The sequence below is a fragment of the Scyliorhinus torazame genome, chromosome 3, assembly GCF_047496885.1.
Source record: "Scyliorhinus torazame isolate Kashiwa2021f chromosome 3, sScyTor2.1, whole genome shotgun sequence".
NCBI lineage: Eukaryota > Metazoa > Chordata > Chondrichthyes > Carcharhiniformes > Scyliorhinidae > Scyliorhinus > Scyliorhinus torazame.
In genome coordinates, this window is record NC_092709.1 from 252,157,025 (window position 1) to 252,300,592 (window position 143,568).

The window sequence follows — 143,568 nt, forward strand, 5'->3', positions numbered from 1 at the left end:
TCAGCTCATCCACCATGATCTCCCCCTCGTCCCTCATTTCCCTGTATATATCCGACACCCTACCATCCCCCACCCATGTCCCCGAGATCACTCTATCCTGAATCTCCTGCGTCGGGAGCTGCGGGAATTCCCTCACCTGTTGCCTCGCAAAAGCCCTCAGTTGCATGAAACGAAATGCATTCCCTTGGGGCAACCCATATTTTTCCGTCAGTGCTCCCAGACTCGCAAACGTCCCGTCTAAGAACAGATCCCTCAGTTGCACAATCCCAGCTCTCTGCCAAGCTCTAAATCCCCCATCTATTCTCCCCGGGACAAACCTATGATTATTTCTTATCGGGGACCGCACCGAGGCTCCCGTCATTCCCCTATGCCGTCTCAAATTTTCAGTGTTGCCTCCACCACTGGACTTGTGGTGTATTTCTTCGGGGAGAACGGCAACGGCGCCGTCGCCAGTGCTTGTAGGCTGGTTCCTTTGCAGGACGCCATCTCCAATCTCTTCCACGCCGCTCCCTTCCCTTCTCCCATCCACTTACACACCATTGAGATATTGGCAGCCCAATAGTACTCACTTAAGCTCGGTAGTGCCAGTCCCCCCCTATCCCTGCTACGCTGCAAAAAAACCCTCCTCACTCTCGGGGTCTTCCCAGCCCACACAAAACTCATAACACTTTTCTCGATTTTCTTGAAAAAAGCCTTCGTGACCATCACCGGGAGGCACTGAAACACAAAAAGGAATCTCGGGAGGACTATCATTTTGACCGCCTGCACCCTACCCACCAGTGACGGGCACCATGTCCCATCTCTTAAAATCCTCCTCCATCTGTTCCACCAATCGTGTTAGATTAAGCCTATGTAAGGTTCCCCTACTCCTGGCTATCTGAATCCCTAAGTACCGGAAATCTCTTGCTACCTTCCTCAGCGGTAGATCATCTATTCCCCTGCTCTGCTCCCCTGAATGCACCACAAACAACTCACTCTTCCCCATATTCAATTTATACCCCGAGAATTCCCCAAACTCCCTGAGTGTCCGCATTATCTCAGGCATCCCCTCCACTGGGTCCGCAACATACAGCAATAAGTCATCTGCATACAATGATACCCGGTGTTCTTCTCCTCCCCTGAGTACTCCTCTCCACTTCCTGGAGCCCCTCAGTGCTATGGCCAGGGGCTCAATTGCCAATGCAAACAGTAACGGAGACAGGGGACACCCCTGCCTCGTCCCTCTATAAAGACGGAGGTAGTCAGACCTCTGCCTGTTCGTGACCACACTTGCCATCGGGGCCCTATATAGCAGTTGTACCCATTCAATAAACCCTTCTCCAAAGCCAAATCTCCTCAACACTTCCCACAGATAATCCCACTCCACTCTGTCGAATGCTTTCTTGGCGTCCATCGCCACCACTATCTCCGCCTCCCCCTCTGGTGGGGGCATCATCATCACCCCTAGCAGCCTCCGTATGTTCGTGTTCAGCTGTCTCCCCTTAACGAACCCAGTTTGATCCTCGTGGACCACCCCCGGGACACAATCCTCTATCCTCGTCGCCATTACCTTGGCCAGGAGCTTAGCATCTACATTCAAAAGGGAAATGGGCCTGTAGGACCCACACTGCAGCGGGTCTTTATCCTTCTTCAAAAGTAGCGATATCGTCGCCTCCGACATAGTCGGGGGCAACTTCCCCCTTTCCCTGGCCTCATTAAAGGTTCTCGTCAAGAGCGGGGCCAGTAGGTCCATATATTTCCTATAAAATTCCACTGGGAACCAATCTGGTCCCATGGCCTTCCCCGCCTGCATGCTCCCAATCCCCTTTACCACCTCCTCCATCTTAATCTGTGCTCCCAGTCCCACCCTCTCCTGCTCCTCCACCTTCGGGAATTCCAGCTGATCCAGGAAACACATCATTCCCTCCTTCCCTTCCGGGGGCTGAGCCTTATATAACCTCTCATAGAATGCCTTGAACACCCCGTTTACTCTCTCCGCTCCCCGTTCCATCTCTCCCTCCTCGTCTCTCACCCCACCTATCTCCCTCGCCGCTCCCCTCTTCCTCAATTGGTGGGCCAGTAGCCGACTCGCCTTCTCTCCATACTCATACTGTACACCCTGTGCCCTCCTCCACTGTGCCTCTGCCTTACCTGTGGTCAGCAAGTCAAATTCCACATGTAACCTTTGTCTTTCCCTGTACAGTCCCTCCTCCGGTGCCTCTGCATATTGCCTGTCCACCCTCAGAAGTTCTCTCAACAATCGCTTCCTTTCTTTACCCTCTTGCTTCCCTTTATGTGCCCTTATGGATATCAGTTCCCCTCTGACCACCGCCTTCAACGCCTCCCAGACCACTCCCACCTGAACCTCTACATTGTCATTAAGCTCCAAGTACCTTTCGATACACCCCCTCACCCTTAGACATACCCCCTCATCCGCCAATAAGCCCATATCCATTCTCCAGAGTGGGTGCTGTTCTTTTTCCTCTCCTACCTCCAGATCTACCCAATGTGGAGCGTGGTCCGAAATGGCTATGGCTGTATACTCCGTCCCTGTCACCTTCGGAATCAGTGCCCTTCCCAAGACAAAAAAGTCTATCCGTGAATATACCTTGTGAACATGGGAGAAAAATGAGAACTCTTTACTCCTAGGCCAAATAAATCTCCAGGGGTCTATGCCTCTGCTCCATGAAGTCCTTGAGCACCCTGGCCGCTGCCGGCCTCCTCCCGGTCCTGGACCTCGACCAGTCCAGCCCTGGATCAAGCACCGTATTGAAGTCTCCCCCCCATTACCAACTTTCCCGCCACCAGGTCCGGGATATGCCCCAACATACGCCTCATAAAGTTTGCATCATCCCAGTTCGGGGCGTATACGTTCACCAGAACCACCGCCTCCCCTTGCAATCTGCCACTCACCATCACATATCTACCTCCACTATCCGCCACTATGGTCTTTGCCTCAAACAGTACCCGTTTCCCCACTAGGATAGCCACCCCCCTATTCTTCGCATCTAAACCCGAATGAAACACCTGCCCCACCCATCCTTTACGTAGTCTGACCTGGTCTATCAGTTTCAAGTGCGTCTCCTGCAACATAACCACATCTGCCTTTAATTTCTTTAGGTGTGCGAGTACCCGTGCCCTTTTAATCGGCCCGTTCAGCCCTCTCACGTTCCACGTGATCAGCCGGGTTGGGGGGCTCTTCACCCCCCCCCCCCCCCCCCCCCCCTTGTCGACTAGCCATCCCCTTTTTTAATCCAGCTCCTCACCAGGTTCCCACGTACCTGTATATCCCACCGACGGTGCCCCCCCGTCTCGACCACCCCGTCCCATAACAGCTCCCCCTTCTCCTTAGCAGCAGCAACCCAGATAACTCCCCCCCCCTCCGCTAGGTCCCCCTCTAGCGTAGTTGCACCCCCCATGTTGCTCCCAAAAGTCAGCGAACTCTGGCTGACCTCGGCTTCCCCCTTTGCCCTCGGCCCCTCACTGTGCGAGGCCCCCTCCTTCCTGCGTCCCTGTTCCCGCCACAATTATCATAACGTGGGAGCAAAGCCCGCGTTTCCCACTCAGCCCTGCCCCTAATGGCGCATTTCCCTTCTCCTTCCCCTTTCCTTCCCACCGGCACCCACAGTTCCTCATGCACCCCCCTCCCCCCCAACGAGGGGAAGAGAGAAAAGTTACAGGGTCGAAGGATTAACAAATTGAAAAAATCATCCCCCCCCCCTTCCCCTTCCTCGTCCCACATAATCACCCCACCACTTTATCCCAGAAGCTCTTTCTCTCGCCAGACTATTCCAGCTTCTCGTCCACAATGAATGTCCACGCCTCTTCTGCCGTCTCAAAGTAGTGGTGCTTCCCTTGGTGTGTGACCCACAGTCTCGCCGGTTGCAACATTCCAAACTGAACCTTCTTTTTGTGAAGCACCGCCTTAGCCCGATTGAAACTTGCCCTCCTTCTCGCCACCTCCGCACTCCAATCCTGGTATACGCGGATCACCGCGTTCTCCCACCTACAGCTCCGAGTTTTCTTCACCCATCTGAGGACCGTCTCTCTGTCGTTGTAGCGGAGAAACCTCACCCCTATAGCTCGAGGTATTTCTCCAGCCTTTGGTCTTCGCGCCAGAACTCGATAAGCACCCTCCACCTCCAACGGGCCCGTCGGGGCCTCCGATCCCATTAGCGAGTGAAGCATCGTGCTTACATATGCCCCGACGTCCACCCCCTCTGCGCCTTCGGGAAGACCCAGGACTCTTAAATTCTTCCTCCTCGAATTATTCTCCAGTCCTTCCAACCTCTCCACACACCTTTTGTGCTGTGCCTCGTGCGTCTCTGTCTTCACCACCAGGCCCTGTATTTCATCTTCATTCTCAGCAGCCTTTGCCTTCACGACCCGAAGCTCCACCTCCTGGGTCCTCTGCTCCTCCTTTAGCCCTTCAATCGCTTGTAATATCGGGGCCAACAGCTCCTTCTTCAGCTCCTTCTTCAGCTCTTCCACACAGCGCCGCAGGAACTCTTGTTGCTCTGGGCCCCATAACAAACGGCCACCTTCCGACGCCATCTTGCTTCGAGCTTCCCTTCCTTGCCGCTGCTCCAGGGGATCTTCTGCAATCCGGCCGCTATCCTCTTCTTTTTCCATGTGTATCCGGGGGAATTCCCTTCTAGTTTACCGCACAGTAATTCTGGCCGTTTAAATTGCCGTTGGGGCTCCTATCAAGAGCCCAAAAGTCCGTTCCAACGGGAGGTGCCGAAACGTGCGACTCAGCTGGTCATTGCCGCACCCGGAAGTCGTCTGCGTCAACCATGAGCACTGGCTGACGCCGATTTAAAGGTGTTTTGATTTACGTCGACGTGACCACGGACTTCGGCCCATCTGGACGTGAGAATATCGGCAGCCCCGAAGTCCATTGCCTCGCGCCCGCCCGTGCCATTCTCCGAGGCATGCGGCGCGATTGACGCCCCGCCGACTTTTCTCCTTTCGGAGAATTCTGCGGGCGGCGGGTCGAGATTCACGACGGCCCACGGCGGTTCTCCGACCCAGTGGGGGGTTGGAGAATCGCGCCCCAGATTCTTTTTGACATTTCTATTGGGTTGGATCAGCTGTCATTTGAGCTCTGCACACCTTCGCTTGGCTATAAATGAAAAGCAAAAGAAGTCCCCCATCCCTGCTAGTAAATGGTGTCCTAATATCTGATCAATATTTGTTGGTATAAGTATCATAGTTCATTCTGTTACGTATACTTTCAAACTGAAATACTTACTTGTATAAATATGCTAAAGTAGCGCAACATTACTTCTTAATTTCTTCAAAGTAGCATCTTTACTGTAGATACTTTTTTTGATGTCATATTCTGCTGATATTAAAATTGAGCAGAGCAAAAAGTAAAAGTATTTGTGTAAAAGATTGCATTGGCTGTACAGCACAGAAACAGGCTGTTCAGACCAAAAGGCCCACTTGAGCTTGCATTTTCCTCAACTAAGTCAATCATTGTAACTTCCCATTCCCTTTTCCTCCATGTTCTTGGTATCTATTTGGATTCCATACATAAATATGAAAGACACACACTCCCGTCTGCATCAATGGCTCCGAAGTGGAGATGGTCGATAGCTTTAGGTTCCTGGGGGTCACCATCACCAACAGTCTATCCTGGTCCACTCACGTTGATGCAACAGTCAAGAAAGCCCAACAACGTCTCGACTTCCTACGGAAGCTAAAGAAATTCGGCATTTCTGCATCGACTCTCACAAACTTCTACAGATGTGCCATAGAGAGCATCCTATCCGGCTGCATCACAGCTTGGTATGGTAACTGCTCGGTCCAAGATCGCAAGAAACTGCAGGCTGTGGTGAACTCAGCCCAACGCATCACACAAGCTTGCCACCCCCACATTGATTCTGTATACACCTCCCGCTGCCTCAGGAAGGCAGACAGCATTATCAGAGGCCCCTCCCACCCAGGCACTGTCTTCTTCAAGATCCTTCCATCAGGCAGAAGATACAGAAGTCTGGGGCGAGATTCTCCGACCCGGCTCTGGGGCGAGATTCTCTGACCCCCCGCCGGGTCGGCGAATCATCGGGGGCTGGCGTGAATCCCGCCCCCGCCGGTTGCAGAATTCTCCGGCACCGGATATTCGGCGGGGGCAGGAATCGCGCCGTGCCGGTTGGCGGGCCCCCCCCCACGATTCTCCGGCCCGGATGGGCCGAAGTCCCGCTGCTAAAATGCCTGTCCCGACGGCGTAGATTAAACCACCTACCTTACCGGCGGGACAAGGCGGCGCGGGCGGGCTCCGGGGTCCTGGGGGTGCGGCGCGGGGCAATCTGGCCCCGGGTGGTGCCCCCACGTTGGCCTGGCCCGCGATCGGGGCCCACCAATCCGCGGGCGGGCCTGTGCCGTGGGGGCACTCTTGTCCTTCCGCCTTCGCCACGGTCACCATGGCGGAGGCGGAAGAGACTCCCTCCATTGTGCATGCGCGGGAATGCCGTCAGCGGCCGCTAATGCACCCGTGCATGCGCTGCCCGGAGATGTCATTTCCACGCCAGCTGGCGGGGCACCAAAGGCCTTTTCCGCCAGCTGGCGGGGCGGAAATTCGGCCGGCACGGGCCTAGCCCCTCAAGGTTGGGACTCGGCCCCCCAAGATGCGGAGTCCGCACCTTTGGGGTGGCGCGATGTCCGACTGATTTGCGCCGTTTTGGGCGCCAGTCGGCGGACATCGCACCGATACCGGAGAATTTCGCCCTGAAGACCCGCATATCCAGACATAGGAACAGCTTCTTCCCCACAGCTATAAGACTACTACAACTTCAACAACTACCCCTCGGACTGATCTGTTCCCTGTAAGAACACTATTCACAATACCCTATGCTGCTCTTGCTCATGTATTTGCTTTGTTTGTCGCCTTGTTCCGCACTGTAACCAATCACAGTTTGTCGATGTACCATTTGTCAATATACTCTGTTGATTATTCTTTTTGTCGACTATGGACATACTGTGTACATTCCCTCGGCCGCAGAAAAATACTTTTCACTGTACTTTGGTACATGTGACAATAAATCAAATCAATCAATCAATAACTGAATAGACAATAACTGAATAGACAAGGATTGGCAAATGGAATATATTTTAGTAAGTGTGAAGTTGTCCATTTTGGTCAAAAAATGTAAAGAGGTTGGGAAATGTTGGGCTCCATAGGGACCTGGAATCCTTGTTCATGAGTCACTAAAAGCTAGAATGCAGGTGCAACAATCAGTGAGGAAGACAATAAGCATGTTAGCCATGTTAGGATTGTATTACAGAAGTAAAGATAAAAGCAAATTACTGAGAATACTGGAATACGAGGCAAAAACAGAAAATACTGGACAATCTCAGCAGGTCTTAACAGCATCTGCGGAGAGAGAACAGAACATTTTGAGACTGGATGACTCTTTGACAAGGCAGAAGATGTCTTGCTGCAATTGAACAGAGCATTGTTTTTTTTATTTGTTCATGGAACGTGGGTGCCACAGGATGTGCCAGCATTTATTACCCTTGATAGGGCAGTTAAGAGTCAACCACATTGCTGTGGGTCTGAAGTCACATGTAGGCCAGATCAAGTAAGGACAGCAGATTTCCTTCCCTAAAGGACATTAGTAAACCAGATGGGTTTTTACAACATTTGACAATGGTTTCATGGTCATCATTAGACTTTTAATTCCAGATTTTTATTGAATTCAAATTTCACTATCTGCAGTGGCAGAATTTGAACCTGGATCCCCAGATCATTACTGTGAGTCTCTAGTTAACTAGTCCAGTAACAATACCACTACGCCACCTGGAGTATTGTGGACAGTTTTGGTCTCCTTATCTAAGTATGTATTTGCCATAGAGGGAGTGCAACAGAGATTCACCAGGCCAATCACTTGGATGGCGGAATGTCTTATGAAGAGATTGAGGAAACTGGGCCTGAATTGAAATTTATGGCATTCTTACAGGACGTGACAGAATGGATGTCTAGGCAGGATGTTTTTCTTGGCTGCTAAGACTAGAATCAGGGTACAGTCTCAGAATAAGGGGTACCAAGGCTAGGAAGAATTTCTTCAGAGTGGTGAATCTTTGTAATTCTCTACTCCAGAGGGCTGTGAAAGCCCAATCATTGACCATGTTCAAGGCACAAATTGATCGATTTCTGGAGACTAATGACACCAAAGGGTATGAGATAGCGTTAAGGTAGACGATTAGCCATGATCTAACTGAAAGGCGGAGCAGGCTTGACGGGCTGAATGCCTAATTTTGTGTGTACTCCTGTTCCTATATTCCCATCAAGACTTTATATCATTTCAAACACCCCTGTTAGGCCAGTCCTCAACCTTATTTTTTATAGACTATCCAGTCTTTCCTTATAACTAAATTTCTCCAGTTCAACCAACATCTTTGTGAATTTCCTCTGTATGCTCACTAGTGCAATCGCACCATTCCAAAAGCGCAGTGACAAGGGGTAAGATTCCCTGGTCCCCAGCCAGTCACGTGTTTCTCGGCAGCACGCCGTTTGCTGGCGGTGGGATTCTATCTTCCCACCACTTGTCAATGGCATTTCCCATTTGTGGTAGTATTCATTAGGGGTCATGTGGGACTGTGAAGCCGTGATGTCATTGGCTGACAGATCCCGGGTCCTGGTTGGCTGTTGACCTCTAGCTCCGCCCTGAAGGCGGAGTATAAGAACCAGGAGTTCTCCCCCGCAGGCCAGTCAGCTACTGAACTGCGGGGAACAAGTCACGCTTAATAAAGCCTCATCGACTTCATCTCTATTCGTCTCTCATGAGTCTTTGTGCGCTACAATTTATTAAGCGTGCTTAAAGGACTATGGAACTCAGGATCATCCCGGAATGCCTGAGGATCAGCCCCCACGCAGTGAACTCAGCAGCAGTTTTCAAGCACTGGCAGACTTGTTTCGAGGCCTACCTCAGAACGGCCCCCGGCCGGGTCACAGAAGACCAGAAACTACAGGTCCTGCACTCGAGGGTAAGCCCGGAAATTTTCCCTCTCATCGAAGACGCAGAGGATTTCCAGACGGCGTTCGCAGCACTAAAGAGCATCTATATTCGCCCAGTGAACCAGATCTACGCACGCTACCAACTCGCAATGAGACGGCAAAGTCCCGGAGAATCGCTGGACGAATTCTACGCCGCGCTGCTACTTTTGGGACGGACTTGCAGCTGCCCGCCGGTAAACGCGATTGAACACATGGACATGTTGATGCGCGATGCTTTTGTCGCAGGTATGAACTCTCCCCAAATCCACCAAAGACTTTTGGAAAAAGAGTCGCTGGGACTCTCAGAGGCACGGGCCCTTGCAGCCTCCCTGGATGTAGCCGCGCGAAACGCCCGCGCGTACGGCCCTGACCGCGCGGCAGCCCCTTGGGCTCCGTGGACCCCCGTCGCGCCAAACCCCCCCCCCCCCCCAGCCCACAGGCTTGCGCGGTTCAGACTCCAAGTCGTCCCGGGGGAGTCCGCTGCTATTTCTGCGGCCAGGCGAAAGACCCCGGCAGCGCTGCCCGGCCCGCGCAGCGATTTGCACGAGCTGCGGGAAAAAGGGCCATTTCGCGGCTGTGTGCCGGTCCCGGGAGGTCGCCGCTGTCCCAGGAGAAGAAGCAGTCCTGCGCGTTTCTAACGCTCCCCAACCCCCCCAGCGCCCCATGTGCGACCCGCAGGCGCCGCCATTTTGGGTCCTGGCCACCACGAGGGGAGGAGGGGCGCCGCCATCTTGGGACCCCCCAGCCCTGTGCGACGCATGGGGGTGGCCATTTTGTCCACCCCCGCCGCCATCTTGTGACCCCCCAGCCATGTGCGATGCATGGGGGCGGCCATTTTGTTCACCCCGCCGCCATCTTGGACGGCAACAACGGACCCAGTGTCGACGGCTCCACGGGATTCGAGGAAGACGCTCAAGCACTACGATCACGTCTGGCCTCAATGACGCTGGACCAAGCACGGCCCCGGACGCTCCAGACGACGACAACAACGGTGCTGATAAACGGGCACGAGACACCATGCCTGCTCGACTCCGGGAGCACAGAAAGCTTCATCCACCCCGACATGGTAAGACGCTGTTTTTTGACCATCCGTCCCAGTGCGCAAAAGATTTCCCTAGCTGCAGGATCCCACTCCGTACAGATTAAAGGCTTCTGCATAGTAACCCTAACGGTGCAAGGGAGGGAGTTTAAAAACTACAGGCTCTACGTCCTTCCCCAACTCTGCGCGCCCACATTACTGGGATTCGACTTCCAGTGCAATCACCATAGCCTAACCTTCCAATTCGGCGGCCCAATACCCCCACTCACTATCTGCGGCCTCGTAACCCTCAAGGTTGAGCCCCCATCCTTGTTTGCAAACCTCACCCCGGATTGCAAACCCGTCGCCACTAGGAGCAGACGGTACAGCGCCCAGGACCGGACATTCATTCGGTCCGAAGTCCAGCGGCTACTGAAGGAAGGCATAATCCAGGCCAGCAATAGTCCCTGGAGAGCACAGGTGGTAGTAGTAGACAGGGGAGAAGCAAAGGATGGTCATAGACTATAGCCAGACCATCAACAGGTACACACAACTAGATGCGTACCCTCTCCCCCGCATATCCGACATGGTCAATCGGATTGCCCAATATAAGGTCTTCTCCACCGTGGACCTCAAGTCCGCCTACCATCAGCTCCCCATCCGCCCAAGTGACCGCAAGTACACAGCCTTCGAGGCAGACGGGCGATTATACCACTTCCTAAGGGTCCCATTTGGCGTCACAAACGGGGTCTCGGTCTTCCAACGAGAGATGGACCGAATGGTTGATCAACACGGGTTGCAGGCCACGTTCCCGTATCTCGACAACGTAACCATCTGCGGCCACGATCAGCAGGACCACGACGCCAACCTCCAAAAATTCCTCCAGACCGCTAAAGCCTTGAACCTCACGTACAACGAGGACAAGTGCGTTTTCAGCACAAACCGGCTAGCCATCTTGGGATATGTAGTGCGCAATGGGATAATAGGCCCCGACCCCGAACGCATGCGCCCCCTCATGGAATTTCCCCTCCCTCACTGCTCAAAAGCCCTAAAACGCTGCCTGGGGTTCTTTTCATATTACGCCCAGTGGGTCCCCCAGTACGCAGACAAGGCCCGCCCCCTAATACAGACCACGACCTTCCGTCTGTCAACAGAGGCTTGCCAGGCCTTCAGCCGCATCAAAGCGGATATCGCAAAGGCCACGATGCGCGCCATCGACGAGTCCCTCCCCTTCCAGGTCGAGAGCGACGCCTCCGACGTAGCTCTAGCGGCCACCCTTAACCAAGCGGGCAGACCCGTGGCTTTTTTCTCCCGGACCCTCCGCACCTCAGAAATCCGCCACTCCTCAGTGGAAAAGGAAGCCCAAGCCATAGTGGAAGCTGTGCGACATTGGAGGCATTACCTGGCCGGCAGGAGATTCACTCTCCTCACGGACCAACGGTCGGTAGCCTTCATGTTCGATAATGCACAGCGGGGCAAAATTAAAAACGACAAGATCTTAAGGTGGAGGATCGAGCTCTCCACCTTCAACTATGAGATCCTGTACCGTCCCGGAAAGCTGAACGAGCCATCCGATGCCCTATCCCGCGGCCCATGTGCCAACGCACAAATTAACCGCCTCCAAACCCTCCACGAGGACCTCTGCCACCCGGGGGTCACTCGGTTCTACCACTTTATAAAGTCCCGCAACCTCCCCTACTCTGTGGAGGAGGTCCGTACAGTCACAAGGAACTGCCACATCTGCGCAGAGTGCAAACCGCACTTTTTCAGGCCGGATGGTGCGCACCTGATCAAGGCTTCCCGTCCCTTTGAACGCCTTAGTCTGGATTTCAAAGGGCCCCTCCCCTCCACCGACCGCAACACATACTTCCTGAATGTGGTGGACGAGTACTCCCGTTTCCCCTTCGCCATCCCCTGCCCTGACATGACAGCGGCCACAGTCATTAAAGCCCTTAACACCATATTCACACTGTTCGGTTGCCCCGCATACGTCCACAGCGACAGGGGGTCCTCCTTCATGAGTGACGAGCTGCGCCAGTTCCTGCTCAGCAACGGTATAGCCTCGAGCAGGACGACCAGCTACAACCCCCGGGGGAACGGGCAAGTAGAAAGGGAGAACGGCACGGTCTGGAAGACCGTCCTACTGGCCCTACGGTCCAGGGACCTCCCAGTTTCACGGTAGCAGGAGGTCCTCCCGGACGCTCTCCACTCCATCCGGTCGCTACTGTGTACTAGCACTAACCAAACGCCTCATGAGCGCCTCCTTGTCTTCCCCAGGAAGTCCTCCTCTGGAACGTCGCTGCCGACCTAGCTGGCGGCCCCAGGACCCATCTTGCTCCGAAAACATGTGCGGGCGCACAAGTCGGACCCGTTGGTCGAGAGGGTTCACCTCCTCCACGCAAACCCGCAGTACGCTTACGTGGAGTACCCCGACGGCCGACAGGACACGGTCTCCTGCGAGATCTGGCGCCCGCCGGCAACACGCACACCCCCCCGACACCAATCACCCCCTCCCTGCCACCGGCGCACCCCGCCACCGTCCCCTTCCCGGGAGGATCGGTCCTCCTCCCAGGTCCGACCAGAAGTGAAGCTGAAGCAGAAACCATAAGGCTCCCGGAGACGACAACACGGGAACAAGCACCACCACCGGGGCCGAGGCGATCGACAAGGACGACCAGACCGCCCGACTGACTCGTGGCATGGATGTAACACTACAATGCTGTGGACTTTAACGAGAACTTTTTTCTTTTCCCCCTTACGACTACTGTAAATAGTGCAAAACAAAAAATACCCTGTACATACTGTGATGACATGCAAACGTTTTCCTCCCAGGACCAGCCTTGTAAACCCCTACTACCATGCGAAGCACCACCCCGCCGGGTTCATTTTTAACAAGGGGTGAATGTGGTAGTATGCATTAGGGGTCATGTGGGACTGTGAAGCCGTGATGTCATTGGCTGACAGATACCGGGTCCTGGTTGGCTGTTGACCTCTAGCTCCGCCCTGAAGGCGGAGTATAAGAACCAGGAGTTCTCCCCCGCAGGCCAGTCTGTTACTGAACTGCGGGGAACAAGTCACGCTTAATAAAGCCTCATCGACTTCATCTCTATTCGTCTCTCGTGAGTCTTTGTGTGCTACACCATTGTAACCACATCACACCGCCATCGGGAAAAGTCAATCACAATGATCGGAGAATTCTGGCCAAGAACCTCGTTTGAGAGACTATGTGCTGACGCCATATGGCCGGAGAATTGCCGGGTCCGTGGTCACGCACGGCGGTGGCCTGCAGCGGCCATACTGTGCAACATGGCGCCAGCCGCGCGGACCTGGCGTGCCACATAATGTCCCCCTTTGACCAGACTCGCCAACCCCCACCAGTGCCCCCTGCCGCGGAACGGCTCACACCTGACTGTGGCAGCACTGGACTCAGTGCGCAGCCACCACGCAGGATTCCCGGAAAAAAAAGTGCACGTGTCCCATGCCATCAGGAACTTGGTTCATCGAGGGCAGAGCATCGGGGGAGGGTCTCAGGAGACGTTCTGATGCCGTCACGACGGTGTGCAGCGTACTCTCTGAGGACGCCGTTTTGGAGGGAGCAGAGCATCGAAAAAGTGGTGCTGCCCCCGATTTTGTAGCAAATGGGGATTCTCCAGCTGATCGCCGAATGTGATTTCGGCGTCGGAGACCGGAGAACCCCGCTCACAGTATCCCAGCTGTGGTCTAACTGGTGATTTAGACTTCCATAGCCTTCCAGTTCATATAGTCTATGTTTTGCCTAATAAAAGCAAGTATACCATTGTGCCTTCTTAACCACCTCATTTACCTGTCCAGTCATCTTCAGGGACTTGCACTCAAGATCCTTCTATACTTTGCAGAATACGACGATTTATTATGTAATCCATTGTCTTCTTCTCCTTCCCCCCCCCCGTTTGCTTCTCCGATTGGCACTGCAATGCCCACCTGACTAGTCCAATGTTATCTTCCTGTAGTCTATCGGCGGGATTCTCCGTTCTGCCGGTAGCGCACCTACGCCCGTGTGTTTCCCAATGGCGTGAGGTGGCCACAATGGAAAATCCCATTGTCAGGTGGCCAGGAGAATCCCACGGACGGTGAGGACATGCCGCTGAGGAATACACAGCCGGCAGACCGGAGAATCCCACAGTATATCTTTCTTCTTCATTATCAACAAAATGGCCAATTTTTTATATCGCCACCAAACTGGACAAGAATAAGGATTGCAGTGTAATGAGCAAACCGACCATGGCATCATGGTGCAGGATGTTATTCAAGTGGTCGGGAGGTGGCGGTGGTGGCAGGGGGATGATTGTAACAACAAGGAATGTGATAGTAATAAGGGATAGTAGAGTCAGGGGAATAAATACTGTTCTCTGCAGCGGTGACCGTGAGTTCCGAAGGTTGTGTTCCTTGCCTGGTGCCAAGGTGAAGGACAATTCTGCAGCTGGAGACAAACTTGGAGTGAGACTGGTTGCGGTCCTTGCAGTATGTTGTTCTGCTGAGAGAGTTTGAGATTTAGGGCTCAAATTAAAACACAAACCTCAAAGGTAATAATGTCTGGATGGTTAGCGGAGCCTTGGCCAATTTGCATGTGATTAAATAGTTTACAGAAATAAATGCATGGCTCAAAGAGTGGTGTGAGAAGAGGAGTTTCAGATTCATGGGACACTGGCATTTGTACTAAAGAAAAGGAATGTTGTTGTTGGGATGGGCTCCACATAAGTCAGGTGGGGATCAGTGATCGTGGGGAATTGTGTATTTGGGGCTGTGGCTAGGGCTTTAAATTACAAAGGAGAGGCGTGTTCAGGTGAAGAGAAATTAATAAATTTAAAGAGGAGTCGAAGTAGTATGCAATTTCAGAAAAGCAGAGTAGAACAGGAATGGTTTGCGGGTGATACTGCACCAGTTAATATGGTCCATGCAAATAATAGGAAAAGAAATTAAAGGTTCTTTACCTGGAAGCTCAAAGCATTTGCAGTAAGCTAGGTCCAACTAGTGGCAGAAATGAATAAACTGGTGATTAGATCTAATCACCATTAGTGGAATAGGGTTGGATTTTATGACGTGCTATGGTTTTTGCACACCCCACTCCAGGCTAATATGTCAGCACAAAGTGTGCCCACAAGAACGGCGGTCTCATTGTCATTTCGTGGTCAATTGTCCGGAGGCAGGATTTCTGCTCATCGGGGACAGGAAGTACCGCCTCATAGTGCTGTCGGCCAATTGGATTGATGGCAGTTCTGTAGTGCCAAAAGGGGTGGGAGGGTAGGGGGTTAAAGATTCAAGGGGAAGTGTGATTGAGGGTTGGGAGGCTATTGGGTGCCTCTGATGGGCACAGGAGATCCACAAATGAAATTCCCCCATGCAGCTGAAGATTCCAGGTCACCCACTTGGGCCTTCCCCTTCAATGGGTAAAATATTGGTGGCGGTGGTGGTGGTGGGGGGGGGGGGGGGGGGGGGGGGGGGCAAGATGAGGCATTTAAGTGGCCAGAGCTTTCTGATGACAGCTCACAGACCTGAAACATCTGTTTTTTTCTCTACAGATGTTGGCTGATGTGCTGAGTATTTCCAGCAAGTTGATTTTTTGTTTCTGTTCCCATCCGTCTTGGCCTGTTTCAGGCTAACTGACACTGATAGCCTCATGCACTCTAAATGATACTCAGAATATCCAACGCCCTCCCAGCTAGCTTAGTTGGTTTCCACACCTGACTCTCCATAAAACTGAGCTCATCCAAAATTCGACTGTCCTCAGATATCAAATCACAACTCGATATCACATGTTCTCTCTTAAGTAAACCACGGATCAGTTCTCCAAGACATCTTAAATTTTGTCCTCCTGTTTAAATCTCTCCATGGTCTCACCCGCTTCAGATTTGTAACCTCCTCAGTCTGATAAATAACAGGTAGAATTTTAAGGATGGCGGGCGATCGGTGCTTGCCATCCCAAAAGTCAGAGCCTAAAGCGCAGTTGCCAACTCTTGAACTTCCACTGCCATTTACAAAAAATAAATTTAGGGTACCCAATTCTTCTTTTTTCAATTAAGAGGCGATTCAGTGTGGCCAATCCACCCACCTGCACATCTTTGTGTTGTGGGGGTGAGACCCACGCAGACATGGGGAGAATGTGCAAACTCCACATGGACAATGACCTGGCCGAGTTCGAACCCGGGTCTTCAGCGCTGTGGGGAAGCAGTGCTAACCACTGCGACACCGTGCCGCCCCTCTCACTGCCATTTAATGCTCACTTGAGTGTTGATTGGCAGTGGGTGGGATTTCCTTCTGCCCTTGCAAGGAAGTCACTCCCATGAGAGCCGTCGGCTAATCTGATTGGCCAACAGCTCTACAATGCGGCCAGGCACAGCACTTCAGTGCAGCATTCTGCCTGGGATTAAATCCCGGGGGTGTCTCCTACCCTTCTGCCTGTGGGGAGGGGTGTCTCAACTGTGCCTTCACAGGAAGGCTGTTTCCCACTTGATATGGGAGAAGTTTAAGTTGGTTTCTCAAACATGAAATTGTGTCTGTGTTTGGGCAGGTGGGTTCCCAGGGGAATCCTGCCCATTTTACACATCCCTGCCTCAGGGAGAGCATAAAATTCTGTTCCACTGCTTCTGCTCCTTTCTGTCCACCTCCCTTCTCTCCACCGTTACTTAGTCACACATCCTGGAATTCCTGAACTAAACACTTCCGCCACTCCACCTCGTCTGCAGTTTGTCAATGGTGCTAATCACTGCTTTAGTTCAGGATAAATTTTCCCCCTTACACCTTGCTCAAGCACCTTGGGACAAAATTTCTGTACGTTCAAAGGTGCTACATAAATGTAAGTAGTTATGGAACTGAGGCAACTGTTCGGAGCTATACTAAACGCGGTGCTCAAGACAAATTAATTAATTAATTAAGAGCCTGAATCCCCATGTCAATGTTTGAGATATCCACGTTTATTATTTTTTTAAAAATAAACATTTTATTGAGGTATTTCTTTGGCATTGTAACAGCAAGAAAATAAACAATTTACATAAGGAAAATATTAACATAGTGCAAATACCACCTCCCTCTCCCACAGGTCCCACCATTACTTAGCCCCCTAATCTACGCTAGCCTAACCCCCTCCCCGCCCACCCCCTTTTCTGCTGACGAGTAATTCTCTGCGAAGAAGTCGACGAATGGTTGCCACCTCCGGGCGAACTCTAACAGAGACCCCCTCGTGGCAAACTTAAGTTTCTTCAGGCAGAGGAAGCCAGGTCACCGATTTCGGGGGCTTCGAGTCCCTCCATGCTAGTAATATCCGCCTCCGGACTACCAGGGAAACAAAGGCCAGAACATCTGCCTCTTGCTCCTCCTGGATTCCCAGATCCTGCGACACCCCGAAAATCGCCACCTCTGGACTCATTGCCACACTCGTATTTAATACCTTGGACATGACGTTGGCAAACCCCTGCCAAAATCCCCTCGGCCTTGGACATGTCCAGAACATGTGGCCATGGTTCGCTGGCCCCCCCCCCGCACATTTCGCACACCTGTCTTCCACCCCAAAGAATCTGCTCATCCGGGCCACTGTCATGTGAGCCCGGTGAATGACCTTAAATTGAATCAGGCTGAGCCTGGCACATGTTGCAGTTGCGTTGACCCTCCTCGGCGCGTTCGCTCAAAGGCCCTAATCTCTCCGCCCAGCTCCTCCTCCCACTTTTGCTTCAGCTCCTTGGTCTGCGTCTCCTCCGATCCATAAGCTCTTTATATATGTCTGAGATGCTCCCCTCTCCTATCCATCCTACAGAAACCACCCTGTCCTGAATCCCCCTTAGCGGCAGGAGTGGGAAGGTTGGTACCTGCTTCCGCAAAAAGTCCCGCACCTGCAGATATCGAAATTAATTTCCCCCCCCCGCCAATGCAAACTTCTCCTCCAGCTTCGGGAAGCTTCCTTCTAAAAACAAGTCCCCCATCCTCTCGATCCCCGCTCTCCGCCAAATTCATCCTCCCCGGGGCAAACCAGTGATTATCGCAGATTGCGGACCATACCGATGCCCCCTCTGTTCATGTCTCCTCCACTGCCCCCAGATTCTCAGGGCCACCACCCACCGCTGGTGGAGTACCGCGCCGGCAGGAACGGCAGAGGCGCTGTTACCAATGCCCCCTTGCAAGAAGCCGCCTCCATGCACACCCACGCCGGCTCCCCCCCCCCACCCACCAGCCACCTCCCCACCATGGCTATATTAGCCGCCCAGTAATAACTGCTGAAATTCGGCAGTGCCAGCCCACCACCCCCCCCCGACTTCACTCGAGCATTGCCCCCTTCACTCGCGGGGACTTGCCCCCCCCCCACAAAAGCCCAAAATAACTTTATTGACCCGCTTAAAAAAGGACCGCCGGATGAAGATGGGGAGGCATTGAAAAACGAATAGGAATCTTGGGAGGACCGTCATTTTTACCGTTTGAACTCTGCCCGCCAAAGACAACGGAGCGCATCCCATCTCCGGAAATCCTCCTTCATCTGATCCACCAGCCGGGCTAAATTCAATTTATGAAGCCTGTCCCAATCCCTCCGCACTTGGATACCGAGGTAGCTGAAACTGTCCCCTACCATTCTGAACGGCAGTTCCCCAGTTGCCTCTCCTGACCCCTCACCTGGACCACAAACATCTCGTTCTTCCTCATATTGAGCTTATACCCAAAAAACCGGCCGAATTCCCCTAAAATTCCCATAATTTCTTCCATCCCCTCCATTGGGTCTGAGACATATAAAAACAGGTCATCCGCATAGAGAGAGACCCTGTGCTCCCCCCCCCCCCCACCCCCCCCCACCCCCCCCACCGGACCAGCCCCTTGAGGCCCTCAGAGCAATTGCCAGCGGCTTCATTGCCAGCGCAAACAACAGTGGGGAGAGGGGGCATCACTGTCTCGTCCCCCGGTGCAGTCTAAAATAGTCCGAAGTCGTCCTGTTCGTCCGTACACTTGCAACCGGAGCCTGGTACAGTAACCTAACCCAGTCAATAAAGCCCCTCCCAAATCCGAACCGCTCCAGCACCTCCCATAAATAATCCCACTCAACCCGGTCAAAAGCTTTCTCCGCATCCATCACAACCACTACCTCCACCTCCCTGCTCCCCGGGGGCATCATGATCACATTTAACAGCCTTCTTACATTGGCCACCAGCTGCCTGCCCTTAACGAACCCGGTCTGATCCTCCACAACACAGTCCTCAATACTGGAGGACAAACTTTTGGCCAACAGTTTGGCATCTACGTTCAACAAGGAAATCGGCCTGTAAGTCCCACATAGCTCCGGGTCCTTTCCCGTTTCAGGATAAGCGAGATCATGGCCTGTGACATTGTCTGGGGCAGAACCACTCTTTCCCTAGCCTCGTTAAAGACCTTCATCAGCACCGGCCCAAATATTCCGGAGAACGTTTTATAGAACTCGACTGGGTACCCATCCGGTCCCTGGGCCTATCCACGTTTATTATTAACCCATTTCTTGCTTCATGCCACCCTTTGCTGCATTAAAAAAATATATATTTCAGAAAACTGATTGAGCTCACTTGAGATTTGAAAAACAAGTCAAATTACAGATTGTTTATCTAAACAGTTAGAAAATTCTTAAATTTGCAAAGCTGCTTTGTACAAATAAAGAACACAAATGAGTTCTTCATTCCAATAAAAATTGTATTAAGTATCTGAACTAAACTACTGTTGATAAATACATCATAAATGTTCAAAGAAAGAGAAGAAAAAGTTCAGTCAAAATGCAGTTTATTCTTTTTGAAACAAAATACAGATGGAAGTATTGAAACAGTCAACAATTTATAGGTTTGTAAAAGGGCCTGTGTGGATATTCTTCTTTTGAAAGTCTCATCGATTTAAAAAAATTAAGATGTAGCAATAGAGTTTCATATTTTTTTAAAGCAGCACCTGTGCTACTTCATTCATTTCCTATTAGCACAATACAAAGTCTTTGGTTACCAGTTGTGTAGGGGCAGCTCTGCTTCCTGTCATTTCCACAAAATAATGTAAAAATTAAAAATGCATCTAGCATTTGCAACGTGTCGGTACTCTTCACTCGTACTGGATTATCAACTCATTTTAAAAAAGATATTTTCATTGCCACACTACACATTGTACCTTTGTTCATAATTTTGTATGCTGTCATATGAAGATATAGAAAAAGATGGGTTTCAAAACTTCCAGTCAATACAGATTGCACTTTTTCCTTCTTTAGTTGGCAGTTTGTTTAAACCAAATGAGGATGAGGGAAAAGTGGGAAATGGTGAAAAAACACTGCTGAATAATTTTCCCTATTGGTGAAATTAGGAAATAAGTTTGTGCAATCACTACTAAAGGGACCAATTTACCAGATTATTAAGTAGTGATAATTGTACAAATTGCACAAGACATTTTACAGCAACAGCTATACTCAGCAGCAAAACCGTGCAGCCCCAAGTTATAGTGCAAGCAAAAACTCTTTCCACAATGATTTTTGAATAGGCGTTGTGGGGGTTAAAAATAGACACCAAAAGAAAGTCTTGCAGAATTTCTCCCTTGTTTACATCATCTCCCTGAAGATTATGAAACTTCTGTCCTAATCTTGTATGCACCAAATTTAACCATCATACTCACATGAATGAATGAAGCACGCAAGTCCATAAAAAACATTGGGACCTAGAATGGAGTGTGTTTCAGCTCATTGAAAGCAAAATGCAAAATAGTTTGGCTAGGCTGTATAGGGGGACAATGGAATAAATGTACTGCAAAAAGAAGCTGGAAATATAATGATGACTGTCAATAATTGAAACGATGAATATCAAATTTGATTTTGCAATTAAATCTGTGGTGGTGTAGGGAAAGCGGGATGAATTAAAAAGCAGTACAAGTCATAATACAGAACACAAGAGAAATCAAAAACAACTTCTGTTAAAATGCTTATCAGGTACAAGAACTGCAGTGACTGTTAGCAGAAAGCTAGAGAATTTAAACATCACATTATACATAAGAACTCATACAAAACAGAAGAAAATACAAAGTTGAATATTTGACATGTGACAAATACTAAACAAAAATATTTTTCAAATGATCAAAGAGGGAAATTCAAGAGGATATCAGTTTACTAAATTTCCCTAATGCACAAAATTCCAGCTCAATTGGATCAATTTTAAAATTGTAAAATCATTTAAGCCTTCAAAGCAACCTGTTCTGGTGCTCACAGATTACTTTATAAGACAGTGCTTTCTTTTTGTATATAAAATTTTAAATTCTCCATTCAGTTCTATATTGCCACAGCCAATTAACATAATACTTCAAACTTCATTTACTCCACTATTAACGGTGTGTGAAATACACAAGGCTTTTCAAAAGCAAACTTCCCTGAAATGCTAATAACTCCTCTACTCCTTTCTGTATATAGGTCCAAATGTAATCCTGATCAGTAATTTAGCCCCTCAAATTGTGAAACATGTCGTAAAAAATTATAACCAATATTGTTGCAAGTTTATATAGCTTTATAAAAGTTCAACCTTTTTGCTGCAGTGGACCTTTGTAAACTTATAAAAGATATTTCATAGTTGAAACAAACTCCTATCCTTTAATTGCATCCTGATGACTTGTGCTTCAATACTACTGACCAGTGTCATTTTAGCTTACAGTTTTCTAGTGTTTATCTTGAAGAATAATGCCTAAAAGCTCAACTTTCATCTCTGGTTATTATTCAGGTATTTCAGTTTCTAGTAAATTACGTTGTACTGGACAAACCCAGTTTTAGTGGTGTAGCACAACACCATTCCTCTTCAAATACAGATATATTTAAAATAAGTTCCCCTCCCGTCTCCCCTCCCACCCCACTGTGACACTGGTGAAAGTGATTTCAGTGTGCATTTAGATTATTATTCTACTAAAACAAATTCCACAGTTCTTTTGCACAATTACCACTGTTATGTTTACAAGGCTCAGCATAATAAAGAACTGAAAAGCTCCGCCTTAAAATAATTTTCTTTAAAATGTATTACATTATATTAGAAAATGTATGATCCTTTGTTCGTTTCTTCAAACTTCTGGCACAGTATTAAATATTGCTTTGATAGAGTTCTAAGAGATTGGAAGATGTTGCTTCAGGATTTCTTTTGTTGTTTGAGGCATTTTGTCAGGAAATTTTATCTGAAACTCTGCTATATAGTCACCGCGTTGAGTAGGTGTCTTAGGAAACGGTAAACCCTCACCTCTCAGCCTCTTCACAGTCCCAGGCTTGATAACATCATTGCAAGGTAGGGGAATCACTCTGCCATCAATTGTAGGAATATTAACTGTACAACCACATAAGGCCTAAGAAAGTAAACAAATGTTTAATTATACTAAGATATTTAAAGCTACTTTTGTCGGACAAAAATTGTAAAACAAACAAATTATATGCACAAAATACAACAGGAGTAATTCATTTATTTTATCAGGCCCATCTTTTTAAAGGGAATTTTTGTGGGACAGTACTAAGCAAATAACAAGGCATATTCAGAGAGTAGAGAGTTGAGAGATATTCTGAGTCATCTTGATAAAGTTCCAAAGAGTTTATATAGGTGTTAAATGGCCAGAATTTTATGACCAGAATTGTGTGTTTTCAGTCATTGATTTAGGTTCTTAAAACACTGCATTTCGGTAGAGCATTAAATTCTAATCCATAGTCCCAACTCTTGTATCCAGGGTATCAAATGATAATTGTAGTATCCGATAAAATGGTAGAGTCCAATCTAAGATATATAGGTAATTTAAGTTTTGTGAAGTATTTTCATGAATAGTGAAGGTTTTCTGGGAATGATTCTCCCAAAAGGGAACAAAGTACCCTGGCGAGCACCTTTAGCCATGTGTTTCCCAGCGCTTGCAGTGCATAGGGATATGGTGTATTAAAACAAACCTTATTACTAACACAGTATTCCTAACTTTCACCTCAAAGATAATAGCTCCCAATTACCACTTAAACAATGCTTAACAATGAAATGAAATACTCCTAACTGCTATCTTTATCTCCAGGTCAAAATCCATTTTTAAATATAGTTAGCAAACACAAGGTTACCGACTGTACTTTTGAATAGCGTTCCCTTTAAATTACTGATTGGATAGAGAGAGATCTGGGGTAGGATTCTCCGGTCTCCGATACCGAAATTGTGTGCCGAAATCATGTCTGGCAATCGGCTGGAGAATCAGTTTGTGACCAAATCAGGGGGGGGGGGGGGGCGCGCTGCTATCTCGATGCTCCGCCCCCTCCAAAACTACGTACTCGGGAGAGTATGCCACGCGACGTATCGATGGCCTCAGGACATTGCCTGAGGCCCACCCCCCGATGCTCCGCTCCAGTCTTTCATGGACCCATCCGTCAGGAACTCGGTGTGGCGGCTGTGGACTCAGTCCAGCGCCACCACAGTTGGGGAGGGCCGATCCGCGGGCAGGGGGCATTGTGGGGTTGATGGTCTGGGGCGCGCGAGCCAGCCAAAGAGGAGGCACTATTTCACGGGCCGGGTCCGCGAGCGGCTGCCGCCATGCAGCACGGCGTGGCCGCTGCACGCCGCCTGTGCACATGCGCAGCCATGGAGCCGGGTGCTTAACCTGCCAGCCTTTGAGAAGAGAGCTCCTGTCCTGTTCACAAGCAAATCTTTAACTCCCTGTTTTGAGAGCAGCTGCTTGTCTGGTCTGTCCCCAGTCGAACCTTTAACTGAACTGTTTTTCCGCCCCCACCAAAACTGAAAACTCAACACCTGACTACTTCAACCCCTGGCTTCTGCCATTAACTACATAATTTACTAAAACTAAACACCTGAAATAATCTGGGCGTGTTTACGGGTGTTTGTCGGCAGCTGCAGCACCGAGAACCATCCTGCTATTCAACAGCATTTTGTCGTTTTATATGACCACGGAGTGTCTTTCCGCACTGGCCACACTTAAAGACTCATTCTGCTCGCGGGTCCAGCAGGAAAGGCTACTCGCAGATTGGGGTTCCATTTTGTCTAGCTGCCCTGATCTGCCTCTCACCACCTTTCCCGACCCTCCCCCCAATCTCGGGGAGGCCTCCAGGAGCACCCCCACAACCCCTCTGTGGTAAGGCCCCTCCACCAGGCCCAATCCCTGGCAGTGGCACCGGGGCACTGCCAGGGCGACAGGCTGGTAGTGCCAAGGTGCCAGAGGGCTCTAATGGCCTCGGAGGAACCGCCCCCCCAGATGCCAGTACTAAATGGCACCCCAGCAAGGTCTCCTAGGCTTGGCCGTTAGGTCCCGGGTGCCAAGTAAATCCTGCAAATGCATATTTAAAGAGCTTTAAGGGAGACCTTGTTAAATCTGTCAACTACTTCAATCACTGCAAATATCACGAGATTCAACGGCCTCGTCCCAGGACCATGTGAGGCGCAACAATGCAGTTAAATCACGCCCAAAGTCTCTAATTATCTACTCCCCAGGGAGCCCCTCTTAATATAAACAAAATTCCATTCGCCCAACTTCAGCAAACAATATCCATGGCCAGAATGAATTATGATCGAGCTTTAATTGCACCTCCGTCTCCAAAAAGCCTAGCTGCTTTTCAAACCAGTCACATACTAACCCAGGCTTTTAACTCTGACTGCACCAACTTTGGACCAACACTCCAAAGATGTGCAGGTTAGGTGGATTGGCCATGCTAAATCGCCCCTTAGTGTCCAAAAGGTCAGGTGGGGTGACTGGTTATGGGGATAGGGTGAAAGCGTGGGCTAAAGTAGGATGCTCTTACCAAGGGCCGGTGCAGACTAGATAGGCCGAATGGCCTCCTTCAACACTGTAAATTCTGATTAACATATAATGCAATGGGCGGGATTCCCCGTTGCCCAAGCCGATATCGTAATCGGCGATCAAGTGGAGAATCCCTTCTGAGACCCAAATTGGGGCCTGCGCCGGTTTGACGCTGCTTTTGGAGTCTCCGTCCTCTCCGAAATGAAGTCATTGTGTTGCGCGCCACACGCCATTGGAAAGATGCTGGTGCATCATCAGAAGCCCCTCCCCCAATGGGCTGCGTTCCCAATGGTGCAGAACACTCAATATATTTTTCATCAACCTGCGTAGTGGCTGCAGAGAGACTGCATCCAGTGGCGCCACAGTTGGGGGGAGCTGTATCGCTGGCCGGGGGGGCTTCGGCGAGGGCTGGGGGCATTGGTGGGCGGTGACGAGGGGGGCATTATTTGGCAGGCCGGGTCCGCACGCGGCCGGCACCATGTTGCACGGCACGGCCGCCGCAGGCCACCGCCGTGCACGCCCACGGACCTGGCCATTCTCCAGCCATTTTTCGCGTGGGAGCCGGGAGCTTTACCCGGCGCTGCTGCTAGCCCCACAAAATGTCCCGGAATCGGTGCAGCTGTTTTTTCTGGCATAAAACGCCACTATTCCCACACGAGCATCAGCACTTAATCTAGAAATCGGAGAACCCAGCCCAATACATCTGAAATTCCTAAATTCATCACAAGAGCCAATGTAAATCAGCGAGCACATGGGCAATAGATGAATGGGACTTTCTTCTAGCTATGACATCGGCAGTCAAGCTTCAGATTACTTCAAGTATACAGAGAGTAGTACATGCGAGACCAGCCAGGAGTCTGAGGAATAGAGTCTAGAGGCAACAAAGGGCATGATTAAGGAGTTCACAATGCAGATAAGATGATATAGGGCAAAGATGGTGATGTTCTGTTCCTCATTTGGCTACAATAATCCTAATTCACAGTATCGTATCGATGGCCAGCCTTTAGCACATTCAACCATTGAAAAATTCATTTGGATGTAACTGTTACAAGTAATTTGAAGTTTACAAATCATGGGCTGGATTCTCCGTTTCTGAGACTAAGTGCTGACGCTGTCATGAAAAGTGTGAACTTTAACAACGGCAAAAACGGCCCGACAGGTGCAGCGGTTCACCAACTCTAGAGGGGCTAGCACCGTCGTCACGTGAAAGGTCGTCAAGCGCCGGCGTTTGCCATGCCTGGGCGCAGGTGGCAGACGTGGTCAGCGCTGTTGGCAAAGACGCCCGGACTCATCTAGTGCAGGAAGAAACTGCACAACCTTCTCAGGGTGACCAGGGTGAGTAGGCAGTGCTGTGCCCCTGGCACTAACTCCCCTACCCCCCACACACATGTTACTCAGATCCCCCCCCCCCCCCCCCCCCCCCCCCCCCCCCCCCCCCTCCCCATGGAGTGCACCGATGCCAGCCACAATGGCCGGGTGCCCTGGCCACTGATGCCATCATCTACCCAAACCCGGGGCTGCATGCGGCAGACTGTTAACAGTGTCGTTGTTTGTGTTCCCACCCCCCCATTCCCCCAGGACAAGGCCGCGCACAACCGAGTGGGAGAAGACTGGAGGGGTCCACCAGATCTGCGTCCCAACACAGTGCCCGGGCGTGGCTGGCGGCCAGGAGGAAAGGGATGCCGCCGATGCGAAGGTCGGCGACAGGCGAGGATGTCAGACCCCCTGCCTAGTTGCGGATCCTCAAGACACGTGTGCTCTCACCCACCACTCCCGAGAGCATCGGCAGCATTGCCCAGGTGCAGGCCGGCATGGCACAGACACAGAGGGAAGTGACCCAGTCCCAGAGGGACGAGGCCCACTCACTGGCTAATGTGGCACAGACACTCAGGGTGGTGGCACATTCGCAGAGTGATGTGCTGCAGTTCCAGACAGAGATGGGCCACTCCCTGCCATGAACGTGCAGATCCTTGACGAGACCAGAGCGGGCCTCCAGGACTGGCAGCGGCAGGTGGGCCTCGGGGATGGCTCTGCTCGCACCCCCGTCCCATGGAGTAGCCTGGGGGTCACCAGGCACCCCGAGGAAGGAGGAAAAGCTGGGGTCCTTGCCGGTGACGGTGCCAGAACAGCGCAGCACCTCAGACACCCCTCCGCCCCCCCGTGCATCTGGTGGGCAGCGGGCAGAACAGGATGCCACCCCAGGAGACATGCGCCAACGGGGACCCTCGGCGCAGGGCAGGAGTCACAGCAATCCGCCTCCACTCCTGCTGTATCTTCTGGGGAACCACCTAGGCGTAGTGTTAGGGCCCGTAAGGCCAGAAAGTTGGACACCAGTTAAGTTGGGATGGGTGCTGGCCACAGTTTAGTTATAGGGGGTAGGACACAGACTGTATATACCTTTTCACATCAAACACCTGTTAACACAGTTGAAACCTGCCTCTATACTCTGTCTAATGGGTGTGGGGGTGGGCAGTCAGTGCTGTCCTGTGGGAGTGGGGGGCAGGGGACGAGTGCAGGCCCCGTGGGTGGACCGTGCTCTGCACCCCCACCCCCTCAACCGTCCCCAGCACCCCCTCCCCAGCGATTCGACAGGACCGTGTGATGTACTGGCTAGCTCGCATGCAGGGATCACCCAGATGGAAGGTGCTACCGTGAGCAGAAGTCAGACGATGTGGAGCACGGAGCTCATCGCAGGCGGTCTGCCATCATCCTCCATCCCATGGACCAGCTTGTAGCGCCGCAGGTATGTGTAACGGAGGGGGTGTGCATGCGGGTGGTTTGGTGGTGTGGGAAGTGAGGGGGTTCGGTGGTGTCCGTGCCCCAGGCCAGCAACCCCCCTAATCTGTGAAGCGTATCGCGACGAGTGCGTCCCGTGCACTCTGGCCCTGGCAGTAGCATTGTGCGGCCTTTCGTGCCTGGCCGGCCCTATGTCCCCTTCCCCCACATCTTCCTCATTGGACGAGGCCTGCCCTTCCTCCTCATCCATCCTCTGCCAGCAGATCACCCCTTTGCTGCACAATGTTGTGGAGGATGCAGCAGACCACCACGAGGGCCTCTCCAGAGCGGTCTTGGCACCTGAAGCGCATCTTCAGGATCCCGAAGCACCTCTCGACCACATCCCTGGTCGCTGTATGGGCGTTGTTGTAGCGGGTGCTCCGTGTCGGTCTGTGGCCTCCGTATAGGCGTCATCAGCCACAACCGCAACTGGTAACCCCTGTTGCCCAGCAGCCAGCCCTGCAGCCGGGGTGGTTGGGGCCATGGGGATCACCGAGTGCGCCAGTATGAACGAGTCATGTACACTGCCCGGGTATCGGGTGCAGACGTGCATGAAGCACATCTGATGATCGCAGACCAGCTGTATGTTCATGGAGTGGTAGCCCTTCCTGTTTGTGAACAGCGACCTGTTATCCGCTGGTGACCGTAGGGTGACACGCAGCCCGTCCATCACCCACTAGACCCAGGGCATCCCGGCGATGCCAGCAAACCCTGCTGCCCAGTCATCCTGGTGGGTGCAGTCCACAGGATGCTTGATGTACTCCTCCGCCTGGGTATACAGAGTGTCGGTGACGGCAAGGATGCACCTATGTGCCGATGTCTGAGAGATGCCAGACAGGTCCCCACTCGGCAACTGGAACGACCTGTCGCATAGAAATTCAGCACGACCGTCACCTTGATGACCACCTTGACGGCGGGTTACCTCCCCCATACCACTGCGGTGCCAGGTGTGTAATCCTCTGGCAGATGTGTCTGACTGTTTTCCTGCTCAACCGCAGTCTCCTTCTGCATGCCCTCCACCTCGGCCTGTTGAGTGGGCGGCCAGCCCTCCAGTCTGAGAGGCTGCCACCTGCACCTCTGCAGCCCGCTCCTCTGCTGCACTCTCCGCCTCCTCTTTGACCGGCCCCCATTCATGCTGCCACAGGGCTTCATGCAGGGCTACGGCCATCGCCACGCCGGCGAGCATCGCAGGTTGATGACCAAAAGCCATTATTTTCTGCAGGGGGTGAAAGGTAAGCATGTTAGCATGGCGCATACACCCGTGCCCAACCACGTACCATGAGCTACACGGTAGCCCGGTTGGCACTGCGGGCCCAACCCACACATGCCTCCCCCACCCCTGCACCCGGCCCCATCGGTGCCCCCGGTCCAGGCGCCCGTCCCTGCTGCCTAGGGGAACTGCTCTCACTGGGGGTTGCCGGTGTGGCACTGGGTGGACCAAGGTGGGTGGCTGGGGTGGTCGGGGGGGGTGCGGGGTGCCTAACCATACGCCCGGTGTCACTTCGTGCCCCCAGCGGCTGGGGTGGGTGACCAGCAAGATGGCTGCCGTAATGGCGGTCAGTGCCTGGGCACGCCCCTGTTCTGTTGGGGGGGGGGGGGGGGGGGGGGAAAGAGCTCCCCGGCCTGTCCCCCCTCCCCTGGCAGGGCCCCCCCAGCGCAGCCAGCAGAGCCGGTGTCCGAGCCGGCAGCCTACAGTTACCCCATGCCACTTCCTACCTCCTCTCTCGCTCAGCAGCCAGCACGCCAGGTTCACGATTTTTAAAAGCACATTAGAAATACGCTGTTGGGAAATCGTCCCATCCGTGGCACTGAATCGCTGAGGCACTGGAGAATCAGGCGTCAGGCCCGCTAATGATATGCCCACTGTACTTTCAGGCCGCGTGGCGAGTGCCGCGTTTATGTCATTTTTGGGGGGACCGGAGAATCCCGATTTGGCGTCAGACCAGCGTCTACCTCAATTTCGGTGTCGGAAGCTATTCTCCACCCGATCGCGTTTTGCGATTTCGGCGTTGGCTAACGGATAATCCAGTCCCCTGTGTCTCAGGCAGGACACGGGGACAGAAAATGTTTTATGACCGCTGAATACATCCTTTTTGAGTTTTTCCTTGTTAGTTTTTCTCTTAAACTCTATAAGCAGCTGGTACGCCCACATCTGGAGTGTTGCCTGTAAAAACCTCAAGATACTTTGACCAGTATATTACGCAAACGGTTCATCTCACAAAGAAGAGCATCTGGGTAAAAAGGGCAAATGCAAGTTTATAATTCAACCAAAATTTATCAAACACAGTAAAACAGTTATGCCTCTTAAATTTTCTCAACTACAATAATCCCAAGATTCTTAATGCTACCATGCCGATGAACTCAATCAAGCTGTGGCCCAATTCCCTGAGTCTCAGTTGTCTTAGGGCCTCCATCCCCTAAGGTGGGTCTTGTACGCTGCTCCTTTCTGTCCTCTGGTTCGCCATTGAATCTTCTCTGTTGCCTCTGCGCTGAGTCTTCACTCGGGAGGGTCTTGGGTGGTTGGTCTTTATACTCCTGTTCATGCCTTTCCAGAAAGTTCGCTGGCCCTTAGCCAATGAGGTTTCAGGGCAGAGGTTGCAACACCCAATGGAGTTGCCAATTGCAACTCTGCAGGACATCAGGAACCCTCCCCCAGGGCCCATCACCAGGTATATTGTCCGCACATAACCTTACTCTATGTAGCACAATCAATCACTCATGAGGCGAGATGAGAAGGAGTCGAACGATGGCTTTATTACATAGACTTGTTCCCCAGCAGCAGTTACAGAATGCGGCTGCTGGGAGAACCCGGGCTCTTATACTCAGTCTTGCTGGGTGGAGCCAGCAGGCGGCTGATCCAATTGGGATCCAGTGTCTATCTACCAATAGCCTCTCGGCATCCCAGGGTACCTTAATGAAATGAAAAATGAAAATTGCTTATTGTCACAAGTAGGCTTCAAATGAAGCTACTGTGAAAAGCCCCAGTCACCACATTCCGGCGCCTGTTCAGGGAGGCTGGTACGGGAATTGAACCGTGCTGCTGGCCTGTCTTGGTCTGCTTTAAAAGCCAGCTATTTAGCCCAGTGTGCTAAGCCAGCCCCTAATAATACCCCTAATACATACCACCACACTCTACGTATGGTAACGGCGGGAAAATTAGATGCCAGAAAGTCTAGCTTTATATCGGCAATCCACAACAAATCGATCGCTTTGAATGGGACCGATCATCTCCTGATGCCATGTTGACAGGGCAGGAGATGTCCCGAATGTCTTTGTTCAGTGGATTTGAACTTGGCTGTTTAAATTCCCATGAGGCCTGCTTGGGGCTGACTGGTTTAATTTAAAATGTCCAATTCTTAAGTTAAAGTGTCAAATTTTATATTGAGCCTAAAATTCAGGTCGTTGTCCATTTTACCACAGGAGTATACACCTACAGTTTGGAATCCACATTGCTATTCCTAATTTTGTGGTGAATTGTGATAATGCAGTGACTTTTAGAAGATTTGTTAGAAACGTGAGTGTGATTTAATGGAAAAGATTCCAAGTGTGGTAGTGAGCAGTAACTACCGGGAGCTTCCCGGTGCTTGACTCAGCGAGGCCGCCCCGGTATCAAACGTTAATTGGTCTACTTAATGAGACCCATGGGCTTCATGCCGCAAATGATCGTCCCACTGGCTGATTCGCCAGGACCGTGCCTGCCAGCTCCCCACCAACAAGGGGGAACCAGGACTTAAACTAATTATGCAGAGCAAACCCCACACAGTTCGCAGCCATGCCACCGAGGAGACCAGCCCCATGATTCGGGGATGTCGACCTGGCCAGATTGTTGAATGCAGTCGATTTCAGATGGGATACTCTGGGCGGGATGCTCCGCCGCCCGATTCTCCGTTTTGCCGGTGTTCGGGGGTTTCCCGACGGCGTGGGGCTGCCCCACAATGGCAGCACGGTAGTATAGTGGTTAGCACAATTGCTTCACAGCTCCAGGGTCCAAGGTTTGATTCCTGGCTTGGGTCACTGTCTGTGTGGAGTCTGCACGTTCTCCCAGTGTCTGCGTGGGTTTCCTCCGGGTGCTCCGGTTTCCACCCACAGTCCAAAGGTGTGCAGGTTAGGTGGATTGGCCATGATAAATTGCCCTTAGTGTCCAAAATTGCCCTTAGTGTTGGGTGGGGTTGCTGGGTTGTGGGGATAGGGTGGAGGTGCCGGTGCAGACTCGATGGGCTGAATGGCCTCCTTCTGCACTGTAAGTTCTATGTAAATCTATATGACACATGTACACCTTGGGCCATCACTGGCCTCCCCCTCTGGGTCCCTCACTGGGCTGATGGGTGGCCAGGTCCTCTGGGTGAGGGGCAGGACTCTGGTCACTGGACTCCAAGCACCTACACGTCCCCTCCCAGGTGCACGCCTCCATTCTCTGCTCGCACAAATGTCCTTGGTGCTAGGGCTCAGCCCTTGGATGTTTGGATGCTGGCCACTGCATCCGTGGCATTGCTTCCTGCAGTGTTCAGGCAATGTCCAGGCACACGGTCTGATTGAGATGCTAGACGATAATCCCCACATACCACGCCTACCCATGGGAATCCACTTGGCGAGGTGTGAAGTGCTCATTTGACTACGATTGCCAAGTCCCTATTGATGTGGAGATGCCGGCGTTGGGCTGGTGTGGGCACAGTAAGGCGTCTCACAACAGCAGGTTAAAGTCCAATAGATTTATTTGGAATCACCAGCTTTTGGAGCGTAGCTCCTTCATCAGGTTGGGTCCTCAATCTAGGTCATGACGACTACCTGTCTGCTGAGTGCTCATCATACTCTGAAAGCTAGTGATTCCAAATAAACCTGTTGACTTTAACCTGGTGTTACAAGTTCCTATCAGCAATAGCCTTCAGCCATGCGGCCAGAGCCCTCCATGGTCAGTGGGAATTATGGGTGGTTGGTGGGCAGACAGACAGGGGTTGGGGTTGCCCCCGTTATGGGTACACATGATCCAGGGGTTGCATGGCGGGCCAAGGGTGTTGAGACCCCCCCCCCCACCCAGAGCACTGGGGTAGCAATCCCAGTGCCCCCGGGCTTATTGCCGGTGAACGAAGATGGCTACTCACCTCCTCAGATCCCAAATCAGCAGTCATTCCGCCAGCTTCACATTTTTAAAAAGGTGTACTAATCGGCGTCCACATGACCACTTGCTAGGGAGGTGATTAGATCATGGGAGGCCGTTAGATAAGGGGTCGCTCCTATTAATTGTATGGAGATTGGCTTGAATTGGTTTCTTGCCATGCCACGGTGGTATCTTGATTTCGGCAACAGGAGTGGGCCAGTTAAATCACAAACTGATTGGCGCCTAGCTCGGTTCCCGATTCTGGCCTCTTCCACGATCTAATGGCCGCGTTGCACTCTCGCTGTAAAATTGCACGCATAGTGTGATTTCCATATTTGTATTGTCGGATGTTGTTGATGTTCTTGTTTTTAATACACTGCCTTTGTGCTTTGCACTGTAAGGCAATAAAGATAAATAAATGAATGTTACGGACGTGGAAATAGGCGGTCTTAGTGACATCTTTCCCAAGGTCCAACCACCTTCAGCTGCTCCATCAATGACCCTCACTTCATCGTAAGGTAAGAAGTGAAGATTGTTGTATCTCTTCAGATATTGAGGCAGTCCATCCGCAACAAGACGTAGTCAATATCCAGGCTTGGGCTGTTAAGTGGCAAGTAACATTTCCACCACACAAGTGTCAGGGAATGACCATCTCCTACAGGAGAGAATCTCCCTTTGACACTCAATGGCATTAACATTGCGGAATCCTCCACTATCAACATTTGGGGGAGATGGACAAGTGGATATGAGAGCAGGATGGGGAGTTGAAATGGCAAGCGACAAGAAGGTCTTGGCCCTGCTTGCAGATGGACCGTGGGTGTACTATAAAGCAGTCACCCAGTCTGCGTTTAGTCTCTCCAATGTAGAGTAGATCGCATTGGGAGCAGCAAATGCAATAGACCAGATTAAAGGAGGTGCACGTTGTAGCGCACAAAGACTCCGAGAGACGAATAGAGTGAAGTCGATGAGGCTTTATTAAGCGTGACTGTTTCCCCCGCAGTTCAGTAGTAGACTGCCTGCGGGGGAGGACTCCAGGTACTTATACTCCGCCTTCAGGGCGGAGCTAGAGGTCAACGTCCAACCAGGACCCGGGATCTGTCAGCCAATGACATCATGGCTTCACAGTCCCACATGACCCCTAATGCATACTACCACACACGTGTAGCGCTGCCTCACTTGAAAAGAGTGTTTCGGGCCTGAGATGGTGAGCAGACAGGAGATAAAGGGGCAGGTGTTACACCTGCGATGCTTGGGAAGAGGGTGAGGTGTTGGGCGTGATGGTGCAAATTGGAGGAACAAGACCTCATCTTCCAATTAGGCGCGTTACAGCCTTCCGGATTAATGTTGTGTTCAACAACTTCAGATGTGAACTCTCTCCTCCACTTTCTCCCCATTTTTATTTCTATAATTTTGTTTTCATTTCTTCAATCGATTGGTTTTCCCCTCACCATTGTCTTGTTTTTTGGTTGATGTCATTGTTCTGTGATTTGGTTTGTCTCCTTTGTAAAGGTGAAATGTTGGTGACGGTATTGTATTGCCTGTTTATTTTTTAAAGCAGTTGTTTTGTAATTTCTTTGTACACAGGAACTGTCAATAAACTAAAATGAATCCATGGGGTAACCAATTGTCCCTACCTAATAGAATCTGTGGAGGTTACAACACTAATCCAGCCAAGTACAGCTCTGGTCTACCCTCAAGCAACAAATGTTGGATGGTGTTGTTGACTGCTATCACATGGTACTCGCTTACCTGCTCAGCAATAACCTGCTCACAAATGATCCATTTGGACTCTGTCAGAGTTCCAAAAATGGCCAAAAGAGCTGAATTGAAGATGTGAGTGGAGAATGACTGCAACAGATATCAAGGCAGCATCTGGCCAAATGTGGCATCAAGAAGGCCTAGCAAACTTGCAGTGATACCTAGTTAAAAAGAAGATGACCTGTGGAGACCAATCATCCCATCGTCAGAACATTTGTCACTGGAGTTGCTGAATGTGGTGTCAAAGGCCCAACCCCTTCACCTGCTTCACCAATCTTTCCTTCAACAAAAGGTCAGAAGTAGGGATGTTTGCTGATGGTGCTCGGTACCATTCACAACTCCTCAAATTCTGCTACAGTATGTGTCCGCATGCAACAAAACCTGCACAACATTCAGGCTCGGGCTGTTAAGTAGCAAGTACAATTCACACCACACAGTACCAGGCAATGACCATTTCCAATGGGAAGAAATTCAAACATCTCCCCTGGTCATTGCTGAATCCCCTACCATCAACATCCTAACACTTATCACTGATCAGAAATTCAACTGGAGCAGCCACATAATTTCTGTGGCTACAAATTTCTATGGCTACAATGACCTGTCAGAGGCTGAGAATTCTGTAGCAAGTAACTCAGTTCTGCCTCTTCAAAGCTCATCTACGAAACACAACACTCAACATCAGCAGCCCATTTGATTGTCACTCCATCCACCAGCTTAAGCATTCTCTTCCTCCACCACCAGCACACACAGGCAGCAGTGTGCATCATCTACAAGATGCAATGCAGCAACATGTGACACCTCCTTTAACAGCACCTTCCAAACTCACAACCTCTGCCATCTAGAAGAACAAGGGCAGCAGGTGCTTGGAAATGCCATCTGCAATTCTTCCTCAAAGTCACATCAATCCTGATCTGAACTATATCACTGGTCCAAAATCCTGAATTTTTTCCCCTAGCAGCCCATGGACTTCTGTGGTTCAAGAAGGCAGCTCATTACCACCATTGCTCAAGGTTGATTTGGAATGCACAGAGATGCTCACAGCCCAAGAATTATTATTATTTTTTAAACTTAGTGTGTTAGGGATTTCTCATCAACCAGTTTAAGATTAAATGAGGGGGGCAGGTTATGACACATAGTATGGAACGCATGTGAACAAGAATAAAACAAGTTTTTTTAATGATAAAATTCCTGGTACACATGATGAATCCTTTATATCCTTAAGTCTGCAAAGGTATAAAAGTGTTAATTGAAGACTAAGCATACACATATACCCTCCACTGCAGCCCTGATGGGCAGTGCGTGGAGAAGAATTTCAAGTATTGGCAACTGTGCTACATAAATCTTTCAACCAACAACTCTCAGGCTTTTGGAAAAAGACAATGTCTGACGTCTGCTTATTAATATTATAATACTACCAGTACGGACAGGAGCAGCTGGACAATAAAAAAATATTTTCCAGTTGTCACATTCACCATCCTCTGAGGAAAGTTAAACTGTCATGAGTGATGAAATTTTATCAGGAAGGGCAAAGTCAATTGCAAGTAAAAGTCTGGCTCTTTACCGTAAATATGGAATAAATAAGTACAAAAACAAATTCTGTTTGCTGACCGAAAATACAAGTGCACTGTACATTAAATTTATGAAGATGTTACTGACTAGCCAAGCAATAGCACCAGAAGAGCATTATGATTTTTCATGTTGCCGCTGGAACTAAACAGAAGCCATGCAAATCAAATAATGGAATAATAGGCTGGATTAATATATTACTTAAAAATGAAATGATCACTCCAGAACCTTTATCAACCAACTAAATATGCCTGCATTGGATCTTTGAAAGGGTCATCCAATTAGTTCCACCCCATCTCTATAGCCCAGATGTTAACGAACAGTAATTCAGAGGTTGTGATTTCAATACATCTAATAATTTTTGGGTTTATACATTGGTTATAAATAAACCTGGAAAACTACTGCTACTAGTCATTCAACACATCACCCTTACCTACATGTAACTGAAATCTTATTGCAAGAAATGCTGCCTTGCATCTCTAAAAAAATAAAAAGTTAGAAGAAATGACGGAAATCATTTGCTGGCAAATTTACTCCTTATTTACTTGAAACAGATTTAATACGCCACCCTGCTTTCTAAAGTTCTGGGTATTGATCACGTTGATTGTGCCTTTGACTTCCTAGTTCTCCTCACCCCAAAGCTATTCTTCTTTCTTGGTGTCTCTCCTTGAGACATTGGGTGCGATGCTCTAGAAAAATTTCCAACTGCTGTAGCAAGCGTGAATTGCCGCGGGTTTCCGGGCGATCGGCAGAGTGAGGCCGGCAACACTATTCAACGTAATAGGTCCACTTAACAAGGCCTCATGGGCTTCCCGCCCCGAATGTCAGCTCGCCAGCTGATAAGCCGGGACGCCACTCGCCAGTCCCCCGCTAACAAAGCCCAACAGCACTTAGGCTGCACTTACTCGGCAACCCCAGCAGCTCGCAACAATGGCGATGAGGAGACCGGCCCCAAGATTTGGGGATGCAGACCTGGGGAGGCTCCTGGACACGGTGGACACCAGGAGGGATGTCCTGTTTCCCAGAGGGTCCCGGAGGGTTAGCCACAAGGCAGCCAGTGCTGCCTGGGACAAGGCAGCTGTGAGCGCCGTGAGTGTGACCAGAAGGACTGGCTCCAGTGTCGGTGTCGGAAGAAGATTAACAACCTACAGCGGGCAGCCAGAGTGAGTAGACACCAATGTCCCACCCCCCAACCCCCAAAGGAAGCATCCCCCCAGGTGACGCTCAACGCTCCCTTGATCCCCCTCCCCCTTCAGCACTCGCACCACCCACCCCTTCAACCCTCCCTCCACCCCAACCCTCCCTCCACACCCCGCCCCCCCAAACAATGAACGGCACTTGTGGCTAACTATGTCCCCTCAGGAAATGTTCTCTCATAATTGGTGGGAGATGGTCCAGACTGGTGGTGGGGTAACATAAGAACATAAGAACTAGGAGCAGGAGTAGGCCATCTGGCCCCTCGAGCCTGCTCTGCCATTCAATGAGATCATGGCTGATCTTTTGTGGATTCAGCTCCACTTTCCGGCCCGAACACCATATCCCTTAATTCTTCAAAAAAAATCCATCTTTATCTTAAAAATATTTCATGAAGGAGCCTCTACTGCTTCACTGGGCAAGGAATTCCATAGATTCACAACCCTTTGGGTGAAGATGTTCCTCCTAAACTCAGTCCTAAATCTACTTCCCCTTATTTGGAGGCTATGCCCCCTAGTTCTTCCTTCACCCACCCGTGGAAACAATCTGCCCGCATCTATCCTATCTATTCGCTTCATAATTTTATATGTTTCTATAAGATCCCCGCGCATCCTTCTAAATTCCAACGAGTACAGTCCCAGTCTACTCAACCTCTCCTCGTAATCCAACCCCTTCAGCTCTGGGATTAACCTAATGAATCTCCTCTGCACACCCTCCAGTGCCAGTACATCCTTTCTCAAGTAAGGAGACCAAAACTGAACACAATACTCCAGATGCAGCCTCACAAACACCCTATACAATTGCAGCATAACCTCCCTAGTCTTGAACTCCATCGCTCTAGCAATGAAAGACAAAACTCGATTAGCCTTCTTAATCACCTGTTGCACCTGCACACCAACTTTTTGCGACTCGTGCACAAGCACACCCAGGTCCCTCTGCACAGCAGCATGTTTTAACATCTTACCGTTTAAATAATAATCCATTCTGCTGTTATTCCTCCCAAAATGGATAGCCTCACACTTGGCAACACTGAATTCCATCTGCCGGACCCTAACCCATTCACCTAACCTATCCAAATCCTTCTGCAGACTTCCGGTATCCTCTACACTTTTTGCTTTACCACTCATCTTAGTGTCGTCTGCAAACTTTGACACATTGCACTTGGTCCCCAATTCCAAATCGTCTATGTAAATTGTGAACAATTGCGGGCCCAACTCTGATCCTTGAGGGACCCCACTAGTTACAGGTTGCCAACCAGAGAACACCCATTTATCCCCACTCTCTGCTTTCTGTTAGTTAACCAATCCTCTACCCATGCTACCACTTTACCCTCAATGCCATACATCTTTAGTTTATGCAGCAACCTTTTGTGTGGCACCTTGTCAAAAGCTTTCTGGAAATCCAGATATACCACATCCATTGGCTCCCTGTTATCTACTGCACTGGTAACGTCCTCAAATAATTCTACCAAATTAGTCAGACACGACCTACCCTTTGTGAACCCATGCTGCGTCTGCCCAATGGGACAATTTCCCTCCAGGTGCCCCGCTATTTCCTCCTTAATGATAGATTCCAGCATTTTCCCTACAACCGAAGTTAAGCTTACCGGCCTATAATTACCCACTTTCTGCCGACCCCCTTTTTTAAACAGTGGTGTCACGTTTGCTACTTTCCAATCCTCTGGGACCACCCCAGAGTCTAGTGAATTTTGATAAATTATCACTAGTGAGTTTACAATTTCCCTAGCCATCTCTTTTAACACTCTGGGATGCATCCCATCAGGGCCAGGAGACTTGTCTACCTTTAGCCCCATTAGCTTGCCCAATACTGCCTCAAACAACCAAAGAACAAAGAAATGTACAGCACAGGAACAGGCCCTTCGGCCCTCCAAGCCCGTGACGACCATGCTGCCCGACTAAACTACAATCTTCTACACTTCCTGGGTCCGTATCCCTCTATTCCCATCCTATTCATGTATTTGTCAAGATGCCCCTTAAATGTCACTATCGTCCCTGCTTCCACCACCTCCTCCGGTAGCGAGTTCCAGGCACCCACTACCCTCTGCGTAAAAAACTTGCCTCGTACATCTACTCGAAACCTTGCCCCTCTCACCTTAAACCTATGCCCCCTAATAATTGACCCCTCTACCCCGGGGAAAAGCCTCTGACTATCCACTCTGTCTATGCCCCTCATAGTTTTGTAGGCCTCCTTAGTGATTATAATCCTCACCTATCATATCTTTATTTCCATCAGTCACTGGCATGTTATTTGTGTCCTCCACTGTGAAGACTGACCCAAAAAACCTGTTCAGCTCCTCAGCCATTACCCCGTCTCCTATTATTAAATCTCCCTTCTCATCTTCCAAAGGACCAATATTTACTTTTACATCTAAGGTGGAGGCAGCCAGCTGCTTACCTCGTCCCGTGGCCTTCGATGCCCCTGGCGCGCGTCCTCTGGCGGCTCGCTTGGCGATGGCACATGCACAGCCATACCACCCTGTCCCGTGTGCTGACCCCGAGATGCGGCCTCATCAGATGGTTGAACTCGGGAATGCTGGTGGCCACCGTCGCCACCCCATGGGCCGGGTCTGGGTTGGCACTCAGTGGCCCCTCCTGGTTGGTGCCCATAGGACCCTGGGGTTCATCTTGGGACGGAGGGGCAATTGGTTTGGGCCCCGGCTGCCTCTGCATTATCTGGCTGTGCCAGCCCTGGTGGTTCTCCACGGTCCACACCATTGTGTCGACGCCCTCGGTGACTGGGACACATCCCCCAGTAACCGGGCCATGCTCTGCAGTGCCTCAGCCATGCCTATCTGCAACTAGGCCAAGCTCCACAGCGCCTCGGCCATTCTCATCTGAAAGCGGGACATGTCCCGCAGAACTCCATTAAGGTCGGCCTGGTACTGGGTGACATTCCCCAGTGATGCAGACGTATTGCCAAGACTCTCAGCCAAGGCCATCACTGACTGCACGATGCCTTGGACACCTTCACTCATGGTGCTGACGTTGTGCACCAGGCTTTCCACTGCTGTCGCCACCCTAACAGTGATGCTCTCAGTGCCACTCATTGCTGGCGCCATCTCCTGCGCCCGTAGACTCTGGGACTCCTCCAATCTGCTAGAGTGATGCTGACATGTCCCGCCCGCTTCCTATCATCTCCATCAACTGGACCTGGGGGAGAATGCACGTGTGGCCAGTGGGAGGGATTGGTCAGTCAGTAAGGCAATCACTACTCGCGTTTGACAGGTCCTCCGGGTAGAGCCTGGTGGCATCCCAGAGTGTTAAAAGATGGGCAGACGGGAAGGGATAGGGTTGCCCCCGGAATGGGGTTGGCATCAAAGGTTTGGCACGGTGGTGCCCATCCCTGCGGAGAGTCCCACACTCCCCACCGAGCATTGGGGTGGCCAGCCCAGCGCCCCCGGTCTCTTTGCCTGTGAGCAAAGATTGCTACTCACCTCCTCAGCTTCCCACAGAAGCCCTTCCATCAGGTTCACATTTTTAAAAAGGATTATTAATTGGCGCCAGTGTGTGCACTTGCTGGGGTTGCTGGTAAATAACAGGAGAATGTTGGATGTCAGGTGTCACTCGTTAATTGTATGGAAATGGGGCTTAGGTGGTGAGAATTGGTTTCTCGCCATGCTATGGTGAGATTCCGAATTAGTCTACTGGAGTAGCCGGTTGCATCGCAAATTGTTTTGCGCTTGGAGCGATTCAATTTTTGGCCTCTCCCGCTATTCACCAGCCTCGTTCCGCTTGTGCACAAAGTGTAATGAGGCCGGAAGATCGGGCCCATTGTTACATGAGAAATTGAATATAAATACAAGTTTTATTTGTTGCCATTGTGACATTTGTGCTCCAGCTCAAAACATATGTTAAGAACTTTTCCTCATGATCCTTTAATGATTAAAGCACATAATGCAGCTTGATTAGTGGTCAGTCCATCCATGTCTAGCATTAAGATGCTGATTGTAGCACAAATGCTGCTGTGCCTGTTGGTTACAATGCAGGATTGCCTCTGATGCTACACAATTGTCTTATACCTAAAGATGGTCTAACTTTTAAGCATGCCAGTGCTTATCAACTGGAATTCGATTGTTCTCGAAAGAACTATCCAAGGTGATATGACAAAGCTCCTCATTCAAAAATCCAACCTAATGGAAACAAGAAAAATCAACTGATCTAATGGCTGAATTTCTAAGAATGTCAATGTATTGTGTATTTTTACCACCCCAGTGACTATTTCACACATGAAAATAATCACTGGCGTACACAAATTCCCTGCTTATTCTGAATTGATTTAATTGAAATTGGCACCTGTCCAAATTTCCCATGTTTGGAAGCAATAGTGCTTGCAACACATAAACAAGCCTGGGTTTTTTATATATTGAGGCAAGTATACAGAACCAGTACAAAAAATGCATCTTAATTAGCAGTAACTAGAAATAAAATTATGCAACAAATCATACCCACAACTATAAATAGATTACCAAATAGATTTGAAAATGTATCATGCCAAAATACACTCCCTCAATTAATACATGTGACACCAGGTAATCACGCGCCCAACCATGAGCTAAGAATCTAGTCATTTTTTACTTTGATTTTGAGATGGAGATATAATGGTGAGATTGCCAAGTTATTTCATTGGATGGAATTTCCCCCCAAAATAATGGCGCTGACTGAAAACTGGCATATTTCTCTCCAGAAACACAGCTGAGTTTTCAGACCAGATTTTCTGGTACTTCGTGCACAAAAATTCTGGGCGTGGTTTACGCCATCACTCTGGCAGGGCAGGGCCTGATGGAGTTGGTGTTAAAGCTGGCGCCCTGATCTGCATTTAAAATAAGTTTCCCCAACTTTAGCTCCGCCCATGGACACAGGCTGACCCACCCCTAGATGTATCAGGGGCACTCCTTTCCACCCTCACTGCACTGTAATTGGGGCTCTCTCTCCTCCTCCCCGCGCCCTCCTCCATTATGGGACCTCTCCCCCCACAATGGAGGTTTACCCCCCCCGCCCCACCAGAGCCCATGTGGCAGTGCCCAATGCCCAACCGCGGCCCTCAACCCCTGGGCCTCCAGGCACCTCCGTGTCCCCAACGTGGTCACCATGACTGGTTTTCACTTTTAAAACAGTAGTGATTTGTGCTGGAGTGATGTCATGCTGTCGATTTGGGGAGGGAAGAAGAGAACCCATTGCGGGTAGACACTACGGCGTAAAGCCACTTAATATTGTGATGTAATGTAGAGGGAAGATGTGCACGAGGTGGCTATTGCTTGAGAATTAATCTTTTGACTTCACATTTCTGCGGCTCCCGCTAGAACGGACTTTTGGGCTCGCCAGAGGAGCCCAAACGGAAAGTTTTCGACCGATTCCCGTGTGGGAAGGTGAGAGCAAGGACCCCCTTCCGTCGTGTATGGAGGGGGACCAGAAGTGGAGCGGGGGATAAAGTGGCTTTGGAGCAGCGGTAGAAACGAGGGGGGAAAAAACAAGATGGCGGAGGGCGGAGATCGAGCAGCATGGGGGCCCGATCAGCAGGAGTTTCTCAGGCGCTGTGTGGAGGAGCTTAAAAAGGAGGTGCTGGCGCCAAAGCTGATGGCGGTCGAGGGGCTGAAGGAGACCCAGAAGGCAGAGCTCCAAGAGGTGAGGGACAAAACCACCGAGAACGAGGACGAGGTCTTGGGCCTGGCGGTGAAGATGGAGGCGCACGAGGCGCTGCACAAGAGGTGGGCCGAAAGATTCGAGGACCTGGAGAACAGGTCGAGGAGGAAGAATCTCCGGATTCTGGGTCTCCCCGAAGGGGTGGAGGGGGCCGATGCCGGGGCGTATGTGAGCATGATGCTCCATTCGCTGATGGGTGCGGAGGCCTCTCCGAGCCCCCTGGAGCTAGAAGGGGCTCACCGGGTCCTGGCGAGGAGACCCAAGTCAGGCGAGCCGCCGAGGGCGATAGTGGTGAGGTTCCATCGTTTCGCGGACAGGGGGTGTGTCCCGAGATGGCCCAAGAAAGAGCGGAGCAGTGGATGGGAGAATGCGGTGATCCGAGTCTACCAGGACTGGAGCGCGGAGGTGGCAAAGAGGAGAGCTGGTTTCAATCGGGCCAAGGCGGTGCTGCATAGGAAGAGGGTGAGATTCGGAATGCTGCAGCCAGCTCGACTGTGGGTCACATTTCAGGATCGACACCACTATTTTGAAACGCCAGAAGAGGCTTGGACCTTTATCCAAACGGAAAAATTGGACTCAAACGGAGGGTCTGTGGTTGTGGGGGAGATGTCGAATGTATACAGGGTTGTAAATATGTGTAAAGAATGTTTCACGGGTGGGACGATGGATGGGGATGGGAGAAGAGATTTGATGGGGAGACTGTGGGGAATGTGGGCGGCGGTGCTGGAGGGAGGTGAGACCCGGGGATGGGGGAATTGGGATAAGGCCGCAACAGGAGCCACGCCACAGGGGGCGGGGCTGGCTCAGGAAAGCGCGGGCTTTTTCCCGCGTTGGGAAGGGCGAAGTGGGGGGGAATGGAGGAGCGCAAGGAGGAGGGGGGATTTCCACATGGGGGGGGGGTCAATGGGAAGCCAGGGTCAGCAGGAGTCAGCTGACTTACGGAGGTATTATGGGGGGAGCAAAAGAGCTAGATCTGGATCTAGCGGGGGTGGGGGGGGGGGTGGAGAATAGGGTTGTTGCTGCATTGGCCGAGGGGGAACTGAAAACTGAAGAGGTGGTCGGGGCGGGGGTTCCCCGTCTGGGGGACTGAAGGGTGTGGGAGGCGCGGGCACGGGACTGGCCTAAAATAGGAGATGACTAGTCGGCAGGGCGGGGGGGAAGCCCCCCAAGCCGGCTGATAACGTGGAATGTGAGGGGCCTAAATGGGCCGGTTAAGCAGGCCCGAGTGTTTGCGCACTTAAAGGGACTGAAGGCAGACGTGGTCATGCTTCAGGAGACACATCTGAAGGTGGCAGACCAGGTCAGGTTAAGAAAGGGATGGGTAGGACAGGTATTCCATTCGGGTCTGGATCTACATGTCGATTGGTTTAACCAGGTCGGTCAAGGCAGCCTTGAGGAGGAGTTTATAGAATGTATCCGCGATAGTTTCCTAGAACAGTATGTAATGGAACCTACGAGGGAACAAGCGGTCCAAGATCTGGTCCTGTGTAATGAGATAGGATTGATTCAGGATCTTATAGTTAGGGATCCTAGCGGAAGGAGCGATCACAATATGGTGGAATTTAAAATACAGATGGAGGGTGAGAAGGTAAAATCAAGCACTCGTGTTTTGTGCTTAAACAAAGGAGATTACAATGGGATGAGAGAAGAACTAGCTAAGGTAGACTGGGAGCAAAGACTTTATGGTGAAACAGTTGAAGAACAGTGGAGAACCTTCCAAGGGATTTTTCACAGTGCTCAGCAAAGGTTTATACCAACAAAAAGGACGGACGGTAAAAAGAGGGAAAATCGACCGTGGATATCTAAGGAAATAAGGGAGAGTGTCAAATTGAAGGAAAAAACATACAAAGTAGCAAAGATCAGTGGGAGACTAGAGGACTGGGAAATTTTTAGGGGGCAATAGAAAGCTATAAAGAAGAGTAAAATAGATTATGAGAGTAAACTTGCTCCGAATATAAAAAGATAGTAAAAGTTTCTACAAATACATAAAACAAAAAAGAGTGGCTAAGGTAAATATTGGTCCTTTAGAGGATGAGAAGGGAGATTTAATAATGGGAGATGAGGAAATGGCTGAGGAACTGAACAGGTTTTTTGGGTCGGTCTTCACAGTGGAAGACACAAATAACATGCCAGTGACTGATGGAAATGAGGCTATGACAGGTGAGGACCGTGAAAGGATTGTTATCACCAAGGAGGTAGTGATGGGCAAGCTAATGGGGCTAAAGGTAGACAAGTCTCCTGGACCTGATGTAATGCATCCCAGAGTGCTAAAAGAGATGGCTAGGGAAATTGCAAATGCACTAGTGATAATTTACCAAGATTCACTAGACTCTGGGGTGGTCCCGGCGGATTGGAAATTAGCAAACGTGACACCACTGTTTAAAAAAGGAGGTAGGCAGAAAGCGGGTAATTATAGGCCAGTGAGCTTAACTTCGGTAGTAGGGAAGATGCTGGAATCTATCATCAAGGAAGAAATAGCGAGGCATCTGGATGGAAATTGTCCCATTGGGCAGACGCAGCATGGGTTCATAACGGGCAGGTCGTGCCTAACTAATTTAGTGGAATTTTTTGAGGACATTAACAGTGCGGTAGATAACGGGGAGCCAATGGATGTGGTATATCTGGATTTCTAGAAAGCCTTTGACAAGGTGCCACACAAAAGGTTGCTGCATAAGATAAAGATGCATGGCATTAAGGGGAAAGTAGTAGCATGGATAGAGGATTGGTTAATTAATAGAAAGCCAAGAGTGGGGATTAATGGGTGTTTCTCTGGTTGGCAATCAGTAGCTAGTGGTGTCCCTCAGGGATCAGTGTTGAGTTCGTTCCGGGTGCGGCGATGACCAGCTGAGTCGCACGTTTCGGCAGCTCCCGGTGGAACGGACTTTTGGGCTCTTAATAGGAGCCCCATCGGCAATTTTAACGGCAAATAACACTGTGCGGTAATCCAGAAGGGAATCCCCCCTGGACACGGATGGAAAAAAAGAGAGGAAAGTGGCCGGCTTGCGGTGGATCCTCTAGAGCAGCGGCAAGGAAGGCAGGCACAAAGCAAGATGGCGTCGCAAGGAGGCAGTTTAATATGGGGCCCTGACCAACAAGAGTTCCTGCGGCGTTGCGTGGAAGAACTTAAAAAGGAGATGAAGAAGGAGCTGTTGGCCCCGATATTACAGGCGATTGAAGGGCTAAAGGAGGAGCAAAAGACCCAGGAGCAGGAGCTTCGGGTCGTGAAGGCAAAGGCTGCTGAAAATGAGGACGACATACAGGGCCTGGTGGTGAAAACGGAGATCCACGAGGCACAACACAAAAGGTGTGCGGAAAGGCTGGAGGTGCTGGAGAATAATGCGAGGAGGAAGAACCTAAGGATTCTTGGTCTTCCCGAAGGTGCAGAAGGGGCGGACGTCGGGGCATATGTGAGCACGATGCTGCACTCGTCAATGGGATCGGAGGCCCCGACAGGTCCGCTGGAGGTGGAGGGAGCCGATCGGGTTATGGCGCGAAGACCGAGGGCTGGAGAAATTCCTCGAGCCATAGTGGTGAGATTTCTCCGATATAAGGACAGAGAGATGGTCCTCAGATGGGCAAAGAAAACGCGGAGCAGTAGGTGGGAGAACGCGGTGATCCGCGTATATCAAGATTGGAGTGCGGAGGTGGCGAGAAGGAGGGCAAGCTTTAATCGGGCCAAGGCGGTGCTGCACAAAAGGAAGGTTAAATTTGGAATGCTGCAGCCGGCAAGACTGTGGGTCACACATCAAGGGAAACACCACTACTTTGAAACGGCAGAAGAGGCGTGGACATTTATTGTCGAGGAGAAATTGGAATAAGCGGGCTAGAAAAAGAACGTTTGGGACAAAGTGGTGGGGCGAATATGTGGGGTGAAGAGGGGGGGGAAAAGGGGGAAGAGATGATTTCCCAAGTTGTTAATCCTGCGACCCTGTAACTTTTCTCTCTTCCCCAGGCCGTGGGGGAGGGGGGGGGGAGGGAGGATGAGGAGCTGGGGGCGCCGGCCATTGGAGACGGGGCCAAATGGGAAGCGCGGGCTTTGTTCCCGCGCTATGGTAATCATGGCGGGAACAGGGAAGCAGGAAGGAGGGGGCCTCGCACAGTGGGAGCCGAGGTCACGGGGGGAAGCCGAGGTCGGCCAGAGTTTGCTGACTTCTGGGAGCAACATGGGGGGTGCAATTACGCTAGTGAGGGATCTAGCGGGGGGTTGTGGGGGGGGGGGGGGTTTAACTGGGTTGCTGCTGCTGGGGAGAAGGGGGAGCTGGTATTGGGTGGGGTGGTCAGGGCGGGAGGGCGCCGTTGGGGGGGGGGGGGGGGGAGAGAGATACGGCTACGTGGGAACCGGGTGAGGAGCTGGATTGAAAAAGGAGATGGCTAGTCGACAAGGGGGGGGGGGGTAAAGAGCCCCCCAACCCGGCTGATCACGTGGAATGTGAGAGGGCTGAACGGGCCGATAAAGAGGGCACGGGTACTCGCACACCTAAAAGAAACTTAAGGCAGATGTGGTTATGCTGCAGGAGACGCATCTGAAACTGATAGACCAGGTCAGACTACGCAAAGGATGGGTGGGGCAGGTGTTTCATTCGGGGCTAGACTCAAAAAACAGGGGGGTGGCTATACTAGTGGGGAAGCGGGTAATGTTTGAGGCAAAGACCATAGTGGCGGATTGTGGGGGCAGATACGTGATGGTGAGTGGCAAATTGCAAGGGGAGGCGGTGGTCTTAGTGAACGTATATGCCCCGAACTGGGATGATGCCAATTTTATGAGGCGTATGTTGGGACGTATCCCGGACCTAGAGGCGGGAAAGTTGGTAATGGGGGGAAGACTTCAATACGGTGCTGGACCCAGGGCTGGACAGATCGAGGTCCAGGACCGGAAGGAGGCCGGCTGCAGCTAGGGTGCTTAAGGATTTTATGGAGCAGATGGGAGGAGTAGATCCCTGGAGATTTAGTAGACCTAGGAGTAAGGAGTTTTCGTTTTTCTCCTATGTACACAAAGTATTTTCACGAATAGATTTGTTTGTTTTGGGAAGGGCACTGATCCCAAAGGTGACGGGGACAGAGTACACGGCTATAGCCATCTCGGATCATGCTCCACACTGGGTGGACCTGGAGATAGGGTAAGAAAAACAACAGCTTCCACCCTGGAGAATAGACATGGGATTATTGGCAGATGAGGGTGTGTGTTTAAGGGTGAGGGGGTGTATTGAAAGGTACTTGGAACTTAATGATAATGGGGAGGTACAGGTGGGCGTGGTCTGGGAGGCACTGAAGGCAGTGGTTAGAGGGGAGCTGATATCTATTAGGGCACATAAAGGAAAGCAGGAGGGTAGGAAAAGGGAGCGGTTGTTGAAAGAACTTCTGAGGGTGGACAGACAATACGCGGAGGCACCGGAGGAGGGACTGTACAGGGAAAGGCAAAGGCTACATGTAGAATTTGACTTGTTGACTACGGGTAATGCAGAGGCACAATGGAGGAAGGCACAGGGTGTACAGTACGAATATGGGGAGAAGGCGAGTAGGTTGTTGGCCCACCAACTGAGGAAAAGGGGAGCAGCGAGGGAGATAGGGGGGGGTGAGAGATGAGGAGGGAGAGATGGAGCGGGGAGCGGAGAGAGTGAATGGAGTGTTCAAGGCATTTTATGAAAGATTATATGAAGCGCAGCCCCCGGACTGGAAGGAGAGAATGATGTGCTTTCTGGATAAGCTGGAATTTCCTAAGGTGGAGGAGCAGGAGAGTGGGGCTGGGAGCACAGATTGAGACAGAGGAAGTAGTGAAAGGGATTGGGAGCATGCAGGCGGGGAAGGCCCCGGGACCAGACGGATTCCCAGTGGAATTCTATAAGAAATATTTGGACTTGCTGGCCCCACTACTGATGAGAACCTTTAATGAGGCGAGGGAAAGGGGGCAGCTGCCCCCGACTATGTTAGAGGCAACGATATCGCTCCTCCTAAAGAAGGAAAAAGCCCCGCTGCAATGCGGGTCATACAGGCCCATTTCCCTCCTGAATGTGGATGCTAAGATTCTGGCCAAGGTAATGGCAATGAGGATAGAGGATTGTGTCCCGGGGGTGGTCCACGAGGACCAAACTGGGTTTGTGAAGGGGAGACAGCTAAATACAAATATACGGAGGCTGCTAGGTGTAATGATGATGCCCCCACCAGAGGGGGAAGCGGAGATAGTGGTGGCGATGGATGCCGAGAAAGCATTTGATAGAGTGGAGTGGGATTATTTGTGGGAGGTGTTGAGGAGATTTGGCTTTGGGGACGGGTATATCAGGTGGGTACAGTTGCTGTATAGGGCCCCGATGGCGAGCGTGGTCACGAATGGACGAGGGTCTGACTATTTTCGGCTCCATAGAGGGACGAGGCAGGGATGTCCTCTGTCCCCGTTATTGTTTGCATTGGCGATTGAACCCCTGGCCATAGCACTGAGGGGTTCCAGGAAGTGGAGGGGAGTACTTAGGGGGGGGGGGGAGAAGAACACCGGGTATCTCTGTATGCGGATGATTTGTTGCTATATGTGGCGGACCCGGCGGAGGGGATGCCAGAGATAAATGCGGATACTTGGGGAGTTTGGGGATTTTTCAGGGTATAAACTGAACATGGGGAAAAGTGAGTTATTTGTGGTGCATCCGGGGGTGCAGAGCAGAGAGACAGAGGATTTACCGTTGAGGAAGGTAACAAGGGACTTCCGGTTCCTGGGGATCCAGATAGCCAAGAATTGGGGTACATTACATAGGCTTAATTTAACACGGTTGGTGGAACAGATGGAGGAGGATTTCAAGACATGGGACATGGTGTCCCTGTCATTGGCAGATAGGGTGCAGGCGGTTAAAATGGTGGTCCTCCCGAGATTCCTTTTTGTGTTCCAGTGCCTCCCGGTGGTGATCACGAAGGCTTTTTTCAAAAGAATTGAGAAGAGCATTATGAGTTTTGTGTGGGCTGGGAAGACCCCGAGAGTGAGGCGGGGATTCTTGCAGCGTAGTAGGGACAGGGGGGGGCTGGCACTACCGAGCCTAAGTGAGTACTACTGGGCCGCCAATGTTTCAATGGTGTGTAAGTGGATGGGAGAAGGGGAGGGAGCAGCGTGGAAGAGATTGGAGAGGGCGTCCTGCAGGGGGACTAGCCTGCAAGCAATGGTGACGGCGCCGTTGCCGTTCTCACCAAAGAAATACACCACAAGCCCGGTGGTGGTGGCTACATTGAAAATTTGGGGGCAGTGGAGACGGCATAGGGGAGGGACGGGAGCTTCGGTGCGGTCCCCGATAACAATCATAGGTTCGTTCCGGGGAGAATGGATGGGGGATTTGGAGCATGGCAAAGAGCTGGGGTAGTACAACTAAGAGATCTATTTGTAGATGGGACGTTTGCGAGTCTGGGAGCGCTGACGGAGAAATATGGGTTGCCCCAAGGGAATGCATTTCGGTATATGCAATTGAGGGCTTTTGCGAGGCAACAGGTGAGGGAATTCCCACAGCTCCCGACGCAGGAAGTGCAGGATAGAGTGATCTCAGAGACATGGGTGGGGGACGGTAAGGTGGCGGACATATACAGGGAGATGAGGGACGAGGGGGAGATCATGGTAAATGAGCTGAAAGGGAAATGGGAAGAAGAACTGGGGGAGGAGATTGAGGGGGGGCTGTGGGCTGATGCCCTACGCAGGGTAAACTCATCGTCCTCGTGTGCCAGGCTAAGCCTGATACAATTTAAGGTGCTACACAGGGCGCATATGACTGGAGCACGGCTTAGTAAATTTTTTGGGGTAGAGGATAGGTGTGCGAGATGCTCGAGAGGCCCAGCGAATCATACCCACATGTTCTGGTCATGCCCGGCACTACAGGGGTTCTGGGTGGGGGTGGCAAAGGTGCTTTCAAAGGTGGTGGGGGTCCGGGTCGAACCAAGCTGGGGGTTGGCTATATTTGGGGTTGCAGAAGAGCCGGGAGTGCAGGAGGTGAGAGAGGCTGACGTCCCTAGTAGCCCGGCGCAGAATATTGTTAGTGTGGAAGGAAGCCAAACCCCTGGGTGTGGAGACCTGGATAAACGATATGGCAGGGTTTATAAAGTTAGAACGGATTAAGTTCGTGTTAAGGGGTTCGGCTCAGGGGTTCACCAGGCGGTGGCAACCGTTCGTCGACTACCTCACAGAAAGATAGAGGGAATGGAAAAGAAGTAGACAACAGCAGCAATCCAGTGGGGAGGGGGAAGGGGAGGAATCGGACGGACTCTCAGGGATGTTATTGTATATGTATAGGTATCTGGTATATGTAATTGTATATTGGATTGTTGGATTGTATTTTTGGAGAGTATTTATTTTGGACAAGGCAGTTGCCATTTAGTTTTGTTTTTGTTTATATATTACTTTATTTGTTTAAAACTGGCCACGGTTATTTATATTGCTTTATTGTTGTGTAAAAGAAACACTACGTATTGTTATGTTTGGCCAAAAAACTTGAATAAAATATATTTTTTTAAAAAAGGGATCAGTGTTGGGCCCACAACTGTTCACAATTTACATAGATGATTTGGAGTTGGGGACCAAGGGCAATGTGTCCAAGTTTGCAGACTACACTAAGATAAGTGGTAAAGCAAAAAGTGCAGAGGATACTGGAAGTCTGCAGAGGGATTTGGATAGGCTAAGTGAATGGGCTAGGGTCTGGCAGATGGAATACAATGTTGACAAATGTGAGGTTATCCATTTTGGTAGGAACAACAGCAAAAGGGATTATTAATTAAATGATAAAATATTAAAACATGCTGCTGTGCAGAGGGACCTGGGTGTGCTAGTGCATGAGTCGCAAAAAGTTGGTTTACAGGTGATTAAGAAGGCAAATGGAATTTTGTCCTTCATTGCTAGAGGGATGGAGTTTAAGACTAGGGAGGTTCTGCTGCAATTGTATAAGGTGCTAGTGAGGCCACACCTGGAATATTGCGTTCGGTTTTGGTCTCCTTACTTGAGAAAGGACGTAATGGCACTGGAGGGTGTGCAGAGGAGATTCACTAGGTTAATCCCAGAGCTGAAGGGGTTGGATTATGAGGAGAGGTTGAGTAGACTGGGACTGTACTCGTTGGAATTTAGAAGGATGAGGGGGGATCTTATAGAAACAAATAAAATTATGAAGGGAATAGATAGGACAGATGCGGGCAGGTTGTTTCCACTGGCGGGTTGGCGGGTGAAATCAGAACTAGGGGCATAGCCTCAAAATAAGGGGAAGTAGATTTAGGACTGAGTTTAGGAGGAACTTCTTCACCCAAAGGGTTGTGAATCTATGGAATTCCTTGCCCAGTGAAGCAGTGGAGGCTCGTTCATTAAATGTTTTTAAGATAAAGATAGATAGTTTCTTGAAGAATAAAGGGATTAAGGGTTATGGTGTTCGGGCCGGAAAGTGGAGCTGAGTCCACAAAAGATCAGCCATGATCTCATTGAATGGTGGAGCAGGCTCGAGGGGCCAGGTGGCCTACTACTGCCCCTAGTTCTTATGTTCTTATGGATGCGAAGAATAGAGGGGTGGCAATACTGGTGGGGAAGCGGGTGTCGGTTGAGGCCAAGAACATAGTAGCGGACAATGGAGGTCGATACGTGATGGTGAGCGGTAGGTTGCAGGGGACGTGGGTGGTATTGGTAAATGTATACGCCCCGAACTGGGACGATGCTGGATTCATGAAGCGTATGTTGGGGCGCATTCTGGACCTGGAGGTAGGAAGCTTGATAATGGGTGGGGATTTCAGCACGGTGTTGGATCCAGCACTGGATCGCTCCAGATCTAGGACCGGAAAGAGGCCGGCTGCAGCCAAGGTGCTTAGGGGGTTTATGGACCAGATGGGGGGGGGGGGGGGAGTAGATCCGTGGAGATTTATAGATCATAGAATTTACAGTGCAGAAGGAGGCCATTTGGCCCATCGAGTCTGCACCGGCTCTTGGAAAGAGCACCCTACCCAAGGTCAACACCTCCACCCTATCCCCATAACCCAGTCACCCCACCCAACACTAAGGGTAATTTTGAACACTAAGGGCAATTTATCATGGCCAATCCACCTAACCTGCACATCTTTGGACTGTGGGAGGAAACCGGAGCACCCGGAGGAAACCCACGCACACACGGGGAGGGTGTTCAGACTCCGCACAGACAGTGACCCAAGCCGGAATTGAACCTGGGACCCTGGAGCTGTGAAGCAATTGTGCTATCCACAATGCTACAGTGCTGCCTCTGGCCAGAGAATTTTCTTTTTTCTCCCACATGCACAAAGCCTACTCCCGGATAGATTTTTTTGTTTTGGGCAGGGCGCTGATCCCGAAAGTGGAGAGAACGGAGTATTCGGCCATAGCCATTTCAGACCACGCCCCACACTGGGTGGAACTGGAGAGGAGAGGGACCAACGCCCGTTGTGGCTGTTGGATGTGGGACTGCTGGCAGATGAGGTGGTGTGCGGGAGGGTGCGAGGGTGCATTTAAAGGTATTTGGAGGCCAACGACAACGGGGAGGTGCAGGTGGGGGTAGTATGGGAGGCGCTGAAGGCGGTGGTCAGGGGAGAGTTAATCTCCATCAGGGCTCATAGGGAGAAGAGAGAGGGCAGGGAAAGGGAGAGGTTAGTGGGGGAGATTTTAAGAGTGGACAGGAGACCTGTTGACCACAGGGAAGGCAGAGGCACAGTGGAGGAAAGCACAGGGGGCGACGTATGAGTATGGGGAGAAGGCGAGCCGGATGCTGGCACACCAGCTCCGTAAGAGGATGGCAGCGAGGGAGATAGGTGGAGTCAAGGATGGAAGGGGAACTACGGTGCGGAGTGCGGTGAAAGTAAATGAGGCATTCAAGGCCTTCTAGGAGGAGCTGTACAGATCCCAGCCCCCAGAGGGGGAAGAGGGGTTGCGACGATGCTTGGACCAACTGAGGTTCCCGAGGGTGGAGGAGCAGGAGGTGGCTGGTTTGGGGGCACCAATTGGGTTGGAGGAGCTGGTTAAAGGACTGGGGAGCATGCAGGCAGGGAAGGCCCCGGGACCGGATGGGTTCCCGGTTGAGTTCTATAGGAAGTACGTAGATCTGTTAGCCCCGTTGCTGGTGAGGACTTTCAATGAGGCAAGGGAGGGGGGGACCCTGCCCCCGACAATGTCTGAGGCGATGATCTCTTTGATCCTGAAGCGGGATAAGGACCCACTGCAATGTGGGTCGAACAGGCCGATCTCGCTCCTCAACGTGGATGCTAAGTTGCTGGCAAAAGTGCTGGCTACGAGGATCAAGGACTGTGTCCCGGGGGTGATTCACGAGGACCAGACGTGATTTGTAAAGGGCAGGCAGCTAAACACCAATGTGCGGAGGCTACTGAATGTGATTCTGATGCCATCGGTGGAGGGAGAGGCGGAGATAGTGGAAGCTCTGGACGCGGAGAAGGCCTTTGACCGAGTAGAGTGGGAGTATCTCTGGGAAGTGTTGCTGAGGTTTGGGTTCGGGGGAGGGTTTATTAGCTGGGTTAAGCTCCTATATAGAGCCCCGGTGGCGAGTGTGGTTACGAATCGGCGGAGGTCGGAGTATTTTCGGCTGTATCGAGGGACGAGGCAGGGGTGCCCCCTGTCCCCCCTGATATTTGCATTAGCAATTGAACCTTTGGTCATGGCATTAAGGGAGTCCAGGAAATGGAGGGGGGTGGTTCGAGGGGGCGAGGAGCATCGAGTGTCTCTGTACGCAGCCGACCTGTTGCTGTATGTGGCGGATCCTGTGGAGGGGATGGTGGAGGTCATGCAGATTCTAAGGGAGTTCGGGGGCTTTTCGGGCTATAAGCTTAATGTAGGGAAAAGTGAGCTCTTCGTGGTGTATCCAGGGGACCAGGGAAGAGGGATAGACAATCTACCGTTGAGGAGGGCGGAAAGGAGCTTTCGGTACTTGGGGATCCAAATAGCTAGGAGTTGGGGGGTCCTGCATAAACTTAATTTGACGAGGCTGGTGGAGCAGATGGAGGAGGACTTCAAACGATGAGACATGTTGCCGCTATCGCTAGCGGGCAGAGTGCAGTCGATTAAAATGGTGGTCCTCCCGAGGTTTTGTGTTCCAGTGCCTTCCAATTGTGATCACCAAGGCCTTTTTTAAGAGGGTAGGCAGGAGCTTTATGGGTTTTGTGTGGGCGAATAAAACCCCGAGGGTAAGGTGGGGGATTCTAGAGCGTAGTAGAGATAGAGGAGGGCTGGCGTTGCCGAATCTGGGTGGCTACTACTGGGCAGTCAATGTGGCGATGATCCGTAAGTGGGTGATGGAGGGAGAGGGGGCGGCATGGAAGAGGTTGGAGATGGCGTCCTGCAAAGGAACGAGCCTGGGGGCGCTGGTGACGGCACCGCTGCCGCCCTCGCCGACAAGGTACACCACGAGTCCGGTGGTGGCGGCAACGCTAAAGATCTGGGGCCAGTGGAGACGGCACAGGGGTGCGATGGGAGCCTCGGTGTGGTCCCCGATCAGGGGTAACCATCGGTTTGTCCCAGGGAGGATGGACGGGGGGTTTCAGAGCTGGTATCGGGCAGGGATTAGAAGAATGGGGGACCTGTTCATTGATGGGACGTTTGCGAGCCTAGGGGCACTGGAGGAGAAGTTTGGGCTACCCCCGGGAAACGCTTTCAGGTACATGCAAGTGAGGGCATTTGTGAAGCGACAGGTGAGGGAATTTCCATTGCTCCCGGCACAGGGGATTCAAGACAGGGTGATTTCTGGTGTATGGGTAGGAGAGGGCAAGGTGTCGGAGATATACCAGGAGATGAAAGAGGGGGAGGCTTTTGTAGAGGAGCTGAAGGGTAAATGGGAGGAGGAGTTGGTGGAGGAGATTGAAGAGGGTCTGTGGGCTGATGCCCTAAGTAGGGTTAATTCCTCTTCCTCATGTGCCAGGCATAGCCTGATACAGTTTAAGGTGATTCATAGAGCGCATATGACAGGGGCGAGGCGGAGTAGATTCTTTGGGGTGGAGGACAGATGTGGGAGGTGCTCAGTAAGCTCGGCGAACCACGCCCATATGTTCTGGTCGTGCCCGGCACTGGATGGGCTCTGGAGGGGTGTTGCGAGAACTATATCGAAGGTGGTGAAAGTCCAGGTCAAGCCAAGTTGGGGTCTAGCACTATTTGGAGTGGCGGGCGAGCTGGGAGTGCAGGAGGCGAAAGAAGCTGGCATTCTGGCCTTTGCGTCCCTGGTAGCCTGGCGGAGGATCTGGTTAGTGTGGAAAGATGCGAAGCCCCCCAGTGTGGAGGCCTGGATAAATGATATGGCTGGGTTTATCAAGTTGGAGAGGATAAAGTTTGCCTTGAGGGTCTGCGTAGGGGTTCTACAGGCAGTGGCAACCGTTCCTAGACTATCTCGCGGAGCGTTAGATGAAGTTCGGTCAGCAGCAGCAGCAACCCAGGGGGGGAAAGGGGTGGGGATATCTCTTTCGGGCTTTCGGGGGGGGGGGGGGGGGCGGTTCCTAGGGGCACTTGAGCAAGAAAATACATAAACGTTTGGGAAAGTCGATATGTGCGGGAGGAATCCAATGTACAAAGTTCTGTACTATGTTGAATTGATATGTTTATGTCTTGCTATGCGACTTTTCTTTTCTTTTTGTTAAGGGGACGGGGGTTTGTATGGTTGAAGATTTTGTTGAAAAATTCTTAATAACCATATTTTAAAAAAAAAAGAGAATGAATCTTTTTGCCCTTTTTCTTAGCGTCATGGGTTAATTCCTTGGAAACTCACGATAGTTCCCAGGGTACAGTTCCCTCTTTGCTGAGATGCCCAGAAAAAACGAAGATAAGAAAGCTTGAGCAGAAACTCGGAATCTGAAGCTTCTCAGGGCTCAAAGGGAGACGGAGTCAGTTTCTTCCTCTCCGTCCACTCCACGAACAGCCGAGGATCTCACTAGTGGCTTGGCGAAAGAGTTGGAGAAGCATCGACAAATTGTGTCAGAAGATCTTAAAAGATTAATCAAAGAGGCCTTGGCCCCAATTGAGTGGTTTTGGGAAAAATTAGTGAGACCGTTGAAGTCCATGGAGTCCGATCTGACTTCGTTGGTTGAAACGAAGAGCCAAGCTGAATGAACTGGAAAACAGGTCCAGGAGGCAGGACATTCGGATTGTGGGTTTGCCGGAGGGGATTGAGGGCCATACCACCACGGAATCTTTCTCGGCCATGTTCCTCAAAATGGTGGTTGAGGGTAGTTTCGCATCCCTGGCTGAATTAGACCGCCCATGGCCCACTTTTACCAAAGCCTAATTTTGAATATCCACCATGTGCGGGGTGATTGTGAGATTGCACAAGGAAAAGGGGAGTGTTCTGAAATGGGCAAGGGAACAGCGCAAGTGGGAAGGCCACTTCATTAGGCTGTACCAGGACGGCGGAAAAAGCCACATTTAATGGAGTGAAGGCTTAGAATCACAGTGGAGTGGAGTCATAGAATTTGCAGTGCAGAAGGAGGCCATTCAGCACATCGAGTCTGCACCGGCCCTTGGAAAGAGCACCCTACTCAAGCCCCACGTCTCCACACAATCCTTGTAACCCCACTTAACCTGGTTTTTTTTGGGACACCAAGGACAATTTAGCATGGCCAATCCTCCTAACCCGCAGATCTTTGGACTGTGGGAGGAAACCGGAGCACCCGGAGGAAACCCATGCAGACACGGGGAGAACGTGCAGACTCCGCACAGAGTGACCCAAGCCGGGAATCGAACCTGGGACCCTGGAGCTGTGAAAGAACTGTCCTAACCACTGTGCTACCGTGCTGGCCATCAGGTTTGGGATGGTCTGTCGAACTCGTCTTAGAGTCACTCGCGGAAAAAGACAATGGGCTGAATTCTCCGACCCGCCGCACCAGATTTCTGGTTCAGCTGGCGGATGCACCATTTTGCCGGCTGGTCAATGGGGTTCCCCATCGTGCAGCAGCCCCACACAGTTTTGAAAGGGCAAAACGGAGCATACCGATGGCAGAGAATCCAGCCTACGGGCCATGATTCTCCCCCAAAATTTCTAAAGTTAATTTGTGGCGGGTTTTCAGGGAGTTTCCCACCAGCTCTGATGGCGAGTTCCCCACTGCTATTCAATTACACTTTTTGAGGCTCTGGGGAGTTTCTCACCCTTTTAGTCCACACTTCGAGTGCGAATTTTCGGCCATGTTGGGCTGTTGCTTGAGCACAACACGGCCGGAGAATGCCAGCGAGCCTCCCGACAGCCATCCCACAGATCGGGACACCCTTTCAAAATGGGGACACCCTTTCAAAATGGCAGCCCGGTCTCAGAGTTCAGCTCCCCAGTGCTAAAAGAAATTCTACGGGCGCAAATCTTCAGCTGCGTTGGGTTCTCGCTTTAATGCAATGCGGCCGGAGAATGCCAGGGAAACCTCCAGCGAGCCACCCAGCAGCCTTTGTGCCTCCCGGAATTCTCCGACGCTCCGCTAAACGCGGAGTTGGAACCCCGACCCAAATGGGTGGGACCGAATGATGCTGACTGAAGTAGGTTGTAAACCTACTTACGACCTACCTTCGTGGGATTTACCAGCCTCCCTCGATTCTTCCGCCTCCCCAGGGGGGCTGCAGCTGGGCGGCGATCAGTGCAGGTCCACACAAACATGGACCAGGTGGAACGGCACCCGGGGGATCTCTCGAGCCACCAAAGACCCCAGGGTTGTCAGGGTAAGTGCAGGGTGGCTCCCTGGCCCTCCCCCTAGAATGCTAGCACCTTGGCACTGCCAAGGTGCGCTGATGGCACTGCAAAGCCACCAGGAGCACTGCCTGGGTGCCAGTGCAAGGATGCCTGAGTGCCAGGGGGCACTGCCAAGGGTCAGGGTGCAAGGGGGTCCATGCCTATGAAACGAGGGTGGAGGGGGTTTGATGGGTGGGCGAGTGCAGGGCTGGATGTAGGGGCCTCCGGAAGATTGGGTGGTGATGGTGAGGGTCCTAGAAGTAAGGGGGTGCTATAAGGGGGCTTGGGTTGGCCTGAAGAGGGTGGACCCCCAGGACCCCATAGCGGGGGTCTTCACTTGGGTGCGGGGGGGGGGGGGGGGGGGGGGTAGTGTCCATGTGTGTGAGGGGTGACATTGCCCATGGGTGGCAGGATGTGGGGGACCACACAAGCTCACTGACAGATCGGGACACCCTTTCAAAATGGGGACACCCTTTCAAAATGGCAGCCCGGTCTCAGAGTTCAGCTCCCCAGTGCTAAAAGAAATTCTACGGGCGCAAATCTTCAGCTGCGTTGGGTTCTCGCTTTAATGCAATGCGGCCGGAGAATGCCAGGGAAACCTCCAGCGAGCCACCCAGCAGCCTTTGTGCCTCCCGGAATTCTCCGACGCTCCGCTAGACGCGGTGTCGGAACCGCACCCCAAATGGGCGGGACCGAATGATGCTGACTGAAGTAGGTTGTAAACCTACTTACGACCTACCTGCCCGGGATTGAGGGGCCTCCCTGGATTCATCGATCTCCCCAGGGAGGCTGAAGCCGGGTGCTGACCAGTGCTGGTCCACACAAACGCGGACCAGATTGGACGGCACAGGAGGGGACCCCGGGCCACTGGAGACCCCAGGGTTGTCAGGATCAGTGTAGGGTGACTTCCTGGCACTCCCCCTGGAATGCGGGCGCCTTGGCACTGCCCAACTGGCACCTTGGCAGATGGCACTGCCAAGCCAGCAGGAGCACCTGGCAGGGTGGAGGGGAGTTTGAAGGGCAGAAGAGTGCAGGGCAGGTAAATAGGGACCTGAAGAGGGGGTCCCCCAAGGACTCCATAGCGGGGTGTCCTCATTGGGGGGATGTGGGGTAGTGTCCATGTGTGTGGGGGGTGGCATTACCCATGGGTGGGAGGTGTGGGGGGCCCACAAGCTCACTTAGAGATCGAGGCACCCTTTCAAAACGCTGGCCTGATCTCAGAGTTCAGCTCCCAGTACGAAAGAAAAATTCTAAGTGTGCCTAAACCGGTAAGAAACTCCCCAGGGCCCAAAAAAGTGGCCAAGTGTTATTGAATAGTGGTGGGGAACTCGAAACTCCCTGTAAAACCAACCACAAATGAACTTAGAGAGAATCGTGCCCCTCATTTTTTTCACATGTCCACAATAAATTTTTCAGTACTGATTTTTATGTTTTGGATAGGGTTCTTCTACCTGCAGTGGTTGTGGCTGAGTACACAGCATATTCCCCGGGGGCAGCTCATACTTTTCCTCTCGCGCTCCCAAGCTCGCAAACGTCCCATCTATAAATAAGTCTCCCACTCTCCTAATTCCTGCCCGGTACCAGCTCTGGAACCCTCTGTCCAACCTCCCTGGGGCAAACCTAGGGTTGTTCCTGATCGGGGACCACACCGAGGCTCCCAGCACACCCTTCTGTCGCCTCCATTGCCCCCAGATACTTAATGTTGCCGCCACCACTGGGTTTGTGGTAAACTTTTTCGGGGAGAGCGGTAGTGGTGCCGTCACCAGCGCTTTTAAGCTCGTTCCATTACAGGACGCCATCTCCAGCCTTTTCCACGCCGCCCCCTCTCCCGCTATCATCCACTTACGGATCATCGCCACGTTGGCGGCCCAGTAGTAGTCGCCCAAATTCGGCAACGCCAGTCCCCCTCTGTCCCTGCTACGTTGCAGGAACTCCCTCCTTACCCTTGGGGCCTTCCCTGCCCACACAAAGCTCGTGATGCTCCTATCTATTTTTTTGAAAAAGGCCTTAGTGATCAATATAGGGAGACATTGAAACACAAATAGGAACTTCGGGAGGACCATCATCTTAATTGCCTGCACTCTGCCCGGCAGTGTCAGCGGCTGCATATCCCACCTTTTGAAATCCTCTTCCATTTGCTCCACCAGTCGAGTCAGATTGAGTCTGTGTAAGGTTCCCCAGCTCCTGGCTATCTGAATCCCCAGGTATCGGAAGTTTCTTTCCACTCTCCTTAGCGGCAGGCCATCTATCCCTCTACTCTGGTCCCCAGGGTGTATTGCGAAAAGCTCACTCTTCCCCATGTTAGCCTACATCCTGAGAAATCTCCAAACTCCCTCAATATCTGCATAACCTCTATCATTCCCCCCCACTGGATCCGCCACATATAGCAGTAGGTCATCTGCGTAGAGTGACACTCGGTGTTCCTCTCCCCCTCTAACCACCCCTCTCCATTTCCTGGAGTCTCTCAGCGCTATGGCCAGTGGTTCAATTGCCAGCGCGAAAAGTAATGGGGACAGCGGGCATCCCTGTCTTGTTCCCCTATGTAGTCAAAAATACTCCGACCTTTGCCGATTTGTGACTACACTTGCCATTGGGGCCCCATAGGGGAGTTTAACCCAGCTGACAAACCCCTCCCCGAACCCGAACCTCCTCAGCACCTCCCATAGATACTCCCTCTACCCTATCAAATGCCTTCTCTGCATCCATTGCCGCCACTATCTCTGCCTCCCCCTCTGCTGGGGGCATCATTATCACCCCCAATAGCCGTCGCAGGTTGACATTCAATTGTTTCCCCTTTACGAACCCTGTCTGATCTTCGTGCACCACCCCCGGGACACAATCCTCCACCTCATTGTCAGCACTTTTGCCAGCAACTTGGCGTCCACGTTTAGGAGTGAGATAGGCCTATAAGACCCGCATTGCAGCGGGTCTTTATCTCGCTTCAGGATTAGTGATATCGTCGCCTCCGACATTGTCGGGGGTAGGGTCCCCCCTTCTCTGGCTTCGTTAAAGGTTCTTACCAGCAGCGGGGCCAACAAATCCACATATTTCCTATAAAATTCCACCGGAAACCCGTCAGGTCCCGGGGCCTTCCCTGCCTGCATGTTCCCCAGCCCTTTGGTCACCTCGTCCACCCCAATTGGCGCCCCCAGGCCTGCCACCTCCTGCTCCTCCACCCTCGGGAACCTTAGTTGGTCCAGAAACTGCTTCATCCCCTCTTTTCCCTCCGGGGGTTGGGACCTATATAACCTCTCATTAAAAGGTCTTGAACACCTCATTTACCTTCCCTGCTCTCCGCACCATGGTTCCCGTTTCATCCCTAACTCACCCTATTTCCCTCGCCGCTGTCCTCTTTCGAAGCTGGTGGGCCAACAGGCGACTCGCCTTTTCCCCATATTCATATCTCATCCCCTGTGCCTTCCTCCACTGTGCCTCTGCCCTCCCTGTGGTCAGCAGGTCGAACTCCGTCTGGAGTCGTCGCCTCTCCCTATATAGTCCTTCGTCCGGGGCCTCTGCATATTTTTTATCCACACTCAAAATCTCCCCCAGTAATCTTTCCCTTTCTTTGGCCTCTGTTTTCCCCTTGTGAGCCCTGATGGAGATCAACTCTCCCCTGACCACCGCCTTCAGCGCTTCCCATACTACCCCCACTCGGACCTCCCCATCATCGTTGGCCTCCAGGTACCTTTCGATACATCCCCGCACTCTTCCACAGACTCCCTCATCCGCCAATAATCCCACATCCAGCCGCCAGAGTGGACGCTGCTCCCTCTCCTCTCCTAGTTCCAGATCCACCCAATGTGGGGCATGGTCTGAAACAGCTATGGCCGAGTACTCCGTTCCTTCCACCCTCGAAATCAGTGACCTTCCCAAAACGAAGAAATCTATCTGGAAGTATACCTTATGGAAGTATACTCTTTGGCCAGCGGCCTAGCAAATCTCCACGGATCCACTCCCCCCATTTGGTCCATAAACCCCCTAAGCACCTTGGCCGCTGCCAGCCTTCTTCCGGTCCTGGATCTAGATCTATTTAACCCTGGGTCTAGCACGGTGTTGACGTCCCCCCCCCCCCCCCCATTACCAGGTTTCCTACCTCCAGGTCCGGGATGCGTCTCAGCATCCGCTTCATAAATTCCGCATCATCCCAGTTCGGGGCATATACGTTGACCAGCACGACCTCCATTCCCTGCAGTCTGCCACTCACCATCACATATCTGCCCCCGCTGTCCGCTACAATGTTCCTAGCCTCGAATGACACCCGTTTCCCCACCAATATGGCCACCCCTCTATTCTTTGCGTCCAGCCCTGAGTGGAACACCTGTCCCACCCATCCTTTCCTTAACCTAACCTGGTCCGCCACCTTCAGATGCGTCTCTTGAAGCATGGACACGTCTGCCTTCAGTCCCTTTAAGTGCGCGAACACTTGGGCCCTCTTAATCAGCCCATTTAGGCCTCTCACGTTCCACGTGATCAGCCGGACTGGGGGGCTGCCCGCCCCCCTCCCCTGTCGACTAGCCATCACCCTCTCTGGGCCAGTCCCACGTCCCGGTTCCGCGCACCCACCCGTCCCCCAGGCAGCGCATTCCCGCCTCGACCACCTTTTCTCTTACCAGCTCCCTTTCGATCTCCGCAGCAGCAACCCAGTTGTACCGCCCCCCGGTAGATCCCCATCTAGCATGGTTACTCCCCCCATATTGCTTCCGAAAGTCAGCTGACTTCAACTGACCCCGGCTTCTCCCGCTCTCTCCTTGACCCCCCCGTGTGAGGAACTCCCATCCTCCTTGCGCCTATCTTCCCGCCATCATCTCTCTGGCGCGGGAAAAGAAAAAGAAACCCCGCGCTTTCTAGAACCATCCCGCCCCCCATGGCGCAGCTCCCCCTACCGCCCCGTTCCCATTCCCCATCCCCCGCCTGTGTCTCTTCTTCCCCCCCACCGGCGCCCACATTTCTCAGTGTCCCCCCCTCCCCAATTTACACCTCTATACATCAGCATTGTCGTTTCCCCTCCAACATCAGTCCCTCAGTTCTGGTCCAGTTTCTCTTTTTGAATGAAGGTCCATGCTTCTTCCGACGTCTCAAAATAGTAATGTCGATCCTGGTGCGTGACCCACAATCGCGCCGGCTGCAACATCCCGAACTTCACTTTCTTATTATGCAGCACCTCCTTGGCTCGATTGAAACCCGCCCTCCTTCTCGCCACCTCCGCACTCCAATCCTGATACACTCGTATCACCGCATTCTCCCATCTGCTACTTCGTACCTTCTTGGCCCATCTCAGAACTACCTCTCTGTCATTGAAGCGGTGAAATCGCACGATCATCGCCCTAGGTGGTTCTCCAGCCTTTGGTCTCCTCGCAGGAACCCGGTGGGCCCCTTCCACTTCCAAGGGGCACGAGGGGGCCTCAGCTCCCATTAGCGAGCGTAGCATCGTGCTCGCGTAAGCCCCGCCGTCAGCTCCTTCCATTCCCTTGGGGAGACCCAGGATCCTTGATCTATTTTCCAAGACTTCAATCCTTTCGATGCACTTCTTATGGAGCGCCTCGTGCGTCTGCATTTTGACCGCTAGGCCCAGGATCTCGTCCTCGTTGTCCGTTACATTCTGCTCCACCACACGGAGCTCTATCTCCTGGGCCTTTTGTGTCTCTTTAAGTCCCTCGATTGCCTGTAGCATCGGGGCCAGCACCTCCTTTTTAAGCAGCACCACACAAAGTCTTAAAAATTTGTCTTGGTCCGGTCCCCATGTCGGCTGGGCTCCCTCCGACGCCACCTTGCTCTTTTCTTTCTTCTGCCGCTGCCCTCGAGGATTCTCCGAGATCTGCCCACCGCCGCCGATATTTTTCTTTCTCACTGGGGGAGGGGGGGAGACTGGGGGGGGGGGGGGGAAGACTCCCTGTTGCCTCACCCCACACCAGGTTTTGTCAAAAAAGAATTTCCCGTTGGGGCTCTTAAAAGAGCCCGAAGGTCCGTTTAAGCTGGAGCCACCGAAACGCGCGGCTTAGCTGGTCATCGCCGCAACTGGAAGTCCTGCCATCCTTTTTAAAGGATGCGAGGTCACCCACCTCTACCAACCCTCCCAGACAGTCACCACCCTCTAGGTAAAGTTTTTTCGTCAAATCCCCCCTAAACCTCCTGCCCCTCACTTTGAACTCGCTAAGGTGCTGGCGCTCCAGTTGGAACCGTGCTCCCAAATGGGCAGCACAGTGGGTAGCACCGTTTCTTCACAGCTCCAGGGTCCCAGGTTCAATTCCCGGCTTGGGTCACTGCCTGTGCGGAGTCTGCACGTTCTCCCTGTGTCTGCGTGGGTTTCCTCCGGGTGCTCCAGTTTCCTCCCACAAGTCCCGAAAGACATGCTGTTAGGTAATTTGGACATTCGGAATTCTCCCTCGGTGTATCCGAACAGGCGCGGAATGTGGCGACTAGGGCCTTTTACACAGTAACTTCATTGCACTGTTAATGTCAGCCTACTTGTGACAATAAAGATTATTATATAATTTTGCAGGATCAAATGGGCTGAATGAAAGGCTGACAATTATCGGCCAATATAGGTTGCCTCTTAAATGTCATCCTTTTCCCCCTCCCCAATACCTGAACCGGATGTGATAGTATCTCTGGATGCTGAAAAGGCAAGTGGAATGGGAGTATTTATTGGAGATTCTTGGGAAGTTTGGATTTGGACATACATTTTCTTTCTGGACCCACCTACTATATAATGCCCTACTGCCAGTGTGCGCCCGAAGGCTTAGAACTCTTGATTATTTCCCCTTGAATAGGGCACTAGGTGGGGCTGTCCACTTTCTCCATCCCTGTTTGCCCTGACAATAGAGCCACTCTCTATAGCGTGGAGGTCCTCTAGTTAGTGGAGGGTATTAGTTGGGATGGGGTGGAGCATAGAGTGTCTCTCCCTATGTGAATGTCCAACTTCTTTATATTACAGACCCAGCCCCCTTCATCGACAGTATAATGAAGTTGCTCAACACCTTTGGCCCCTTCTCTGGGTACAACCTGAATGTGGGCAAGGGTGAATGTTTCCTTCTTAAACCCCCTGGGAGGCAATTGGGGACATTAGCTTTTGTCTTGTCATGTAACAGTACCTTTAAGAAATGGATGTTTATCAAATAGCTGTAGTGGATGCACCTTTAAGAAATGGGCATTTATCAAATAGCTGCAGTGATATCAGTGTGTGGGTGGAGCTGAGCTGTGACTCTGCTTTTACTTTCACTTTGAGCAAAAAAGCTGGTGTGTGTCTGTTTTTAGTTTTGTTTTGGAGTTGAAGAAGCTGCAGTCACAGCAAGGAGGTGCATTGATCTCTCTCTGCAATCTAAAGACTGTTTCCAGATCATTTGAGGATTTCAAAGTAATATCTGTTTCTGTAGAGAATTTAAACCTGCTGTCTTTCTGTAAAAAGGGTCTTTTGGATGTTGTTAGGAAAGTTATGAAGGGTTACACGCACCAGTTGATCATTGGAGGATATTTTAACTGTGTCCTGGAGCCGAGGGTGGATAGGTCGAGTACGAATGGAGAGGGAGCAGGGGAGGTTTGTGGAGAGGATGGGTACGGTGGAACCATGGCGTTTTCAGAACCCAGGGGGGAGTATTCCTTCTTTTCACACGTCCATAAGGTGTATTCGAGGATTCATTACTTTGTCGTGAGTCGGGAGATTTGGGTTGGGGTGAAGGAGGCAGAGTATGCGGGGATAGTTATCTCGGACCATGCGCCCCCCTGGCTGGAGATTCAGTTTAGAATGGGCCGAGAGCAGAGGCCAGGGTGGAGGTTTGACTCGAGGTTGTTGGCGGATGGAGGTTTTTGTGGTACGGTGCGGGCGGCGATTAAGGTGCATGTGGAGTTGAATCAGAATGGGTAGGTGTCAGCGGCCATTTTTTTGGGAAGCACTGAAGGCAGTGGTCCGGGGGAAATTATTTTGTTTAAGGCTCGTGCGGATAGGAAAAGGAGGGAGGAACATAACCATCTTGTGAGCGAGATAGTGGAGGTGGTCAGGGAATATTCGAGAGTGCCCACCGTGGAGGGATTGGCGAGGAGGAAAAAGTTACAGGGGCAGTTTGACAGGTTGACAACGGGAAGGGCAGTTGGGCAATTGCCTAGGGCAAGTGGGGTGCAGTATGAGTATGGGGAGAAGGCGATCCGCAGCTGTGGAAGCAGGCTGTGTCCAGGGAAATATTGAAGATACGGACTGGGGATGTGGTGTCGGAGCCAGGGAAGATAAACAAGGTGTTTAGGGAGTACTAACAGGGACTTTACGAGGCGGACCCGGCGGGAGGGGAAGGGGACATGGGGTGGTTTCTGGACAAACTGGAATTTCCCCAGGTGGAGGAAGCAAAGAGGCAAACGTTGGGGGAGCCCCTGGGGCTGAGGGAGGTGCTGGATAGTATCAGGGTATGAAGTCGGGGAAAGCCCCTGGGCCGGATGGGTACCCGGCGGAATTTTATAAGGAATTTGCGACGGACCTGGCACCACACCTGTTAGGGCATTTAATGAAGCACTGGAGAATGGGGAGTTGCCGGAGACGATGACACAGGTAATAATCACATTAATCCCGAAAAAGGGGAAGGACCCGGTGGCATGTGGGCCGTATAGGCCCATAATCACTATTGAACACGGATGTGAAAGTATTGGCTAAGTTGTTGGAGGGGTGGATGGAGGAATGTGTCCTCGGGGTGGTGGCAATAGATCAAACAGGCTTCATGAAGAGCAGGCAGCTCGCGAATAATATAAGACGGCTGTTGAACGTGGTGATGAATCCGTCGGGCGCTCTGGTACCGGTGATAGTGGTGCCCATGGACGCGGAGAAGGCATTTGATCGGTGGAGTGGCAATACTTGTTCGAGGTTTTGGGAAGGTTTGGGTTTGGGCTGAGATTTGTGGCATGGGAGCGGTTGCTGTATGTGGCACCAAGGGCGAGGGTGAAGACGAATGATACGAGCTCACGAAGCTTTGACTTACACTGGGTGAAAAAGGGCAAAAATCTGTAGACTGTATAGTTGATTGTTGGGAAGTATATTTCCCGGGGTGTTTATTTGCTGCAACCTGTTTTTAATATGTGTGTCATAAAATACATTTTAAAAAAAAAAAAGGCTACTTTGACAGCATCTTCCAAGCCTGCAACCTCTATCACTTATAAGGACAGGTGCAGCGGACTCATGGGAATAACACCACCTGCAAGCTCCCCTCTAAGTCACACTTGGAACTATATTGCCATTCCTTCAGTCATAATCCTGGAACTCCCTAACCGCACTGTGGGTGTACCTACCCTGCATGGACTGCAGCGGTTCGAGAACGCAGCTCACCACCACCTTCTCCTGAGCAATTAGGGATGAGCAATAAAAAAATGTTTGCCACCCACATCCTGAGAAAAGAGTTTTTAAAAACACCCACACCCGCAACAATCCAGAGTGTAGAACCTGTCTTGCAGATCCCCTGGAAATACACATATGACTGGAAGTCAAGTCTGTAGATTATCCGGTTTCTGGGCCAATTAGGTTATAAACACACTACTCTACTGTATACAGGAAATATTCACTCCCGGGGCTCAACAGATATCCCTCCCTGGTAGATTATAATTCAACTTTTTCTCTAATCAAGTCAAACTATGCTTTACTCTAGTGTATAAATATTGGATATCAGGAAATAATTTACATTTCAAGATTGCATCTAAATTTCTATTAGGTTAAAACAAAACTTGTCTGCACCTACCTCTCTCAGGGTGATTTTCGCGACATAAACAACATTGGATCCATCTCTCTTGAAATGGAGATGAGGCTTGTCTTTCAGAATAAAGACAATATCAGCTGGGATGTTGGTTGCTGTTTCATCACCTTCCCTGGGGAATGTGATTTTTGTGCCCTCTTTCCAACCTTTTTTAATAACAACATTCAGAATCTTGTCTTCGGTCCTTGTGGTTCGGCCATCTGGGTTCAACCGTCTACGCGTGATCTTCATTCTTTTAGTACAACCATGATAGATTTCTTCAAGAGACACTCTAAGTTCATGAATTACAGGGGGATCTTGTATCTTTCTTCGAGTATGGAGGGAGTCTGGGTGCCGTCGATGAAATCCATTCATTCCATTGAAACCAAAACGGTTGAATGCATTGAAGGGGTCATGGTCATCCTCATCGTCATCAATGTCCATGTCTTCATGACTGAAGTCATTAGACATTCGAGAGCGTCCTTGAGTGCCAAAGAAAATATCAAAAGGACTGGAACCGCCAAAAAAAGAAGCAAACGTAGCATGGGGATCACCGTGGAAAGTGTAGTGGAACGTGTTACCGGGGCCACCAGTAGACATCCCTCCAGCTTTCAGACCTATAATATACAACAGATTACACGTGTTATAAGAAGGGTTTTTTAAACATTAAAAAATGACTTTGCTTATTGAGTGGGCTAAACCCACAGATTAAGTTTCAAAAATTTGCAAGTGATCTAAACAGCTGGGCTCAAAATGACTGAATATGACTTCACCTGGTAATTTACAAAACTATCAGAAGGGAGTTCGGGGATACTGAATATAGCATGCCAAAAACAATTAAGATTAAATGAGTGCGAACTTCCATCTCCTGAACTACTTAAAGACACTCAGACATAATCTAATTATTCAGGGCAGCACAATGTACAGTGGATAGCACTGCTGCTTCACAGTGCCAGGGACCTGGGTTCAATTCCGGCCTTGGGTGATTGCCTGTGTGGAGTTTGCACTTTTTCTCCCAGTGTCTGTGTGGGTTTCCTATGGATGCTCCGGTTTCCTCCCACAGTCCAAAGATGTGCAGGTTAGGTGGGTCATGGGTTACGGGGATAGGGTTAGGTAGGATGCTCTTTCAGAAGGTTTGTGCAAACTCAATGGACTCAATGGTCTCCTTCTGCACTGTAGGAATTCTATGATTCTCAGTGGGTGGCGTCCAAGCCATTAATTAACACAACTTTCGACAACGGATTCCAGTTGAGAAGAGGGCCCCCTCAACAATTTATTCTAATCACTTTAAACAATGGACTTGTTATAACTATATGGGTAACTGGCTGGTTTGTGAAGGAAGGTCATGTGGCAGCAAACTAGCCCTTTATGTAAAAAGACATTGACTTCCAGGGTCAGTGTTCTGAAAGACCATGAATGGGTAACAGCAAAAAGACTTGTGGTTCTTTTATCTCTCTCTCCCTCTAGCCATTTTGCAAGTGTGTGCCCTGCCTGCCAAACACCGCAGGCAGCATCTTCAACATAAAACCCAAGAATCCGGAACCCAGCCTGAAATCACCCAGGTCATCAACCTACAGGATCCATATATGATTAACTTTCTTTTGGGACTCAAACAATTTAACCTGATCTCCCTCTTTGTAACTTATTTCTATGTGCCTGTGCATGTATGCACATGTGTATGAACATCTTGAATGCGTTTGTGAGGGAGAGTTTTTTTATAGATCAGGTGTCAAGTACAATAGTTACCATTTCCTTTTTTTAAATTTCCAAGAAAGCCTGTATTTTACAGTCACAACAAATAAACAGTTAAACATTCAATGAATTTGTAAGCAAATTCTTTTTAAACACCTGTTGTATTCAACCCACAGGAGGAAAAGAGAACAGGGAGCAATTCTACTACTTTTATCACCTGGCCACAGGGGTAAGAATTTAAAATTAGAGACACAGAAGCCCAATGAATCATGGTGGGACGAGGAGAACAGGGGTGGTAAACAAGTGGGACTGTGTGTGGAATTTCATACATGGAGTGTTACAAAAGCTGAAATTTGCAAGGTCAAGGATGTGAGGTCACCTAGTAGTATACTGGAGTAAACAAAGTCTGAAATGTAGATTGCCAATGTGAAGTCAAGGCTGGAAAATATTGTGGAGGTGAAAGTCGGCAGTTGTCAAGGTAAAAATCACAAGGGGTTGTGATGAATGTAAGAAATTGTATATATATAGATATTGTATTTTATATATGCTGCAGTAAGCCTGGGTTAAGGTATAAATAATTGCTTCAGTAATATTATTAAAGAACTTAGGATAAGGTATCCTAACTGTGTCTGCTAAAACTATAAGACGTAAAATGTGAAGTCATAATTGAGTCTAACCATTGACCTGTTTACATATAGGGGACTAATGGAACATTGTTATGATTGCTGGAGATTCCATGGGGAGTAGATAATTTATGAGGGGTTGAATTTATTCCTAGCTAAGCAGGTCATGTGACATCTTAGTGGGATACAGATAATACAATTGATGGGACGAGCCAGGCCGGTCTGTTGTTTTGCAGTTTGCCATCGGGTTTAAGTGTGACAAAACAGAAAGATTTTAAGTTGAACATACAGTTTTGCCAAATGCTGCTTGGTTGAGCAAAGTGTACTAATTCTGCTCCTGAAATGGTCTCTCTCTCCAAACGTCTCTACACAACTGAGCATGTAATCTGTTTAACTTTATTTATAAATAGCATTTGAATTGTATTGAGATGCTTAATTGGAGTTAATAGGAGGTATAAATAGCAGGTTTAAATTTTTTGTTGTGTTTAAGAACTGTTTAACTGATAATTGTAAAGCTATTTTCTTTGATGTTAAAATGGTTGATTCTATGTTTGAATTAAAGTTTGTTTTAACATAAAGGTATCTATTTGTTAGAGTAATGACTCCTAGGGTGAAGTATCCTTTCCTCAATTTTACAAATGTTAACAAAATTTGGGGGTTCTTGTCTGGTGCCCTAACAAATATTGGGGTCTGGTCCAGTATCCTAACAGGGTCACAAGGCCAGCTTATGATCAAACAGGACACAGATAACGCAAGAATTCTAGGCCAGCCTAATGGCCAGAGGTGATAGAGTGAGTGCTGAAGTATGGAATTTGTATTTGAGGCAAAGTCAGTTACTTCAATCTTCTTGATGTTTAGGTGGAGGAAATTGAGTCTCATTCAAGACTGAATGTTGAAGAAGCAGTCAGACAGCAGTGGAGTCAAGAGGTGGTGGACCAGTGAAAAGCAGGGATGAGTGGCCCAAGATAAGAATATCTGAAAATTGCTGAAGACAAAGATTTTAAAATTTTGTGACAAGGAATCATGTAATTATGCCACCTTGTATGATCTGTAGTGAAATGGCAAAAACATTGGGCTAGATTCTCCATTTTGCCGGCAGCCGAAATGAAATGAAAATTGCTTGTCACAAGTAGGCTTCAAATGAAGTTACTGTAAAAAGCCCCTAGTTGCCACATTCCGGCGCCTGTTCGGGGAGGCTGGTACGGGAATTGAACCGTGCTGCTAGCCTGCCTTGGTCTGCTTTCAAAGCCAGTGATTTAGCCCTGTGCTAAACCAGCCTGGGGATTTCCCAACGGTGTGGGGCTGCTTGCAATGCGAAACCCCTTTGGCTGGCTGGCAAGTCAGAGAATCGTGCGGGCGCCCCTCACCAGAAGGACAGAGAATCCTGCTCATTAGTTTTCCCTTTGCTTACTGTCAAGACTGTGGACCAATGGGGCAGCACGGTGGTGCAGTGGGTTATCCCTGCTGCCTCAGTGTCGAGGTCCCAGGCTCGATCCCAGCTCTGGGTCACTGACGGTGTGGAGTTTGCACATTCTCCCAGTGTTTGCGTGGGTTTCACCCCCACAATCCAAAGATGTGCAGGCTAGGTGGATTGCCCATGCTAAATTGCCCCTTAATTGGAAATAATTAATTAGGTACTCTAAAAAGACTGTAGACTAATGCATTTGTATAAAATCACCAGTGACCTCAGCATTCAATGCAGTTAGTGCTAACAACAGAACATGACCTGAGTATTTAGCATTTAATTTTACAGTAAAAATATAGCACTAGGGTCCATATAGTTAATTGTAACTTAATCGAGTAACGACTTAAGTATTTATTTTAAATTAATTAACTAGTGCTTAAATGTCACTTACGGGGTGCAGTGCTCTAACTGTGAGATGTGGGAGATCCGTGACGCTTCCAGCATTTCGGTGGACTACGTCTGCAGGAAGTGTAACCAATGGCAGCTCCTCACAGACTGCGTGGTTTGGTTGGGGCAGCAGTTGGATGCACTTAGGAGCAGCAGGTGGCGGAAAGCGTCATAGATAGGAGTTATAGAGATGTGGTCACACCCAAAGTGCAGGTAGACAGATGGGTGACCACTAGAAAAGGGCAGGCAGTTAGTGCAGGAATCCCCTGTGGCTGTTCCCCTCTCTAACAAATATACCGTTTTGGATACTGTTTGGGGGGGGTGGGGGGGGGAAAGAGAGAGAGAGAGAGAGAGAGAGAGAGAGAGAGAGAGAGAGAATAGCCTATCAGGGGAAAACAACAGCAGCCAGAACAGTGGCACCAAAACTGGCTCTGTTGCTTAGCAGGGGAGGGACAAAGTGCAAGAGAGTGATAGTTATAGAGGGCTCTATAGTAAGGGGCACAGAGAGGTGCTTCTGTGGACGTGAAAGAGACTCCAGGATGATATGTTGCCTCCCTGGTGCCAGAGTCAAGGGTGTCTATGAACGAACTCAGGATATCCTGAAGGTGGAGGGTGAACAGCCAGAGATCGTAGTACACGTAGGTACTAACGACATAGACAGGAAGAGTGATGCGGTTCTGCAAAAGGAGTTCAGGGAGTTAGGCAGTAAGCTTAAAAGCAGGACCTCTAGGGTTGTAATCTCAGGATTACACCCTGTGCCACGTACCAGTGAGGCTAGAAATAGGAGGATAGTGCAGCTAAATACGTGGCTAAACTGGTGGTGCAGGAGGAAGGGTTTCAGATTTCTGGACCACTGGGGTCTCTTGGGGCAGGTGTGACCTGTACAAGAAGGAAGGGTTGCATCTAAACTGGAGGGGAACCAATACCTTGGCTGGGAAGTTTGCTCGAGTCACTTGGGAGGATTCAAACTAGTATGGTAGGGGGGTGGGAACCAGAGAGTTAGCTTAGATGGTGTAATAACTTAAGAGGAAATAAGAGAACAACATCACCCTGTCTGCTCAAACGCAGTGGTTTGAAGTATATTTGTTTCATTGCCGGAAGTATAGCAGGTAAGGCAGATGAACTTAGAACACTTATTAGTACTTGGAACAATGATAGTGTGGCTATCTCAGAAACGTGGTTAAAGGAAGGGCAGGATTAGCAGCCGAACGTTGGAGGATATAGATGCTTCAGGAGAGATAGAGGGAGATGTAAAAGGGATGGAGGAGTATCATCACTGGTTAAGGAGAATATTATAGCTGTACTGCGGGAGGACACCTCGGAGGGCTCATACAATGAGGCAATCTGGGTAGAACTCAGGAACAAGAAGGGGGCAATGAATGATAATCGCTTATTGTCACAAGTAGGCTTCAAATGAAGTTACTGTGAAAAGCCCCTAGTCGCCATATTCCGGCACAATCATAACGTTAGATGTTTATTACAGGCCCCCAACTGCCAGTGAGAGATAGAGGAGCAGATAGGTAGAGAGATATTGGATAGGTGCAAAAGTAACAGTGTTGTTGTGGTAGGGGGATTTCAATTTCCCCTATATTGACTGGGACTCACTTAGTGCTAGGGGCTTGGATGGGCAGAGTTTGTAATGTGTATCCAGGAAGGCTTCTCGATGCAATACGTAGATAGTCCAACTAGGGAAGGGGCAGTACTGGACCTGGTATTGGGGAATGAGCCTGGACAGGTGGTTCAGGTTTCAGTAGGGGAACATTTTGGGAGTGGTGACCACAATTCCATAAGTTTTAGGATACTTTTGGATATGGATGAGGGTAATCCTCACGCTAAGGTGCTAAACTGGGGAATGGCAAATTGATAACATTAGACAGGAATTTAAGTATTTGGATTGGTTGCGGCTGTTGGAGGGTAAATCAACATCGGACTAAAGGGACGCTCCTTTAAAACAGAGATGAGGAGGAATTTCTTCAGCCAGAGGGTAGTGAATCTGTGGAACTCTTTGCCGCAGAAAGCTGTGGAGGCCAAATCACGAAGTGCCTTTAAGACAGAGATAGATAGGTTCTTGATTAATAAGGGGATCATGGGTTATGGGGAGAAGGCAGTCATATGGGGTTGAGAAAAATATCAGCCATGATTGAATGGCAGAACAGACTCGATGGGCCAAGTGGCCTAATTCTGCTACTATGTCTTATGGAGTCTTCCAAGCAACAGTTTATTAGGATTCAGGAAAGTCACGTTCCTGAGAGGACGAAGGAGAGGTATGGGAAGTTTCGGGAGACTTGGATAACGAGTGATATTGTGAACCTCATCAAAAAGAAAAAGATGGCTTTTGTACGGTCTAGAAGGGTGGGGACGGTCAAAACCCTTGAGGAGTACAAAGAAAGTACAAAGTACAAAGAAAGTAGGAAGGTACTTAAGCGGGAAATTAGGAGGGTTCATGAAAAGTTCTTGGCAAGTAGGATTAAGGTGAATCCCAAAGTTTTTTATTCATATGTAAAAAGCAAGAGGGTGGCCAGGGAAAGGATTGGACCACTTAAGGACAGTGGGGGGAATCGGTGTGTTGAGCCAGAGGAAATAGGCGAGGTACTAAATGTGTGCGTTGCATCAGTGTTCAACAAAGAAAAGGATTTTGTGGAAGATGATTCTTGGCTAGGGTGAATGGACAGTCTGGGTCATGTTGACATCGAAAAGAAGGTGGTGGTATTGGGTCTTTTAAAAGGCATTTAAGGTAGATACGTCCCCTGGGCCGGATGGGATTTACCCCAGAATACGAATGGAATCAAGGGAGGAAATTGCTGGGGCCTTAACTGACATCCTTGTATCCTCATTGGATACAGGTGAGATCCCAGAGGACTGGAGAATAGCTAATGTACTGCTGTTTAGGAAAGGTAGCAGGCTAATCCAGGAAACTATACGTCGGTGAGCCTCATGTCGGTAGCAGGTAAATTATTGGAGAGAATTCTCAGGGACAGGATTTATACCCTTTGGAAACAAATGGACTCATAAGCAATAGACAGCATGGTTTTGTGAAGAGGAGGTCGTGCCTCACTAACGTGATCGAGTTTTTTGAGGAGGTGACAAAGATGATTGATGAGGGGAGGGCGGTGGATGTTGTTTACATGGACTTCAGTAAAGCCTCTGACAAGGTGCCTCATGGCAGACTGGTACAAGAAGTGAAGTCCCATGGGATCGGAGGGGAGGTGGTAAGATGGATACAGAACTAGCTCAGTCACAGAAGGCAGGGTAGTAATGGAAGGGTGTTTTTCTGAATGGAAGGTTGTGACTAGTGGTGTTCCAACGGGATTGGTGTTGTGGCCTCTGTTTGTAGTATACATAAACAATTTGGTGGTAAATGTAGATGGTCTGATTAGTAAGGTCGCGGATGACATCAAAGTTGGTGGAGTGGCAGATAGTGTTGAAGATTGTCAGAGGATACAGCAGGACATAGATAGGTTGGAGACTTGGGCAGAGAATTGGCAAATGGAGATTAATCCAGACAAATGAGATAATGCATTTTGATAGATCTAACAGAGGGGAAATATACCGTAAATGGCAAAACTCTTAGGAATATAGAAAGTCAGAGAGGTCTGGGTGTGCAGGTACACAGATCTTTGAAAGTGGCGACACAATCAGACAAGGTAGTCAAGAAAGCATACAGAATGCGTGCCTTCATTGGCCAGGACATAGAGTATAAAAACTGGCAAGTCATGCTACAGTTGAATAGAACCTTGGTAAGGCCACACTTGGAATATTGCGCACAATTCTGGTCACCTCACTACCAGAAGGATGTGGAGATTTGGAGAGGGTTCAGTGGAGGTTTACCAGTATGGTGCCTGGTCTGGAGGGTGTTAACTGTGCAGAGAGGCTAAATAGACTCGGACTGTTTTCATTAGAATGACGGAAGCTGAGGGGGTGACCTGATAGAGGTCTACAAGATTATGATGGGCACGGGTAGAGTGGATGGGCAGGCACTCTTTCCCAGGGGAGGGAAAGAGGTCAGTCACCAGGGGGCATAGGTTTAAAGTCTATAGGGCAATGTTTAGAGGAGATGTGCACTGGCCCAATAAATCTAGGCCAGATTTCTTCTACCCTATAAAATATTTTCTTTGCAGTCTTACACTGACTGACTCAAGTATCTTCCTGTACTTCGGCTGTAAACTGAATTTCTCGCCAAGGCCAGTCTTCCGACAAAGTACCCGTTTATTTACATAACAAAAAAAGGCCACAGCTGTGGCTTACGGTGCACATGTCCAAGAATAGAAACCTATAGAAAACGGACTCAGGTTGGAGCAGCGGATTTTAAACACCCGCTGCTCGTTTCCCATTGGACGAACTCCTACCCACTCAATAGGAAAGTTCATATTCCTAGAAATCCATGGGAGATCTATTGATAATTCTCCGGGTCGGCCTGAACAGTTATGACTCAAATTCAAAATGGTGATTGACATTAAATAAAGGCAAGTGTAAGATCATAAAGCATAGTCGGAGGACTGGAATGCAAATTTCATGAAGGTGTAAAGATGTTTCCTCTGCAGAAGATTCAGGGGAGACATTTCGAAGTTCTTAAGGGCGTAGAAAAATTGAGCTTTGATGTTACGTTTAGAATTGCCAGCAGATCTAGAATGAGAAACAGAATCAAATTCACACTTGGTTCCTAAACAGTTTATATTTAACTATAGAAAAGGCTGGGAAGATGCTGCACAAGAAGGCCAGTAATCTGAAAACATTGAAGGATGAAAATGGTTTGATATTTGAGATAGTAATTTAGAGATATTTGGGGGGGGCGGGGGGGGGGGGGGGGGGGGGGGGGGGCGGGGCATTTTCCACACCCCCCTCAACGTGTTTCCCGGTGGCAGGAGACAGCCTGCCCTTGGCCGGTGGCGGGATCTTCTGGAAGGGCACCAATATCCTGGCTGGGAGGTTTGCTAGAGAGTCACTCGGGAGTATTTCCCATTGAATGCAACACCCGCCGATCGGAAACCCGTGGCAGAGATTCACCATCAGCGAGAGCAGAAGATCCCACTGGTGAGAACAACTGGAAAATGCCCCCCTCCCCCCCCCCCCCCAATTAACTAATGGGATATGCCTGGATCTGGGACAGGTAAAATTCAGTCTTCTCGTACTATACTCTCATATTCTTATGTTATTCTAATTTTCAAGCCTTTCATTTCCCTTGGTTCACTGCCCAGAATTAGATCCAGTACTACATTTGTTCCTCTTTGCACTTGTACAGTACTTGAAATTTTTGGAGCATCTTTTCATATTGATCAACACTGAGGCTATCTCCGACTACCTTTGGTCAGTGAGATTATATTACTATAACCATATGACATCTTCAAACATAACGGAGTTCTCTACGAATCTCATTATTTACCTTATAGAAGTCCATTTATAAAGCACTATTATTTGCCTGTGGAATGTATCAACGCCTATCAGTTGTCACTCCTACATTTCTGAAAGAAGTCACTGAATAGTAATCAGAATGGAAACCTTGGCTAATTTGATTATTTTCAGTTTTCTGCAGGCTTGTTTCTTTTCACTCGAGTTTTGGTGGAGCTGCCAGTTCAGGAATGCCTTGCATTTACGGTCAATGGGATCCTGTATCTCCTGATCATTCTCTTCGAACCAGTCTTGGCATTTCCTAGTCGGGAGCCCGAGCCTCTCCTCGCAGGTGCTGACTATGGTGGCCTTTAAGGCAGACCAGGTGCTTTGGGCATTCTGCAGCTCTGGCACGTTGGTCATTGCCAGGTGATCGGTGAGGCGCTGACTGGGTAATTCTTTTTTTTCAGGGTCTTTTGAGTCCAGCAACACGGAGTATCCTGCGGCTGAGCTTTTTCTGCCTGTGCAGGTTTGGGGCAGGGTGATTAAGATGGTAGAGTGGATTAGTCGCTGGTCAGTCCAGCAATCGTTGGCTCCGGTTGTGGCGTACGCCTTTTAGGTCTCTTGCTCGAACAATGATATAGTCTACTAGTGCCAGTGTTTGGAGCGGGGGTGTTGCCATGAAGTCTTCTGTGGAACAGGTGATGACTAGGTAATTTTCTAACATTTTGTCAGGAGGAGGACTCCATTGGCATTTGTTTTCCCTTAACCTTCCCTGCCTATAATAATAGTCTTTAATATTGTCACAAGTAGGCTTACACTAACACTGCAATGAAGGTACTGTGAAAATCGCCTAGTCGCCACACTCTGGCACCTGTTCGGGTACACAGAGGGAGAATTCAGAATGTTCAAATCACCAAACAAGCACATCTTTCGGGATTTGTGGGAGGAAACCGGAGCTCCCGGGAGGAAACCTACGCAGACATGGGGAGAACGTGCAGACTCTGCACAGACTGACCCAAGCGGGATTCGAACCCGGACTCTGGCGCAGTGAAGCAACAGTACTAACCACTGTGCTACCATGCCTAACACACCTTTCCAAAGGTTTGCATCCTTCCCGACCCTAGCATTGAAGTCGCCAAGGAGAATCAGCTTGTCTCCCTTTGGAATGCGGGACAGCGATTGGACGAGGCTGGGATGTGCTGTTTCTGAGTCAGGGTGAGCCGTAATGTCATGAGGCGTTCGCTCAGCCTGCAAGGTGGTTCGTTGAGACATCCGACCAATTTGTTTTTTTACAGTGAAGCCAACCCCGTAGACTACATTCTTCTTCTGGTTTACCTCTCCAGAAGAAGTTGTATCCGCTACCTTGTTCTTTAAGCTGGCCTTCTCCTGTCACTTATGACTAGCTCAGGGTGGCGATGTCAATGTTGTGTCATCAGATTTCCCGGGCTATGATGGCGATGTGAAGTTCAGATCTGTTGCTGTTGGGATTGTCCATAAGGGTCATGACATTACATGTCCTGAAATTCATTTGGGTAGGTGGGTGGAAGATGCCTATGTGTGGATTCTTTTAACGTGGGATGGCCACTGCAAAACAACCACCACACGGTTCCAGAGGCACGAGGTTTTGGCCCAGTGGCAGAAAAATCCGAGATGACTGGAGACCATGCTTTGCTGTAGAATGGGGACTAACACACTCATCTGCCTGCCTGGCAGTGACGTCACTCTTAAAAGGTGATGGTATTTTCATTTTTCCTTCTCCTCGTGCCTTGTAGTCTCATCCCGGTTTACACTGCTGTTCTTGCCCACTGCTGCGCCTCTTGCCCCTGCTCGCCCCGCTGAAGCTCCTCTTGTTGCTTCCTTTTATCCTGTAATCCTGTACTGTTGCAATAAAAGTATTAATTTGATCTCAAATGTTTTTTTCGGTTTCTGCTAGTAGTACATCACATGTGCTTAATTGAAAACTTGATACTGGATTCTTTTATTAATACAATGTAAAACTTGACTTATATCCGACACGCAAAAACATCATCCATTCAACTGAAAAACATACACGCCACCACCATCAGCACTCCTAACAATCTCAACAATGGCATGCAGATAGCCAGAAAACACAAAATCACATTCTGACATATTGTTGATTACTGTCCTAGAATGAACAAAAATGGAAAATTGTACCCAGTGCCTGATATGGTAGCAGGAAACGCCAACTATCCCATGACGAATAAAGATTTGTGGAAGATCTTTTCAGACAGGCATCTTTGGAGAGGTTCAAATAACACCATAACAAAGCTCACAAAATGAAAAAAAGGCTGTCCAAAATAGTGTCAACTGTCAATTATTTTCTGTATATCAGAGCCAGGTTTCCACTGATAAAACTTCAAAAAGGGTAGTTTTTGAACCACAAAAATACTATTTCATCTTCTTCCCTCTTTCCTCATATTTTTTAATTTTTCCTTTTAGTGTCCACTTTACTCCCTAAATACATTTATGAGTAAAAGTATATAAATAATAATATCCAATTAACTTTCAGACAATCCAAATGTCAGGTTGGTTGCTTCGCCAGGCAAGACAAGTAGGGCACTGAAAGCTAACATCTGTATGTTGTGACTGAAATTTAGTGTTGTTAAAAATCCCGCAATGCTGTCTTACTGCTGGACTGACTCCATTTAAAAAAACCTACATGGCAAATAATCTATGTATGAGTAGATTTGACTGTGTGTAAATAAATGAGCATTGCTTTTGAACTTACTAACTGGTGTATCGAGTCTGATCATTATTCGGTTTTGAACGTGGTGGCGGTGTCGAAAGATACCTGGCGACTCTTGAGCAAACGTAATTAAACAGAGCTAAATTAAGAGACAACACACCAAAGGGAGCAACATCTCTCCCACCGATATAGATGACCACCCCATCAATCTTGCCATCTAACATGGCCTCTATATTCTCATTTATATATGTACCTAATTGGCTGAAAGGCTTTGGGACATCTGAGATTATGAAAAAAAAAAATCACAATATAAATGCAAGTTAATTCTTCAAAGTGTAATTAGAATTCATGTTCTTCGAATTTTGTGGACCATGAACTTTGTGGCTTTGTTCTTTTAGTAAATTCATGGTTTTCGATTCTAAAATTCTCACTCCAAAGAGGTAGAGGATAATAAAAAATTTCCAAGAACGGCAGTTAATGTAGAGGAACTTAGTGCAATAACCATCATTAGGGAGAAGGTATTGAATAAACTAATGGGACTAAAGGCAGATAAGTCTCCAGGATCTGATGGCCTGCACCCGAAGGTATGACACAATATAGGTGGGACAGTAAGTTGCAATGAGGAAATAAGAACCGTACAAATGGATATAGATAGGTTAGGAGAGTGGGCCAAAATGTGGCAGATGGAGTTTAACATGGATAAATGTGAGGTCATGTATTTTGGTCGACAAAATGGAACGGCATTATCTAAAGGGGGAGAGACTTCAGGGTGCTCCGATGCAGAGGGATCTGCGTGTCCCCGTGAATGAATAACAGAAAACGAGCATGCACGTGTAGCAGATAATAAGGAAAGCAAATGAAATGTTGGCATTTATAGCAAAAGGAATTGAGTACAAAGGTAAGGAAGTGTTGATGCAACTATGTAAGGCATTGGTGAGACTGCACAGGGAGTATTGTGCACAGTTTTGGTCCCCTTATTTGAGGAAAAATGTAGTGGTTTTGGAGGGAGTTCAGAGGAGGTTCATTAGATTGATTCCAGAGATGAGGGGTTTGTCGCATCAGGAGAGATTGAACAGTTCAGGCCTATACTCTCTAGAGTTTAGAAGAATGAGGGGAGATCAAATTAAGGTATTCAAGATGCTAAAAGGTATCGATAAGAGTAGACATGGAACAGATGGTTCCTCTTGTGAGGCATTCTAAAATGAGAGGTCATAATCTTAGAACAAGAGGTAGCAAATTTAAAACAGATTTGAGGAGAAACTACTTCTTCCAAATGGTTGTGAATCTGTGGAATTTGCTATCCCAGAGTACAGTGGATGCTGGGACAGTGAGTAAATTTAAGAAGGAGTTAGACAGATTTTTGATTGGTAATGGGTTGAAGGGTTATGGAGAACAGGCAGGACAGTGGAGTTGAGGTCATGGTGGGATCACCTAAATTGGCAGGCTCGGGAGGCTAAATTGCCTACTCCTGTTCCTAGGTCATGTGTTTTAGGGAGATGCTCTGGCTGATTTTGCAATCCAGCTCTTGGTCTGTAGCATTGTAGGTAACAGATGAGGAACATATCAGCCGAATGACCTAATTCTGCTCCTATAGCTTATGAAGGGTATTAAAGGAGGTGACAACAGAGATAGTGGATGGATTGGTTATGACATTTCAAAATTCCCTAGATTCTGGAAAGGTCTAGGTGGATTGGAAACACACTAATGTAACTTCCCTGTTCAAAAAGGGAGAGAGGCAAAAAGTAGAAAACTATAGACTATAGACCGGTTAGCTTGACCTCGGTGGTGGGGAAATTGCTGGAATTAATCATTAAGGAGTAGATGACTGATGTTTGGAAAGACAAAGCTCAATCCACCATTGTCAGCATGGTTTTATGAAGGCAAGTCATGCTTGACCAACTTGCTCGAGTTTGTTAAGGACTTAACCAGCGAGGTGGATAATGGGGAACCTATGGATGTGGTATATCTAGACTTCCAGAAGGCGTTTGACAAGGTGCCGCATAAAAGATTGATCCAGAAAGCGAGATTGCAGGGGGTTGTGGGTAGAATACTAAATTGGATTGAGAATTGGCTGACTGACAGAAAGCAGAGGGTTGGGTTAAATGGGTCCTTCTCAGGCTGGCAAACTGTAACTAGTTGAGTGCCCCAGGTTTCAGTCCTCAGACCTAATTCAATCTCTATAAATGATTTGCAAGCAAGGACAGAGTGTAACATCGCAAAATTTGCAGATGATACTAAAATAGGTGGGAAACAAGCAGTGGAGATACATATTTAACAGACAGATAGCTAGGAGATTGGGCCAAAATTTGGCAGATGGAGTTTAATGTGGATAATTGTGAGGTTATCTATTTTGGCCGAAAAAATAGTCCGGCAAATTATCTAAATGTAAAGCAGATTCAAAATGTGTCTGGGCAGAGGGATCTGGGTGTCTTTGTTCATGAATCGCAGGAAGTCGGTATGCAGGTACAGAATGTAATAAGAAAGGCAAATGAAATGTTAGCGTTTATCACAAAAGGACTGGAGTATAAAAGCAGAGACGTGTTGTTGCAATTGTATAGGGTGTTGGTGATATCACATCTGGAGTATTGTGTCCAGTTTTAGTCTCCTTATTTGAGGAAGGATGTGGTGGCATGGGAAACAGTTCAGAGGAGATTCACTAGATTGATTCTGGCGATGAAGGGGTTGACGTACGAGGAGAGATTAACCAGTTTGGGCTTATAGTCACTGGAGTTTAGAAGGATGAGAGAGGATCTGATCGAGGTAGAAAAATACTAAAAAGGATTGATAAAATAAATGTAGGACAAATGTTCCCCCTTGTGGGGCAATCTAGAACAAGAGGTCACAGATATAGTTTGAGAGGCGGTAGATTTAAAACTGAGATGAGGAGGAACTACTTCTCACAGAGAATGGTGAATTTGTGGAACTCGCTGCCCCGTAGTGCAGTGGAGTCCGAATCATTCAATGGTTTCAAGAGGGAGATAAGATATATTTCTTTTTTAAAAAAAATTTAGTGTACCCAATTATTTTTTTTCCAATTAGGAGGCAATTTAGCGTGGCCAATCCACCTACCTTGCACATGTTTGGGTTGTGTGGGTGAGACCCACGCAGATACAGGGAGAATGTGCAAACTCTACACGGACAGTGACCCAGGGCCAGGATCGAACCTGGGTCCTTGGTGCCTTGAGGCAGCAATGCTAACCATTGCGCCACCTTGCCGTCCCGAGATAGATATATTTCTGATGTAAACCGGGTTAAAGGGATATGGGAACCAGGTAGGGACATGGATCTGAGACCAGGAAGAGATCAGCCATGATCTGATTGAATGGCGGAGCAGGCTCGAAGGGCTGAATTGCCTACTTCTGCTCCTAACTCCTGTTTTCCAGCTAGGCTGACATTTCAGTGTGAAATGGAGGGAGTAGTGCATTATCAGACATGCTGTCTTTCAGATAAGAAGTTAAACAAAGTCTATCTACTCTCTTGGGCAGACCCACTGGGCCAGTTTAGCTCACTTTACTAGACAGCTGGTTTGTGATGCAGAGCAAGGCCAGCAGCCTATGGTGATCTGGGACTATGGCATCTTTACCTTTACATGGGCATAAAGAATCTCATGGCATTATTCAGAAAAGGAATGTTATCCCTGGTGTCCTGGTCAATATTTATCTCTCAACGATGTGGTGAAGTGGTATTGTTGTTGGACTAACATTCCAGAGACCTAGGGCTCTGGGGACCTGGGTTCAAATCCACCACAGCAGATGATAACATTTGAATTTAATGAAAATCTGGAACTAAAGTCTGATGATGACCACAAAACTATTGTTGTTTTTCGTAAAAAGCCATGTTGTTCATTAATGTCCTTTAGGAATAGAAATTTGCCACCCTTATCTGATCTGACCTACATGTGACTCCAGACCACTGAAATATGCCCTCTGAATAATGAGAATTAGGGATGGACAACAGTTGCTGGTCTAGCTAGTGACACTCACATCCATGAACGAATAATTAAAAGAAAATCTGGCCATTAGCACATGCTGTTTGTAGTAGCTTGCAGTGTCCAGATTCGATGCCACATTTCTTATATTACACAAGTGAGGATACTTCAAAAGCTGTAAAATTCGTTGGGTGTTCTGAAGGTGTGAAAATGCAAGCCTGCCTTTTATCTGTCTAATCAACTGCTGAAGCACAACATTATCCAGAGCTGTACATCTTTTAAGAAAAAGACACTCTCTTAAATTTGGCCTAATGGACGATGGGTCTACTAAGAGTATCAACTGTATATTTTTAAACTCTGCAAAAGGTGATTCTAAAGGAGGAATAGAAAGTAATTCAATAAATATGAATTACTGTAGTCATAACGATTGCTCATATTACTTCCCCAATTAACCGATAACATAGCCAAAAGGTCACGGTGGATCTGTTGGACAGCACACACTAACTCTTGCTTGTTTAGTTTAACATCGTAGATTAGACAAATCATAACGGAATAAAAACTGCTTATTAATAGAATAGTTGGAGCAACAGTCCGCTCCTTCCAAACATAATACCGGACACTGGAATGACTTGCTTCCCTCCAATAGAGGCTGTGCCAAACTGCTTACATTGCTTTTTAGTGTTAATTGGCAGCAGTGCCCTTCAGCTTCGTTATTTTAAGTCCTTGTCACATATCGATGACACTAAACTCTCCTTTTAAAAATAAAATCAAGCAAAATATAAAACTCCCATTTATGCCGAATGGAGCGCTGACGTTGGAAAACGACCACAAGTTTTCAGGTGAACAAATTGCCCCCACCAGAAAACAAGAATCATTCTGGATCAGGATTTCCAAGACGTGGGCTTTTCACATTTACACTAAACTGTAACGGATTGCAACATTTATCCGCCTGCCTGACAGACAAGTGAGCGGGTCCCAGGGCGGTGGAGGCGGCCAGCTCCAAAGACACTCACCTTCCTCCCCGTATTGATCGTAAATGGATCTCTTCTTGGGGTCGCTGAGCACTTCGTAAGCCTCGGCCACCTCTTTAAATTTCTCCTCGGCGTTGGGCTCTTTGTTTTTATCCGGGTGAAACTTCAAGGCCATTTTCCTGTAAGCTTTTTTAATTTCATCTTCGTTGGCTTCAGAGCTGAGACCGAGGATGTTATAATAATTTTTCCCCATTTCTTTCTCCCAGAAACGTTGACCGGCCGACGGCGATCTTTCTGAGGCGTCGGGGGGGGGGGGGGGGGGGTGAAGAGGAGAGAAGAAAAATCACATAATTTTTATTAGTATAGAAATATCCAAATTGCTGTGCTTAAAAAAAAAAGTGACAAGCTCCATCCGGCGACCGCGCGTGATAAGATTCAGAAGCGCGCAGTGAAACTTTATTTTGAATTTCGAACATTTCAAGCCGGGATCGCAGAATTTATTACCGTTAAATTATATTTTTTTCCCCCCCCCTCTACTTTGAACCAACACGTCAACCAGCAGGGCGCTCCGGTGCTACCCAACTTGCTAGCTGCTTCGGGGCCGGTCAGCGCCCGCCTACCCATCGACCCAGGCGCTGATTGGTCTGCTTGCCTTCGCCGCCCCGAACGCGGCTTTCGTTTGACCGGCCCGCCCAACGCATCCTCGCAGCCGATTGGTGAAGGGGGATGTCGATCATCTGACATTTAAAAAGGGATCAGCGGCTAGCAGGTTAGGCTGAGGCGGCGTGACTCATAGACTGGAATTAGAGCGGAGCGCGCGCCGGGGGGCGGGGGAGGGGAGGCAGAGAAACTTCCAGAAACATTCCGGCAGAGCATCGCTTCCGCGCCCAAGCCGCATCTGGGAGGACGGGACAGCTGGCGTTACGATCATATATAGTCGGTCCAGCTGGGCTTGGAGGAGCAGCGCTCTTTCCACCCCATTCAGTGCTAACTTTTATATTGATATTCGATTACTCGATGAATACAAAAAGGACAAGCACCGCTATGATTCCCATTTTCAATTTCCTCCTCGACTCCCGTTGGCTATGCTTAGATTTAAATCAATATAGGTATGCTGTCTCCATCAGCCCCCCCACCCCCTCGGTATTGAAAGTCGAATAGCGAGCAGATCACTCTACTAACTCGGGTTCCCAGGCCTCCAGGAGGTATTTTTTGACCTCGAAGGGAATCGAGGGTCATGCAGAGCACACCAGAGAGGGGGATCTAAGACCACAATCTGATCAGCCAGGACCTTTTTGTGCGGCACAACAGGCTTGAGGGGACGAATGGCCTCGTCCTTCCATTTATTATGTTCTTATGCTTTGGATCCTTCAGGAATTAAACCTAAACACTGCTGCGAGCTACCCAGGGGGAACATCCCAAGGTCCATCAAAATAGTGCGTGTTTATTTTCAGCAAAACTTTTGTTTATTACAGAAACACTTGAGATGGGAGAAAACAACTGTCTGACTGGGTGGAGGTGGCTACGGACTGGATAATCTGATGAAACGTCCAGGAATACAGCCATCTGGGGTTGGCAACCTTTTACCTGCCAACTGAACAGCCAGTCAACCTCTACCTTGCAGAGGCTGAGCACCATCTCTGACATTCTCCAATTCTTCGCCTGGACTGCGATCCCGCTGACAATTGAACATCAAGCCATTGTCTCCAGGACTGTAACTGATGTAATCTCTGGAGCTCATCCCAGTGCAGCTTTGGAACTGAGTGTAAAACTTGGGCGTTTTGTGAGTGTGATAGTTAGGTGAAGAGGGGAAGCTTTCTGCTGGCTTTCCTACCGTTGTCACCCAGTAGTAATTGGTTCTTAGTCCACTGCCGAGAAAGGAGTGTGGTGAGTATCTGGCAAGTGGTTCTAAGGTTTAAAATTGCATACAAACTGGTGGTAAAGTTAATAAAATATAACCAGGAAAATGTGAATAATATAATTAAGTAATTAATTAAAATACATTAAGAATGGCAGGACAGGAGACCCAGAGGGTGGGAATGCAGGAACCTCAGCATTTGCATTGTTCAATGTGTTTGAGGTCTCTACACTTGTTTAGCTGAGAGTGGGGCTGCAGGGTGGATGAGAAAACTGACCATGGGACCTTGGCACAAGAAGCTATTCAAGTGGTGGGGCGCAGAAAGGAACGTGGGAGATTTTATAGTGAGGGGGATTGACACTTCTGCAGAAAAGACTGAGAGTCTAGACGGCTGTTGGACACTGCCTGCCCAGTGCAAGGATTCAGGACATCTGGGGTGGGATTCTCTGACCCCCCGGCCGGGTTGGAGAATTGCCGGGGGGTGGTGTGAATCCCGCCCCTGCCCTGTCGCCGAATTCTCCGGCACTGAAAATTCGGCAGCGGCGGGAATTGCGCCGGTCGCCGCCCCCCCCCTCCACCGCCCCCCCCCCCCCCCCCCCCCCCCCCCCCCGGCAATTCTCCGGCCCGTGATGGGCCGGAGTCCCGCTGCTGTCATGCCAGTCCTGTCGGCGTGAATCAGACCACCTACCTTACCGGCGGGACTGGCGGCGTGGGCTCCGGGGTCCTGGGGTGGGGTGATCTGGCCCCGGGGGGTGCCCCCACGGTGGCTTGGCCTGCGATCGGGGCCCACCGATCCGTGGGCGGGCCTGTGCCGTGGGGGCACTCTTTTCCTTCCGCCTCGGCCATAGCCTCTGCGATGGCAGATGCGGGTGACCCCCCCCCCCCCCCCCCCCCCCCCCCCCCCCGGTGCATGTGCGGGGATGACGTCAGCAGCCGCTGACGCTCCCGCACATGCGTGGACTTCCGCCGACCGGCGGAAGCCCTTTGGCCCCGGCTGGCGTGGCGCCAAAGGCCTTTCCCGCTGGCCGGCGACGCGCCAACCACTCCGGCGCGGGCCTAGCCCCTCAAGGTGAGGGCTTTGCCCTTAAAGGTGCACCTTGGGGGCAGGCCGACGCCGGAGTGGTTCCCGCCACTCCATCCCACCAGGACCTCCCGCCGGGTAGGGGAGAATCCCGGCCCTGATCAGAGCTGAAGAGGATCTTGGAGTGGGAGGGGTAGGATCCAGTCATTGTGGTCCATGTAGGTACCAACAACATAGGCAGGACAAGGAAAGAAGTTCTGCATAGTCTGTATGAGGAGCGTGGCACCGAATGAAGAAGCAGAACCTCCTTGGTAATAATCTTTGGTTTCTTACCTGACCCATATGCTTTTGCTAACACTGTTGGGGAGGTTTTAAGCTAATGTGGCAGGGGGGTGGGAACCAGATTAGGAAGTTAGAGGTCAGTAAAGAGGCAGCAACTAAAGCCAGTAAGGTACTAGATAATAAACTCAATGTGACTAAGGGGAAGAGTAGACCGGGAAGAGATGATGAACGCAAAGGGACAGGTGGTCTGAGATGCATTTGTTTCAATGCGAGAAGTGTAGCAGGTAAGGCAGATGAACTTAGGGCTTGGATTAGTACCTGGGAATATGATGTTATTACGGAGACATAGTTGAGGGAAGGGCAAGACTGGCAACTAAATATCCCAGGGTACAGATGCTTCAGGAGGGATAGAGAGGGAGGCAAAAGGGGTGGAGGAGTTGCATTACTGTCAGAGATGATATCACAGCTATGATTAAGGAGGGCACGATGGAGGATTTGAGCACTAAGGCAATATGGGTAGAGCTAAGAAATAGGAAGGGTGCAGTAACATTGTTGGGACTTTACTACAGGCCTCCCAAAAGCGAGCGTGAAGTAGAGGTACAACTATGTAGACAGATTATAGAAAAATGTAGGAGCAATAGGGTGGTTGTGATTGGAGATTTTAACTTCCCCAGCATTGAATGGGACTCGTGTAGTGTTGGAGGTGTAGATGGAGCAGAATTTGTAAGGAGCATCCAGGAGAGTTTTTTAGAGCAGTATGTAAATAGTCCAACTCGGGAAGGGGCCATTCTGGACCTGGTATTGGGGAATGATCCAGGCCAGGTGTTGAAGTTTCAGTCGGTGATTACTTTGGGAATAGCGATCACAATTCTGTAAGTTTTAGAATACTCATGGACAAAGACGAGAGTGGTCCTAAAGAAAGAGTGCTAAATTGGGGAAAGGCCAAGTATAACAAAATTCGTCAGGAGCTAGGGAATGTGGATTGGGAGCAGTTCTTTAAGGGTAAATCCACATTTGAAATGTGGGAGTCTTTTAAGGAAAGGTTGATTAGAGTGTAGGACTGACATGTCCCTGTGAAAATGAGGGATAGAAATGGCAAGATTAGGGAACCATGGATGACGGGTGGAATTGTTAGACTAGCTAAGATGAAAAAGGAAGCATACATAAGATCTAGGCGACTTAAATCTGATGAAGCTTTGGAGGAATATCGGGAAAGTAGGGCAAATCTCAAACGCGCAATAAAGAGGGCTAAAAGGGGTCATGAAATATCTTTGACTAATAGGGTTAAGGAAAATCCCAAAGCCTTTTATTCGTATATAAGGAGCAAGAGGGTAACTAGAGAAAGGATTGTCCCACTCCAAGACAAAAGAGGGAATTTATGCGTGGAGTCAGAGGAAATGGGTGAGATTCTTAATGAGTACTTTGCATCGGTATTCACCAAGGAGAGGGACATGATGAATGTTGAGGCTAAGGATGGATGTTTAAATACTCTAGGTCAAGTCGGCATAAGGAAGGGGGAAGTTTTGAGTATTCTAAAAGGCATTAAGGTGGACAAGTCCCCAGGTCCAGATGGGATCTATCCCAGGTTACTGAGGGAAGCAAGGGAAGAAATAGCTGGGGCCTTAACAGATATCTTTGCAGCATCCTTGAGCACGGGTGAGGTCCCGGAGGACTGGAGAATTGCTAATTGTCTCTTTATTTAAGAAGGGTAGCAGGGTTAATCCAGGGAATTAGAGACTTATGAGCTTGACGTCAGTGGTAGGCAAACTGTTGGAGAAGATACTGAGGGATAGGATCTATTCACATTTGGAAAAAAATAGACTTATCAGTGATAGGCAGCATGGTTTTGTGCAGGGAAGGTCATGTCTTACAAACCTAATAGAATTCTTTGAGGAAGTGACAACGTTAATTGATGAGGGAAGGGCTGTAGATATCATATACATGGACTTCAATAAGGTGTTTGATAACGTTTCCCATGGCAGGTTGATGGAAAAAGTGAAGTCCTTTGGGGTTCAGGGTGTACTAGCGAGATGGATAAAGAACTGGCTGGGCAACAGGAGACAGAGAGTAGTGGTGGAAGGGAGTGTCTCAAAATGGAGAAAGGTGACTAGTGGTGTTCCACAGGGATCTGTGCTCGGACCACTGTTGTTTGTGATATTCATAAATGATCTGGACGAAGGTATAGGTGGCCTGATTAGCAAGTTTGCAGATGATACTAAGATTGGTGGAGTTGCAGATAGCGAGGCGGACTGTCAGAGAATACAGCAAAATATAAATAGATTGGAGAGTTGGGCAGAGAAATGGCAGATGGAGTTCAATCCAGGCAAATGCGAGGTGATGCATTTTGGAAGATCTAATTCAAGAGCGGACTATACGGTCAATGGAAGAGTCCTGGGGAAAATCGATGTACAGAGAGATCTGGGAATTCAGGTCCATTGTACCCTGAAGGTGGCAACGCAGGTCGACAGAGTGGTCAAGAAGGCATACAGCATGCTTGCCTTCATCGGACGGGGTATTGAGTACAAGAGTCGGCAGGTCATGTTACAGTTGTATAGGACTTTGGTTCGGCCACATTTGGAATACTGCGTGCAGTTCTGGTCGCCACATTACCAGAAGGATGTGGATGCTTTAGAGAGGGTGCAGAGGAGGTTCACCAGGCTGTTGCCTGGTATGGAGGGTGCTAGCTATGATGAAAGGTTGAGTAGATTAGGATTGTTTTCGTTGGAAAGATGGAGGTTGAGGGGGACCTGATTGAGGTCTACAAAATTATGAGAGGTATGGACAGGGTGGATAGCAACAAGCTTTTTCCAAGAGTGGGGATGTCAATTACAAGGGGTCACGATTTCAAGGTGAGAGGGGGAAAGTTTAAGGGAGATGTGCGTGGAAAGTTTTTTACGCAGAGGGTGGTGGGTGCCTGGAACGCTTTGCAAGCGGAGGTGGTAGAGGCGGGCACAATAGCATAATTTAAGATGTATCTAGACAGATATATGAACGGGCGGGGAACAGAGGGAAGTAGATCCTTGACAGGTTTAGATAAAGGATCTGGATCGGCGAAGGCTGGGAGGGCCGAAGGGCCTGTTCCTGTGCTGTAATTTTCTTTGTTCATTGTTCATATGCAAATTGGCATAGGACAAATAAGATTAGAGAAATTAATGCATAGATCAAAAGACTGGTGTGGTAGAAGTGGGTTCCGGTTCATGGGGCACAGGCACCAATACTGGGGAAAGTGGGGGCTGTACCATTGGGATGGTCCACATCTGAATCGTGCTGGGTCCAATGTCCTAGCGAGCTGCATAACCAGGGAAGTAGAGAGGATTTAAAACGAAATAGGGACAAGGAATCAAATTAAGAGAACCGAGACCAAGGCATTTTTCAGAAGAATTCAAGGAAGAGTAAGTATTCTGAGTTAAAGATTGCAGTAATTAGATTTATAATAATAATAAACTTTTATTAGTGTCATAAGTAGGCTTACATTAACACTACAATGAAGTTATTGTGAAAATACGCTCGTCGCCACACTCTCTGTTCAGGTACACGGAGGGAGAATTCAGATTGTCCAATCCACCTAACTGTCTTTCGGAAGGAAACCGGAGCGCCTGGAGGAAACCCACACCGACATGGGGAGAATGTGCAGTCTCCGCATAGACAGTGACCCAAGGGGGGAATCAAACCTGGGACCCTGGCGCTGTGAAGCAACAGTGCTAACCAGATTTAAAGTTAAAGTGGGACAGCAAACTTGAGGTAAATTAAATGTTTGATACAATTTTATTAGAGTCTGGGAATGGAGAGTTAAAGCAATTGTGAATAGTTTGTGCAGCAGCCAGGACAGAGAAATCCTAAAGCAGTTGGTGTAAAACCTCGACTGGATTAGCTGTTAAAAGTGGAGCGGAAGCTTTGTTTCAACGGGGCATTTTTAAAACCAGGATTGGATTTTGGAATGCAAATTGCTAAGGGAAAGCATTATTGTGGGAGAAGATTTTAAAGCGTGCTTTCAGGAGTGGCGTTTAGAAACTCTTAAGTGACAAGCATCTTAGGAGCGGGGGGGTCTGAAGAGAATTCCACAACTTGGGCGCAGAGCGGAGTGTGTGTATTTGACCAGACCCAATCTGTGTGTTTAAACAGGCTTTGTGTTAAGGGTAGCTTAATTTGCACTTTGTAAGCGATGTTAACCTTAAAATCTGTGTGCATTTGTTAAGCTGAAGGGGAAATATTGTATCATCCAAATTTTTAATGTTTTTCCTTGTCGTTAAAACTAATTAGCAGTCCTGTGATTCTGTTCCTCTGGGTTTTATTTTATAAAAAGTTATGGGGCCTAATTCGCTGATTCTGGGGCGAAGTCCCCACGCCGGTATGGGAACAGTGGCGTTTTACGCCAGAAGAAATGGCGCAAAACGGCCACCGATTCCCCGTTTTGCTGGGGGCTCGCAGGACGGCAGTGTAGAGCACCCGGCTTTAGCTGCAGATATGCCCCGAAGAATTGCCAGGTCCGTGGCCGTGCATGTATGCGCGTCAGCCTTCAGTGGCCGCGCCGTACTACATGGCGGACGCAGCCTGGGACCCACCCGCGAAATAGTGCCCCCATTTTGGCCGGCTCGCGCCCCCTGAACCAACCCCCGCAGTGCCCCCAGCCCTGAATAACGTCCCCCGTGCACACGGCTCTGGACTGAGTCCGCAGCCGCCACGCTGAGTTCTCGACGGATGAGACCATGGGAGACCCACGCAGTCGGGAACTCGGCCGGTCGGGGGCGGAGCATCAGGGGCGGGCCTCAGGCAATGTCCTGAGGCCGTCGATACGTGGCGCAACGTATTTCTAGAGTACGCTGCTTCGGAGGGGGCGGAACATCGCAAAAGCGGTGCCGCCCCCGATTCTGTCGTAAACCTGGATTCTCCAGCCGATCGCCGAATGCGATTTCGGCAACTGCAGAATCCAGGGCATGGTCTTTTGAGCCAGGGTTCCATTCTGGGATCTTTCAGCCCAGTTCCAACACCAACTGGGATTGGAAAAGGCCAAAGCTAAAGACTCTGTATCTGAATACACGAAGCATTTGAAGCAAAACAGATTAACTGGGAGCGCAAAGTGAAATAAATAAGTATAATATGATTGCCATTACAGCGACATGACTGCAGGATCACATAAATTGGGACCTGAATGTTGAAGGATGCATGGCATTTAGAAAGGACAGGAAGCTAGGAAAAGGTGGAGGGGTGGCTCTGTTAATTAATGATGGTATCAGCACAATACAGAGGGACGACCTAAATTCAGGGAACCAGGATGTAGAAATGGTTTGGGTAGAGATGAGAAATGATAATGACAAGAAATCACTTGTGGGAGTAGTGTACAAGCACACTAACAGTACCTTGTGGTAAGAAGGGGTATCAAGGAAAAAGTAATGGGAGTACCCCATTACTCATTCTATGGGCCAAGTGCTGGTCAGATGTCTTTCATGCATCGGTGCTGACTTGATGGGCCAAAGGGTCCCTTCTGCACTATTATTCTGAGTTTGTCAGAAAGGTACGGTGATAATCATGAGTGATTTTTAATCTGCATATAGACTAGAAAAATTAGATTGACAAAGGTAGCCTAGATGAGGAATTCAGAGAATGCTTTTGAGATAGTTTCTTAGAACAGCACGTTCTGGCACCAACCAGAGAATAAGCTAAACCAGACTTGGTATTGTACGAGTTAGGGTTAATTCATGATCTAACAGTGAAGGCACCCCTAAGTAGCAATGATGCTAATCTGATTGAATTTTAAATTCAGTTTGAGGGAGCGAAGACTAGTATTTTAAATTTAAATAAGGGCAATTGTGAGGACATGAAAGCAGAGCTACAGCAAAAGTGAATTGTTAAATTAGATTGGATATTTCAGAATATACAGAGTAGATACATTCTAATGAGAAAGTAAAATTCCAAGAGCAGATCCACCAACCGTGGTTAACTAAAAAAAGTTAAGGACAGTATCAATATAAAACTTGAAGAAAAAATATATAATTGCGCAAAGGTGGGTGGCAGATCTGAAGATTAGACAGAATATATGAAGCAGCAAACAATGGCCAAAAGACTGATAAGGAAGGAAAAATCGGCTTAAGAAAGAAAGATGGCTAGATTAAATAAAGAGAGATAGTAAAAGTTTCTATAGATATTTAAAAAAGAAAAGTTAACAAAGCGAGTGTTGGTCCGATGGAAAGTATTTGAAAATAAGGAGATGGCAGATAAATTGAATGAGTATTTTGCATCAGTCTTCACTATCAAGAATACAAAACATCGGGACTTCCGAGTGCGGCGATGACCAGCTAAGTCGCACGTTTTGGCACCTCCCGTTTTAACGGACTTTTGGGCTCTTATCGGGAGCCCCAACGGCAATTTTCGAAGGCTAAACCCACTGTGAGGCGACATAGAAGGGAGTCCCCCCGGATGTGAATGGACAGAAGAGATAATAGTGGCCAGATTGCGAAGGATCCTCTGGAGCAGCAGCAAAGAAGGGAAGTGAGAAGCAAGATGGTGGTGGAGGGAGGCCAGTTGGTATGGGGCCTGGAACAGCAGGAGTTCCTCCAGCAATGTGTGGAGGAGCTCAAGAAGGAGGTGCTGGCACCGATGCTGCAGGCGATTGAGGGGTTAAAGGAGGCGCAGAAGACCCAAGAGATGGAGCTCCGTGGAGTGAAGGCAAAAGCTGCTGAAAATGAGGACGAGATACAGGGCTTGGTGGTGAAGACGGAGACGCACGAGGTACTGCATAAGAGGTGTATGGAGAGACTGGAAGCCCTGGAAAATAGCTCGAGGAGGAAGAACTTAAGAATCTTGGGTCTTCCCGAAGGGGCAGAGGGAGCGGACGTTGGGGCGTATGTGAGCACGATGCTCCATACCTTAATGGGAGCTGAGGCCCCGACGGGCCCCCTGGAAGTGGAGGGAGCGTATCGAGTCCTCGTGAGAAGACCAAAGGCAGGAGAAATACCTCGAGCAGTAGTGGTGAGGTTCCACCGCTACAAGGACAGGGAGATGGTCCTGAGATGGGCGAAAAAGACACTGAGCAGCAGGTGGGAGAACGCGGTGATCCGCGTGTATCAGGATTTGAGTGCGGAGGTGGCGAGAAGGAGGACGAGTTTCAATTGGGCCAAGGCGGTGCTCCACAAGAGGAAAGTGAAGTTCGGAATGTTGCAGCCGGCAAGACTGGGTTACACACCAGGGTAAACACCACTACTTCGAGACAGCAGAAGAGGCGTGGACATTTATTGAAGAGGAGAAGTTGGACTAGATTGGAGAAAGAGTGTTTGAAATGAAGTAGTGAGGTGGTGGCAAGGGACTGTGAATCAGATGGGGGAAAATTTTCTTTCCCCTTGAAGGGGGGACACACGAAGAAATGTGGGCGCCGGTGGGGAAGGGGAGGGGGAAGGAGAGAGGGAGCTGCGCCATTAGGGGCGGGGCTGAGAGGGAAGCGCGGGCTTTGTTCCCGCGCTATGGAAATTGTGGCGGGAAAAGCGGGCGCAGGAAGGAGGGGGCCTCACATGATGGGAGGCTAAGGATAAACGGGGGAAGCCGAGGTCAGCCAGAGTTTGCTGACTTCCGGAAGCAATATGGGGGGAGCAACTAAGTTAGAGAGGGATCTAGCGGGGGGGGGGGGGGGGGGGGGGGGTTTAACTAGGTTGCTGCTGCTAAGGGGAAGGGGGAGCTGTTACGGGATGGGATGGTTGGGACGGGAGGGCGCCGTCAGGGGGATAAGCGGGTGCGTGGGAACCGGGTGAGGAGCTGGTCTAAAAAAGGGGATGGCTAGTCGATGAGGGGGTGGGTAAAGAGCCCCCCAACCCGGTTGATCACGTGGAACGTGAGAGGGTTGAATGGGCCGATTAAGAGGGCAAGGGTACTTGCGCACCTAAAGAAGCTAAAGGCAGACGTGGTCATGCTTCAGGAGACGCACCTGAAACTGGCGGATCAGGTCAGATTAAGAAAAGGATGGGTGGGACAGGTATTCCACTCGGGCTTGGATGCGAAATCCACTTGGGCTTGGATGCGAAAATAGAGGGGTGGCAATACTGGTGGGGAAACGGGTATTGTTTGAGGCGAAGACCATAGTGGCGGACAGTGGGGGTAGATACGTGATGGTGAGTGACAGATTGCAAGGTGAGGCGGTGGTGCTGGTGAATGTATATGCCCCGAACTGGGATGACGCGAACTTTATGAAGCGTATGTTGGGGCGCATCCTGGACCTGGAGATGGGAAAGTTGGTAATGGGGGGGGACTTCAACACGGTGCTGGACCCAGGGCTGGACCGGTCCAGATCTAGGACTGGGAGGAGGCTGGCAGTGGCTTTATGGAGCAGATGGGAGGAGTGGATCCCTGGAGATTTACTAGGCCAAGGAGTAAAGAGTTTTCCTTCTTCTCCCATGTCCACAAAGTGTACTCCCGGATAGACTTCTTTGTCCTGGGAAGGGCGCTGATCCAGAAGGTGGCAGGAACGGAGTATTCGGCTATAGCCATTTCAGATCATGCCCCACATTGGGTATATCTGGACGTAGGAGAGGAAAAGGAACAGCGCCCACTCTGGAGATTAGATATGGGACTGTTGGCGGACGAGGGGGTATGTGTAAGGGTGAGGGGATGTATTGAAAGGTACCTAGAGATTAATGAAGACGGAGAGGTCCAGGTGGGAGTAGTCTGGGAGGCGCTGAAGGCGGTGGTTAGATGGGAGCTGATCTCCATAAGGGCCCATAAGGGGAAACAAGAGGGTAAAGAAAGGGAGAGATTGTTGAGGGAGATTTTGAGGGTGGATAGGCAATATGCGGAGGCTCCAGATGAAGGGCTATACAGGGAAAGACGGAGACTGCATACGGACTTTGACTTGTTGACCACGGGTAAGGTGGAGGCACAATGGAGTAAGGCACAGGGAGTGCAGTATGAATATGGAGAGAAGGCGAGCCGGCTGCTGGCCCAACAACTTAGGAAGAGGGGGGCGGCGAGAGAGATCGGAGGGGTTAGAGACGAGGAGGGTAAGATGGAACGGGGAGCGGAGAGGGTGAACGGGGTGTTTAAGGTATTATATGAGAGGCTAGGCTCAACCCCCGGAAGGGAAAGAGGGGATGATGCGTTTCCTAGACCAGCTGGAGTTCCCGAAGGTTGAGGAACAGGAGATGACCGGACTGGGAGCGCAGATTGAGGTGGAGGAGGTGGTAAAAGGAATTGGGAACATGCAGGCAGGGAAGGCCCCGGGACCGGATGGGTTCCCGGTGGAGTTCTATAGGAAATACGTGGACCTGCTGGCCCCACTTTAAAAAAAATATATATATATTTTATTCAAGCTTTTTGGCCAAACATAACAATACGTAGTGTTTCTTTTACACAACAATAAAGCAATATAAATAACCGTGGCCAGTTTTAAACAAATAAATAAATAATATATAAAGAAAAACAAAAACAAAACTACATGGCAACTGCCTTGTCCAAAATAAATACTCTCCAAAAATACAATCCAACAATCCAATATACAATTACATATACCAAATACCTATACATATACAATAATATCCCTGAGAGTCCATCCGATTCCTCTCCCACCCCCCCACCCCCCCCCCCCCGGTTGCTGCTGTTGTCTATTTCTTTTCCATTCCCTCTATCTTTCCGTGAGGTAGTCGACGAACACTTGCCACCGCCTGGTGAACCCCTGAGCCGAACCCCTTAACACGAACTTAATCCGTTCCAACATTATGAACCCTGCCATATCGTTTATCCAGGTCTCCACCCCTGGGGGTTTGGCTTCCTTCCACATTAACAATATCCTGCGCCGGGCTACTAGGGACGCAAAGGCCAACACGTCAGCCTCTCTCGCCTCCTGCATTCCCGGCTCTTCTGCAACCCCAAATATAGCCAACCCCCAGCTTGGTTCGACCCGGACCCCCACCACCTTCGAAAGCACCCTTGCCACCCCCACCCAGAACCCCTGTAGTGCCGGGCATGACCAGAACATGTGGGTGTGATTCGCTGGGCCCCTCGAGCATCTCGCACACCTATCCTCTACCCCCAAAAATTTACTAAGCCGTGCTCCAGTCATATACGCCCTGTGTAGCACCTTAAATTGTATCAGGCACACGAGGACGATGAGTTTACCCTACGTAGGGCATCTGCCCACAGCCCCTCCTCAATCTCCTCCCCCAGTTCTTCTTCCCATTTCCCTTTCAGCTCATCTACCATGATCTCCCCCTCGTCCCTCATCTCCCTGTATATGTCCGCCACCTTACCGTCCCCCACCCATGTCTCTGAGATCACTCTATCCTGCACTTCCTGTGTCGGGAGCTGCGGGAATTCCCTCACCTGTTGCCTCGCAAAAGCCCTCAATTGCATATACTGAAATGCATTCCCTTGGGGCAACCCATATTTCTCCGTCAGCGCTCCCAGACTCGCAAACGTCCCATCTACAAATAGATCTCTTAGTTGTACTACCCCAGCTCTTTGCCATGCTCCAAATCCCCCATCCATTCTCCCCGGAACGAACCTATGATTGTTTCTTATCGGGAACCGCACCGAAGCTCCCGTCCCTCCCCTATGCCGTCTCCACTGCCCCCAAATTTTCAATGTAGCCACCACCACCGGGCTTGTGGTGTATTTCTTTGGTGAGAACGGCAACGGCGCCGTCACAATTGCTTGCAGGCTAGTCCCCCTGCAGGACGCCCTCTCCAATCTCTTCCACGCCGCTCCCTCCCCTTCTGGCCCCACTTCTGACGAGAACCTTTAATGAGGCTAGGGAAAGGGGGACATTACCCCCGACGATGTCGGAGGCGACGACATCGCTGATCCTGAAAAGAGACAAAGACCCGCTGCAGTGCGGGTCATACAGGCCTATTTCCCTCTTGAACGTAGATGCCAAGCTTTTGGCCAAGGTGATGGCGACGAGGATAGAGGACTGTGTCCCTGGGGTGGTGCATGATGATCAAACGGGGTTTGTTAAAGGGAGGCAATTGAATGCTAATATACGGAGGCTGCTGGGGGTGATGATAATGCCCCCACCGGAGGGGGAGGCGGAGATAGTGGTGGCGATGGATGCAGAGAAAGCATTTGATAGAGTGGAGTGGGACTACCTGTGGGAAGTACTGAGGAGATTTGGATTTGGAGAGGGGTTCATTAGATGGGTTCAGCTCCTGTACAGGGCCCCGGTGGCAAGTGTGATTACAAATAGGCAACGATCTGACCACTTCCCACTATATAGGGGTACAAGACAGGGATGTCCCCTATCCCCGTTACTGTTTGCGTTGACAATTGAGCCACTGGCCATAGCGCTGAGGGGCTCTAGAAAGTGGAGGGGGGTACTTAGAGGAGGAGAAGAGCATCGGGTGTCATTATACGCGGATGATTTGTTGTATGTCGCGGACCCAGTGGAGGGGATGCCTGAGATAATGCAGACACTCAGGGAGTTTGGAGAATTTTCAGGATATAAATTGAATATGGGGAAGAGTGAACTGTTTGTGATGCACTCCGGGGAACAGGGCAGGGGAATAGACGATTTACCATTGAGGAGGGTAACAAGGGATTTCCGGTATTTAGGGATCCAGGTGGCCAGGAACTGGGGAACCTTGCATAAGCTTAACTTGGCACGACTGGTAGAGCAGATGGAAGAGGACTTTAGGAGGTGGGACATGGCGCCCCTGTCATTGGTGGGCAGGGTGCAGGCGGTTAAAATGGTGGTCCTTCCGAGGTTTCTTTTTGTGTTCCAGTGCCTCCCTGTACTGATTACAAAGGCCTTTTTTAAGAAGGTGGACAAGAGTATTATGAGCTTTGTGTGGGCTGGAAAGACCCCAAGAGTAAAGAGGGGGTTCCTGCAGCGCAGTAGGGACAGAGGGGGACTGGCACTGCCGAGTCTAAGTGATTATTATTGGGCCGCCAACGTGTCAATGATATGTAAGTGGATGAGGGACGGGGAAGGAGCGGCGTGGAAAAGACTGGAGATGGCGTCCTGTAGGGGAACTAGCCTAAAAGCACTGGCGACGGCGCCGTTACCGTTTTCCCCGAAACAATACACCACAAACCCAGTGGTGGTGGCAACTCTGAAAATTTGGGAGCAGTGGAGACGACATAAGGGAGTGACGGGTGCCTCAGTGTGGTCCCCGATAAGGAACAACCATAGGTTCGTCCCGGGAAGGATAGATGGGGGATTTAAATCTTGGCAGCGAGCAGGAATTGCGAAATTGAAGGACTTGTTCTTAGACGGGTCGTTCGTGAGTCTGGGAGCACTGACAGAAAAATATGGGTTGCCACCTGGGAATGCATTTCGCTACATGCAAGTGAGGGCATTTGTGAGGCAACAGGTGAGGGAATTTCCGCAGCTCCCGGCGCAAGAGATCCAGGACAGAGTGATTTCGGGGGCATGGATGGGTGATGGCAGGGTGTCAGATATATATATAAGGAAATGGGAGGAGGAGCTGGGGGAAGAGATTGAGGAGGGGCTGTGGGCAGATGTCCTAAGTAGGGTAAACTCTTCGTCCTCGTGTGCCAGGCTCAGCCTGATACAATTCAAGGTTCTACACAGGGCGCATATGACTGGAGCAAGGCTGAGTAGATTTTTTGGAGTGGAGGATAGGTGCGGGAGATGCAAGGGAAGCCTGGCGAACCACACCCACATGTTTTGGTCATGTCCGGTATTGCATGGGTTCTGGGTGGGTGTGGCAAAAGTGATTTCAAAGGTGGTGGGGGTCCGGGTCGAACCAGGCTGGGGGTTGGCTATATTTGGGGTTGCAGATGAGCTGGGAGTGCAGGAGGCGAGAGAGGCTGATGTTTTGGCCTTTGCGTCCCTAGTAGCCCGGTGAAGGATTCTATTTATGTGGAAAGAAGCTAAACCCCCGGGCATGGAGACCTGGATAAACGACATGGCAGGGTTCATAAAATTGGAGCGGATAAAGTATGCACTAAGAGGTTCGGCTCAAGGGTTCACCAGGCGGTGGCAACCGTTCCTCGACTATCTCGCAGTGCAATAAGGGAAAATAGGAAAGGTAGCAGCAGCAACCCAGGGGGGAGGGGGAGGGGGGAGGGGGGGGTGGGAGGACTCATTTGGGTCCTCAGGGGTTTTTATGTGTGTGTTTATATATTAGTTATTTATATTAGATTTTACGAAGTTACTATTTTAGTTACTATTTCTGTTGTTTCTTATTTTGTTGTTGGCAGTTGCCGTTAGTTAGCATATTATTTATTTCAAAAACGATCAATGTATATATTATTACAAAGTTGTAAAATGGGAAATTTTTGTTTTTGTTTGATCGAAAAACTTTAATAAAATATATATTTTTTAAAAGAATGCAAAACATCCCAGAAATAGCTGAAAATCAGGAAATGGAGGGAATGAAAAACTCGGGGAAAATTACAATCACCAAGGAAGTGATGCCAAGCAAATTGTTGGAGCTGCAGGATGTCAGGACTCTGGGTCCTGATGGACTTTATCCTAGGGTCTTAGAAGTGGCTACTGCGACAGTTGATGCATTAGCTTTAATTTTCCAAAATTCGCTAGATTCGGGGAAGGTTCCATTGGATTGGAAATTTGCAGATGTAATTCCTTTGATCAAAAAGGGAGTGAGACAGAAAGCAAGAATATATAGGTAAGTTAGCTTACCATCTACCATAAGGAAAATGTTAAACACTACAATTAAAGACATTGTAGCAGGGCACATGGATAAATTAAAAGTATGGGTGGCACGGTAGCACAGTGGTTGGCACTGTTGCTTCACAGTGCCAGGGACCCGGGTTTGATTCCTGGCTTGGGTCACTGTCTGTGCGAAGTCTGTAAGTTCTCCCCATGTTTGCGTGGGTTTCTTCCGGGTGTTCCACTTTCCTCCCACAAGTCCCGAAAGATGTGGATGTTAGTTTGAACATTTAATAAGTTTAATTTTAGTTGCAAGAATTGAAACACTATTCTAACTTAACTTTAATGCCTTTAGCGATCTTGTACACCTCTGTAAGATCTTCATTCAGATGCCTCTTTTCCAGACAGAAAAGATGAAGTTTAATCTAATTCTTCTCCTAAGTCAGATTCCCTAAGGTGAAAAATATTCACATGTAGGCATGTTTGAGTAAGTAAAGAAGCAGTTTATTATTTCAGATCTGGGAGAAAGATTTGGAGACTACGCAGTCTCGCAATCCTCTTTCTCCCAGATCTGAAATAATAAACTGCTTCTTTACTTACTCAAACAGGCCTACATGTGAATATTTTCACCTCTAACAAAATGGCGTCGTCTGGCAGGATGTTGCTGAGCCGGTTGCCGATCAAGCTGGTGGACAAGGAGAGTAGTCAAAACTTTGACCGCCAGAAATTAGAATCACACGGCGAGACGGACGGACAGCGAAGCAACATCCAACAAATCTGGTATCAAGGCCAAGTGAGTAAAAGACTCCGTTTAAAATTTGTGGTTTTTTTTGGTTTTGTTTTCTTGGTCCGCTATACCATTTACTTTAGTACTAATCGGCTGCTCGAGGACCCATGCTGAGCCTGAATTAAGGGGGCAATTGAGCTCTCGCGTGACGGCCAGAGTTAGTTGGGAATCTGAGACGCACAGACTGTTGAGTGTTAGCAGTCGCAGAATTTACCGTGACAAGCCAGGACCGCCACCCTCCGGGAGTGGATGATAGGTAAAAGCCTCTGAGCACAGTCGCCTAGCACACCTGATACGCGGGTGATAGAGACGACACGGTTAACACATCATGGAAAAGAGAGGCACAAGGTCGCTTTTCTGGGGTCCCCGGGATCCATGAGTCTGGCGTACGGACAAGGGCAAAATACTCTGGTACAAAAAAAACAATGATCAGAGATGGGTGGGATCCAGACGCAGCCCCTCCCGTAGAACAAAAAACTGGTGGGATAAACAAACGCGAGATACGGTAAAAAAAATAAGGCAGGAGTCATCTTAGTTCACCAGTTAGAAGAACAAATGACAGAAATTAAGTGCACCCCCGTGCAGCGTTACGGTAATAATGTAAATGACCGATATAAAGCCTTCACACCGTTTGAAAAACAGGCAATTAAAATTTTTTAAAGGAATTGAGCTCTCACTCTCCCGCACTCACACCAAATCATTTTAAGCTTGGAAATAAAGCGAGAAAATATAGCGGCAGTACAGATTGTGCAAACCGGCAAAGGAATCAAAGGAAACTGCTATAATTACGGCTAACGACTGTAGGATAAAGAAAGGGAACTGTAAACATTGCGGGAAATCTTGACACCACAGTCATAGTTGGCATTGCTGGCATACGACAGAATTCGGGAAATCCAACTTCATTAGCCCAAAAGATCGTGCAGCATTCCTGGAAGCAGAGGGGAAAGAAACAGGCTCCCTGGGGATGGACATTTTAAATTAATTAAAAGTTTAGACATGTCCAAAGGAAAAGAAAAAAATCAAATAATGTAAAATCCAAAAGATCAGACCTTGTGGTCATTGTGGAATGAGATGGGGAAGGTACAATATCACTTTTGCTCACCCAGGAGTATTGTAACCCAATTAATCAAATGTGGAAGCCGGGTGGATTTCAATAAGACACTCTGCGGCACAGTAAAAAAACAAAAAAAGGGGGCTGAAATGCTCAACAAGCTTTTTGTTCAGAAATATCTGAGGATGACAAATCCCCCTCCCAAAACAAAAAAAAAGGGGAGTACAGTAAATACAAGATTAAGGTTAGAAACTTAATGGATTCTTGTCTAGAAGAACGTCAGATCGTTTCAAATTTGCGAGATCGGATTTCAGTTTGAGATTAAGCCATTCAAGCCGTCCAGATAAACTCGACAGTAATTCAATTCATTTGAGTTTTTTAAAAAAAATCCAGTAGTATCTCTTTCAAACACTGGTTGAATAGCGAACTATGGCCATATTTTCTGGAAGCTTCCAACATAGGTTACAAGAAGAAAAGAGTTTTGCATTCATTCGTGTGAAATCTCTCACCCCCAAAATCACAAAACAGAAAGGCTAATAGACGAATTGGCTCCCCAGCTGGTGTAATAGCAAAGACAAAGACATCAAAACTCATTTTACCTGATGATGTGTTAATCAGCCACTATATCAATCCTAAGGAAAGTAATGGATTTTGGCTAGAGGCACAGAAACTGTAAAGCTGCAGCTAATTTATTAGTGAGCCACATCACATGACCCCATGGTTCTAGCCTCTTGGGTCAGTTTTAATATTCCATTTCTAGCCTCCCATATCAATCTGCTTATTACTTGCAATCTGAAAAGAACAACAACAGGGCACCTGGCTTACGAAGCAGCCGGCCACCATCTCAACTCCTCAAATCTTGTTTTATTTGAATAGCCACTGACTACCAAAAAATCTAGGTACAGAAATCCCATCGTGCTGCATCCTCATTCATTTTCAAGGACTGTGCTGCTGAGTCCAATCAGGAACTCATCTTGAACTGTCTTTGCCATGAAGGAAACACCCTCTGAATTTTGGCTTTCTGGACTTTGGAAATCATGTGAAATAATATTAATTTCTGTGGTTCTTTTACTGTTGTCATCCACAGCTGTGAAAACTCTCCCTTTTCCATCCTGTATGCGAGATTGGGGGCACCCCATCCTGGGAAATAAACTTAACCTGAGTTAATCAGACACCGGGTTTGTTGTGTGTTACTTATGAAATTGGACAACACAAAACGGAGGGTTTGGGTAAACACACCACAACCTGCATTTTAAATAATTTTTAAAATCTGTTCCTTACAGACATGCTGGGAGGATAACATTCAGTTTATCCCTCTCTCTTGTGGATAACACTATTTTGTCATTGTTTTTTAATATGGACACCAGTAATTGGTTTACAACCCAGTAGCTACCAGTACCCACCTTCCAGCCTGAGGTGAATATTGACACCCTCAATAATCAGTGCCTCATTGAACAATATATGAAACTCAAGTTGATTTATCAGAGATGCTAGCTCAACTTCAGTACTGGTATTGTTTTGATCAGTATATAGTGGATCTATAAACTGCCATAGTTCAACAGGAAAATTCCAGAAAGTTGGTGTGAGGCAATACAAATTGTCTTTCTGAGACATAGAAAACCATCAAATGGCACTGATAGCTATTGCTCAATACTACTCTTCCACAATTTGTACGTTAATAGCAAGAGTTGTTACTGGCTTGTCTGGTACTTATCTTTAAGGTCACAAGTATGCTTACAATAACACTACAATGAAGTTACTGTGAAAAGCCCCCTAGTTGCCACATACCGGCGCCTGTTCGGGTACACAGAGGGAGAATTCAGAATGTCCAATTCACCTAACAGCACGTCTTTCGGGACTTATAGGAGGAAACCGGAGCACCCAGAAGAAACCCACGCATAAGCAGGGAGAAGGTGCAGACTCCGCACAGACAGTGACCCAAGCCGAGAATTGAACCTGGGACCCTAATGCTGTGAAGCAACAGTGCTAACCACTGTGCTGCTGGGAGTGATGTGCCAAAGGAACAGGCTGGTTTCAGACCAACTGAAATTGCAGCAACCAGATTCTCACCATTGAACCATATTATGACAGGTTTCTAGCACAAACCTGAAACCAGAATAACTCATGACAGATTTATCCAATGCATGTGATATGTGGAGATATGGGCTTTAACTGAAATATCAAATGTGGTAGCACTCTGTGACTCCTGGCTAGTGGTGAGCAAATGTAGTTATCTAATGGGTTTTGAATGAGCACATCAGTAGAGCACACACCTTCAGTGATCATTTAACTGTTAAATACTTTAAATGTTTGTGGTGTTCCGATCTCAGGGTAAGCGTTCTCCAAGGCGGCCTTCAGGACGCGCGACAACGCAGAATCGCCGAGCAGAAGCTTATAGCCAAGTTCCGCACACACGAGTGTGGCCTCAACCGGGACCTGGGATTCATGTCGCATTACATTCATCCCCCACCATCTGGCCTGTGAAATCCTACCAACTGTCCTGGCTTGACACAATTCACACCTCTTTAACCTGGGGTTACCCCATCTCTGGATCTGTAAAGATTTAATCACCTGCTAATGCTTGCATTCCAAGCATTGTCTAGCATCTTTGAATCTGTCTATATATATATATGTTTCTGGAACATACCTCTTCATTCACCTGAGGAAGGAGCAGCGCTCCGAAAGCTAGTGACATCGAAACAAACCTGTTGGACTTTAACCTGGTGTTGTAAGACTTCTTACTGTTAAAAATGATTGCAATTAGGCCATAATCTGAATTTAGCAAATCATGAGTAGCGTTAGAATATTTGAAATTTCAAACCCCAGGGCCGGACGGGTACCCAGTGGAGTTTTATAAAAAGTTCTCTGGGATATTGGGACCAGTGTTGAGGAGGATGTTCAATGAGGCAAGGGAGAGAGGGGTGCTACCCCTGACGATGTCACAGGCCACGATTTCGCTGATTCTGAAGCGGGACAAGAACCCGGAGCTGTGTGGGTCCTACAGGCCGACATCCCTGTTGAATGTGGATGCCAAATTGCTGGCCAAAATTTTGTCAGTTTATGGTTGGTGGCCAATGTAAGAAGGTTGTTAAACGTGATCATGGTGCCCCGGAAGGTAGGGAGATGGAGGTAGTGATCGCAATGGATGCAGAAAAGGCTTTTGATCGGGTGGAATGGGATTATCTGTGGGAGGTATTGGGATGGTTCGGATTTGGGCGGGGCTTTATTGACGCGGTCAGGTTGCTGTATCAGGCTCCTGTATCGGACCCAATAGAGGTGATGGAAGAAATCATGAGGATTCTAGGGGAATTTGGCCAGTTTCCGGGGTATAAGCCAAATATGGGGGAAAGTGAGATGTTTGCGGTCAAAGGAGAGGCCATTGGGGGAGCTGCCGTTTTGATTAGTAGGGGGAAGCTTTAGGTCCTAGGTATTCAAGTGGCGTGGGAATGGGACCGGCTGCATAAATTAAATCTGGCCCGACTAGTGAACCAAATGACGGACGATTTTCGGAGATGGGACGTGCTCCCATTGTAATTAGCTGGGAGGGTGCAGACGGTGAAGATGACGGTCCTCCCAAGATTCCTGTTCATGTTTCAATGTCTCCCCATCTTTATTCCGCGGTCCTTTTTCTAACGGGTCAACAAAGTGATCACTGGCTTTGGGCGGACAAGACCCCGCGAGTAAGGAAGGTGATGCTTGAGCGGAGCCGGGGAGAGGGTGGGCTGGCGCTGCCAAATTTTAGTAACTATTACTGGGCGGCGAATATATCCATGATCAGGAAGTGGGTGGTGGGGGAGAGGTCGGCATGGGAGCATATGGAGGCGGCTTCATGCAAGGGTACCAGTCTGGGGGCATTGGTAACTGCGCCTTTGCCGTTCCCGCCGGCACGGTACTCCACCAGCCCCGTGGTGGTGGCAGCCCTGAGAGTCTGGGGGCAATGGAGGAGACATATGGGAGCAGAGGGAGCATCAGTCTGGTCCCCAATCTGTAATAATCACCGGTTTGCCCCGGTTAGTATGGATGGGGGGTTCCGGATATGGGGGAGAGCAGGGATTGAGTGAATGGGGAATATGTTTATAGAGGGGAGCTTTCCAAGTATGAAGGCCCTGGAGGAGAATCTTGGGTTGGCGAGGGGAAACAAATTCAGGTGTCTACAGGTGCGGGACTTCCTACATAAACAGGAGTCAACCTTCCCGCTCCTACCTCTAAGGGGGATTCAGGACAGGGTAGATTCCAGAGGGTGGGTAGAAGAAGGGAGCGCCTCTGACATTTACAAGGAACTTATGGGGTCAGAGGAGACGCAGACCGAGGAGCTGAAGTGCAAGTGGGGGGAGGAGCTGGGAGGAGAGATAGAGGATGGTCTGTGGGCGGACGCATTGAGTAGAGTCAACGTGTCCGTAACATGTGCCAGGCTCAGTGTGATACAATTCAAGGTCGTTCACCGGGCTCGTATGACAGCGGTCCAGATGAGCAGATTATTTGGGGTGGAAGACAGGTGTACAAAATGTGCGGGAGGACCAGCGAACCATGTCCACATGTTCTGGGCATGTCCGAAGCATAGGGGATTTTGGCAGGGGTTTGCGGATGTCATGTCCACGGTGTTAAAAACAAGGGTGGCACCGAGTCCAGAGGTGGCAATTTTCGGGGTGTCGGAAGACCTGGGAATCCAGGAGGAGAAAGAGGCAGACATTCTGGCCTTTGCTTCACTGGTAGCCCGGAGACGGATACTATTAGCTTGGAGGGACTCAAAGCCCCCGAAGTCGGAGACCTGGCTATCGGACATGGCTAGCTTTCTCTGGAGAAAATCAAGTTCGCCTTGAGAGGGTCACTGTTAGGGTTCGCCTGGAGGTGGCAACCGTTCGTCGACTTCTTCGCGGAAAACTAATCGTCAGCAGAAGGGGTGGGGGTTAGTTTAGCTTAGAGTAGGGGGTTAATAAAGGTGGGACCTGTAAGGGATGAGACGGCTTTTGCACTATGTTTATAGTTTCATGTACATTGTTTATTTTGTTGTTGTTATCATACCAAAAATTCCTCAATAAAATGTTCATTAAAAAAAAAAGAATATTTGAAATTTCAAAGCCGTTTTGCGATCTGGCTAATGTTTTGTCACGCATCCTCATTTAATTCTAATACATACTGGAATGACTCCTAGGTCAAACTGTCTTTAAGAGACCAGGTTTAAAGGGGTAGACCTTGGGGGTATGACCTTGGGGGGATGCCTTTGGTGTGTACAGGGATCCCCAAAAAGAAATTTCACCCCTTCCCCCACCTTCTTGCTCGACAGCAGCTCACCCAGTAAAAGGACTTGGCTGGCCACTTAGTCTGGGCCTCCCCCTACCATTAAAGGGCATCAATTGGCCAAGGGGTGAGTGGGCAGATCATAGAAACATAGAAAACAGGTGCAGGAGTAAGCCATTCAGCCCTTTGAGCCTGTCCCGCCAGTCAATATAATGATGGCTGATGATGCAAACTCAGTATCCCACTCCAGCTTACTCTCCATACCTCTTGATCCCTTTAGCCGCAAGGACCACGTCCAGCACCCTCTTGAATATATCCAAAAAACTGGCCCCTACAGCTTTCTGTGGGAGAAAGCACGGGGCGGCATGGTGGCACAGTGGTTAGTACTGCTACCTCATAGCGCCAGGGACTGGTTTCAATTCCGGCCATGGGTCACTGTCTGTGTGGAGTTTGTACATTCTCCCCATGTCTGTGTGGGTTTCTTCCAGGTGCTCCTGTTTCCTCCCACAGTCCAAAGGTGTGCAGGTGAGGTGAACTGGCCATGATACATTGCCGCTTATTGTCCAGGGATGTGTGGGTTAGGTTATTGGGTTGCAGGGATAGGGTGCGGTGGGTGGACATGGGTGGAGTGCTCATTTGAAGGGTTGGTACAGACTCGATTGGTTGAAAGGCCTCCTGCACTGTAGGGATTTTATGAGAATTCCACAAGTTCATAACTCTGAGAGAAGAAGTTCTTTCTCATCTCAGTCCTGAGTGGCTTACCGAGCAGACAGTGCAGGGATCCCTTTTGGCTGTTCCCCTTCAAAACAAGGATAACGTTTTGGATGCTGTTGGGGGGAATTACCTACCGGGGGAAGGCCCTAGCAGCCAGGTCTCTGGCACTGAGTCTGACTCTGTGGCTCAGAAGCGAAGGGGGGAGAATAGAAAAGCAATAGTGATAGGAGACTCAATGGTTAGGGGAATGGATAGGAGATTCTGTGGTCGCGAGCGAGTCTCCTGGAAGGTATGTTGCCTCCTGGGTGCCAGGGCCAGGGATGTCTCGGATCGAGTCTACAGGATTCTTAAGGGGGAGGGGGAGCAACCAGAAGTCGTGGTGCACATCGGCTAAGAAAAGAGATGAGGGGCGAGATTCTCCGACCCCCTGCCGGGTCGGAGAATCGCCGGGGCTGGCGTGAATCCCGCCCCTGCCGGTTGCCGAATTCTCCGGCACCGGAGATTCGGCGGGGGCGGGAATCGCGCTGCGCCGGTTGGCGGCCCCCCCCCCCTCGCGATTCTCCGGCCCGGATGGGCCGAAGTCCCGCTGCTAGAATGCCTGTCCCGCCGGCGTGGATTAAACCACCTCTCTTACCGGTGGGACAAGGCGGCGCAGGCAGGCTCCGGGGTCCTGGTGGGGGGGGATCTGGCCCCGGAGGGTGCCCCCACGGTGGCCTGGCCCACCGATCCGCGGGCGGGCCTGTGCCGTGGGGGCACTATTTCCCTTCCGCCTTCGCCACGGTCATTTCCGCGCCAGCTGGCGGGGCACCAAAGGCCTTTTCCGCCAGCTGGCGGGGTGGAAATCAGTACGGCGCGGGCCTAGCCCCTCAAGGTTAGGGCTCGGCTCCCCAAGATGCGGAGGATTCCGCACCTTTGCCGGACTGATTAGCGCCGTTTTTGGCGCCGGTCGGCGGACATCGCACCGGTACTGGAGAATTTCGCCCGAGGATCTAAAAAGTGATTTTAGGGAGTTAGGTTGGAAGCTGAAGAGCAGGACAAGCAGAATAGTGATCTCAGGATTGCAGGTGAGGCAAGGAACAGAGAGTGAGTGCAGCTGAACACATGGCTACAGGGCTGGTGCAGGAGGGAAGGCTTCAGATATGTGGATCATTGGGATATCTTCTGGGGAAGCTGGGACCTGTACGTGAAGGACTGATTGCACCTAAACTGGAGGGGCACCAATATCCTGGGTGGGAGGTTTGCTAGAGCTCTTCGGGAGGGTTTAAACTAGTTTGGCAGGGGGAATCAGGGTAGGAATCAGAGGATAGGGTAGCTGTTGAATAGGCAGAAATAGTATGCAGCAAGTCTGTGAGGAAGGATAGACAGTTGATATGGCAAAGTTGCACTCAGTGGAATGGGTTAAAGTGTGTCTGTTTCAATGCAAGGATTGTATTGGATTGGATTTGTTTATTGTCACGTGTACCGAGGTACAGTGAAAAGTATTTTTCTGCGAGCAGCTCAACAGATCATTAAATACATGGGAAGAAAAGGGAAGAAAAGAAAATACATAATAGGGCAACACAACATATAACACAACAAACTACATAAGCACTGGCATTGGATGAAGCATACAGGGTGTAGTGTTAATGGGATCAGTCCATAAGAGGGTCATCAGGAATAAGGGAGATGAACTTAGAGCATGGATCAGTACTTGGAACTACGATGTTGTGGCCATTACGGCGACATGGATTTCACAGGGGCAGGAATGATTGTTAGATGTTCCGGGGTTTAGATTTTTTCAGAAGAATAGGGAGGGAGGTAGAAGAGGAAGGGGAGTGGCACTGTTAATTAGGGAGTGCACCACAGCTGCAGAAAAGGAGGTAGTTGAGGAGGGTTTGTCCACTGAGTCAGTATGGGTGGAAGTCAGAAACAAGAAAGGAGCAGTCACTTTATTGAGAGTTTTCTATAGACCCCCCAACAGTAGCAGAGAGATAGAGGAACAGATTGGGCAGCAGATCTTGCAAAAGTGCAGAAGTAACAGACTTGTTGTCATGGGTGACTTCAACTTCCCTAATATTGACAGGAACTTCCTTAGTGCAAATGATTTGGATGGAGCAGATTTTGTCAGGGAGATACAGGAAGATTCCTGACTCAATATGTAGATAGGCCGACCATGGGGGAGGTCATATTGGACTTGGTGCTCGGCAACGAACCAGGCCGGTTTTCAGATGTCTCGTGGGAGAGCATTTCGGTGACAGTGACCACAACTCCTTGACCTTTACCATAGTCATGGAGAGGGATAGGAACACACAGTATGGGAAGGTATTTAATTGGGGGAGGGGAAATTATACTGCTATTAGACAGGAGCTGAGGAGCATAAAGTGGGAACAATTGTTCTTGGGGAAATGCACAACAGTAATGTGGGGATTTTTTAAGGAGCACTTGCTGCGAGTGCTGAATAGTTTTATCCCACTGAGACGAGGAAGAAATGGGAAGGTGAAGGAACCTTGGATGACAAGAGAAATGGAGCTTCTAGTGAAGAGGAAGAAGGAAGCTTACGTAAGGTTGAGGAAGCAAGGATCTGACTCGGCTCTAGAGGGTTACAAGGTAGCCAGGAAGGAACTCAAAAAGGGACTGAGGAGAGCTATAAGGGGGCATGAAAAAACCCTGGAGGGAAGGATTAGGGAAAACCCCAAGGCTTTCTACACTTATGTGAGAAATAAGAGGATGATCAGAGTGGGAGTAGGGCCGATCAGGGATAGTGGAGGGAACTTGTGCCTCGAGTCTGAGGAGATGGGGGAGGCCCTAAATTAATACTTTGCTTCAGTATTTACTAGAGAGAGGGACCTTGTTGCTCATGAGAACAGTATGAACCAGGTTAATAGACTCGACCAGGTTGGTATTAAGAAGGAGGATGTGCTGGAAATTTTGAAAAGCATCAGGATAGATAAGTCCCCTGGGCCTGAAGGGATATACTTAGAAGGTTACTACGGGAAGCGAATAGGGAAATCCCTGGGAATTCCAGACCTATCAGTCTTACGTCTGTGGTGATCAAAATATCGAAAAGGATTCTGAGAGATAGGATTATTTAGAAAAACATAGTTTGATTAAAGATAGTAAGCATGGCTTTGTGAGGGGCAGGTCATGCCTCACAAGCCTCATTGAATTCTTTGAGGATGTGATGAGACACATTGATGAAGATCGGGCAGTGGATGTGGTGTATATGGATTTCAGTAAGGCATTTGATAAGGTTCCCCATGGTAGGCTCATTCAGAAAGTTAGGGGGCATGGGATACAGGGAAATTTGGCTGTCTGGATACAGAATTGGCTGGCCGAAAGAAGACAGCGAATGGTAGTAGATGGAAAGTATTCCGCCTGGAGGTCAGTGACCAGTGGTGTCCCGTAAGGATCTGTCCTGGGACCTCTGCTCTTTGTGGTTTTTATAAATGACTCGGATGAGGAAGTGGAAGAGTGGGCTAATAAGTTTGCCGATGACACAAAGCTTGGGGGAGTTGTAGATAGTGCTGGGGGTTGTTGCAGGTTACAGCAGGACATTGACAGGATGCAGAGCTGGGCTGAGAAGTGGCAGATGGAGTTCAACCTTGATAAATGTGAAGTGATTCATCTTGGAAGGTTGAATTTTAATGCTGAATACAGGGTTAAAGGCAGGATTCTTGGAAGTGTGGAGGAACAGAGGGATCTTGGGACCACGTACATAGATCCCTCAACGTTGCCACCCAGGTTGATAGGGTTGTTAAGAAGGTGTACGGTGTGTTGGCTTTCATTAACAGGGGGATTGAGTTTAAGAGCCGCAAGGTTTTTCTTCAGCTTTATAAAACTCTAGTTAGACCGCACTTGGAATATTGTGTCCAGTTCTGGTCGCCTCATTATAGGAAGGATGTGGATGCTTTGGAGAGGGTACAGAGGAGATTTACCAGGATGCTGCCTGCACTGGAGAGCATGTCTTATGAAGAAAGGTTGAGGGATAGGGCTTTTCTCACTGGAGCGAAGAAGGCAGAGAGGTGACTTGATCGAGGTGTACAAGATGTTGAGAGGCATGGATAGAGTGGATAGCCAGAGACTTTTCCCCAGGGTGGAAATGGCTGTCACGAGGGTACATAATTTTAAGGTGATTGGAGGAAGGCATAGGGGAGATGTCAGAGGTAGGTTCTTTACATAGAGAGTGGTGGGTGCGTGGATGCACTGCCAGCAGAGGTGGTGGAATCAGAGTCATTAGGGACATTTAAGCGACTCTTGGACAGGCACATGGACAGCAGTAAATTGAAGGGGTGTAGGTTAGGTTGATCTTAGATTAGGATAAATGGTCGGCACAACATCGTGGGCTGAAGGGCTTGTACTGTGCTGTACTGTTCTATGTTCTCTGTACCCCTTATTCTTAGATTGTGACCCCTAGTTCTGGAAGTCCCAAACATCGGGAACATTCTTCCCACATCTAGCCTGTCCAATCTCATCAGGATTTTATATGTTTCTTTGAGATCCCCTCTCATTCTTCTAAACTCCAGTGAGGACAAGCCCACTTTATCCAGCTTTTCTTCATATGTCGGTCCTGCCATCCTGGGAATTAGCCTGGTGTACCTTCGCTGGACACCCTCAGTGGCAAGAATGTGTTTCCTCAAACTAGGAGACCAAAACTGCACAAGGTGTGGCCTCACCAAGTATAACAGCAGCAAGACCCCTATTCCTACTCCGATTTCAGATCAACCATCATTGTCATCAGTTGTATGAAAAATGCTGCAGGAATTGCATTTTGTTGTAAAGTAAATGAATATACCAATGGAAGGACTGAAATTAGTGGAGATGGGGAGCAGGACAGATGGGGGATGGTAATGGAGAATTATTTCTGGAATTAAGAGATATATGCTTTTAACTAATCTCAAAATACAGCTTTAAAAAAGGTTTCACTGAGGAATGGGAAAACCATTGTAACATATACATGGTAATTAAATGTTTATATTATTATATAGACTAATCATACTAAAACACAGCTGTGCATCTCATTATGGCTGTTGAGGTGGTTCAATATTTGCCGACACAATAATATACACATCTGGAAATCTCAACATGTACATGAGACAGATTAACCAATGTTTGGAGTAGGTGCCAACCTGGTGACTTAAGTTTGGGGAAATCCAGACGATCAAATACGACATCAGTTCCCAAAAATCAATGAGGCGGAGAATCATTGAATTTGTGTGGCTGGCCAACAGTTCATTACATTCAATCAAATCTACTATTCTACTCATTTACTTTATCTAATCTATTTGTTCTGTTCACTTTGCTTAGTATCATCTGATACTTGGTTATGCTCTTTTCCAAAGGAGAGACACTTTGTAGGTAGAGCGAAAACCTGGGACCTCCAGCACAATCGCTGTGAAATACTGCACAGGATTCTCCATCGGCTAACACCGGAATCAGGAAATGCGATTTGGGTGGAGAACCGGTTCTGACACTAAAATCGCGGTGGGAGCCGATTTCACACCAATTGGAATTCTCCGTCACCTTGCGGCGTCAATGCATTCCAGAACGCACGTACAGTAAATACCATTGGCATATTATTAGCGGGCACAACCTAGTATTCTTGAGGGCCTCCTCGATTCTCCGCCACCATCATGCGACCCACCCAAAGCCACGCCCACAGTAGCCCCTACAGGGGGGCCAGGCAGGGGTTGCAGAGCATACTGCTGGCAAGGGCAGCGCCAGCCAATGGTACCCGAGGCAGTGGGGACAGGTGCCAGGGCCAGAGACTCCAAGGTGCCGGGCACCGACGGGGCCAGGGGTGTGAGGATGGGGGGAGGGATATGCGGGGGCAGACTCTGCAGTGCCAACACGGGGCACCATGTAGCCTATTGGACCTTGTTGGGCACGGGGGTATGCCCCATGCTAACATGTCGGTCTTTCACCCCCTGAAGGCAATGGATATTGGAGTTCAACCAGCAATGGTGGCCTTCCTGCTAGACACCGCTACCTGGGAGATGTCCTGCGGCTGTACGAGCTGGAGCTGCTTGAGGAGGAGGAAGCTGTAGCAGCGGAGCGTGCAACAGCAGAACAGGAGGCAACTGCCCAGAAAGGAGAGCCGGCTGCCCAACAAGCTGAGGAGGAGGAGGTGCAAAGGAGGCACCACATGAGGTCCCGCGTTTACCAGCAACGCCTGTTCGAGGACCTGCCAACCGGGTATGCCGTCGAAGATTCCGGCTGAGCAGGGAGACGGTGCGAGATATCTGCCAGATCAAGGTGCAGCTGGCACCGTGGGGAAATGGTGAAGGAAACCTGCTCCTGGTGGCCGCTAAGGTGACGGTTGCCCTGAATCTTTACGAAATGGGGTCCTTCCAGGTGCTGAGTGGGGATCTGTCTGGGATCTCACAGAGTTCGATGCACAGATGCAGATAGCACAGGTGCATCTGTACCATCACGGAGGCCCTATATGCCCAGCCGGCACAATACATCCATTTCAATGTGGACTGAACCCACCAGGATGCCCGGGCAACAGGGAGGCCGGGCAATGGGATTCCCTGCCCTCGCTAAGATGCCCGGGTCCAGGATTGATTGTTGGGATGTATTTTGTCCTACGAGCACCTGCGTATGACAGGCCGCTCTACACAAATCGAAAGGGGTTCCACTTGATGAACGTGCAGCGTGTGACCATCTGATGCCCACCATGCGCATTTGCGCCCAGTACCCGGGCAGTGTGCACAATGCCTTCATCCTGGCACACTCGACAATTCCTGCTGTGCTTGAGATGACCCCTCCCGGCTGGGGTCCTACATCCACCTGATGTACCGAAGTAGCTGTGTGGTGCGCACCAGAGGGTGTCCCAGGAGCCTGGCCACTAAAGTGCCCAATCAAGGTGAGTGTCTCTGAGATGGTGGAGGGTGTTGGATACAGCTGTGACAGGAAATCTGTGTCATCCCGGACTCCCGGGTTTCTTGGGTCTTCCGTCGAGGGCTCCCGTCCGTGCTGCTATCCTTTTCCTTTCTGAAATATTTTTATTGGTATTTTCAATTTTTACATAGTTGCACTTTGTGTTTAATATTTACAGTATGGACTTCCAGTTGCGGCGATGCGGAGCTAAGCCGCACATTTCGGCGGCTCCCGCTAGAACGGACTTTTGGGCTCTCCAGAGGAGCCCCAACGGAAATTTTTCGACTACTTCCCGTGTGGGAAGGTGAGAGCAAGGTCCCCCTTCCATAGTATATGGAGTGGACCAGAAGTGGAGCGGTCAAAAAAGCGGCTTTGGAGCAGCGAAAGAAACGAGGGAGAAAAAACAAGATGGCGGAGGGCGGAGATCGAGCAGCATGGGGGCCGGAGCAGCAGGAGTTTCTCAGGCGCTGCGTGGAGGAGCTTAAGAAAGAGCTGCTGGCGCCACTGCTGATGGCGATCGAGGGGCTGAAGGAGACCCAGAAGGCCCAAGGGGTAGAGATCCGAGAGGTGCGGGAAAAAGCCACCGAGAACGAGGACGAGATCTTGGGCCTGGCGGTGAAGATGGAGGCGCACGAGGCACTGCACAAGAGATGGGCCGAAAGATTCGAGGACCTGGAGAACAGGTCGAGGAGGAAGAATCTTCGGATTCTGGGCCTCCCTGAAGGGGTGGAGGGGGCGGATGCCGGGGCATATGTGAGCACGATGCTTCATTCGCTGATGGGTGCGGAGGCCTCTCCGAGTCCCCTGGAGCTAGAGGGGGCTCATCGGGTCCTGGCGAGGAGATCCAAGGCCAACGAGCCGCCAAGGGCAGTAGTGGTGAGGTTTCATCGTTTCGTGGACAGAGAGTGTGTCCTGAGATGGGCCAAGAAGGAGCGGAGCAGCAGGTGGGAGAATGCGGTGATCCGAATCTATCAGGACTGGAGTACGGAGGTGGCAAAGAAGAGAGCTGGTTTTAATCGGGCCAAGGCGGTGCTGCATAGGAAGGGGGTGAGATTCGGAATGCTGCAGCCAGCGCGATTGTGGGTCACATTTCAGGATCGACACCACTACTTTGAAATGCCTGAAGAGGCTTGGACCTTTATACAAACTGAAAAGTTGGACTCAAACTGAGGGTCTATGGTTGTGGGGGGGATGTCGGTTGTATACAGGGTTTTAACTATGCGTAAGGAATGTTCCACGGGTGGGGCGATGGATGGGGATGGGGGAAGAGATCTGATGGGGAGACTGTGGGAATGTGGGCGCCGGTGCTGTAGGGAGGGGAGGCCCGGGGATGGGGGAATTGGGATACGGCCGCAACAGGAGCTGCGCCAGAGGGGGCGGGGCTGGCTCAGGAAAGCACGGGATTTCCACACGGGGAGGGGGGGTCAACGGGAAGGCGGGGGAAGCCGGGGTCAGCAGGTGATAGCTGACTTACAGGTGTGTTATGGGGGGAGCAAAAGAGCTACATATGGATCTAGCGGGGGGGGGGGGGAAGGGGGGGCGGAGAGGGGGGGTGGAAATAGGGTTGCTGCTGCATTGGCCGAGGGGGAACTGAAAACAGAAGAGGTGGTCGGGGCGGAGGGTCCCCCGTCTGGGGGACTGGAGGTTGCGGGAGGCGTGGGCACGGGACTGGCCTAGAACAGGAGATGGCTAGTCGGCAGGGGGGGTGGGGTGGGAAGCCCCCCAATCCGGCTGATAACGTGGAATGTGAGGGGCCTGAATGGGCCGGTTAAGAGGACCCGAGGTTTTGCGCACTTAAAGGGACTGAAGTCAGACGTGGTCATGCTTCAGGAGACACATTTGAAGGTGGCAGACCAGGTCAGGTTAAGAAAGGGATGGGTAGGACAGGTATTCCATTCGGGGCTGGATGCGAAGAATAGAGGGGTGGCAATACTGGTGCCGAAGCGGGTGTCGTTTGAGGCCAAGAATATAGTAGTGGACAATGGAGGTCGATACGTGATTGTGAGCGGTAGGCTGCAAGGGGCGTGGGTGTTATTGGTAAACGTATATGCCCCGAACTGGGACGATGCTGGATTTATGAGGCGAATGTTGGGGCACATTCCAGACCTGGAGGTAGGAAGCTTGATACTGGGGGGGGGGGGGGGATTTTAACACGGTGTTGGACCCAGCATTAGATCGTTCCAGATCTAGGACGGGGAAGAGGCCGGCTGTGGCCAAGGTGCTTCGGGGGCTTATGGACCAGATGGGGGGAGTAGATCCGTGGAGATTTGCCAGGCCCCTGGCCAGGGAATTTTCTTTTTTCTCCCACGTACAGAAAGCCTACTCCCGGATAGATTTTTTTGTTCTGAGCAGGGCGCTGATCCCGAAAGTGGAGGGAACCGAGTATTCAGCCATAGCCACCTCAGACCACGCCCTGCACTGAGTGGAACTGGAGTTGGGAGAGTAGAGGGACCAACGCCCGCTGTGGCGTTTGGATGTGGGATTACTGGCAGATGAGGAGGTGTGCGGGAGGGTACGGGGTGCATTGAAAGGTATTTGGAGGCCAACGACAACGGGGAGGTGCAGGTGGAGGTAGTATGGGAGGTGCTGAAGGCGGTGGTCAGGGGAGAGTTAATCTCCATCAGGGCTCACAGGGAGAAGAGAGTGGGCAGGGAAAGGGAGAGTTTAGTGGGGGTGATTTTAAGGGTAGACAGGAGATATGCAGAGGCCCCTGAAGAGGGACTACTTAGGGAGAGGCGAAGTCTCCAGACGGAATTCGACCTGTTGACCACAGGGAAGGCAGAGGCACAGTGGAGGAAAGCACAGGGGGCGAATTACGAGTATGGGGAGAAGGCGAGCCGGATGCTGGCACATCAGCTCCGTAAGAGGATGGCAGCGAGGGAGATAGGTGGAGTCAAGGATGGCTGGGGAACTATGGTGCGGAGTGCGGTGAAAGTAAATGAGGCATTTAAGGCCTTTTATGAGGAGCTGTACAGATCTCAGCCCCCAGCGGGGGAAGAGGGGAGGGATGCGACGATTTCTGGACCAACTGAGGTTCACAAGGGCGGAGCAGGAGGTGGCTGGTTTGGGGGCGCCAATTGGGTTGGAGGAGCTGATTAAAGGACTGGGGAGCATGCAGGCGGGGAAGGCCCCGGGACCAGATGGGTTCCCGGTTGAGTTTTACAGGAAGTATGCGGACCTGTTAGCCCCGTTGCTGGTGAGGACTTTCAATGAGGCAAGGGAGGGGTTGACCCTGCCCCCGACAATGTCCGGGGCGCTGATCTCTTTGATCCTGAAGCGGGATAAGGACCCACTGCAATGTGGGTCGTATAGCCCGATTTCGCTCCTTAATGTGGATGCTAAGTTGCTGGCAAAAGTGCTGGCTACGAGGATTGAGGACTGTGTCCCGGGGGTGATTCACGAGGACCAGACGGGATTTGTAAAGGGCAGGCAGCTAAACACCAATGTGCGGAGGCTCCTAAACGTGATATTGATGCCATCGGTGGAGGGAGAGGCGGAGATAGTGGCAGCTATGGACGCGGGGAAGGCCTTTGACCGAGTAGAGTGGGAGTATCTCTGGGAAGTGTTGCGGAGGTTTGGGTTTGGGGAGGGGTTTATCAGTTGGGTTAAGCTCCTATATAGAGCCCTGGTGGCGAGTGTGGCTACGGATCGGCGGAGGTCGGAGTATTTTCGGCTGTATCGAGGGACGAGGCAGGGGTGCCCCCTGTCCCCCCTGTTGTTTGCATTAGCAATTGAACCTTTGGCTATGGCATTAAGGGAGTCCAGGAAATGGAGGGGGGTGGTCCGAGGGGGAGAGGAGCATCGAGTGTCGCTGTATGCAGACGATCTGTTGCTGTATGTGGCGGATCCAGTGGAGGGGATCAGGGGATGGTGGAGGTCATGCAGATCCTAAGGGAGTTTGGGGACTTCTTGGGCTCAATGTAGGGAAAAGTGAGCTCTTCGTGGTGCATCTACGGGACCAGGGAAGAGGGATAGACGACCTACCGTTGAGGAGGGCGAAATGGAGCTTTCGGTACTTGGGGATCTAAGTAGCTAGGAGTTGGGGGGCCCTGCAAAAACTTAATTTGACGCGGCTGGTGGAGCAGATGGAGGAGGACTTCAAACGATGGGATGTGTGCCACTCTCGCTAGCGGGCAGGGTACAGTCGATTAAAATGATGGTCCTGTACCAGCCTCCCCGAACAGGCGCCGGAATGTGGCGACTAGGGGCTTTTCACAGTAACTTCATTTGAAGCCTACTTGTGACAATAAGCGATTTTCATTTTTTTTCATTTTTCATTTCCTCCCGAGGTTTCTTTTTGTGTTCCAGTGCCTTCCTATTATGATCACCAAGGCCTTTTTTAAGAGGGTAGGCAGGAGCATCATGGGTTTTGTGTGGGCAAACAAGACCCCGAGGGTAAGGAGGGGGTTTCTGGAGCGTAGTAGGGACAGAGGAGGGCTGGCGTTGCCGAATCTGGGTGGCTACTATTGGGCAGCCAACGTGGCGATGATCCGTAAGTGGGTGATGGAGGGAGAGGGGGCGGCATGGAAGAGGTTGGAGATGGCGTCCTGCAAAGGAACGAGCCTCGGGGCGCTGGTGACGGCACCACTGCTGCTCTCGCCGACAAGGTACACCATGAGTCCGGTGGTGGCGGCAACGCTAAAGATCTGGGGGCAGTGAAGATGAAACAGGGGTGCGATGGGAGCCTCGGTGTGGTCCCCGATCAGAGATAACCATCGGCTTGTCCCAGGAAGGATCCCAGGTTTCAGAGCTGGCATCGGGCAGGGATTAGAAGAATGGGGGACCTGTTCATCGATGGGACGTTTGCGAGCCTAGGGGCGCTGGAGGAGAAGTTTGGGCTACCCCCGGGAAACGCTTTCAGGTACATGCAAGTGAGGGCGTTTGTGAGGCGGCAGGTGAGGGAATCCCGTTGCTCCCGGCACAGGGGATTCAGGACAGGGTGATTTCGGGTGTATGGGTCGGAGAAGGCACGGTTTCGGTGATATATCAGGAGATGAAAGAAGAGGGGGAGGCTTCGGTAGAGGAGCTGAAGGGCAAGTGGGAGGAGGAGTTGGGGGAGGAGCTGGGGAGGGTACGTGGGCTGATGCCCTGAGCAGGGTTAATTCCTCTTCCTCATGTGCCAGGCTCAGCCTGATACAGTTTAAGGTCATCCACAGAGCGCATATGACAGGGGCGAGGCTGAGTAGGTTCTTTGGGGTGGAGGACAGATGTGGGAGGTGCTCAGGAAGCCCAGCGAATCACGCCCATATGTTCTGGTCGTGCCCGGCACTGGATGGGTTCTGGAGGGGTGTTGCGAGGACTATGTCTCAGGTGGTGAAAGTCCAGGTCAAGCCAAGTTGGGGGCTGGCACTATTTGGAGTGACGGACGAGCCGGAGTTGCAGGAGGTGAAAAAGGCCGGTATCCTGGCCTTTGCGTCCCTGGTAGCCCGGCGGAGGATCTTGCTCATGTGGAAAGACGCGAAGCCCCCCAGTGTGGAAACCTGGATAAATGACATGGCAGTGTTCATCAAGCTGGAGAGGATAAAGTTTGCCTTGAGAGGGTCTGCGCAGGGGTTCTTCAGGCGGTGGCAACCGTTCCTAGACTATCACACGGAGCGTTAGATGGAGGTCGGTCAGCAGCAGCAGCAACCCAGGGAGGGAGGGGGGGGGGGGGGGGGGGGTGAGGGGAGGGAGTGGTGTCTCTTTCGGGGGGGGGGTATAAAGGTGGGTGGGGAAAGGTTTTTTTTCTAGGGGCACTTGAGAAAGGAAAAACATAAACATATGGGAAAGTCAATGTGTGCGGGAGGAACCCATTGTACAAGTTCTGTATTAAGTTGGATTGATATGTTTATGTCTTGTTCTGTTTCTGTTACTTTTCTTTTCTGTTATGGGGGGGGGGGTTTAAATGGTTGAAAATTTTTGTTGAAAAATTTGGAATAAACATATTTTAAAAATATATATATTTACAGTATGTGTAGTTCTTATATACATCTTGGTATCTTCTGTCTTGGTGTGCCTCCTCCCCCACCCCCCCCCCCGCCCCCCCTGGTATCCTCCCTTTTCGTTCACGGTGTACTGTCCCCTGGCTCCTGATCTCCCCTTTTCTCCCCCCCTTCTTCCCTTTGTGCTTTCTGCTAGGTCTGCCTTGGGGGGATGGGGTCTTCTGCCCCTCCCCCCCCCTGTGCTGCTCCCCTCAGTTCCCCCGAGTTCCCTCTTCCTTTCCTCCCCCCCCCCCCCGCCGCCCCCAGAGTTATGTGTTCCTGTCTGTCTTCTCCCATCTATCACTTTTTCCTGACTCGCTCTTGGCCTCGAACAGGTCTTGGAACAGGTCGACAAATTGTCCCCATGCTTTAAGGAATCTTCCTCTGACCCTCCAGTGGTGTATTTGATCTTCTCCAAGTGGAGAAATTCCACCAGGTTTACCAGCCAGTCTGCAGCTATGGGTGGTGCTGCTGATCGCCTGCCGAGCAGGATTCTCCGGCGTGTGATTAGGGAAGCGAAAGCTAGGGCATCGGCCCTCTTCCCCATGTGTAGCTCTGGCTGATCTGATACCCCGAAGATTGCCACTTTTGGGTTCGGCTCTACCCTCACCCCCACAACCTTGGACATTGCCTCTAAAAAAGGATGTCCAGAACCCAACAAGCTTGGGGCGGGCCACAGTGTGGCAACTACTACTGGGCTGGATGTGTATTCTGTCGGGGGGATGGGAGTGCTGCCGTGGTTAGCGCCCGGAGGGTCATCCCCCTGCACGAGACCTCTTCCATCCGCACCCACTCCGAGTTGGGTTTGTGTACCCATCCCCTCACTCTCTCTGGAGTTGCTGTCCAGTGGTTGTGCTGCAGGTAGTGCCAGGCCTCCCTTAATTTTCCTCCTTTGCAATGTTGGTTTGGGGACTCTTGGATTCTTACCCCCCCCCCCCACCCAAACGCCATGATTAAGTTGTCTACGTTTTGGAAGAAGGCCTTGGGGATGAAGATTAGTATGGATCTAAACAGGACGAGGAACCTCGGTACCACATTCATTTTGATCATCTGCATTCTCCCCGACAGGGAGAGTGGGAGTGCATCTCATGTCTGGTGGTCCTTTTTGACTTCGTCAACCAGGCCTGTCAGATTACACTTGTGGATCTGTGGCCAGTCTTTGGCTATTTGGACCCCTAGGTATCGGAATCTGTTTTAGGCTAGTTTAAAAGGGAGCCCCTCCAGTTCTGTCCCTCCCCTGTTTGGGTTCATCGGGAATGCCTCACTCTTGCCCAGGTTGAGCTTGTAACCCAAGAAGGTTCCAAACTCTTTCAGGATCTGCATAATTGCTTTCAGTCCTTCCTGCGGTTTCGAGATGTATGTGAGCAGGTCACCCGCATAGATAGACTATGTGCTCTCTGTCTCCTCTTCTTCCAGCTTTCTGTGTCCCGGAGAGCCATCGCCATGAGTTCGCTAGGGCAAACAGGAACGAGGACAGTGGACATCCCTGCCTTGTGCCTCTGTGCAGCTGAAAGTATTCAGAGCTGGTGGTATTGGTTTGAATGCTCACCTTGGGGGTGTTGTACAGGAGTTTGACCCAGGCGGTGAATCCTGTTCCTAGCCAAACCATTCCAGTACCTCTAAGAGGTATTTCCATTCGACTTTGTCGAAGGCCTTTTCTGTGTCCAGGGAAATGATCACCTCCGGTGTTCTATCCCCGGGAGGGGTCATTATTAAATTCACCAGCAGCCTGATGTTCGCAGTGAGTTGTCTACCCTTGACAAAACCAGTCTGGTCTTCTGCAACCACCTCTAGTACGCAGTTCTCCAGCCTTTTGGCCAGGACCTTTGCGAGTATCTTTGCTTCTACATTTCGTAGCAAAATGGGTCTATACGAGCCACATTCTGTCAGGTCCTTGTCTTTCTTGGGTATCAACAAGATCGTCGTGGCCTGTTCTAGTGTCGGAGACAAGGTGCCCTTTGCCTAGTGAGTACGCGAACATATCCCTTAGATGCGGGCAGACCGGCACAAATTTTCTTTATAAGCAAATTACTGTGGATGCTGGAATCTGAAACCAAAGAGAAAATTGTGGAAAATCTCAGCACGTCTGGCAGCATCTGTAGAGAGAGAAAAGAGCTAACGTTTCGAGTCCAGGTGACCCTTTGACAAATTTTTTATAGGTGTCTGCCGGGAACCCATCGGGTCCCGGGGTCTTCTCCGCCTGCATGGAGCTGATGCTCTCCATGATTTTACCCAGATCTGTTGGTGCTTCCAGCTCCCCCCCACTGTCCTCCCCCAAAACTGGCATATCCAGTCCATCGCTGAAGTGTCCTTATTATCCTGGTTCACACTGTTCTCATGGACAACAAGGTCCCTCTCTCTTGTGAATACTGAAGCAAAGTATTCATTTAGGGCCTCCCCTATGTCGTCAGACTCTAGGCACAAGTTCCCTCCACTATCCCTGATCGGCCCTACTCTCACTCTGATCATCTTCTTATTTCTCACATACGTGTCGAACGCCTTGGGGTTTTCCCTAATCCTTCCCGCCAGGGTTTTTTCATGCCTCCTTCTAGCTCTCCTCAGTCCATTTTTGAGTTCCTTCCTGGCTACCTTGTAACCCTCTGGAGCCGTGCCAGGTCCTTGCTTCCTCAACCTTATGTAAGCTTCCTTCTTCCTCTTGACTCAAAGCTCAACTTCTCTTGTCATCCAAGGCTCCTTCACCTTACCATTCCTTCCTCGTCTCAGTGGGACAAAACTATCCAGCACTCGCAGCAAGTGCTCCTTAAACAACCCCCACATTACTGTTGTGCATTTCCCCAAGAACAATTATTCCCACTTTATGCTCCTCAGCTCCTGTCTAATAGCAGTATAATGTCCTCTCCCCCAATTAAATACCTTCCCATACTGTCTGTTCCTATCCCTCTCCATGACTATGGTAAAGGTCAAGGAGTTGTGGTCGCTGTCACCGAAATGGTCTCCCACCGAGACATCTGACACCTGGCCTGGTTCTTTGCCGAGCACCAAGTCCAATATGGCCTCCCCCCTAGTCGGCCTATCTACATATTGAGTCAGGAATCCTTCCTGTACACACCTGACAAAATCTACACCATCCAAACCCTTTGCAGGAAGGAGGTTCCAGTCAATATTAGGGAAGTTGAAGTCACCCATGACAACAACTCTGTTACTCCTGCACTTTTCCAAGATCTGTCACCCAACCTGTTCCTCTATCTCTCTGCTGCTATTGGGGCATCTATAGAAAACTCCCAATAAAGTGACTGCTCCTTTCTTGTTTCTGACTTCCACCCATACAGACAGTGGCGGACCTACATTTTTGGGGCCCTGAAGCTTGAACTGTTATGAGGGCCCCTTCGCAACCAGCAACGAGGTCTGGGTAACCACTGTTATCTTCTTCAATGGGGTTGTTCCACGACAGATTACCACAAACTTTTAAAAAACGTAACCACTACATCTCAGATTTTGATTAAAATTGCTGCACTGGGTTATCTCACATGTCAAAGTCACTGGTGTGAATAAAAATTTCCTATGCCTTATAGTTTGAGTTATGGGGGGATGAAAATTAGGGAAATGTTATATACATGCATGATGCATCATAGAATGATGAAATAAAACATAGAAAAGACCACAGTCAATATCATCTGTTATTTAAAAAAATATATATTTTATTGAAATTTTTCATTCACAATTTTTTCCCCTTACACATCAAACATAAAGAAAAGTTAACAGTACAAGTAACAGCACGGGCACGGTAGCATAGCGGTTAGCGCAATTGCTTCACAGCTCCAGGGTCCCAGGTTCGATTCCCGGCTGGGTCACTGTCTGTGCGGAGTCTGTACGTTCTCCCCGTGTGTGCGTGGGTTTCCTCCGGGTGCTCCGGTTTCCTCCCACAGTCCAAAGATGTGCAGGTTAGGTGGATTGGCCATGCTAAATTGCCCTTAGTGTCCAAAATTGCCCTTAGTGTTGGTTGAGTGGGGTTACTGGGTTATGGGGATAGGGTGGTGTGTGCTTGGGTAGGGTGCTCTTTCCAAGAGCCGGTGCAGACTCGATGGGCCGAATGGCCTCCTTCTGCACTGTAAATTCTATGAAACATGATAACTACAATCTAACATGGTAAACTAACCAAATAACATAAAATGAACCCCCCCCCCCCCACTCCTTCCCCCCCTCCCCCCTGGGTTGCTGCTGCTGGTCATCTATCTTCCCTCTAACGTTCCGCTAGGTAGTCGAGGAACGGGTGCCACCGTCTGGTGAACCCTTGAGCCGATCCTCTCAGCGCAAACTTAATCTGCTCCAGTTTTATGAACCCCGCCATATCGTTTATCCAGGCCTCCAGTCCGGGGGGTTTCACTTCCTTCCACATGAGTAAAATCCTACGCTGGGCTACTAGGGACGCAAAGGCCACGACATCAGCCTCTTTCGCCTCCTGCACTCCTGGCTCATCCGCAACTCCAAATAAAGCTAAACCCCAGGCTGGTTTGACCCGGACCTTCACCACCTTCGAGATCAACTCCGTCACTCCCCTCCAATACCCCTCCAGTGCCGGGTACAACCAAAACATATGCGTGTGGTTTGCCGGGCTTCCGCCGCACCTCCCACACTTGTCCTCCACTCCAAAGAACCTGCTCAACCTTGCTCCCGTTATGTGTGCTCTATGCAGCACCTTAAATTGAATCAGGCTAAGCCTGGCACACGAGGAAGAGGAATTTACCCTGCTTAGGGCATCAGCCCACAGACCCTCCTCTATCTCCTCCCCGAGCTCTTCTTCCCATTTTCCTTTCAGTTCGCCCACCAGCTCCTCCCCCTCTTCTCTCATCTCTCGGTATATCTCTGACACTTTGCCCTCCCTGACCCACACCCCCGAGAGCATTCTATCCTGGATCCCCTGTGTCGGGAGCAATGGAAATTCCCTCACCTGTTGTCTTGTGAACGCCCTCACCTGCATATACCTAAAGAAATTTCCCCGGGGCAGCTTATACTTTTCCTCCAACGCTCCCAAGCTCGCAAACGTCCCGTCTATAAATAAATCTCCCACCCTCCTAATTCCCAACTGGTGCCAGCTCTGGAATCCGCCATCCATCCTCCCTGGGGCAAACCTATGGTTTTTCCTAATTGGGGACCCCACCAAGGCTCCCAGCACACCTCTCTGTCACCTCCATTGCCCCCAGATATTTAATGTTGCCGCCACCACTGGGTTCGTGGTAAGATTTTTGGGTGAGAACGGTAGTGGCGCCGTCACCAGCGCCTCTAGACTCGTCCCTTTACAGGACTTCCTCTCTAATCTTTTCCACGCCGCTCCCTCTCCCTCTATCATCCATTTACGGATCATTGCCACATTGGCGGCCCAGTAGTAGTCGCCCAAATTCGGCAGCGCCAGTCCCCCTCTGTCTCTACTACGTTGTAAGAACCCCCTCCTTACCCTCGGAACTTTCCCTGCCCACACAAAGCTCGTGATGCTCCTGTCTATTTTTTTAAAGAAGGCCTTAGTGATCAGTATAGGGAGACATTGGAATACAAATAGGAACCTCGGGAGGACCATCATCTTAATTGCCTGCACTCTGCCCGCCAGTGACAGTGGCTGCATGTTCCACCTCTTGAAGTCCTCTTCCATTTGTTCCACCAGTCGTGTCAGATTAAGTCTGTGCAAGGTTCCCCAGCTCCTGGCTATCTGAATCCCCAGGTATCAAAAGTTTCTTTCCACTCTCCTTAAAGGCAGGCCATCTATCCCTCTACTCTGGTCCCCAGGGTGTATCACAAAAAGTTCACTCTTTCCCATGTTAAGCCTATATCCCGAGAAATCTCCGAACTCCCTCAATATCTGCATGACCTCTGTCATCCCCCCCATTGGCCGGGGCATTGAGTATAAGAATTGGCAAGTCATGTTGCAGCTGTATAGAACCTTAGTTAGGCCACACTTGGAGTATAGTGTTCAATTCTGGTCGCCACACTACCAGAAGGATGTGGAGGCTTTAGAGAGGGTGCAGAAGAGATTTACCAGAATGTTGCCTGGTATGGAGGGCATTAGCTATGAGGAGCGGTTGAATAAACTCGGTTTGTTCTCACTGGAACGAAGGAGGTTGAGGGGAGACCTGATAGAGGTATACAAAATTATGAGGGGCATAGACAGAGTGGATAGTCAGAGGCTTTTCCCCAGGGTAGAGGGGTCAATTACTAGGGGGCATAGGTTTAAGGTGAGAGGGGCAAGGTTTAGAGTAGATGTACGAGGCAAGTTTTTTACGCAGAGGGTAGTGGGTGCCTGGAACTCGCTACCGGAGGAGGTGGTGGAAGCAGGGACAATAGTGACATTTAAGGGGCATCTTGACAAATACATGAATAGGATGGGAATAGAGGGATACGGACCCAGGAAGTGTAGAAGATTGTAGTTTAGTCGGGCAGCATGGTCGTCACGGGCTTGGAGGGCCGAAGGGCCTGTTCCTGTGCTGTGCATTTCTTTGTTCTTTGTTCTGGGTCCGTCACATACAGCAGTAGGTCATCCGCGTAGTGTGACACTCGGTGTTCTTCTCCCCCTCTAATCACCCCTCTCCATTTTCTGGAGTCTCTCAGCGCCATGGCCAGTGGTTCAATTGCCAACGCGAACAGTAATGGAGATAGCGGGCATCCCTGTCTTGTTCCCCTGTATAGTCGGAAATACTTCGATCTTTGTCGACCAGTGACCACACTTGCCGTTGGGGCCCCATAGAGGAGTTTGACCCAGCTAACAAACCCGTCCCCGAACCCGAACCTCCTCAGCACCTCCCATAGATACTCCCACTCCACCCTATCAAATGCCTTCTCTGCATCCATTGCCGCCACTATCTCTGCCTCCCCCTCTGCTGGGGGCATCATTATCACCCCTAATAGCCATCGCACGTTGACATTTAGTTGTCTCCCCTTTACGAATCCTGTCTGGTCTTCGTGCACCATCCCCGGGACACAGTCCTCTATCCTCGTTGCCAGCACCTTTGCTAGCAATTTGGCGTCCACATTTAGTAGTGAAATTGGCCTATAGGACCCGCACTGCAGCGGATCTTTATCCCGCTGCAAAATTAGCGATATCGTCGCCTCCGACATTGTCGGGGGTAGAGCCCCCCCTTCCCTGGCCTTGTTAAAAGTCCTCACCAACAGCGGGGCCAGCAAGTCCACATATTTTCTATAAAATTCCACCGGGAACCCATCTGGTCCCGGGGCCTTCCCTGCCTGCATGTTCCCCAGCCCCTTGGTAACCTCGTCCACCCCAATTGGTGCCTCCAGGCCTTCCACCTCCTGCTCCTCCACCCTCGGGCACCTTAATTGGTCCAAAAACTGCCGCATCTCCTCTTTTCCCTCCGGGGGTTGGGACCTATAAAGTCTTTCGTAAAAGGTCTTAAACACCTCGTTTATCTTCCCTGCTCTCCGCACCGTAGCTCCCTTTTCGTCTCTAATTCCCCCTATCTCCCTCGCCGCTGTCCTCTTTCGCAGCTGATGGGCCAACAGGCGACTAGCCTTTTCCCCATATTCATATCTCATCCCCTGTGCCTTCCTCCACAGCACCTCCGCCCTCCTAGTGGTCAGAAGGTCGAACTCCGTCTGGAGTCGTCGTCTCTCCCTGTATAGTCCCTCCTCCGGGGCCTCCGCATATTCTTTATCCACCCTTAAAATCTCCCCCAGTAATCTTTCCCTTTCCTTGGCCTCTGTTTTCCCTTTGTGGGCCCTGATGGAGATCAGCTCTCCTCTGACCACCGCCTTTAGTGCTTCCCATACCACTCCCACTCGGACCTCCCCGTCGTCATTGGCCTCCAGGTATCTCTCGATACATCCCGCACCCTTCCACAGACTCCCTCATCCGCCAACAATCCCACATCTAATCGCCAGAGTGCACGCTGCTCCCTCTCCTCTCCTAGTTCCAGGTCCACCCAATGTGGGGCATGATCTGAGATAGCTATGGCTGAATACTCAGTTTCTTCCACCCTCGAGATCAACGACCTTCCCAAAACAAAAAAATCTATCCGGGAGTACACCTTGTGAACATGGGAGAAGAAGGAGAACTCCTTGGCCTTCGGTCTAACAAATCGCCATGGATCCACTCCCCCCCATTTAGTCCATAAACTCCTTAAGCACCTTGGCCGCTGCCGGCCTTCTTCCGGTCCTAGATCTAGATCTATCCAACCCTGGGTCCCGCATGGTGTTGAAGTCTCCCCCCATTATCAAGTTTCCTACCTCCAGGTCCGGGATACGTCCCAGCATCCGCTTCATGAATCCCGCATCATCCCAATTCGGGGCATATACGTTAACCAACACGACCTCCGTTCCCTCCAGTCTGCCACTCACCATCACATATCTGCCTCCACTATCTGCTACAATGCTCCTAGCTTCAAATGATAACCGTTTCCCCACCAGTATGGCCACCCCTCTATTCTTTGCATCCAGCCCTGAATGGAACACCTGTCCCACCCATCCTTTCCTTAACCTAACTTGGTCCGCCACCTTCAGGTGCGTCTCCTGGAGCATAGCCACGTCTGCCCTCAGTCCTTTCAAGTGCGCGAACACTCGGGCCCTTTTAATCGGTCCATTTAGGCCTCTCACGTTCCACGTGATCAGCCGCACTGGGGGGCTACCTGCCCCCTTCCCGTGTCGACTAGCCATCACCCTCTCTAGGCCAGTCCCACGTCCCGATTCCGCGCTCCCACCCGTTCCCCAGGTGGCGCATTCCGGCCCCGACCACCCTTTCTTTAACCAGTTCCTCGTTGATTTCTGCAGCAGCAACCCAGTTATCCCCCCCCCCGCTAGATCCCCATCTAGCGTGATTGCTCCCCCTATATTACTTCCGAAAGTCAGCTGACTTCAACTGACCCCGGCTTCTCCCGCTCACTCCTTGACCCCCCCGTGTGGGGAACTCCCACCTACCTTGCGCCTATCTTCCCGCCATCACCTTTCTGGCGTGGGAACAAGGACAGTAGGCCCCATATTCTCTGTAGTTGTCCCGCCCCTTGTGGCGCAGCTCCCTCTACCGCCCCACTCCCATTCCTCATCCCCCGCCTATGTCTCTTATTTCCCCCCACCGGCGCCCACATTTCTTAGTGTCCCCCCCCTTCCCAATTTACATCTCTATATACATCGACAGTGTCATTTCCCCTCTAAGATCAGTCCCTCAGTTCCGATCCAGTTTCTCGTCTTTAATAAAGGTCCATGCTTCTTCCGCCGTTTCGAAGTAGTGGTGTCTCTCCTGGTACGTGACCCATAGTCGCGCCGGCTGCAGCATCCCGAACTTCACCTTCTTCTTGTGTAGCACCTCCTTGGCTCGATTAAAACTCGCCCTCCTTCTCGCCACCTCCACACTCCAATCCTGGTACACCCGTACCACCGCATTCTCCCATCTACTACTCCGTACCTTTTTGGCCCATCTCAGAACCACTTCTCTGTCATTAAAGCGGTGAAATCGCACGATTGTCGCCCTAGGTGGTTCTCCCGCCTTTGGTCTCCTCGCAGGGACCCAATGAGCCCCCTCCACTTCTAAGGGGCCCAAAGGGGCCTCAGCTCCCATCAGCGAGCTTAGCATCGTGCTCACGTAAGCCCCGCAGTCTGCTCCATCCACTCCCTCGGGGAGACCCAGGATCCGAAGGTTCTTCCTTCGTGCTTTGTTTTCTAGGGCCTCAATCCTTTCAATGCACTTTTTGTGGAGCGCCTCGTGCGTCAGTGTTTTGACCGCCAGGCCCAGGATCTCATCTTCATTATCCGTCACCTTCTGCTCCACCACGCGGAGCTCCGTCTCCTGGGTCCTTTGTGCCTCCTTAAGCCCCTCAATTGCCTGTAGCATCGGGGTCAGCACCTCCTTCTTAAGTAGCTCCACACACCGTCTTAAGAATTCGTCTTGATCGGGCCCCCATGTCGCCTGGGCTTTCTCCGCCGCCATCTTGCTTCTTTTTTCCTCCTGTCCCTATCCTCGAGGATTCTTCGCGATGTAGCCACCGCCGCCGCTATTTTTCTCTTTCGTTGGGGGGGGGGGGGGGACTCCCTGTTAACACACCGGGTTTCGTCCTGAACAAATTCCCCGTTGGGGCTCTTAAAAGAGCCCGAGGGTCCGTTTGAGCTGGAGCCGCCGAAACGTGCGGCTTAGCTGGGCATCGCCGCAACCGGAAACATCATCTGTTATTTTAGACACCTATGAGAATACATACTACATGAAGCACATTTTACAAAATACTCTTTTTTCTGTTTTTTCTAGCAACATATCCACGTACAGTTTTGTCATATGAGAGCTTCCTTGCAATGTCACTTACCGTGACACTCCACCGTTACAACATCTGTGATACTGACTCTCAAACGTTGGGATTGTTGAAATATATATAACAAAAAATTAATCAATTTGAGTCGTGCGACTATTGTCGCATGCTTTGAAAGGAAAAAAAAATTAGGTCTACTTTCTGAGAAAGGGTTTTAAAAAAAAACTCTTCTCAGAAAGTAAAGCGCCATTTTTTAAGATTTATAATAAATAAGCTAAATAGGTTAAACTAGGCTATGTTCAAGCTAGCCTACGCTAGGATAGACTAAGTTAGGCAAGACTAGGCCACTAAAACTCAGAGGCTAACACAATTTTACCATTATTTGAACACTTTTCATAATAAATGCAATTTAACACAAATTCACCCTTTTATTACTTTTTCATAAATACTTGTAATATAGTATTAGCCTAGGCTATGTGGTCGTAGCCTACCTTCCGTTCACCTCTTCATAAAAACAATAGGTTTAGGCTAAACGAACACTATTTCACCTTTATTACTCACCTTACTTTTCTAAATATAACATTTATTTTTGAGTAGGGTTAATTAAAATATTGTATCCTTATGAACACTTTATTGAAAAAAATTAGTCTAGATCACTATCACGAGTGCTATCACGTTGAAAATTCACGTTAGCATTGTGATTGCCTTTTCAACGGCTCCCCTTTTTTGTTACGCCGCGTCATCTACTGTTTGTATTTCTGTCATAAATGTTAATAGTGTTTTAAATTATTTATAATTATTTTATATTAAATCTATCTAGAATTAAACATCCCTTAATTTGAATGTTTTTTCGTTTACGGCTAGCCTACATGATACTTGAATAACCTTTTAATTTTTATTTTAACGATTATTTTGTGTTGAATTACACTATATTATTAATATTATTATTTTTTAAAAAACCTTTCTCATACAGTAGACCCAAAATTTTTAATCAATGTGGACTAAAGTCGCTTCTGGGGCCCCTCCGGGATTAGGGGCCCTGAAGCTTAAGCTTCATTAGTTTCACAGTAGATCCGCCCCTGCATACTGACTCAGTAGACAAACCCTCCTCAACTGTCTCCTTTTCTGCAGCTGTGGTGCACTCCCTAATTAACAGTGCCACGCCCCCTCCTCTTTTACCTCCCTCCCTATTCTTCTGAAAACATCTAAACCCCGGAACATCTAACAACCATTCCTGCCCCTGTGAAATCAATGTCTCTGTAATGGCCACAACATCGTAGTTCCAAGTACTGATCCATGCTCTAAGTTCATCTCCCTTATTCCTGACACTCTTTGCATTGAAACAGACACACTTTAACCCATTCCACTGAGTGCAACTTTGCCTTATCAACTGTCTATCCTTCCTCACAGACTCGCCGCATATTATTTCTACCTGTTCAACAGTTGCTCTATGCTCTGATCCATAGCTTTTGTTCCAATCCCCCTGCCAAACTAGTTTAAACCCTCCCGAAGAACTCTAGCAAACCTCCCACCCAAGATATTGGTGCCCCTCCAGTTTAGGTGCAATCCGTCCTTTATATACAGGTCCCACCTTCCCCAGAAGATATCCCAATGATCCACATATCTGAAGCCTTCCCTCCTGCACCAGCACTGTAGCCACGTGTTCAGCTGCACTCGCTCTCTGTTCCTTGCCTCACTTGCACGTGGCACTGGTAGCAATCCTGAGAACATTACTCTGCTTGTCCTGCTCTTTAGCTTCCAACATAACTCCCCCAAATCACTTTTTAGATTCTCATCCCTTTCTAGGATATGTCGTTGGTGCCTTTGTGCATCACAACTTCTGGTTGCTCCCCTTCCCCCTTAAGGATCCTGTAGACCTGATCCGAGACAAAACTGGCCCTGGCACCCAGGAGGCAACATACCGTCCGGGAGTCTTGTTCGTGATCAGCGAATCTCCTATCCATTCCCCTAACCATTGATGCTCCTTTCACTATTGCTTCACAAAACAAACACAAAAATAAAATCGCCTCGTGCTCTTTCAGTCTGTGTCACCACCGCTCTCCTCGCGCTCTTTCACTGTGTCCCCGCTGCTCTCCTCGCGCTCTTTCACTGTGTCCTCGCCGCTCTCCTCGTGCTCTTTCACCGTGTCCCCGCCGCTCTCCTCGCGCTCTTGCACTGTGTCCCCGCCGCTCTCCTCACTCTCTTTCACTGTGTCCCCGCCGCTCTCCTCGTGCTCTTTCACTGTGTCCCCGCCGCTCTCATCGCGCTCTTTCACTCTGTGTCCCCGCTGCTCTGCGCGCATTATTTCACATGTGTCTCCGCCGCTCTCCACGCGCTCTTTCACTTTGTCCCCGCCGCTCTACTCGCGCTCTTTCACACTGTGTCCCCGCTGCTCTCGCGCTCTTTCACTGTGTCCCCGCCGCTCTCCTCGATGCTCTTTCACTCTGTGTCACGGCTGCTCTCCTCGCGTTCTTTCACTGTCCCCGCTGCTCTCCTCGCGCTCTTTCACTGTGTGACCCTGCCGCTCTCCTCGCTCTCTTTCACGGTGTCCCCGCCACTCTCCTCGTGCTCATTCACTGTGTCCCCGCCGCTCTCCTCGTGCTCTTACACTGTGCCCCCGCCGCTCCACTCGCGCTCTTTCACTGTGTCCCCACCGTGCTCCTCCCGCTCTTTCACTCTCTGTCCCCGCCGCTCTCCTTGTGCTCTTTCATGGTGTCCCCGCCGATCTCCTCGATGCTCTTTCACTCTGTGTCACGGCTGCTCTCCTCGCGCTCTTTCACTGTGTCCCCACAGCTCTCCTCACGCTCTTTCACTCTGTCCATGCCGCTCTCCTCGCGCTCTTTCACTGTGTCCCCGCCGCTCCCCTCGCGCTCTTTCACTGTGGCCCCGCTGCTCCGCCGCTCTCCTCACGCTCATTCACTGTGTCCCCGCCGCTCTCCTCACGCTATTTCACTGTGTGACCCTGCCGCTCTCCTCGCTCTCTTTCACGGTGTCCCCGCCACTCTCCTCGTGCTCATTCACTGTGTCCCCGCCGCTCTCCTCCCGCTCTTTCACTCTCTGTCCCCGCCGCTCTCCTCGTGTTCTTTCATGGTGTCCCCGCCGCTCTCCTCGATGCTCTTTCACTCTGTGTCACGGCTGCTCTCCTCGCGCTCTTTCACTGTGTCCCCACAGCTCTCCTCGCGCTCTTTCACTCTGTCCCTGCCGCTCTCCTCGCGCTCTTTCACTGTGTGACCCTGCCGCTCTCCTCGCTCTCTTTCACGGTGTGCCCGCCACTCTCCTCATGCTCATTCACTGTGTCCCCGCCGCTGTCCTCGCGCTCTTTCACTGTGTTCCCGCCGCACTCCTCGTGCTCTTTCACTGTGTCCCCGCCGCTCTCCTCGCGATCTTTCACTCTGTCCCCGTCGCTCTCGCGCTCTTTCAATGTGTTCCCGCCGCTCTCCTCTCCGCTCTCCTTGCGCTCTTTCACGGTGTCCCCGCCGCATTCATCGCGCTCTTTCACTGTGTCCCCGCCGCTCTCCTCGTGCTCTTTCACTGTGTCCCTGCCGCTCTCATCGCGCTCTTTCACTCTATGTCTCCGCCGCTCTCCTCGCGCTCTTTCACTGCAACCCCGCCGCTCTCCTCGCGCTCTTTCGCTGTGTCCCCGCTGCTCTGCGTGCGTTATTTCACTCTGTGTCTCCACCGCTCTCTTCGCGCTCTTTCACTTTGCCCCCGCCGCTCTCCTCGCGGTCTTTCACTCTGTGTCCCCACCGCTCTTGCGCTCTTTCACTGTGTCCCCGCCGCTCTCCTCGATGCTCTTTCACTCTGTGTCACGGCTGCTCTCCTCGCGCTCTTTCACTGTGTCCCCGCCGCTCTCCCCACGCTCTTTCACTCTGTCCCTGCTGCTCTCCTCGCGCTCTTTCACCGTGTACCACCGCTCCCCTCGCGCTCTTTCACTGTGCCCCGCCGCGCTCCTCCCACTCTTTCACTCTCTGTCCCCGCTGCTCTCCTCGTGCTCTTTCATGGTGTCCCTGCCGCTCACCTTGTGCTCTATCATCCTGTCCTCACCGCACTCCTCGCGCTTCTTCACTCTGTGACCCCGCCGCTCTCCTCGCGCTCTTTCACTGTGTCCCCGCCGCTGTCCTCGCGCTCTTTCACTCTGTCCCCGTCGCTCTTGCGCTCTTTCAATGTGTCCCCGCTGCTCTCCTCTCCGCTCTCCTCGCGCTCTTTCACGGTGTCCATGCCGCATTCTTCACGCTCTTTCACTGTGTCCCCGCTGCTCTCCTCGCGCTCTTTCACTCTGTGACCCGCCGCTCTCCTCGCGCTCTTTCACTGTGTCCCCGCCGCTCTCCTCGTGCTCTTTCACTGCGTCCCCGCCGCTCTCCTCGCGCTCTTTCACTCTGTGTCCCCGCTGCTCTGCGCGCGTTATTTCACTCTGTGTCTCCACCGCTCTCCTCGCGCTCTTTCACTTTGTCCCCGCCGCTCTCCTCGCGGTCTTTCACTCTGTGTCACGGCCGTTCTCCTCGCGCTCTTTCACCGTGTCCCCGCCGCTCCCCTCACGCTCTTTCACTGTGTTCCCGCCGCGCTCCTCCCACTCTTTCACTCTCTGTATCCGTCGCTTTCCTCGTGCTCTTTCATGGTGTCCCAGCCCCACTCCTCGCGCTTTTTCACTCTGTGACCCCGCCGCATTCCTCGCGCTCTTTCACTGTGGCCCCGCCGCTCTCCTCACGCTATTTCACTGTGTGACCCTGCCACTCTCCTCGCTCACTTTCACAGTGTCCCTGTCATTCTTCTCGTGCCCATTCACTGTGTCCCCGCCTCTCTCCTCGCGCTCTTTCACAGTGTCCCCACCGCTCTCCTCGCGCTCTTTCACTCTGTGTCCCTGCCGCTCTCCTCGGGCTCGTCCACTGTGTCCCCGCCGCTGTCCTCGCGCTCCTACCCTCTGCGTCTCCGCTGCTCTCCTCGCGCTCTTTCACTCTGTCCCCGTTGCTCTCCTCGCGCTCTTTCACTCTGTGTTCCCGCCGCTCTCACGCTCTTTCACTGTGTCCCAGCCGCTCTCCTCTCGCTCTTTCATCGTGTCCCCGCCGCTCTCCTCGCGCTCTTTCACTCTGTGGCCACGCCGCTCTCCTCGCACTCTTTCACTGTGTCCCCACCACTCTCCTTGCGCCCTTTCACTGTGTCCCCGCCACTCTCCTCGCGCTCTTTCACTGTGTCCCCACCGCTTTCCTCGCGCTCTTTCATTGTGTCCTCGCCGCTCTCCTCGCGTTCTTACACTCCTCGTCCCTGCCGCTCTCCTTGCGCTGTTCCACTGTGTCCCCAATGCTCTCCTCGCGCTCTTTCACTCTGTGTCCTCGCCGCTCTCCTCACGCTCTTTCACTGTGTCCTCGCCGCTCTCCTCGCGTTCTTTCACTGTGTCCCCGCCGCTCTCTTCGCTCTCTTTCATCGTGTTCCCGCCGCACTCTTCACGCTCTTTCACTCTGTGACCCGCCACACTCCTACCGCTCTTTCATTGTGTCCCCGTCGCTCTTCTCGCGCTCTTTCACTGTGACCCCGCCACACTCCTCCCGCTCTTTCACTGTGTCCCCGCCACTCTCCTCGCACTCTTTCACAGCGTCCTCGCCGCTCTCCTCGCCCTCTTTCACAGCGTCCTCGCCGCTCTCCTCGCGCTCTTTCACAGTGTCCTTATCGCGCTCTTTCACTGTGTCCCCGTCGCTCTCGTTGCAATCTTTCACTGTGTCCCCGCCGTTCTCCTCTTGCTCTTTCATCGTGTCTCCGCCGCTCTACTTGCGCTCTTTCACTCTGTGACCCCGCCGCTCTCCTCGCACTCTTTCATTCTGTGACCCCGCCGCTCTCCTTGCGCTCTTTCACTCTGTGACCCGTCGCTCTCTTCGCACTCTTCACTGTGTCCCCACCGCTCTCCTTGCGCCCTTTCACTGTGTCCCCGCCGCTCTCCTCGCGCTCTTTCACTGTGTCCTCGCCGCTCTCCTCGCGCTCTTTCACTGTGTCCCCGCCACTCTCATCGCGCTCTTTCACAGCGTCCTCGCCGCTCTCCTCGCACTCTTTCACAGTGTCCTGGTCGCGCTCTTTCACTGTGCCCCCATCGATCTCGTTGCAATCTTTCACTGTGTCCCCGCCGTTCTCCTCGCGCTCTTTCACTCTGTGTGCCCGCTGCTCTCCTTGAGCTCTTTCACTCTATGTCCCCGCCGCTCTCCTCGCGCTCTTTTACTCTGTGTCCCTGCCGTTCCGCCGCTCCCCTCGCGCTCTTTCACTGTGTCCCCGCCACTCTCCTCACGCTCCTTCACTCTGTCCCCGTTGCTCTCCTCGCGCTCTTTCACTCTGTGTCTCCGCCGCTCTCCTCGCGGTCTTTCACGGTGTCCCCGCGGCTTTCCTCGTGCTCTGTCACCCGCTGCTCTCCATGTGCCCTTTCACGGTGTCCCCGCCCATCTCCTCGCGCTCTTTCACTCTGTCACGCCGCTCTCCTCGCGTTCTTTCACTCTGTCCCCGCCGCTCTCCTCGTGCTCTTTCACGGGGTCCCCGCCGCTCTCCTCGTGCTCTTTCACGGTGTGCCCGCCGCTCTCCTCGCGCTCTTTCACTGTGTCCCCGCCGCTCTCCTCACGCTCTTTCACTCTGTGTCCCCGTCGCTCTCCTCGCGCTCTTTCACTCTGTGGCCCCGCCGCTCTCCTTGCGCTCTTTCAGTGTTCCCGCCGCTCTCCTCGCACTATTTCACTCTGTGTCCCCGCCGCTCTCCTCGCGCTCTTTCACTCTGTGTCCCCGCTGCTCTCCTCACGCTCTTTCACTGTGTCCACGCCGCTCTCCTCGCACTCTTTCACTCTGTGACCCCGCCGCTCTCCTCGCGCTCTTTCACTGTGTTCACACCGCTCTCCTCGCGCTCTTTCACTCTGTGTCCCCGCCGCTCTCCTCGCGCTCTTTCACAGTCTTCCCGCCTCTCTCCTCGCACTCTTTCAATCTGTGTCCTCGTCGCTCACCTCGCGCACTTTCACTGTGTCTCCCTTCTCTCCTCGCGCTCTTTCACAGTGTCTCCGCCGCTCTCCTCGCGTTCTTTCACTGTGTCCTCGCCGCCCTACTGGCGCTCTTTCACTGTGTCCCCACCGCTCTCCTCGCGGTCTTTTACTCTGTGTCCTCGCTGCACTCCTCGCGCTCTGTCAGTGTCCCCGCTGCTCTCCTCGTGCTCTTTCACTCTGTGTCCTTGCCGCTCCCCTCGCTCTCTTTCACTGTGTCCCCACCGCTCTCCTCGCCCTCTTTCACTGTTTTCCCGCATCTCTCCTCGCGCTCTTTCACTCTGTGACCCCGCTGCCCTGCTCACATTCTTTCACTGTGTCCCCGCCGCTCTCCTCACACTCTGTCAGTGTCCCCGCCACTCTCCTCGCACTCTTTCACAGCATCCTCGCCGCTCTCCTCGCGCTCTTTCACAGCATCCTCGCCGCTCTCCCCACGCTCTTTCACTCTGTCCCTGCTGCTCTCCTCGCGCTCTTTCACCATGTCCCCACCGCTCGCCTCGCGCTCTTTCACTGTGTCCCCGCCGCGCTCCTCCCACTCTTTCACTCTCTGTCCCCGCCGCTCTCCTCGCGCTCTTTCACTGTGTCCCCACCGCTCACCTCGCGTTCTTTCACTGTGTCCTCGCCGCCCTCCTGGCGCTCTTTCACTGTGTCCCCACCGCTCTCCTCGCGGTCTTTCACTCTGTGTCCTCGCTGCTCTCCTCGCGCTCTGTCAGTGTCCTCGCTGCTCTCCTCGCACTCTTTCACTGTGTCCCCAGCGCTTTCCTCGTGCTCTTTCACTCTGTGTCCTTGCCGCTCCCCTCGCTCTCTTTCACTGTGTCCCCACCGCTCTCCTCGTCCTCTTTCACTGTTTTCCCGCCGCTCTCCTCGCGCTCTTTCACTCTGTGATCCTACTGCCCTGCTCACATTCTTTCACTGTGTCCCCGCCGCTCTCCTCACACTCTGTCAGTGTCCCCGCCGCTCACCTCGCGCTCTTTCACTGTGTCCCCGCCGCTCTCCTCACACTCTGTCAGTGTTCCCGCCGCTCACCTCGCGCTCTTTCACTGTGTCCCCGCCACTCTCCTCGCACTCTTTCACAGCATCCTCGCCGCTCTCCTCGTGCTCTTTCACAGCGTCCTCGCCGCTCTCTTCGCGCTCTTTCACAGCATCCTCGCCGCTCTCCTCGCGCTCTTTCACCGTGTCCCCACCGCTCCCCTCGCGCTCTTTCACTGTGTCCCCGCCGCGCTCCTCCCACTCTTTCACTCTCTGTCCCCTCCGCTCTCCTCGTGCTCTTTCATGGTGTCCCTGCCGCTCACCTCGCGCTCTATCATCCTGTCCTCACTGCACTCCTCGCGCCTCTTCACTCTGTGACCCCGCCGCTCTCCTCACGGTATTTCACTGTGTGACCCTGCCGCTCTCTTCGCTCTCTTTCACGGTGTCCCCGCGATTCTCCTCGTGCCCATTCACTGTGTCCCCGCCGCTCTCTTCGTGCTCTTTCACGGTGTCCCTGCCGCTCTCCTCGCGCTCTTTCACTCTGTGTCCCTGCTGCTCTCCTCGGGCTCGTTCACTGTGTCCCCGCCGCTGTCCTCGCGCTCTTTCACTCTGTCCCCGTCGCTCTTGCGCTCTTTCAATGTGTCCGCGCCGCTCTCCTCTCCGCTCTCCTCGTGCTCTTTCGCGGTGTCCCTGCCGCATTCTTCACGCTCTTTCACTGTGTCCCCGCCGCTCTCCTCGCGCTCTTTCACTCTGTGACCCGCCGCTCTCCTCGCGCTCGTTCACTGTGTCCCCGCCGCTCTCCTCGTGCTCTTTCACTGTGTCCCTGCCGCTCTCATCGCGCTCTTTCACTCTAGGTCTCCGCCGCTCTTCTCGCGCTCTTTCACTGCGTCCCCGCCGTTCTCCTCGCGCTCTTTCACTCTGTGTCCCCACTGCTCTGCGCGCGTTATTTCACTCTGTGTCTCCACCGCTCTCCTCGCGCTCTTTCACTTTGTCCCCGCCGCTCTCCTCGCGCTCTTTCACTCTGTGTCACGGCCGTTCTCCTCGCGTTCTTTCACCGTGTCCCCGCCGTTCCCCTCGCGCTCTTTCACTGTGTTCCCGCCGCGCTCCTCCCACTCTTTCACTCTCTGTACCCGCAGCTTTCCTCGTGCTCTTTCATGGTGTCCCCGCCCCACTCCTCGCGCTTTTTCACTCTGTGACCCCGCAGCATTCCTCGCGCTCTTTCACTGTGTCCCCGCCGCTCTCCTCACGCTATTTCACTGTGTGACCCTGCCACTCTCCTCGCTCTCTTTCACGGTGTCCCTGCCATTCTTCTCGTGCCCATTCACTGTGTCCCCGCCGCTCTCCTCGCGCTCTTTCACGGTGTCCCCGCCGCTCTCCTCGCGCTCTTTCACTCTGTGTCCCTGCCGCTCTCCTCGGGCTCGTCCACTGTGTCCCCGCCGCTGTCCTCGCGCTCCTACCCTCTGTGTCTCCGCTGCTCTCCTCACGCTCTTTCACTCTGTCCCCGTTGCTCTCCTCGCGCTCTTTCACTCTGTGTTCCCGCCGCTCTCACGCTCTTTCACTGTGTCCCAGCCGCTCTCCTCTCGCTGTTTCATCGTGTCCCTGCCGCTCACTCTGTGTCCCCGCCGCTCACCTCGCGCTTTCACTGTGTCCCCGCCACTCTCCTCACACCTTTTCACAGCATCCTCGCCGCTCTCCTCGCGCTCTTTCACAGCGTCCTCGCCGTTCTCCTCGCGCTCTTTCACAGCAACCTCGCCGCTCTCCTCGCGCTCTTTCACCGTGTCCCCACCGCTCCACTCGCGCTCTTTCACTGTGTCCCCGCCGCGCTCCTCCCACTCTTTCACTCTCTGTCCCCGCCGCTCTCCTCGCGGTCTTTCACTCTGTGTCACGGCCGTTCTCCTCGCGCTCTTTCACTGTGTTCCCGCCGCTCTCCTCCCACTCTTTCACTCTCTGTACCCGCAGCTTTCCTCGTGCTCTTTCATGGTGTCCCCGCCCCACTCCTCGCGCTTTTTCACTCTGTGACCCCGCAGCATTCCTCGCGCTCTTTCACTGTGTCCCCGCCGCTCTCCTCACGCTATTTCACTGTGTGACCCTGCCACTCTCCTCGCTCTCTTTCACGGTGTCCCCGCCATTCTTCTCGTGCCCATTCACTGTGTCCCCGCCGCTCTCCTCGCGCTCTTTCACGGTGTCCCCGCCGCTCTCCTCGCGCTCTTTCACTCTGTGTCCCTGCCGCTCTCCTCGGGCTCGTCCACTGTGTCCCCGCCGCTGTCCTCGCGCTCCTACCCTCTGTGTCTCCGCTGCTCTCCTCGCGCTCTTTCACTCTGTCCCCGTTGCTCTCCTCGCGCTCTTTCACTCTGTGTTCCCGCCGCTCTCACGCTCTTTCACTGTGTCCCAGCCGCTCTCCTCTCGCTCTTTCATCGTGTCCCTGCCGCTCACTCTGTGACCCCGCCGCATTCCTCGCGCTCTTTCACTGTGTCCCCGCCGCTCTCCTCACGCTATTTCACTGTGTGACCCTGCCACTCTCCTCGCTCTCTTTCACGGTGTCCCCGCCATTCTTCTCGTGCCCATTCACTGTGTCCCCGCCGCTCTCCTTGCGCTCTTTCATGGTGTCCCCGCCATTCTTCTCGTGCCCATTCACTGTGTCCCCGCCGCTCTCCTTGCGCTCTTTCACGGTGTCCCCGCCGCTCTCCTCGCGCTCTTTCACTCTGTGTCCCTGCCGCTCTCCTCGGGCTCGTCCACTGTGTCCCCGCCGCTGTCCTCGTGCCCCTACCCTCTGTGTCTCCGCTGCTCTCCTCGCGCTCTTTCACTCTGTCCCCGTTGCTCTCCTCGCGCTCTTTCACTCTGTGGCCCCGCCGCTCTCACGCTCTTTCA

At 50.6% G+C, this 143,568-nt stretch overlaps 1 protein-coding gene and 1 long non-coding RNA gene across 4 annotated transcripts; one reads left to right on the forward strand and one right to left on the reverse strand.

Annotated features, from left to right (window-relative positions):
• Window positions 1-19,737: 19,737 nt before the first annotated feature.
• dnajb5 (DnaJ heat shock protein family (Hsp40) member B5) lies at window positions 19,738-85,824 on the reverse strand. 2 transcript variants are annotated; one of them, XM_072497125.1, is made up of 4 exons: window positions 85,727-85,824; window positions 85,265-85,516; window positions 68,128-68,738; window positions 19,738-22,313 (listed from the first exon to the last, which is right to left on the reverse strand). In XM_072497125.1, exons 2-4 carry the CDS (start codon window positions 85,473-85,475, stop codon window positions 22,080-22,082), a joined length of 1,056 nt encoding a protein of 351 aa, XP_072353226.1. In that variant the 5' UTR covers window positions 85,476-85,516; window positions 85,727-85,824; the 3' UTR covers window positions 19,738-22,079. The 2 variants fall into 2 exon arrangements, with proteins under 2 accessions (XP_072353226.1, XP_072353227.1); XM_072497126.1 differs by having other exon boundaries at window positions 85,265-85,512; window positions 85,727-85,800.
• A 200-nt stretch (window positions 85,825-86,024) lies between these two features.
• On the forward strand, window positions 86,025-108,851 carry LOC140409062 (uncharacterized). Of its 2 annotated transcripts, none has more exons than XR_011940272.1 (3): window positions 86,025-87,109; window positions 91,914-92,124; window positions 106,104-108,851. It is a non-coding gene; the product is annotated as an uncharacterized lncRNA (long non-coding RNA). The 2 variants fall into 2 exon arrangements; XR_011940271.1 differs by lacking the exon at window positions 106,104-108,851 and having other exon boundaries at window positions 86,036-86,331; window positions 86,698-87,109; window positions 91,914-92,878.
• Window positions 108,852-143,568: the final 34,717 nt, after the last annotated feature.

Bases quoted from the DNA above. Each gene is read 5' to 3' on its own strand.
- dnajb5 (XM_072497125.1), bottom strand. From the start codon at position 85,475: ATGGGGAAAAATTATTATAACATCCTCGGTCTCAGCTCTGAAGCCAAC. The intron at 68,739-85,264 runs GTGAGTGTCTTT...TGTATATTATAG, and splicing joins CGATCAATACGGGGAGGAAG to GTCTGAAAGCTGGAGGGATG. The intron at 22,314-68,127 runs GTAGGTGCAGAC...TTACTTTCTTAG, and splicing joins CGAAAATCACCCTGAGAGAG to GCCTTATGTGGTTGTACAGT.